Source organism: Phyllostomus hastatus, unplaced genomic scaffold, assembly GCF_019186645.2.
Source record: "Phyllostomus hastatus isolate PE091 unplaced genomic scaffold, TTU_PhHast_1.1 phas_scaffold_114, whole genome shotgun sequence".
In the NCBI taxonomy this organism is placed as follows: Eukaryota; Metazoa; Chordata; class Mammalia; order Chiroptera; family Phyllostomidae; genus Phyllostomus; species Phyllostomus hastatus.
The window spans coordinates 8,932,482-9,042,243 of NW_025334006.1; the positions used below are offsets into that span (position 1 = coordinate 8,932,482).

The following is a 109,762-nucleotide window of genomic DNA, read 5'->3' on the forward strand; positions in this document are numbered from 1 at the left end:
TGTCTCACACATTTTAATTCTGTATGGTGTCAATTCCATAATCCGTTATTACTATTTGTACTGACAGTAAATTTTCTTTTAAAGAGAATAAAACAAAAAGAGTCTTTTATATTTGCCATCATTTTATCATCTCCATTGCTCTTCATTTGTGTTAAGTCAAAACTTCCCCTAGTGTCACACTTTTTCTGCCAAAGAACTTCCTCTAACATTTTGTGTCATATGGGTTTATTGGCAAGGAATTCCTCCCTCACGGACATGGACATGAGTGTGGTGATTGGAAGGGGAGGGGAGTGGGTGGAAGAGGGTATGGGGGGATAAATGGTGGTGGAAAAATGCAATTAAAAAATAATGTAGCTCTGGCTGACATGGCTCAGTAGGTTGGGCATCGTCCCGTAAAGCAAAAGGTTGCCGGTTCGATTCCTGATTCCTGGTCAGGGCACATGCCTGCTTGCAGGTTGAGTCCCTGTCAGAGCACATAAGAGAGGCAACCAATGGATGTTTCTCCCTCGCATCAATGTTTCTCTCCCTCTCGCTCTCCCTCCCTCCCCCTCTTTCTTAAAACAAATAATTTTTAAATAACGTTGAAAAAAATTGAAATAAAATATAAAAAGAGAAAAGAGAAAAAGATAACTACCCTGACTATAGAATTCTAGGGTGACTTTTTCTTTCCTTTCCACACTTAAAAAAAAGTGCCTCTCCATCGTCTTCTGTTTTGCACAGTTAATGACAAAAAGTATGCTGTAATTGTATCCTTCTTCTTGTGTATGTCATATTTCTTTTTCCTTTGGCTGCTTTCATAATTTTTCTTAAAAAGGAGAAATCTTCAGTTTCTGGCAGACTGACTATGATGAGAGTATAGGTGTGTTTTATTTTGATTTTGTTTGGGTTTGCTGATTTAAGCTGTTTGAGGCTCTCTGGACTTCTCAGATCTGTAGTTCACTGTCGTTCATCAATTTTGGAAAATTCTTGATCATTATATTTCAAATGTTTCTTCTGCCCCGTTCTCTATCTTCCCTTTACTTTTTTCCCAGGGTTTACAATTCTGGCTTCTGTTCCCTTCTCCTGCACCCTTTTCCCTTTGGGTTTCATTGTGGATAATGTCTAATGAACTTTCTCCGATTTCACAGATACTTTCGTTAGCAGAAACTAGTTTGCTGGTGATCCTATTACAAGGATTCTTCTTCTTTGATAATGTATTTTTATTTTTATTTTTTTTAAAGTATATATTTTTAAGATTTTATTTATTTATTTTTAGAGAGGGAAGGGAGGCAGAAAGAGAGAGAGAGAGAAACATCAATGTGTGGTTGCTACGGGCAATGGCCTGCAACCCAGGCATGTGCCCTGACTGGGAATCGAACCTGCAATGCTTTGGTTCGCAGTCCACACTCAATCCACTGAGCTACGCCAGCCAGGGCTGATATTGTATTTTTAAAATCACCTTTCCTTTTTATAGTTTCCCATCTATCTTCCAAAATATCCTGTATATGTTTGTGCATACCATTCTACTAGATCTTAATATATTAGTAATAGTTATTTAGAAGTTCCCATTTGACAGATCCTTATTGCTGAGCTATGGTGCTGTTGATTGCTTTGTCTCTTGGTGATAAGCCACCCCCACTCCCTCTCATTTTTCTTTTCTTTCTTTATTGTCATAATTTTTTAGTGAATGCTGGATATTCTGAGTAGAAGCAAATGGGGATCGAGGTAAACAGTGTTATACCTGGAAACAGTCACAACTCTTCTCTTCTTCTGCTAGGCTATTATTGGGGGTGGGGGGCGTTGAGTCAATCTAGTCAGTAGTTGAGCTGACATTAGCTGTTACTATCATTGCCCTGTTTACCAGTGAGTGCCACTACCTTGCACTTAGTGTGAGGACTGGGTTCCGGGGGAGCTTTTCTCAGTATTCCTGCTCTGCCATTGGCTTTCAGAAGTACCTGCACACTTGCACCATCAAGTAGTATTTCTCTCCACTGCCTTGCCTTGCTGCAAGTCTGTGGTTGGAGCCATATGGTAGTCTTGGTTCTCCCGGCCCAGCCTCGGTCTCGAGCAAGACCTGTGTATCTGGATCTGAGGAGTGGGACCTTCTCAATGTTTCTACCATCCTCCTCTTATTCCCTCATGATAGCCAAACTCTGCCTTGTCCCTTTGGTGGGTCTTGGGCAGAAGAGAGGGGCCTGACTCTCCTCCAGTGGTGGTCTGCCTCTGCTTCGTGTTGGTGCAGGTTTGTGGACCCAAGAGGTTTTCATGACCTCTCCACCCTGTGTCCCCTTCACCAGAGCAAATAGCTTTTGCTTCTATCCTTCCCCCTGAAGCAACAGATGTTTTCTGAGTTCCTGCTCTCCCTCAGATGCAAACAGGTTTTCCTTCTACCCCTCCCCTGATGGCCCCCGGAGCAAGAAGGTCTGCTACCCTTCCCTTCCTGGCCTGAGGTTGTTTTGCTTTCATAAGAGAAGGGCCAGATGATATGGGTAGTGATTAGTATCTGTCCCCAGCAGCAGCTGGTCACGTCCTGCAAGCCCACACCACTAGGTGTGGGGGAGGGGCTCCCCTGGTCTCCAGCCCTACCTCTAATCTTTCTTTTGAGCACCTAGTCGATTACCCATGGAGAAGAACTTGCAAGTGAACATAAACTTCCCTTGTGTCTGGGCTTCTGTGTTGGTCAGGGTTCTCCGGAAAAACAGAACCAAGGTAAATGGCTATAGATATAGATGGACATTATCTATCTATCTATCAATCAGTCATCTATCATCTATCTGTAATTTATTTTAAAGAATTGACTCATGCAATTATGCAATTATGGAAGCAGCCAAGTCCAAACTGCAGGGTAAACCAGCAGGCTGAGATCCAGGGGAGAGCTGTCATTGCAGCTCGAGTCCAGCGGCAGCCCGCTGGCAGAACTCGGTCCTCTTCGGGGGACCTCAGTTGTCTTCTCTAAAGTTGTCAACTGATTGGATACATCCCACCCACCCGATAACCCGCTTTGTGTTCAGAGTCTACTGATTTAAGCATTGCTCTCATTTAAAAAATGCCTTCACAGAAACATCTAGAATACTGTTTGACCAAATATCTGGATACCATGCCTAGCCAAGTGGACTCATAAAACTAACCATCCCAGGTTCCCACTTATTCTAAGCTGATCCACTCGCCCAAACTCAGCCTTCAGGAACCAGTGAATTTAAGCTGATTTTTTCTTACCCACTTCTATGGTGGTTTCCTTTCCTTCCACACTCTGCCGGATGCGAAACGGCTCGTGTGCCTGTGTTCCCCTCACAGGGCTTGTCTCTTTTTGTGACGTGGTTATATGATGGTCTCATGATCTCAGCCCTCTGGAAGATTCCAGAAAACATGATTTTGTAGATCACTCACTTTTTCTTATTGGTAGGATGCGAGTAGTATCCCCTGCAGCTCTCTACGTCCCGAGGGGAAGCAGAGCTCCCATCGTTTTTTTACTGTGGGTGTGGTCTCCATTATTGAAAAACCTCGGAGAAACTGTGCGCGGAGGATGGGAACTACAGTGGCAGAGTCTAGCACAAGGGTTGCAAGTTAGAGATCCACAGATTTCACGTGAAAACCTACCTTTCTAGGTTGTTTTGAGAAAAGTGAACATCTGCCGCACTGAGTCACACACACTGGGCTTTTCGTGGGGCGAGGGCTCTTGAGCTGTGTCCAGTGTGCCCAGGGTGACACAGTTACCTTCCAGCTAGACTCCTCCTCCATCCCCTCGGGGCAGACCCAGGTTGGCTACTCAGTGTCCCCTTGAAACTGGATCTGTGACAGCTCTGTTCTACGCCCAAAGCAGAACGTGGCATGTGACAACCGAATGCCCTGGGTTTGGTCACAGATGGTGAAGGGGACCTCTGATCTCCCTGGGAGGGAACATCATATGCTTTTTCTGCCATAGCTGGGAGTCCCATGGGGCTCTCAAGAGTGGCTGCAGAACTGAACATGTGGGTATTACAATCCCATCAGCTAAGCAACCAGGATGCTATTTCTTTGTTTCACCAGAAAGCAGGGCACCCCGTGATAGTCCTAAAGAAATCCTGGGAGGCATTATTTCCCTGGGAGAGGCTGCAGGGATGCCTGGGGCCTTTGGGCCCAGGCCACGTGCTTGAAGTCTGGCCTGAGCCAGAGGCGGACAAGGGTCAGCCCTCTATTCACTGGCTAGTGTCCTCCTCCCTCGGCCACATTCCACCACCAGGTAGAGAGTCACCAAATTGACACCAGAACTTCAGGGACTTTATCACAAGATGGGACCTGTGGATCTGTGGGTTCACTGCCTCAGCTGCTGTTCCATTTCCGGGGTGCAGAGGAAGGACCCCAGGACTGAACTGAATTGGGTAGAATTGTTTCCTCAAGCATCTGAAAGCATATGTCATTTGGGGAATGAAGGTAAAGGAAGCCAAGGAAGAGAACCAAAGCCCACATTCAAGAAGCAACATCTTGAGACAGGTCTGAGCGGAGGGTTCTGGGCACTGATCAGGAAACGAGGCCGAGAGCCGAGGATGAGGGAACTCAGAGCTAATCGGACGATGTGTGCTGGACAAGAAGGTGGATTCAGGGCAAAGAAGGGTCCAAAGGGTTTTAGGCTCCGAAAAGGGCCAGACTGCTTCACACCCTAATGCCCGCTGACAAAGCCCAGTAGCACCTAAAACCCTGTGCTTACACCAGACATGCTTACCTACCTGGGACTCCCACCAATTCTGCCAAAACTAAAAGCTTCTGGAACACGTACAGGGTTAAAAAGGAGACATCAAGCAAATGGAGGTTCACAAGAGCACTTCGAACTTCACGAACAATAAGATTAATCAGTGGAAGTAGGAACTTTTAAAGAAAAGAATCAGAACTTCTTCTCTTACAAACAAAGCTTGAACCTCTTAGCAATTACAACTCTGATTGCAATGATCTTACTCAAGTGCTTGAAGAGTCATTTACTGCCAAGAACGAGCGAACCACACTTCAAATGGCAAAATTACACAAAATTCAGCTCAGGTCTAAATCGGCCCTGACAAATGCCACACGCAATTTTCAGGCTGAAGTCAGAATCAGGTTTTTTGTTTCTTGCAGGGGGTGAATGTTTTTATTAAGGTATAAAATTAATTCCTAGTCACCGAAGGAAATGTGCAAAACACACAAAGTGTAAAGAATAAAACAAATATCCATATTGCATAATCCAGAGATGGTTTACATTTTAAAACCTGGTTTTTTAGTGGATACCTGCTTTTTTCCCTCACAAATCAGGCTTATGTTAAATTAAAATTTGTTTCCAGCTCTTTCCATTCACTACATCAGGAGCAGGTCTCCATTGCCTTAATTATTCCTTAAAACATACTTCTTACTATTATTTCATAATACTACATTTTATGGATATGCCATCATTTATTTTAATAATTGTTTAACTGATGCTCAATTAGGTTGTTTCAACTGTTTATCCTTTTAAATCCAATTCCAGTAAATATCCGTAGCTGTAATCTTTGTGCATCACTCTGATTATTTCCTTGGGAGAAATTCTCAGAATATTAAGATTTGAGAGCTGCTCCATGCTCACGTTCAAATTACTTTTCAAAATGGTCACACTTCTTTTTACTCACAGGAACAATGTGTGAGCACGGCACTGCGCACTACCATTAAAAAAAAGAGAGAAAACAAAAAACCTTTGTCCATTCGTTAATTGAAAAATGGGATCCAGCTGTTTGGTTTTATATTTCTTTCATTTTTCGTTGGACATTTCTTCATATGTGTATCGGATGTTTTCCTTCTATGAATTGTCTTTTTGTGCCATATACTGCTTTTCACATTTGGGGTAAGCAACTTGCTTTAATTTTGGTGCAGTTTTGCCCTAGCAGGATCCATGGGGAATCCTAAAAAGAAACTCAGGATGCTAAAAAGCCTTTTGATTTTGAGCTCCAAGCTTTCCAAAGATCCCACTGAGACAAAATGTAAAGGAAAGAGGAGGGTTCTCTAGAGCACAGCCTCTCAAGGTGTGGCCCTTGGACTCTGCACATCAGAACGAAGGGGAGAGGGGGGGAATGTATTTGCAGATTCTGAAACCCCACCCCAGACAGAGTGGGCAACTCTGACACTCGGACCCAAGGACCCACATTTCTGTGATCTCCGTGTATGTTTTATTATTCTTGAACTTGATTAATGAATGATCACTCATCTACTTAGTCCCCCAAGTTAGAAAATGTATTGCCATCCCATTTCTTGCATCCCTTACCTCTTCTCATGTATACAATAACTTAATTTTGCCAACAAATGTCTTTAAATCTCTTTTCCTCTCCTCACCACCTTAGTTTATTCCTTTATTATCTTCCTCTCTTCTTTCCCTTTTTCCTGTTTATTTTACCTGCAATCTCTATCATCCCACCCTCAGATGTGCGCCAGATAAGGATAAGCATACACTCTAGGCAGTCATGTGTCTGGGAGTTTCTGCTTGCTGTGCAAAAGGTTCTAGTTAAAAGCCTCCCCACCCCTCCCTTCCCAATTGTTTGCAGCCCCTAAACTGTTGCTTGTTCTAGTGGAGGGGTGAGAAACTGGGGGTTTTAGAGGAGACTGGAGAACTCTGGTGAAGTTCAGACAAAACTCAGTAAGTAGGCTTGAAAGTGCAAGAGATAGCTGTGGCCAGTATACGATCCTGGAGGTCAACCAACTGTGAGTGCCACCCTAAGGGTGGGATGCTGAAGCCACGGAGAAGACAGGGCATGTGAGGCCATGAGGTTGGATGGGTCATCTGCAGGACCCTCAAACTACTCACATGTATGCTGTTATTCACAAGCAGAGAGCTAGGACTACCAGCAAAAAGCTCTGAGTAACCTTTCTCAGTCCCTGGAAAAACAACTTAGAGCAAAGAACAAAGGGTTACTGTGTCGTTCCTCCCATGTAAAAGGAAACAATAATTTTGATGGATTTGGTGGGACATTTTGGAGCCAAGTCAAACTGTGTGTGTGAGATTGTTTTGTGAAGGTGCTAGGACTTAATTTTCAGATCTGGAATAAGAACAGGTGGTGGCTGATGGCAGGAGTCACAATGGTTGCCATGACAACAGGATTGGGTTTTAGTCATCCTCCCATCCTCCACAAAACCTTCTGCAGCTTTTCTCATAAGGTGCTTATTAAATATTTGTTAAATGAATGATGAATCACGGAATGGTGTATGCACTTTGCAATTAAGGCTGCCGTTCTCTAGCTAGCTAAAAGCTTTTAAAGCAACCCTAATTACTGTATTTACACATGATATTTTGCATAATTTGCATATTAACTTAACCTGAAAATAATAAATTACAGATTCCCATCCCTGCTGAACAATCCTATTCCATGTCTGTTCCCTATGGTGGAAGTAGTCCAGATGTTTAAAATACTCAAGGCGGTGGTGGGGTGATGGTGGTGTGCGTGTGTGTGCGCCCTGTACCGTATTTGTTTCACTACATTTGCTAAAACACTTGTTTGCCGTATACCACCACTATCCCCTCCCCACGTTCAAGCCCCTCCCCCCCTCGGAGATCTGCGCAGCTGTCCAAGCGCGGGCGCCAGCCTACCCCTCCCCCGCGCCCCTCTTCCCGCGCTAATGCTGGAGCCGTTGGGGCCCCCGCAAAGAGCACAAAAGGCCTCCGCCGCCAGCGTCCCGCGTTGCCCTTGGCAACCATTGAGCCGAGTCTCGCTCTGCAGTGACCTTACGAAGAGGGAGTAAGCAGGGCCTCCATTGGCTGGTCGGGGAAGGCTGACCAATGGGAGAAGAGATTGTAGGGAGACGGCTGAGCGAAGTAGGGGGGTAGGAAGCTAGGGTTAGAGGCAGCCGGTGAGGCTAGAACCCTGAGCGTGGTCGTTCGGAGCAAATATGTCTGTCCGGAGGCACATTGGGAATCCAGAGGTGAGGGTCAGGTCCGGATCCGAGAGGCGGAGGGGGCGGGCGCACCGGAAAAGGCTCCACGTGGGCAGGGAAGAGCAGCCGGCGACTTCCGCCGCCCGGAAGGCGGGAAGCGGCCGGCGTGAGGAGGGGTCTGGAGGGAGGCGGGAGGCGGGGCTGGCCTGGCTTGGGGGACGGGGCCTGGTCTCCCCTGCTGCGCCGAGGGGCCACCGCCCCGCACGTGCTTACTGTACACCGATATTTGTCTCCCAGAGGAGCGAAGTACATAAAGACAGCCCCTCCCCTCAAAGGGCTTACAGTCTAGGAGCAACAAATACAAAATAAGTAATATACGATGGAAGCCCTGGAACACTAAAGGAGCAAAATTAAAAAGAGCCATCATTTCTTACTATGGGGAGTACAGAAAGAGCAGGAATAAGCAGACCAAGCCTTTGGGAAAGGATGCAAGATGTGACATTAGTTTTACTCCCACCCCATAGGACTGTTTATTTTGTTGTCTGTTTCACTCCTAGTGCCCTGCTGCATTTGTGTTCATTTAATTTCCACTAGTGCTTACTGCCCACCCGCCACCTTGCCATAGGTGCTAGAAACACAAAAAAAGTAAGTCAAGGCCTTTGTCCTTAAGTAAATTCAGTCTAGTGGGGAAAGCTTGTGAACAGAATTTGAATGCAGTGTGCTTGGGGAAGAAGGCATTGAGAGGGCACAGAGGAAAGAGAACCCAGCTTAGGGAGAGGGGGGTCCTGGAGATGGCCTGAAATGGCACAGTTAGGAGCCACACGAAGAAGCACTACAGAGGGGACCATGTGAATCAAGTTAAGGAGGCGTGAGCCGTGGGAGGGGCAGTGCCCTGTGCAGCAGGCGGTGGGAGTGAAGTCTGCAAGGGCCTCCTGTGCCTTGAGAAAACTCCTGGCCGTTCTGAACAGGAGTTGCAAACTGTTTCAGCTCACGATGGATGCCTGTGAACTCTTGAAAAAGTGGTGAAGCTGAGTTTGGGATCTGCAGGAGAGTGCCACAATAGATTATAATCTCTATCGTGGAGGTGAGGGAAGCAGGTGCGGAGAGTGACGAACTGCCACATATTTATTTATCTTGTCTGCTGTTGAGAACTCAAGAAGCTTTTGAAGGGGTTTAAGTAAAGAGTGATGTGGTCAGATTCGCATTTTAGGCACGTGGTTGAGACACATTGTGGAGAATGGATTCCAGGAACGCCAGACTGGGGACAGGGAAATTGGTTGGGTGGTTATTATGGCTCAAACCTAAAGGAAGGCCACAGAAGAAGGGACAGGATTGAGAAATATTCAGGGGGTAAAGTCATCAGGACTTCACGATTAGCTTGGAGAAGTGGGAGAGGGATGGATGACTTAGGTTCTCAGCGTGGAGCCCTAGTCATTGGTGCAGATACCATGCTAATGTAATAAGGAGTACAGGTGAAAGGGAACTGTAGGGAGGAGCAGGGATGTGTGATTATACATTTGCATCTGAATGAAGATGTCCAGCTTACTCTCTTCGTTTATTGGAGCACAGTTTCCTGTAGTCTTGAGAAAGAGTGCATAAAAAAATAAATATTTTTATACATGTCTAAAAATATTATTACTCTACCTTTGTATTTATTTGCCTGAGAGCTTGGTGGAGGATAGAATTCTTGGTTGGAAAGCATCAGCGTTTTGAACATTGTAGTTAGCATCCAGGGTAGTTAGCATCCGGGGTTGCTGCGGAGAAGTCCAAAGCCATCCTCTTCCTTTGTATGCAACTTGAGTTTTCCTTTCTGGAAGCTTGTAGAATCTTCTCTTTGTCCTGAGTGTTAGGATCTTTCACAAAGATATTCCTTGCTTTGAGTCTATTTTCACCCATGTCGGTGGGCACCAGAAACTCAAGTTTTTTGAATTACGGGTGTTGAGTTGTCTCCCTCCCATTTTCTCCAGCCTGTCTTTCTTGAACTCATTATCCCGGTGTTGCTTCTACATAACTGGCTGTCCGACTTTTTAAAATTTTGTCTCCTGTTTTCCACATCTTTGTTGTTTTGCCCTCTTTGGGGTAGTTGTTTAACTTTATCTTCCAGTCCTTTTACTGAGTTTTTAATTTCTGCCATCATGTTTTTAATTTGTAAGAGCTCTGTTTTACTCTGATGTCCTCTTTAGAAACTTCTATTTTGAAATAAACATAGATTCTCAGAAACTCACAAAAATAGTACAAAGTCGTCCCATATGCCCTTTATCCAGATTCTCTCAGTCATAATTTTTTACATAAGTATAATGCAGTATCAAACCAGAAAATGGGCATTTATACATTGCGTGTATAGTTCTAGGCCTTTTTATCATGTGTAGATTTAATATAATCAAGATTTGCATATGTGTAGATTTTGCAATCAAGATAGAGAACTATTCTGTCACTACAGTATCGCCTGGCAACCACTAATGTGCTCTCCATTTCTGCAGTTTTGTCATTTTGAGAATATTACATAAATGGAATCAAACAGTATGTGACCTTTTAAGACTGGCTTTTTCTCACCAGGATAATGCATCCAAGTTGTTGCCTATAGCAACGGTTCATTCCTCTTTATTGCTGATTAGTATTCTGTGGTGTGGATGCATAACAGTTTGTTTAACCATTCAATGATTGTGGGACATTTGGTTGCTTTCAGTTTGGGGCTATTACAAATAAAGGTATGAACTTGGGGGTACTGTTATTTGTGTGATGTTAATTTTCATTTCTCTGGGATAGATGCCTAAGAGACAGTGGCTGGGTTGAATGGTAAGTTAACATTTAGTTTTTTACGAAATTGTCTAAATACCTACAACAAGGGTATATACCACATACCACAGTCTAGATACGGAGTGGGCTACGGCATGTAGGTTTGCGTAAGCACATTGTGCGATGTCTGCACAATGCTGAAGCCGCCTGGCTGCATTTCTCAGAACGTACCCTCGTCGTTAAGTGGCACACCCCTGTACAAGGTTTTGTGTGGACATGTCTTTCCTTTTCTCTAATAGTGTTTTTAAATATTTTCTCCCCTGCATAGTCTCAGTTTCCCCCAGACTGTTATTTTTTTTGTTGTTTTGTTAGAGATGTTTGTATTAGTAAGCTTGAGCTGTTTTAGCAAAATACCACAGATTAGGTGGCTTATACAACAGATAGTTTTCTCTCATACTTTGGGCGGCTGGAAAGGTCAAGGTCAAAGTGCTGGCCGGTTTGGTTTCTGGCGCGAGCTCTCCCCTGGCTTACAGATGTGCTCACATGATGTTTCTGTGCACGTGTGGAAAAGGAACAGGCTGTCTGAGGTCTCTTTTTGTAAGAACACTGACCCTGTTGGACCTGTGCCCCACCCGTGTGACCTCATTTAACTTGAACTGCCTCCAAAGGCCCGGTCTCCACACACAGTTCCGTAGGGGCCTGGGGCTTCAATGTCTGACTTTGGTGGGGGGGAGGGGGGGAGGACAATTCAGTCTATAGCGACGTTCTCAGATTTCTTTTATTCCTCAATTGTTAATTTATGCTTTCATGTAGGAGACTTAAAAATGTGATTGGGATCTTCATATTCTTGGGAGGGGCTTGGTGCTGATGAGCTTAATTGCAGGAAGATCTCACCTAGCCGTGATTGGGGGCCTCCCTCTCCCAGGGTTCCTTCCCTTCATCTCTTTTCTCTCAGGCTATTCGTGTACCTCAGAGCACCCCACTCTCCCGAGAGTAAAAGCCTAGTTGAATTCCTGGAGGAATTAAGACTGGGGCTAAATCTCAACACTGGTATGCACCCTTTACTTAATCCCCCTGTTTTCAGTAAGATATCTCTGCCTTCCCCTTATCTGGAGACCTCCCAGTCCAGAAATCTTTTTCTGGGAATAAAGCTACAGATCTATGCCATGGTGGGGGAGAGGCAGCCACCCCACAGCACAGAAGGGAGAAGGTTTTGGAGATCAGCTGCTTCTCCATCAGTCTTCAACCAGTCTTCCTTATTTCAGCTACTCCTTTTATGCCCTCCTTTGGAGGTGCCCGGCGCTGTCAATTCCTAAGCCTTTTAAGAAGTGTTCTTGGCTTCCCCTTTGAGTCCATCGAGTCATTTTCACTTGTTAGTGTGTTTAGTTCTAGATTCAGAAATCTGTTGCTATCACTTCTCCCATTCTCTGTGTTTTGAGCATTATGTCCCTAAAATAATGTCCTTCCAATGGGGTTTTACTGAGGTTTTAGAAGGAAATAAAATTAGATGCACTTGTTCAATGCGCTGTCTTCAGCCAGTAGGTCATGGTCTGTAATTCTCTTATTTGCTACTTTATTATTCCTGGCACACTACAGGAGCAGAAGATAGGGTCCTTGTCTGCACTGTCCCACTGCCTGGCACACGACAGCTGTTCCTCACGTATTTGTTGAATGAGTAAATGAATATACGTCCAAGCTGGGGGATGTCAAGGCGGGTGTTCTCTATTGGGAAATCAGAACTTATAAATGGAATTAAACCTAGATGTTCGGTCCGCAGAGAACCTATAAATTGAGAAGATAGAATCCAGGCAACCCAGGATCATGGGTCACAGTTGTTATTTGAAATTAGTAGAATTGGACCAGATTAAAATTCCCAGTAAAGAAAAATGTTCTCCTTTAAAAGACCTATCTTAAATGTGAGATGGCCTTACATGAGACTTCCAAAATTGACACCCACTCCCTTCATTTTATGGACTTCCTCTCTACAAAGGAAGTGAGTAGAAAAATGCTGAACAAAAAATATATAATGGTATTTTAAAAAATCTCTTAATGTAAGTTTTACTACATATGTTGCAATGGAAATGCGAACAGCCTTGTGAGGTCCGTTTTAAGAAAGGTGGGAAGTCATTTTTTAGTGATTTGTGATTCAGACGGTCTCACTCAATTTTTTGGCGATTTTCTTTCAGAACAATCCCATTGTCGGCTTCCCATTCTCTCCCTTCTTCTCCAACATCCACGTGTTTCACAAGACCCAGTCTTATTTGCGTCTGTCAGTAATCTGCCAAACACTCTTGATTGTGTGGCCCACAGCTCAGGATTTTTAGTCCCATCCCCTGTCTTCAGGGCCTCATCCATTCCGGGTTCCCCACCTGGAGCCTGCCCACCCGGGTCCAGCCCTACACCACAGGACTCCATACACCCTGGTTCTTTTGGGCGGGGGAAGATTATAAGCTCCTTTGAAAATCTGGTGAAAACCAAGGACCCTTTCCCCAGAAACTTGCACGACAGTTTCACAGGACTCATGAACCTCCTAAAACCCATCAGTGGGCCCCGTATTCAGAACTTGTGCCAGAATGGGGCCGCAGTGGGGTGTCGAGGAGTTGAGGCTCTAGAGCCAGGCCGCCCAGCTTAAATCCAGCTCCTGCCACTCCCAGAAGCGCAGTCGGCTCAGTAAGCCACTCCACCTCTCTGTCCCTCTGTTTCCTAACATGTAAGGTGAGGATGACAATATTTACCGCACGGGTGGTTGAGAAGATTCAGTGAGACAATGGAGGTAGATGCTTAGGGAGCACCCGACCCCACAGTGGAGTGCTCGGTAAATGTGAGCAGCGGTTACCTTTGCTGCTCTTGCTGCTGTTCTTGGACCTTCTCCAGCAAATCGAACAGCAAATGGTGCCGTTCTCTACACATGCTTTTAAAGATGGTTCGCTATAAAAATTTTCTCCACATATGGAATACTTTTCCCATCCTTTTATCCATAGAAGCTCAACCCTTAAAACACAGTCCCAGTGCCATTTCTTTCACAGATTCGCCCTTTTTGCCCTCGGTGTGTGAGCTGTTTCTTTGTTTCACACTCCGAGAGCCCTCAGAGGCTGCCCATGTGGCGTGAGCATACACACTGCACGCGGCTCAGGTCTCAGGACCGTCTTCCTGTCTGGCTGTCCTTACTGCTCTCACACTAGGGCCAGGCCTTATAGCAGCCACAGAGATCTGCAAGGTAGAGCCCGGGTCCCAAGTCTGAGGAGTGAGGAGTGCGAATGGTACCACGTGCTGTGGCAAGTCCAGGCCAGCAAGAGACTTCTGGCAGACTGCAGCCTCCAGAGCAGCCTTCCTGGAAGATGAGTTTGTGCTGGCTCTCGAAAGCTGAACAAGTAGCTAGGGTGGCCTGGCTGGCCAGGGCATTGTCTTTTGACCATCCTAAAGTGTGAGCTCTCAAAAGGGTCTTTGGCAGCCTGTGATAATACCACAAACGTGAACTCTCTCAGCGTCTCCTAATGAGAACTTCACGGTGACCGCCTAGCTTATATCTTTATCTTAAATGCCGTGTTTCCACAGCTGCCCTTCCACCTGGGCTCTGGCCTCATGCTCTCCCCCGTTTCCATCTCTACCTTCCTGCCCCATTTGCACACCTTTCTTATCTAGTCCATTAGCTGATAAACATCGTCAAATCTCCCCTTTCTTCCAAAACAAAATAACAGCAAAGACCATTCCCTGGCAACTCTCAAGAGGGGAAAAAGAAGACCATCTGGCTGCTATCGACATCTTCCCTGCCGTGCCCCCTCTCGCACACCCGGCCTGCTGTTTTCGCCTCTGCTCCTGTCAGTTTGCTGTCACCGCAGCCACCAGGGTCGTCAGCAATGTCCTGGTTTACTCAATCCAGATCCACTTTCCTGTTGTTCTCTCACTTGACTTGCACTCTCATTTGCTGACTAGACAACTCCCGTCTCTGACGACCACTCCTTTCTTCCTGCAGCTTGCATTTTCATGACCCACTTTCCTCCGGCCTCCTGTGAGTCTCATCCACGCCACTTTTCTCCACCTGGCCTTAAATGGCGGGGTTTTTCTTCTCAGGCTACCCACTCTCTGAAAGTGGCCTGTCCACTCCAACGGCTTCCCCTGCTTCCCCTATGCCGACAACCCCCAGTTCTTGTGTTCTGCTTGCCCAGACCTCTCCTGACCTCCAGACCCAAACAGCCAGCTCTCCACTTCCATTTGGGGTAACCCACAGACATCTGCTGTTCAACTGCCCCGAGTGGAACACATAGTGTTTTTCAGTATTTGCTTCTTCCTGAAGTCCCTTGTTGGGGGAATGGTGTCACTGTCCTCCCCCTGTGACGCCCGTGAGTTTTAAGTCATTGATTTTACATCTTTAACATTTCTTGACACTGTCTCTTCCCCTTCATCTCTACTGCGCCTTCCTTAGGACACAGATCCTCTTAGCACAACGCCTCTTAACTCATCTTTGTGTATCCATTTTTAAAATTGATTTGAGAGAGAGAGAAACATCAGTTCATTGCTCCACTTATTTATGCATTTATGCATTCATTGGTTGATTCCCATATGTGCCCTGACCCGTGATCAATCCACGGTCTTGGCATATGGGAAGGACACTCTAACCAAAGAAGCTACGCAGCCAGGACGCGCGTATCCGTCTTGACTGTGACCCTAACAGCTCTCCAGAGTGCTGCCAGAGTGGTCTTCCTCACACGGAAATACAGTCTCATCACTCCTCCTTGAACTGTCTTCCATGACTTCCCATCACCCACACAAGGGTTTTTCAGCTTCAGCGCTATTGACATTCGGGGTCAGCTACTTCTTTGTGGTGGGGCTGTCCTGTCATTGTAGGATGTTTAGTAGCACCCCTGGCCTCTGCTCACTAGGTGCCAGTAGCCCGCCCACCACCCAGTTCTGATAACCTAAAATGTCTCCAAACATTGACAACTGCCCCTTGGGGATGGGAGGAGGAAAAATTGCCCTTGTTTGAGAACCATTTACCTACAGGATAAAATCCAGAGTTCTTAGCGTGGATACAGCGCCCCTTCAGATCTGCTCCTGTCTGTCTCTCCAACCTCGTTTGACCCCACATTGCCCCCTTTGGTTGCCCTCAAAGATCCTGCAATAATACCACAGACACGCGCCTTCTCAGTGTCTCCGTCTGCCAGTTTCCAGGAAGCTGGTAGCTCCCACCCACTACGCCTTTAGCTTAGCTAACCAACCTGGCCCTCAGATTTCAGCTGACAAGTCACCCTCAGGGAATGGTTCTTGCCTCTTTTGGTCTGACTCGGGGGCCAATCTTACAGGCTCCTGTTGCGTCCTCTGCTTCCCTCTCCTTGTTTATCAATGTGTCACCTCTTTGTTCACTTGTCTTTCTTTCCAGCATCAGTGAGAGCTGGACGGCTAAGACTTTCGTACCTCTGTGTCCTCAGCACAGTGGCTTGCTCCTAGAAGGCACCAGTAAAGGTCCCCAGAGTGAATGGTTGGCGCCCAGTAAGGCTTTGCTGAGTGAACAGTTGTCCTTGAAATAGCTTCTTTCTCAGTTCTTTCACTTTCCACCATCCCATCCTGTTTATGTAATTGAAAAAAAAAAGAAAGCCAGTTGGTCAGTAGGTCAAGAAACAGTCACCCCAAAGCAAGAATTTTAATGAAAAAAGTATGGCAGTTCCATAAAACCTCGAGTGCTCTGCTTAGAGCAATTTCACGTCTCGGCTGGTACTAGAAAGTCAGGAAGGAGAAGTTGGGCTGAAATGGGAAAGAAACACTACATTTTCCTGCTGCAGCGTATGGATTTCTCATTAGTCCGTGTAAGGGAAAACCACGGGCGGGAAGGGCTCAGCGGCTGCAGCTGTCGGCACCCCCCCCCCCCCCACCCCGTCACTCTGCTGCCACCACACCTGGTCCCCAGAGACACCCTCACTTCTCAGCTATGTCAGCTTAGGTGTGGACAGATCCCCTTGGTCCGGCAGAGACTGGCCTGGAATTCCTCAAAAGAAGCCTTGCTAGGCAACTATGAGAAAAACAAAAGGAAAAACAGGAAATAGCATATAGAAATTGTAAAAATACAGAGAGCAAAACAGAAAAGAGAAAATTTCTAGCCTGAGATAACTGAATTCCAATATTAGCTTTTCTTGACTCAATTTACCAGGAATGTGTTTTCCCTGGTTTTCTGTTTGCTTCTTGTTTTTTGTTTTATTTTTGCTGTGATACTGCCTTCCTCTGGGAAGTCCCCCTTTTTCATCCTTAAATGTTTTCTTTCACTTAAGAATCTTCCTCCCCATCTAGGAAGGAGCTGAAATTGGCAATAGAGGCACTTTCCCTTCTAGACAGCAGCTGCTGGTCAGACGGAGAAGCCCCTCTCTCAGGGTAGAACCGCCCTGGCCCCCCGCCCGCCCCACAACACACACACATCTGAGGACCAGTGCTAAGCGTCTAAGCGTCCATGGCCAAGTTTTACTTACCTAGCATGAAATAAAAAAAAACATAGGTAATGTCAGTGAGTTTTTAAATAATACTAAAGGGTCAACCTTTTTATTTTGAGATTTTTTTCCCTTTCCTTTTAGACACTAAAATAGCAGATGGTGGTTGGGAGTGGTTCACCGAAGGCCGCAGTTACCTGTGTTTCACGGGCAAGCGGTGCGGGTTTCAGGTTTGACGGGCTAGTCTAAGGGACCACCTGGCCGTGGCTGGAATGCAGTCCTCATCGGAGACACCCACTGATTGGTCGAATAGCAGTGCAGTTCCCCACCCAGTGCTAAGTCCGGGGTGCGTACAGGTTTGAGTGAGCTATCGTTCCTGCCTTCAAGGCAATCCTAGACTAGAGAAGAAGGTTGGGGTGTAAACACTGGTACGGGGCACCCACATTCTGGAGCCAGGCAAGGAAAGACAGTACCCAATTCCACCTGGGACAGCTCACAGAGGCAGCGAAGTTTTCCCCAGGACGGGGTGAGAAAAGGCACACGTTTGCTGCGGCTGGGGATCTGAATACACGTGGCACATTGCGGGGATATTCAGGCAACTCCGACTTGGGAACATGCGGGTGAGTGGCAGCAGGTGAAGCTGGAAAGTTGTTACCCAGTTTTAATTTCATATTCCACAGCTACCTGTCACCGAATGTGAGGTCTTCATACTTGTAGGCCAGAAGAAAGCCTAGCAGGAAATCTATATTTTGTAATGTCTTTATTCGTTAGCCTTCCCTCGCTTAATGGCTTTTGAAAATGCCACTAAAACTCAATATGGGTAAATGTCTTGAGCTTGGATTCAGAGTTCACTGGCAGAGTCCAGGACAAGGAAGACCTAGGACAGGCACTTTTGCTGACCATGAACTTACCCTGAGCCCAGGATGTGCCCTGGCGGCACAACGAGCAGATGCCATGCTGCTGACACCTGTGGAGCCTCCCGCTTCGGGCGGGCAGTGGGCGGGGCCTGCCAGTCCAGGTCGGGTCCGGGCCTCACGTCACCTGGGCCCTCTGCTCAGGTCGGGCTGGCTCCACGCGCTACTTTGTTAGGGGAGATGCAGATGAAATCTGGAGGGGCTCTCGAGGAGGTGGCCTGTAAACCATCAGACAAAGTAAACCTGAAAGGGAGAGGGAGAGAGCGGCCCTTAGTTATCTCGACTGATTTCTTGGGGCAGAGTGGGGGGCTTCTTCTGCCTTGCAGCCGTGCACTGGATGGAAATGAGTGACCGATTTTGGCTCGATGTCAGAAATAATTCTTAAGAGCTTTCTTCCTAGGCCTTTTTTAACATACTGCCATGAGAGCACTTTCACAAAAGTGAAAATGTTTCGACAGAAACGAGATAGCGCACTTCACCTGCAGAGACGCCGCGGCACACAGCCCTGGAGTCCTGTTCCCGAGCGATCGCTGAGCCTCTTGAGCTCTTCGCGTCTTTAAATTCACTGAGATTTTAGCATTTGTTCTTTTTTTTTTTTAAGCATCTGACTCTTTCCCCGCTTTGCCACCCTTATTACATTAACCCAATTTATTGTGAATTTTTAAATTTTTTTTAGTATCTGACCAAAAGGATACCACAAAACCCAAAGTATCAACATATCAAGTCAAGACTGGACACAGGTGAGTAAAGATTAGAAAATTAAAACTTTTTAAAGAATCCAGTGATTGATATTGACAAGAAGCAGCATGTCATGAGTGGTACAAATCACAGGTGAAAATTTCTCACTGTCTTGGTTGATGTTCTTCTGGGCTTAGCGACTTATCTTTGAAACCTGTTTTTCAGATTATCGGTTAAAATATCCATTCACAGAATTATTCATTCATAGGATTATTATAAATTGATAAATTGGTTAAAACATTGTTCAATAAGTTGCAGGACTAAAGCTAATAAATAACAGGTGGTCAACCTATATTTGGGGACCCTGAGTAGAGTCCTTTAAACAGGGAGTAATAGATTATACTTGTGTATCTTCGTTCAATTTGGTATTTGCTGAGTTCTGGCTACATGCAAAGTTATGGCCTATGGGACTATAAAGATGAGTGTGAATCGTGATTTTTGCAATCAAAACGCTTAGATTCAAGTGGAGGCAGACAGACTTGAATGAGTAACTGGAATACCAGACAAAATTAAATTAGTGCTGCAATTCAGGTAAAATGAAATTTGAGTGCTCACTGCTGATTTCCATGCTGTCAACATTTTTCATCAGGCCCCTGGTGTATTTGCAGCCTTATGAGGTTTCGTTTATTTATTTGTTTAGTTTTTTTTCACATTTTCAAAGCCTGCTGCGGAAAATCCATCCTGTTAAGATGGTTTTGCTCGTAGCTTGGGGTATGGCCTGCCTTTAGCAATACTGAAGAATCCACCAGTAACCTGAACACAACTGAGAAAATAAATTGGGACGTTGACTTTGTTTAAATCTCACTCACGTTGTCTCTGTCTTGCTCCAGGCTTCTTCAGAATCATAAACTTCCACTACACGTGTTGTAAGACCGTCCTATAAAATAGTCTTATAATCGTTTTAAATGCACCACATTTGCAGATACTAGTTCTGGGGACCTTTCTCTCAAACATTTCCACGCTGCACAGATATCTCCTTACAAATATCCTGTTTGATGGCAGGTAAAAATATTATCCGTGTTTGAGGAGGAGGAAACTGTGGCACAGAGAGGGTGTGATTTACTTGGAGCGCAGTACAGGAGACAGAACGAGGATTTGTGTGCGGGCTGAGGAAGTCGATGTCGGAGACTTGGCGCGAAGTCCTGTGTCCGCACATCTCTTAGTGCTGTGTCCTGTCTCTCGGTCCTGCGTCCTGTCCTAATATTTCCCCGGCCTCATCGACCACAGAAGCCTCCAGCTTGTCCGACTCTACCTGTGCGCTCGCAACTGTGAGCCTCCCCTCTGAAATACGCCGCTCTGTGAGGGAAGCACTGGGACGAAAAATGCCGTGTTTCCTCTGAGGAGTCCAGATAGCATTTTAAAAACTATTATAAAGGAATACATTTCTCTTGGAACCTTCTTAATTTTTTTTCAAATATATAGATTTGTATATAGCTTCATAGTTTTGTCTCCTGGAAGTTGAATTGGGATTTGTGAATGAAAATCCATTTCTCATCAATTTCTCAATTCATGACCAATGTTTGACTCAATATAATAGAACGTGAAATTCATTTCAGTTTTTTAAATTGAGATACTTATTTCTTTTTTAAAAATAACCAGAGAAATAACCTATATCCTTTTATATACTGAGGTTTTTAAGGTAGTATTTTGCTAATTACACTTTTTTATTATTTTAATTTTATTTACTTTTTTAAAAGATTTCATTTATTTATTTTTAGAGAGAGGGGAAGGGAGGGAGAAAGAGAGGATGAGAAACATCAGTGTGCAAGAGAAACATTGATCAGCTGTCTCTTGCCTGGACAAGGGACCGAACCCACAACCCAGTCATGTGCCCTGACTAGGAATCAGACTGGCGACCTTTCACTTTGTAGGACGATGCCCAAGTAGCTGAGCCACACTGGCCAGGGCTAAACTTTTTATTTTGAGGTAATTATAGATTCCATGGAATTGTAAGAAATGATACAGAGAGATTCCATGTACACTTCACCCAGTTTCCCACAGTAACATCTTACGAAACGAGGCTGCAAAATCGCAGCCAGGACATTGACATTGATGCATATGGTCTAAATACAGAACATTCCATCTCCACAAGGATCTCCACTGCTGTGCTTTTAAAGCCACATCCTCTTTCCACCCTCGCCCCCTCCTTTACCCGGGCAACCACTAATCTGTTCTCCATTTCTATAATTTTGTCATTTCACAAACACTGTATAAATGGAATCAGTCATACAGTATGCAACTTTCTGGGTTGACTTTTTCGCTCAGCATAATTCTCTGGAGATCCACCCAAGTTGTCGCGTGTGCTAGTAGTTTGCCCTTCTCGTTACTGAGCGGTTTTACCACGGCTGTACCACAGTAGTTGTACTGCTGGTCCTCTACAGTGTAGCCAGTTGCCTGTTGAAGGACATCTGGATTGTCTCCACTTTCTGACTCTTACGAGTAAAATTGCTATATACATTTGTGTGCAGACTTGTGTGTGAATGTAAGTTGTCATTTCTCTGGGATAAATGCCCAGAAGTACAATTGCTGGGTGGCATGGTAGTGGCATTTGTGTTGTTTTAAGAAATTGCCGGACTCTTGCCCAGAGAGGCTGGACCATGATGTGGTCCCACCAGCAGTGGGCAGCGGTCCAGTGTCTCCACATCCTCTCCAGCGTTTACTTGGTGGTGCGGCCATGTTTCATTCTAGCCACTCCGATAAATACGTAGCAGCACATCACTGCAGCTGTGATCTGCGTCTTCTGGAGGGCCAGTGCTCTTGACTGTCTCTTCATGTGTTTATTTGCTTGTATGTCTTCAGTGAAATAACCTGTTACTGTGTTTGGCCTGTGTTCTAATAGAATTGTTTGCTTTTTTAAGTGTTGAGTTTTGAGTGTTCCTTATATATCCTAGCCACTAGTCCTTTGTTGGATGCGTGGCTTGCAAATATTTTCTCTCACTCTCTTCGTCCTCCTAGCAGGATCTTTCTTAAAGCAAAACTTTTTGATTTTGGTCAAGTCCAGTGTTAGTGTTTCCTTTTATGGATCATGCTTTGTCATCAGGTCTAGGAACTTCTCGCCTCGCCCGTATCCCAAAGACCTTCCATCATGATTTTTCCTAAAAGTTTTAAGTTTTACATTTAAGTCCATGATACATTTTGAAGTAATTTCTGTGTAAGATGTGCAACTTACGTTGAGGTGAAGTTTTTGCTTATGGGTGTTCAGTTGCTCGGGCACCATTGGTTAAGAAGATGATCTTTCCTCCGTTGAATTGCTTGTTCGTCTTTGTCAGAAACCAGGTGGGCATGTTTATGTGGATCTGCTTCTGGGTTCTGCATTCTGTCCCATTTGTCTGTGTGTCTGTCCCTCGGCCAGCAGCACGCAGTGTTGATCACTGCAGCGATGCAGTAGGTTAGCTACTTAAACTTGGTCAGACTGATAACTCCCACTTCGCTTTCCTGTCCATCTGGGGAGCACGGACATCTCACCATGTCGAGTCTTCCAGTTCATTAACACACTGTCTCTCCGTTTATGCGGATCTTCTTTGGTCCATTTCATCAGCATGGTAGAGTTTTCAGGATGTAAGAACTGTACATGTTCTGTTAGATTTACACCTAAGTATTTCATTTTTTGAGCAATTATAAATGGCACTATATTTTAAATTTTGGTGTCCATGTGTTTTTGCTGATGTATAGAAATACAGCTTATTTTTCTATATTTTGTATCACAGACCTTGCTAAACTCACTCTGTAGGTGTAGGAGGCGTTTTGGTTTGGGGGGAGGTGTGTTTTTGGAGGTTCCTTGGGCTGCCCTACAGAGACAGTCATACTGTCTACAAAAAGGAACCGTTTTATTTCTTTTCCAGCCTGTATGCTTCTTCTTTTCTTTTATTGCCTTATTGCCCTGGCTAGAACTTCCAGAAAACTATGTCAAATGAAAGTAAAGAGAACGAACATCCTTGTCTTTTTCCCAGCCTCAGGGGGAAAGTTTTTAGTCTTTCATCGTTAAGTATAATGTTAGCTATTATATCAGGTGGAGGAAGTTCCCTCCTATGGCTATTTTCCTGAGAATTTCTAACACGAATGACTTTTGAGTTTTATTAAATGCTTTTGATGCCTCAATGAAAACAATCATGTGGATTTCTTTCCCTTGTTAATATAGTGGATTTTCAAATATTGTACTAGTTTTGTATCCATGGAATAAACCTCACTTAGTTATGGTATATAGTTCTTGTTATGTATGGCTAAATTCTATTTATTTATTTATTTATTTATTTTTTGTTAAAGATTTTTGTATCTGTATTCATGAGGGTCATTGGTTTCAGGGGTGTCCAGCCTGGGGCCCACGGGCAGCATGCAGCCCAGGAGGACTGTGAATGCGGCCCAACACAAAATCGTAAATTTACTTGAAACATTACGAGGTTTTTTGTGATTATGTGTCACAATGTATTTAATGTGTGGCCCAAGACAACTCTTCTTCCAGTGTGGCGCAGAGACACCAAAAGGTTGGACACCCTGGATAGAATTTTTGTTTTGTTTTGTTTGTTTGATTGTCTTTCTCTGATTTTTGTATTAGGGTAATACTGGCCTCATAAAATTAGTTGGAAACTGTTTTTTCCTGCTGGGTTTTTTTCTGGAAGGGTTGTATATTATTAGTGTTAATTTTTTCTTAAACATTTGGAAGAATTCTCCATTAAACCTACCTGAGCCTGGAGAGTTCTTTTTTGAGAGTTTTGAAATTTCGAATTCAATGTTTTAATAGTTACGGGGATATTCTAATTATTTGTTTCTTCATTGGGCGAGCTGTCATAGTTTGTGTCTTTTGAGGAATTAGCGCATTTATGCCAGCTTTCGAGTTTACATGTGTAGAGTCGTTTTTGGTGTCCTCTCATTACCCTTCTGACGGCTGCAGTGTCTGAGGGGGCAGGCCGTTTCCTTCCTGGTTTGGGTCATTTGTGTCCTCTCTCTCTCTCTTTTTTTTTTCTTCACTTCAGGTTTGTCCAGTTTATTGACCCTTTCAAAGAACCTGCTGTTGGTTTCATCCGTTTTCTCTGTTGCTTTTTTGTGTTAAACTTCATTGATTTTTGCTTTTATCTTTATTATTTCTTTCCCTCTGCTTACTTTGGTTTTATTTTGCTCTTCTGTTTCTAGATTCTTGGGGTGAGAGCTTAGATTATGGGTTCAAAACTTTTCCTCTTATTTTAATCCATGTAGTTAGTGCTATAAATTTCTCTCTGCGCTGCATAAGTGAATCCCACAGATTTTGACATGTCATATTTTCATTTTTGTGCTGTTCAACGTTATCTTTATTTTCCTAAGACTTCTTCTTTGGCCTATGACTATTTAAAAGTATGTTATTTAGTTTGCCAGTATTTGGAGATTTTTCCTGTTAAGTTTCTGTTGTTGCAAAATTTCTATTATTGATTTTAAGTTTGATTTCATTGCAGTTGGAGAATGTGCTCTGTGTATTTCAATTTAAAAAATGTATTGATATTCATTTAATTATGCAAGACCTTATCTTGCATAAGACCGTATCTTGGTATATGTTTAATGGGCATTTGAAAGAATGTGTATACTTTCCATTACTAAGAATGTGTATACTTTCCATTACTATATTCTTTCTTTTTTCCAAATGCTCTGAGGTACCTTTTCTTTCTTTCTATTTCTAATTAGAGAACTTCTTTTAGGCTTTCTTTCTTGAGCTGATGACAGATTCTCTTATTTTTCCTTCATGTGAGAATGTCTTGATTGCCCTTCATCCCTGAAGGGCAATTTCTCTGGGCGCAGGGTTCGGCGTTGGCAGTTCTTTCCTCTCAGCACTCGAAAAGCATTGTGCCCACTTCCTTCTGGCCACCGTGGTTTCTGATAAGAAATTTGCTGTTGCTTAGACTGTTTTTCACATATAGGGAAGGTGCCAGTTTTTCTTCTCGCTGCTGTCAAGGTTTTGTTGTTGTTGTTGTTGTTGTTGTTGTTGTTGTTTAGTTTTCAGAAGTTTAATTATTATGTGTCTTGGTTTGGGTTTCTTTGGGTTTGTGCTGTTTGACATTTACTCAGTTTCTATATAAATCTGTTAGGTTTATGTTGCCAGATTTGGGAAGTTCTCAGCCATTATATCTTTGAGTGCTCTTCAGCCCCACCCTCTTTCTTTTCTTTCTAGTCTTTCAATGGCATCTCATCATGGCCCGGCAAGGGGGCAGACCGAAGCTTCCCCCTTGGGCTTTGCTGGCAAGCGAGCGAGGCTGCAGCGTTTGGGTGGGGTTTGGCTGAACAAGGCTGTTCCAGTCCGACGGTTCTGTCTTGCCAGGTTGCTCCTTTCTTGGTTCTTTGGCTCCAGACAGTAGGCTTTCGTTGGGGATTTTTTTCTGTTTGTTTATTGTTATTTTGAGTTGGTCGCTTCTTCAGCTCCAAGTCCAGGGTTGTATGAGGCCAGATAAATAAATAAACACACAAAAACCTAGTAGCTCCACTGTCGCATCGTCCCTCGGTTCCTGCCGTTTCCAGCCGGTCTGTCTTCCTCCACTTGTCAGGGTCTCCTTATGTTTTTGTGTGTTTTTTAAAATATATACCGTTCAGGGTTTTTTAATTCAACCTTTTTTTCTGATTGGTGTGTTATTTTCTTAAATTAAGATATTCTTTGCCTACCATGAAATTTACCCTTTACATTATACAGAGTTTTTCAGTCCATTCACTAGGCTGTGAAAACATCACCACTATCTAATTGCAGAACCTGTTTATCACTCTAGAAGGAAACTCCTTATCCAGTAACAAGTCACTTCCCCTTCCTTCCTTCTATCAGTCCCTGACAGCCACTAATCCACTTCCAGGACCTAGGAATGTACTGGATATTTCCCGTAAATGGAATCATACAACCCGTGCCTGGCTTCTTCCACTCAGCGTAGGTTTCGCAGGTCCAGTGTTGTGATAGCCCGAGTCAGTGCTTCCTTCCTCTCCACTGCCTCATAGCACTCCTTTGTGCGGGTGCTCCGCATTTTGTCCATCTACTCGTGAGTTGGTGGACATTCGGTTTGTTTACACTGTCAGCTGTACTGCTGCAATAAACATGAGTGTGCAAGCTTCGTGTGAACGTGTGCTTTCCGTCCTCTTGGTTACAGACCACGGAGTCGAATAGTTGGTCGCACGTGAACTCTGTCTAATTTTCTGAGGAACTGCCAAACTGGTTTCCGCAGCAGCCACTCCGCATTCCCACCAGCCATGGGGAAGGGCTCCCTTTCCTCCGCGTCCTCAACAATACTTTTTATTGTCCGTCATCCTGATTGCAGCCGTCGTCGTGGGTGTGAAGTGGCATCTCGCTGCGGTTGGGGTTGGCGCGCTCCCAGTGACTGACGGTGCCGAGCGCTGTTACGTGCGCACTGGCATCTGTGTGTCTCCTCCGGAGGAGTGGCGGTCCAAGCCATTGGGCTGTTTTTTTAATTGGGTTATTTTTCTCTTTATTGTTGAGTTGTGAGGGTTCTTTCATATACTCTGGATACTAGACACTTACCAGAAGTATGATTTGTGATATCTCCTCCCATTTTGTGGGTTGTCCAGGGTTTTTGTTGTACTCAGCTGGAGGAGCAGAGAAAGCTGCATCCACCTCATCTTCCTGGAAGTGGGTGTCTTCCAAACCGATTTTTATTTGCTTTGGAAGGGCCAAAGTGTGGCTCATTGTGTAAAACTCACAGTTTATTTTAAACTCTTTGCGGGAGAGAAATCTTACTCTAGTGTTCAGTATCTTTTGTTATTTCAAATAAATTCTTTTAAAGCCAATTTAGAGGAAGGGTTTTACTTTCATTGTTCTGTTCATTTCTATGACTCACCTCCCTGTGTGTTCAGTGTGGCCTGTGTACCGTGTGCCGAGATACAGGTCCCCTTGGCCCTCGGGGCAGCCCCCGGGGCCTGAGACAGTGCAGACCCCTGTTCCGTCCGGGTATTATCACATGTGCGTGTGCTGCAAGGTGAAAAGGGCGAGGAGCCCTGGTAAAAAACGCAAGAGCCATCTTGCAGCCCAGTGAGACTGAAGAGTGCCCGTATGTGGTGTGTTTTTAAGTTCCACTGTCAGAGCAGTAGAGGTAGGAGAGGAATGAGTGAGCATTTCTCATCTCTAGGCCACAGAGATGGGTCTTAATCTCTTCCTACTGAACAGTGAGTAATTCAGAATTAATCACAAAAAAATCAAGAATTTCCTGGTATCTCCTGTCCTCACCCAAGTCACCCTCTACTGAGTTCTTCAAAGACCAATATCTTCTTCCTGGAGAAAGATTATTTTTTATTTCCTTACTTCTGATTCTACTTCTCTTACAAACTCAAATACCAATGTATAGCCGTGGCTAGAAATATCAGAATTATGTTGATCTTCAAGTATTTGTTTTGTTCCACAGGTGCCTGGGTGTGTCTCCCCAGCTCCCCAGCATCGCCAGACCGTGCCCCAAACGGATCACGCTGCCCGTGAAACCCTGGCAGCGTTTTGCTCGGTTCCCAGCGCAGGGCCCTCCTGGGCTCCCCGCACCGCTCTGGGCTTCCGTTCTGCGGCGCCAGCGCCGCAGGCTGATTAAGGAGCACTCTCCACACCACGCTCTCTCTTTGTTAGTCCCCCGCACTCTCCCATTGCCTGTATTATCCTCTCATTTCACTCTATTTTCAGTCTAATTTCAGATTTCTTTAGCCTTCTGAAATCCTGTAGACTCGCGCCCCTCAGTCTTTTCTGGCCTTATTTTTTTTAATTCACCTTACTTTTATTGTCTCGACACAAACTAGTCATTTTCTTTTTTCTTTAGTCTTTACTTTTCCTGAATTTTTGTTAATAGCCTTGATCTTTAGCAGTCAAACTCATTACAGACTAGGTACTCTTCATTTTTTTTTCAGTATTTAATTCTGTTTCTTATGTCAAAGGAAGAAATGTATGTGAAAGCCTTTTACAAACCAGAAAGCACTATACACTCGTATAACTTATTGAGATTAACAAAGGACCACTGTGCCTCTTTTCACGCTTTCTGCTCCTTCTGAGCCAAAAGAACTTCTCCATAGAGGAGGGGAATATTGAAGAAAAATAAAGCAAAGGAGCTGTCTCTTAGCAACCGAGTCCGTGCCTTATAAATCTCACTTTAGATTACTGCTGCTCAAAATCACTTGCTTTTCTTACTGGCTTAGTACAAATAATGTTATTAAATTATAGGAAAACAAAGGAAAAATCTACTGAATGAGTCACTCGATTCATCGACTGTGCTCTCTCTTTGCATAACACCATTTTTATAGTTGGGTTGTCGCTTTCTCTTGATTCAAATTGTAAAACTTTTCTTTGTGTTTTTTTGTTGCAACTTGAGTTATAAACTAAGCCAAAGCTAATTACCACCTTACACATTTCAAGGTTACTCAACTCCTAAAGAAAGTGTCCTCTAGCTAGTATATAACATACACTGCATTCAATCAGGCCGTGCATGGCTTAAAGAAAATCGGGTGTACAAAAACTCATATCAGATTGGGGCCTGGGTGTTTGTATTGTAAAAATAACTCATTATGAGGATTTTTCAAGTAGCAGATCGTCATTGAGCAAATATTTCTGAGTGCCTACTGTGCTCGATAATGGAAGTGATAAAGACGTGTGTGTGTGTGTGTGTGTGTGTGTGTGTGTGTGTAAATAATCGTGGGCTTGCCAAATAATAAAGTAGGTAACAAGACTTGCACGCAAATAAGGCAGACGGATGATAAATGCCTTGTGTGTGGTAAGCCAAGCACTGGAGAAGTTCAGAGGACAGAAAGGTCACTTCAGCTGCGTGAACTATTATGATTACGTGGACAAGATGACATGTTAGAGAACCCAAGACTAACAGATTTTGTCAAGTTTGGTAATTAAGGCAAGATTGAAGAGGTAGGTTAGATGTCCGTGCCTTCAGCACTAGAGCAAGGAGTTTAAGTTTTAGCCCATAAGTGATGGGGAGCCACTGACTTTAAAAAAAAAAATTATTATTATTCAAAGTCTTGCCTAGGAAAATTTATCTGATTAGAATGTGTAGTTTTAATTTTTTTTTTAAAAATTGGTTCATTGCTAGTCCTTTAAGGTCCTCACTTCTGTATAAAACAAAGATGTGTTTATAAATTAGTCAATTGTAGAATTCATTTCTGGTCTCTTTAAGAGGTAGTCAAAAAAAAACGATTTTCAGATGAAATTAGATCTGGTAAGATAAGTTGCTTAGTTAAGATATAAGCATTACATAAAGTGGGGTAAAAATACTACTTTTCATACTTTCTACAATCACGTTTAGGGGACTCTGTGTCGATGGGTCAGGCAGCTGCCACCTCGTCTCTTCCCCTGAATCGATGCAGAAACCCTCCACGTTCTTTTTTCCTTCCTACTTGGATAGAACAAATGTCTCTAGTGAAAAGAGCTTCTTATCTACAAGCCCTCTTAAATTTGTTCTTAATTTTGCCAAATATTTGCATGCCTATGCAAAAGACTCTAGTTCCCTGCCTTCTCCTTCAGTGGAAAAAGCAAACAGTAGGCATCACAGCCTGCAGGCTGGTTGTACGGCACTGCTGGTGCAAAGATGCATCGCCGAGTGAATACTCTGAAAATGTTGATCGTTGATTGGGACATGAACAGTATACCCTTTGTTCGTGGAAATGCAATGTTTTAATACTAAAGACTATATAGTAAGGTTAGCTATTGTTTTCCATGCAGCATGTGCCTCGGGGAATTAGGGCATAAAATGCTTCCCACCTGCTACTGTTAAGAAAGTTACACTTCCTACATATTTACCTCACAGTGAAATTGTGTTTTTAAAACAGCACAACTAGAGAAGCAATGTGTTTTTGTGAGCCATATTAGATCTAGATGGTTGAGAATACGAATCCCAGCTTAGCTATTATTTACTTGCCGTGTTGCTGGGCAGTCAGTAATCTTTTTTCTGTGCCTCGGTTTCCTGATGAGACTGTCTGAAGCAGCCCTAGCCACAAGAAACTGCCACGTCAGCCACATGCAACTGCTGGGGACCTGGAAACCTGTCACTGAAAGCTGTTCTGTAGAAGAAGAAGGAGACTGTGGGCTGCTAAACCGCTCACTCTTCGCCTTGTCCCCACAGCACTGACCACTCCAAGTTCCCACTGGAGTTCAGGGTTGCAGGGGAGAGGGATCTGTGTCTCGGAAGAAGTCACGCTTTCCACTCTGGAGATCTGGTCAGGTCCTGAGTCAACTCCAGCCTGGAGAACCTAGAAAAGATCATGTTTGCTTCTCGGTCTTTGGGGCTTTGTCAATCTCTTCTAAGACATTCTCAGGGTCTCCTTTGAGAAGGCTCAGGCAGCCATGCCTCTGCCTGCAGAAGGATAGTTTCTGGCTCTGGGACTACACACTGATCCTGATCCCAGAGAACGTTTGTCTTCAGATGGAAAAAAAAATTTAAACTCAGTGGAATTTCATTCCATGATGAATTCATGGTAAAGATGCAATAATAACAAATGACATAAGTGGTTTTTGAAAATGTATTTTGGGTTTCAGAGCTAAACTATTCCGTTCTCTGCTTCTGACTTAAACATGAAGAAAAATTTAGAGTAATTCTTAAAAACAGCAATTCCTGCCATTAATTGAAAGCATTTCTTTTATTTGAAGCTGGGACTGAATCTGATTAGCTCCTCTCAAGGCTTAAAAGTTAGGAGCACAATTTTAGAAATGAGAGATTAGTTTGAATGTTTAGGTGCCAACGAGGGCTTGCTGTGTTGACTTGACTCAAACTGAAGCACGTCCAGTGAAAAATAATCACCGCTGGCGTGAGAACTAGACTGTAGTTCATTCAGAAACCAGAATGATCCTGGCCCAGTTTTCAGCACGAAAACCCTCCAACCCACCTTGGCTGGAACCTGGTATTGTAGAACCAGGCTGTAAAACACGAGGGCTGGGGACTCTCCACAGTGTGGGAATTGGCTGTTTCTTCAGCAAATCAAATCCACAGTGAATCCTAGTGGACAGACTGTGTGGTCTAGTTCAGGCTGCAACATCAGCATGAATAGTAGAAGGCCAAGTTTAGGAATGAGGGAAACCACAGGACTAAGCGGAAAGGAAAGGTTTGCTTGGGTAGCCACAATAGCACATTTTAGACATTTGAGGACCATTGCTTCTTTCTTTCTCTTCCTCGGCATATCTTTTCTGCAAAAGGATTATGGGGATAAAAGGAGGAGGAAAGCCTTGATTCAAAAAGGGAAAAAAATTACATGAAATTATCATCTGTACTGCCTGGGGCTTCTTAATGTTTATTGTGTGCACAACCCAACTTAAACACCTTTGACCAAAACTTTTCCCATGATTCCTCGTCTTTTAATGACGCTGTATAATCCAAAAGATTTCTACTATGCGTGGCCCGTCTGCCTCCTGTAATTCTCTCAACACAGGACGGGAAGGCTTAGGGAAATACTTGTACTCCATTCTGTTTTCACAGTGTTACAAATTTCCTTCCATTAAAAGCATATCTAAAATGCTTATTCTTTTTTTAGGTAACAGTATGACTAAATACATTGAGAAGCTAGAAGAGATCAAAAAAAGTGAGTAATACTATTGATGGGTTGGCATAATGGAACCCTGTAGTAGCTCTCTAAAGTGGTTATTAACGGCCCTAGCCATACTCCACCGCGACGCACACGGAGAGCTACGGGAGCGTGCTGAGCCTGGCAGGTGCCTAGAAAGATGTGGGAAGCACTGTAGCAGCCTGGTTAGCTGCTGGGGCTGCGGCTTGTGGGTCAAGTTGTGCCTGACTCAGCCCCGTAGGAGATGTTGATGTTGGAACGGAGAACGAGCAGCGAGAACCTGAGCTTCTAGTCTCATTCTGCCACGGTCTTTGTGGCCTTTCTCAAGATACTTAATCTTTGCAATTTTCTTATTTTCGCTATACCTGAGGTAGGAGTAATAATATCTCTCTTACTTCATAACATTCTTTTGAGTATAAATTAGACAGTATTCATGAAAGACTTAGAGATATGAGAAAGCTTATTCTTAAAGTGACATTATGCATTATAAATTCATTGCAGCCTGCCTCCTTTTAATTAAAAATCATATTTCATGCACATTCTTTTTAAAACCTAATCTTCTGCAAAGATACGCTACTACTAGTCATTGAGTGTATTGCTCTTGCACAAAATCATCATTTTTCAATCTGTGTCCAAAACAGATGTAACATGTACACACCAAGGCCAGAATGAAAGAAGCAGCAGAAATATCTGTTTTCCAAGGTGGATTTGCTCTGATCGTCAGCAGGAGAACACAGCACTAGGGGAGTGGGAGCTAATGGCAGTGAGAGGTGCTTAGATAACAGCTTGGAATTTGGCTCTGCTAATACAGATCTTCTGGGAAGAGATTGCTCCAAACCCAGGATTCTTGTGAACTTTTGTTTATACACAGAAGGCCTTATACTGTAAATGATAATGTTTCCGCTCCTTTTGAGTTGCTGAGAAACCCCAGATAATGGATGTGGACTCTGGGGCAGCTTTCTGCTGACTCTGTCGTCCGCCTCGTTGAACCGTGAGGGCAAACACTATAGATGTTTGTTTTTTAACGTGTGATTTCACAGTAGCCTTTTCTTCTCATATATATATATATATATATATATATATATATATATATATATATATGAAGAATATATATATTCTATTTTAGACATTTTATTGCATTTTGTAGCTTATGCTTTAAGAATATATTAAAATTTTAAGCCATGAGAAAAAGTCTTGTTTACTCACCTAGACCGCATTGTCCTAATTCATCCATGGCAGGAGAACCCAGCTGGCCTGCTCCAGATTCGGTTTGTGGTCTCTGTCACCTCCTGTCCTTCTGTAGCTGAGCCTAAAAGCCCGTGTGCCCACGCCAAAATGGGTCCCCTAGAAATGTCTCATTCTGCCCAGATTGCTGAAACCTGTTTAAAACATCTCTTAAACACACAATGTGGTTTCTTTACTGTGTCAACTTTAAATGGAGCCACGTCCCCAAAGAAATACCTCTGGAGCAGAGTCCCGAAGAGGCTTTCCTCTTTGGAAGCCCCGGGCTTCCTTTCAGTCGGACAGGAGGGTCCGCTCACCTGGTTTCACACACTTTGTGCTGGGTCCCTGGCTACAATCGCTTCAGATTCTGGCTCAAGATCTACTTTCTGCAGGTTATTTCCTTCTCTTTTCCCATTTTTCTGTTGCAGGTTTTCTTTTGGGTGAAAGGGAGGAGGAGAATATTGCCTCGTTTCGCAACACCCTAGACTCACCACTTTTCTCGGATTACCTTAGATGCCACGTCCTTTCTGTGAAATCACAAACCTCGTTCTGTCCCTTCCTTTGACTTGTCTTCCACTGTGAGCCCAACTTCCCTTTGCTAATGACTTGTTTTAACAGAACCCTGAAAACGCAGAATTCCTTTGTAATCTGAATATTCTTTCAACTCTGCCTAGGGAAAATAGACGCTCTGTGTCTATTGACCGTTTACAAAGCCTATTCTTGGCTTCTGGTGGTTAGATGACACTAGTTGGACCCAGTGTGAAACATCCTAGATAGTCAGGTCTCTGTCCTTCCAGTAACTCGAGAGAGACGGACTGCGACTCCAGACTTACTGGAGAAGCAGAACTTGATAGCGTATCTGAAACTGGGGGCGATTGTCTCCACCGCGGAGTTTGGGGGAAGCACAGCAGCAGAAGCTCCATTCTTAAAGCTCTGCCCGCCCTTGCAAGGACGGACTGCTCGAGCTTTCCAAGTCATCCTTTTCTATAAACTTTCAAACTTACTGTCAGACGTCTAGTTTGATCTTTTTGATCTCTGAGTAAGAATGTCAGAAAGTCCTAGCGATGGCTGTCCTTCTAAACCAGAACCAGGTACGTAGAGTTCAGGCTCGAGTGTGCAGCGGGTTTCTGGTCCTCGAGCGAGGGCACTGAAAACATCAATCATTCGGATTTGGCAGAGCCGGGTTTCGTTTGAGGTAATTGCTACTTAGTCAAAGGGAATTTAATGTGTGCATTTTGTACTCAGAATGTGAAGCATTGGAAAAGTATTTCAAACTCTGTAACTACAGCAAAGGAATATCAATGGATAAATGGCACAGTGCAAACTACTTGAAAGCTATTGACTGTTTTCATTGGCTGATGTATTGCCACTTTGATTTAAATAAGTGAGTTTTGGTGGCAATTGAGGGGAATTCTTTAGTTATTCAGTTGCACTTTTTATAGCTGGTACTCAGCCTATTTGGGTCTGCATCCTGGTGGGTTTTAGAAGCTCCTTTGCATCTAGGTTTGTCTCCTTGTTCTAAGAATATTCTTAGAATAAGCTGTTCTAAGAATTTTCTTAGAATAAGCTGTTCTAAGAATTTTCTAGAAGTAATGGTCTCTTGCTGGCCAAATTGCTCTCTTTAAGACATTTTAGAACAAAGAAGCTTTAATTCCCTGTAAGAAAGAGTCTTGATGTATTTACAAAGGCTAGTTTTTAAGGTAATATCATTTCCTGACTCTGAGTCATAAGGTGTTTGGTAAATCAAGCAAACATTGTCCTCCAAACGTAACTATCCGGTCTGTACTGGTTTTTTAGGAAAATTCGTGGAAATGATTAGAACACCAGGTAAACAGCCTTAAATACCTTAATCCTTTCCTTTGTTGCTAGGAGTCTTGGCTTATGAGACACCTATGCCGTGAAGTTCACAGCAATTATCCAGCCCACCTTTAGTAATTCTGAAATAATGAAATAGTCTTAAGGACTCACGGGCTCCACTATAGGAACCGAGAAGGGGGAGGGAAGGTAAGAGTGGGAGGGAGCTGCACACTGAAAACTTCGGAATTGGCAGTCATCTTCAGAAAAGTGTAGGGAAGCTAACCCTCAATGTGCCTCTGCGGACAGGGATTAGATAAAGTGAGATTGGCTAAATTTTTAGAAAACAGTTCAATGTGATATGAAGAAGTATTAAACGATTGCAGAAATCCCCTCATTGGAGGAGTGAGGTATGTTTCAGAACTGTAAAGACAGCACAGAACAAATATTGATGTTTTAGGCTGATTTCTATTTCATTTAACTATAAAAAACACATACCAGAAAATGTGTTACCTTAACCACTTTAAGTGTACAGTTCGGTAGAGTTAAGTGTACCCACGTTGTTGTGCAGTAGATCTCCAGGACTTTTTCACGAATAGGTCGCTTTTTGCTGAAGTGAATTTGAAGAGAAACTGACACAAAAGATTGTCGTGACCAGTCATAACTTTGTGCCCAGCACTGTACCCATGGGGCAAAGTGCTGTCCCTTGTCTCGAGCACAGCTCACACCCTCAGGAATGTCACTGCTCTCTTTTCAGGGCAGGGTGGGAGTAGCAGGGTGTCTATGGGTTACGGGCCGGGGCCACGCGGCTTCTGGGCCTCTGTCCTTGTTTATAAAATGCAGACATTTTTCTCTGCTTTGTTTTGAAAAGGATTTGAAGCAGTTTATAAAAATGTGGTACAATATGGTCCAAGTACAGATAGCATGGTAAAAGGAAAATGGTGGACTAATAAAGTACAGGCACGGGATAAAAAGTCTCTAGACACGAAGAGGTGGCTTATATATTCCATCCACTGCAGGCTTTCCGCTGGCCAAAGCAAAGAGGGGAAATGAGGAGCTGATATAGTACTGGCCACTGTTCATCTTGAGGATCAAATGACATAATGCATGTAAAAGCATATAAATAACTTGAAGGATATACCGTATAACTTGATGATTAGAAAGAAGGAATACTTCTAAGAAAGCAAAATAAACCCAGAAAAATATTTGTCCTATCCTGCTTTTCAGATTATAGATACAAAAAAGATGAACTTTTCAAGAGACTAAAGGTTACGACGTTTGCCCAGCTGGTAAGTTGAATGGTCTTCCGTTGGAGTGAAGACCGTGTCATTTGTGCTGCTCTGTGTGCGTCTCTCTGAACTGGACTCTGGGTAATATTTGCAGAGGGGGTTCTTCTGATTCTTTCTGTTTCACCTGGGGGAGAACTAATGGGTGTGTGGCGTGTTCATCTGAGGCTGGTGTGAAAATTTTCTTTTTTCTGTAATAAGAATTTTATAAAGTAAAATGTCCCTTCTGCTTTTAAATCATCACATTTGTGGTTTAGGCTTTTATTTCCTCGTTCATTTAATTTAATATTTAGAATCTAGAGTTCTGGACTCTGGGTTGCTTGGACTCTTCCTCTGTGTAAATCAGACGATCTCCCTTCTATGACTGGGTTCTTCTTCCAAGTCTTTCTTGGGCTATTTTGTTATTTTGGGAAAGTCATTTTCTTCTTTCATTTGAAAATTATGGACCAAGTGTCTCTCTGGCCCCCAAACAAGAGTTCCATTGATACAACTCAAGATGATTCTTGGGTCTTAGGAGCCAAGTTGTAAAAAGTACTTTAAAAACTATATGCAGGTATACAGTATTATAATCAATATACTCAATTTCATTTGTATCTTCCATACATAAAGAATTGCTGATGCAATTGCTGTATGCAATTCTGTTATTGTAAGTATTACATTTTCAAGAAATAGCATGTTATGTTGGGACTAGACTATATGTGGGTGCAGTTTTAGACTCATGTTTCTTGTCCTAAATTATCCCTTTGGCCTTTAAGTTTATTGTGCAATGTTTTAAAGGCTCTGTTCTTCTTGAATGATTGTCTGCAGTGTCATTACCACTCCCAAAGTGAGGAGACCTGAGATTGAGTCCCTAGGTGGGGGCACTGCCAGTTTCTTAAAACAAGAGATCTTTGATGTTCCCTGCCTTTTGGAAAAAGACAGGCTTGCCTCTGTTGAAACACAAACAAACATACCCACAGCTACACATTTCATTCTCTTTTCTCTCAGGTCATCCAAGTTGCTTCTTTATCCGATCAGACACTGGAAGTGACAGCGGAGGAGATTCAAAGGCTAGAAGGTAATGAGAGCTGAGGACGCGGGAGTCACAGAGCGACCGTCTGACTGAAGGCGGCCCTCCGCTGCTGTGGCGCACAGGCTGGGCTGCGTCTGTCTGTAGTGAGAGCGTTACTCTCTGAGAAATGCTGTCCGGCGCCTTAATTGTTAACTCCCATTTCTGTAAAAAAACCATCTGGGTTTGTGGCTCTAGCATTTCTGGTTTTAAAGGTTTTAGATGTGTTTAATATACTAACTACTTTTTTTCAACAAATATTTTTAGTGCTTTCTATGTGTGTCCTGGCCACAGAATTCGGTGCCAGGAGCGACAGTGATGACTAGAACACAGCTCTGGCGTTCATGGAGTTTGTCGTCACGTGTGTGCACGTGCACACGTGTTTGTGTGTTGGGTGAGGAGAACGGTAACAGGAACACAAAATTACTAATGTGGCAGCAAGTCATAACGGAGCACCAAAAGGGAGCCATCGTTTGTTGAATATATTTGCATATGCTAGGTACTCCACACGAGTTCTCTTATTTAATTTTCTCATAGACTCTAGAAGGAAAGGGCACCTTACAGAAGAGAAGCCCATGCCCAGGGGTTCGTTGGCTTGCTGAACGTGATGCAGCCAGTAAGGCATGGACCTAGAATACACTGCTCTGTGTCTCCCATAGCAACCGGCATCTTTGCAGTGGGGGTTCAGAGGAAGGGAAGGTGTTTTCCAGTTAGAAGACGGGTAGGCTGTCCTAAAGCTTTCAGACTAAACTCTCCTCTCCAGGTGAGGCGTTTGCTGGCCGAGGAGCAGGCAGAGGCACGGAGAAGAAAAAGCTCCCAGCGTGCCTGGCGCCCCACGTAATCCAGGCCAGCTGTGGACAAGGGAGAAAGAGGTGTCTGGTAGGAGATAAGGCCAGAAAGATAGTTAGGCTCCGGAGTTCTTTTCTTAAATTCCTAGTCATTAAAATAAACCCTCTTAGTTGTACACAAAGTTAAGGTCTTTATTTTATCCCGAAGCACTCACCAATCAATGCGTGGCTGTTTATTGAAAGGGAATGTGTTTTGTTAAGTTTGATGTAGGCCAGTAATTCGACTTCTGATTTCAAGACAAGTTTCTCAGGAAGTCTGAACACTGGGTTTGTGCAACTCAACTGTCATCTCCCTGGGCTTGTTTTTGTTAGCAAGGATAAAGGGAATCTGAAAAAGCCAGGAATTTATCTTTGACAGATGCCTCTCACACAGCAGAGAAAGAAGGGCTCTTTGTAACAGAGATAATTGAGTCTCCTTGTACAAATACCCCCAATTTTAACCTGGTTATGTAAGTACCTGGCCTGGGTCTTTTCATTCATTATAGAGCTTGCAGCACCAGGACATATGGGCACATGCAATTTTCTCTTCGGAGATAAATTTGCACAGCAAAATAGACTCTTGTAAAATAGGACACCATAATGTGTGAGTAATATTAGTGTTTTTCTAGTGCTCTACACAGAATAATAACTCACTCAGGAATGCCTGTAGAACAGATTGTATCTGTTTGCATATTGGCTATCTTTGAAGATTACAAAATCTCATTTTATACTGTTTATTGTTTTTCCCTGACTTAAAAGTATATTTTTAGAAAATTAGAAAACTGCAAAAAATAAAGAAAGAAGAAGGCTCAAATAACTAATAATCCTGCTAACATTTTGGTCTGTTTTCCCCCTATCTACCTCCCACCGAAATCCATACTCTGTATATAGCTTTGTATGACAGTGTTCTCAAGGAGCATTCCGTCGTGCATACTTTCCCGTGTCGTTCAATAGACTTCCAGAGCTTCCGTGTAAAGGTCATGTGGTCATATAATGTCTATTGTTCTCTTACTGCTGGAGCATCCCAGTATTTCTAATTTTCCACTCTTATAAAACCACGCTGCATGTAAACACGTGAGGGTGTGCACGGTTCCGATTGTTTCCTGAAGACGAACCGCCGCAGACGGACCAAGGGGAGAGCCGTTTTGAGACGCGCAGTGCTGATTCCTCATCCTCTCCCGCATGGTTCTGCCCCTCGGCATTCCCACCGGGTGGAGGAAGACAGGGTTCTCCCCATCCTAGCCAATGCCGAGAAATTATCACTTTTGTAAATATTGGCCGGTTTGGTAGATGACAAATTGGTAGATGTAATGGTTTTCTTTCGAACGCCTCTGATGGTGAGAGTGAGCCCAATGTGCGTGTGTGTGCATTGGTGACGTGCACTTCTGTTGAGGACGTGCCAGGCCCTTTCCCACTTGTTTTCTAATGGAATCTTCACCTTTTACTTCCTGACTTATGAAAGCTCCATGTAATTATGATATCCTACTTCGGAAATCAATACAGCCATGGAAATAAATGAGAAAAAATTTTATTTGATGATTTGGAACAATTTCCAAGCTGTATTATTATTAAGTAAAAAATAAAACAAGAAAACAAAGCGTAGAGCAGTGTGAATGGCATTCTTCTGGACACGTAAGAAGGGGAAGAAATAAAATACATGCAAAAGGATGTCGTCATTTTATTTCTGGAAGGAGACACAAGTGTGTGGAGCTGGTTCCCCTAGGGGAGGGGGCCTGAGGGCCGTGGGTCAGAAAAAGGCTCTTTTCCCATATCTTGTTTGCATTTTTAACTTATGTACATTATTCTTTTTCAACTAAAGAGCTAGTTAATTAAACAAAAACTCTGTGAATTAAGTATACTAACCTTTCTCATCCATATATGTTACAGATATTTTTTCCTAATTTGTTACTCACTTTTTCATTTTCTTTGTGCTGGTTTTTGACATAGATGAGGTTTGCATTTTTATATCATTACATCTCTTAGCCTTTCTTGTTGTGTTTTGTTTTGCTGCTTTAGACTCATACATTCCAAAATAAGAGAAATTATTTACCTCTGTTTTCTTCTATTAGCTTGCTTATTTGTTTCGTTTATTTGTTTGTTTTGTTTGTTTGCTTATTTTTAATACCAACCCATCTGTTATATATTCTGGGATGTGATATGAGGGGGTCATCTAAATTTGGTTTTCCTAGATGGTTGACAGATGCTTCCAACACTATTTATTCAGTAGTTCTTTCTTTACCAGCTGATTTGTGATGCCACCTTTAACATATATTAGCTCTTCACATACATTCTAGGATTTGTGTCTCTGTTCTCTGCCGTAGTCTGTTGTTCTGATGTACTTCTGCATTGCTCTGATTATTTGCCTCTTCAGTGTATGCTGCCATTTAATGAGTCAAGTTTTCCAAATTTTTATGTACGTGTGTATAATTTTCTTTTGCTCTTTTTATAGTTAAAATCCTTGTAAACTTTTTTTTTAAACAATCCCATTGGGATTTATATGAAGGCTAAAAATTAAATTAAGTTTGGAAAGGATTAACATCATTTAACTTTTAGTCACCCAGTTAGGGCTATGCACGGTGTGTCACTCTCTTTGTTTAGGTCTTTAGTGTCCCGAAGCAAAATGTTTATAAGACCTCTAAAGAACATAGAAGTTTTTATAGGACCTTTGCATTTCTTAGTGGGTTTATTTTCTAGGAGAGTATATTGTATATCTGTCATTGTTACTGTAAATGAGATCTTCATATTATTTTCTAGTTGGTGTATAGGAAAAACATTTTGTTTGTTTGTTAGTATTTTTTTTAATGTAACCACATACTTATTTTCCCTATGGGATTTTCCTGAAGCTTCTCAGTATATTATATTACATGCAAATGAAGACCTCACTTCCATTTCTTCTCTAGTTATACTGGTTAGAACAGCAAATTCTCATACTTTTTTGTATCAGTCTCCCTCCACACTATAAAATTTATTAAAAATATAACATGTATAATACATACAAATTATTGAGGACCTCAAGGAGTTTTAGCATATGTAAATTATACCTATTAATATTTAGGGTATTAAAAATTTACACTGAGAACTTAAAAAATATTTACTTACTATTTCACTTAAAAATAACCAGACTAAACCTATTGCAAATAGAAATAGCATATTTTCATGCAAAATAGCTATATTTCTAAAACAAAAATGTTAGAATGGAATTGTATTACTTTTTAGAAATCTCAATATCTGATTTAATGGAAGACAGATGATTCTCCTATTTTCTGCATTCAGTGTGTTACAGTATGCTCTTTGGGTTGAAATATATGAAAATCTGGCCTCACACAGACCTGTAGTCATAAAAGGGTGGAGTGTTTTCATAGTCCTTTCAGTTATTGTGGATATTTTTCTTTGATACCACACCAAAACTTGACACTGATAGTTTCCTAAAGGTGAGTTGTAATGTGGAATCTGAAATTACATCAATGAGCTTTTCATACTCGGCTGCATTAAAACCCACTGTTCTGTCTTACGCTTTGAATGCACCTCTTATCCATGTATGATTTTATACCATCACATATTGGCTGTGTGAATATTATTGGTTCACTGAGTTATGAAGATCTTCCAAATGCTGACAAATTTCATTACACAGTATCAAAAAATCGCATTTATCAATTTCACCGCCTATCTTATCAGCAAAGGCATTAAGTCTGGGGAAGCAGTCAAGCTCCTGATGGCACGAAGTGTCCAAACTTATGATTTTTGTTCAAAATTTAATCATTGCAACAAATGCCATCAGTTGTTTTCCTTCAAATGACAAGTTCCCTTTTACACTTAGATCATTTTGGGGAAAATGTCTGCCAACTGTACAAGTCTAAGTAACCACAGTTTTTCTCAGCTTTTCTTCCAAGTGAAAATGGTGTTCATGGCAAAAGCAGCAGTAATCACACTCCTGCTTTTTCTCGAGGCAGCCGCGGTGCCTGGGTGCGGAGCAGACTGGCCGTGTGCCGCTCCCCATTTCATCACGCAGAGCATTAAAAAGATGTGTACTTAAGGGTGAGATTTAATAAAATGATTAATTATCACTGCATCATCGGGGACGTTTCTTAGTGAGACTGCCATATTAACTGTGATTGCGGTTGGTGGAAATAGAGTGATTGCTAAGGGACTTGATGCCTCTATTCAGGCTCTTGCACAGGCACTAGCAGTCTTATCCACCATTTCATTTGCACCATCAGGGCAAATAGCGACACAGTGAAAAAGACAGCTACAAAAACAGTTTTCATCTTGCACATCCCTGAAGGGGCCCTGGGGACCCCTGGGGTCCATTTTGAGAACCCACCTACTAGAATTTACAGAACAATTTAAGTAAGGTGATGTGAGTTCCTTTTCTTGACCTAATTTCAGTGGCACTGCCTGACAAATACAGAGTCGGCAGTTAAATGTATTTATTTCTCCATTTGCAAATTTTAGACAATGATTCTGCGACTTCAGACCCCGACGCTGAAATCACTGCCAGGACCAATGGGAAGGGGAGCCCCGGCGAGCAGTCGCCGAGCCCTGTCCAGTTCATCAACAGCGTGGGAGCCGGGGACTCCAGCCGCTCGACACTCCAGAGGTACTCGGAGCGGCTCCGTCCCTTCACCGCATCCCACCTTCCTATTAGTCGAGAGAGCGATTTCAGAGAGACTTAATTACCTGAGAACCAGATTGGCAGTGGGAAAGACCCACATTTCCACCTACCGAAATGCCACCTCCTGATTCTTTTCACAGCATTCTTGGTCAGTGAATGTAAGAATCTATTGACAGGGCAGCATTCATTTTCACTCCTCACTCCCATTCTTCTCAGCCTTCCTGTGTGCACGTTTGCTGTGGGGACCCGGCTTTACCGCAACTGTCTTTCCACCCAGAGAGCATGATTTTCCCCACCTCTTCTGTCTGCTGCAGCTTGTAATTATCCCGACTGGAATCGGAAGAAAAATCGAGTGTCACACACAGTGCTCTGCTATTAAATGGGTGCAAAGGGGAGTGACAGCAGCCCTTGGGGTCGATTGTCCAGCTGCGCCGGGCTGGTCCTTGTTCCATGCGCTGCGACACAACCCTTTCTTACGAACACTCACTGCCGATTACAAGACACTGCTGATTATCGGCGCATGCCCATCCCCTCTACTTGGTAAAATAGGTCCATTAGGAAAGAATTGCTATCATCTATACTACCCTTATTATTTTTATAGCTACTTTTGTGCAAGGACTCTGAAGTTGCATTCAAAGCAAGATAGACCAACATGACTTCCACCGAAGACAGAATTTCTTCTCCTTTGGTTCAACAAATATGTACTATGTAGTTACAGTGTTTATCACACTTAAACTCGGAATTTGACTTGCTATGTTGGGAGAGGAACTATACTGCGTGCCAGTCTGAGGTTTGGTGTGTGGGTCTTCATATTTTCTTGGGAGAGTATCATCTTCTTCTAAGAGAAACACTCCACTATTCACCGTGTTATTTATAACACCTACTTTTCTTATTTCTTTCATTCATGTTTTAGCCACATTTTGCCTATAATATTACTATGGCAACCAATTTTAGTGATTTTATGACCTTAGAAATAGAACTGTCTCATTTTCATCCTAGCTTTTCCTGTGTCTGATTATATGAGTGTCTCCAAACCTAAAAGCCTCTTCAACCTCGACATTGTAACCTATAGCATGGAAGTAAGTACAGATAACGACTGAGAACATTAGGGTTCAAATCCATATCGGACAGGTCACTATATGAACATATGAAAACGTTGTTACTTTACGTAACGTGTAACACACAAAGGAACACCTTCACTTTTCCTGTCCTGTCAACCCTGTTCTTTCCCCTTTGCTTTCTTACACCCCCTCAAAATCCACAGGGTTAACTGTTTACCTCTTCCTTTCTCCGAATGCTGCCCCATAGTTCCTGCCCCTCAGCCGTGCCATTGACCTAACACACATTGTCTGAAGGTGAGTGTGGACCTGCGGACCCCTCCTCGGGGCCCAGTGAGATAGAATAGGAGCCCATAGGGTCCCGTATTCAGAGGCAGGACTGAGACCCTCTCTCCACTTTCCTTTGTCTTTGAAGAACCTTTTGAAAAGACACTGAACACTCTCACTATCCTGAAGAGACGCACACGACCTTTAGCTGCCGGCCCCTGACTAGTGTCTGCTGACCTACTTTTCTGCCCGCAGCGTCATCAGCGGTGTTGGGGAACTGGATCTAGACAAAGGGCTAGTGAAGAAAGCAGAGCCCAGCACCAAAGACAAACCTTATCCCGACTGCCCCTTCCTGCTGCTAGATGTGCGCGATAGAGATTCTTACCAGCAGTGCCACATTGTCGGAGGTAAGAGAGAGGCGGCTTTATAGTGTCTCACTCCCCAGAGCAGAGCCCGTTCCTGCGGCCCGGCAGCCTGAACCACGTCCCACGGTTGGCAGCTGCGGGACCGTGTGTGTTATTAGCCTGATCCGCCGTGGGAGCCTGCGAGGTGGCTTGTCCGTGAGGCTCTGAGACAGGCTGGTGACGTTCTCAGGTGGCTCAGGGGCCCGGTGCAGGATGTCGGAAACCGTCCCGTGAAGCTTCGTATTTTGCTTATAGTGTCCTGTTTCTCTTCTTCCGCAAAATTATTATTGATTTTGAAAATATATTTCTTTTAGTTAGACTTGAAACCAACCGGGGATCGGGGCCAAGTTGTGCTAGGAGGGCTACAAACTTCCTAATTTTCCTTTCTTTGCAGCTTACAGTTACCCAATTGCAACTCTGTCTAGAACAATGAACCCTTATTCAAATGATATTCTCGAATATGTATCCTTTGTTGCATTTGAAGGAGTTGGGTGATAGTGAGGACTGTAAGAAGCAAACTTATCGTGAGTCACAGCTCCCAGTAGGAAAACTCTGGGAAAGACTTTTGATAATAATTAGCTTACTTGGCATATTTTAGAATTTGGATTCTTAGCTGTTGCTGAGTGTGCCAACTGGGACGGCAGACGCTTCCAGGTCAGACCGCGCTGGGCCAGAGAACATCGGGTTGGAGGCTGGGACCCATTAAGAGTTCGTCCTGAGGTTTTTTCCCCCGGGGAGCTTTCCCGAGTAAAATTCACGAAGTGAATTTTCTTCCTTCTATTTTAACTGTGTTCTTCTTAAAGTATTAAGTGTTTTGCTCATAAAAATCATACAAGTAGAAAACAATTTAAATACTGAACTATCTAAGAAAGATAATTGAAATCTTCAATAATCACCCATTTGAATAATTCTTATTGCATTTTTGTGTATTTTATTCCATTCTGTCTTCTACGTATTTTTTAATGAAGTAGCAATCATACTGTACATATAGATTAGTATCTTGCTCTTCTCCACATGATATTACAATGTACTTTCTCATAGTAACACAAGCTGTTTATAAACTCCATTTTTGATACATTGTAAAATATCTTCGGATTTACTATAATGTACTGAACTTTTTATCTCTGTTGTTCTTTTAGGTGATTCCCCTTTTTTTTTTTTTTTACTATTATAAACAAGGCTGCATTAGAACACATTGGACATAAAAGTTCTCTATTTCCTTCCCTGTGACACAGAGCTTATGATACTTCCCAGGGTTGTGACAATAGCAGAGCCAAAGGGTATACAGTGTGTGACTAGTGCTGTCTTGGGCCATGGTGATATTTGTCTATAAAAGAAAAGAATACCAGCTTGTGTGGTTTCCATGACAGAAGGAAGGCTGGTAACTGCTGGTGTGATGGGTAAAGAGCGAATTCCCCTGAATTCAGAAAGGTGAACTGGGACAGTTCTTTGTTCCCTGGGGGTTTCCTACAGTCTAGGAGCATTAACTCAGCGTGGTCGAACCTTAACTCCTCTAACTCTTAGAAAAATGCCCATGGCAAGATCATCATTCTCTACGACGACGACGAGAGGCTAGCCAGCCAGGCGGCCACCACCATGTGCGAGCGAGGATTTGAAAACCTCTTCATGCTTTCTGGAGGTAAGTGGGGCCGTGTTCTGCTTAGGACTTTAAAGAGTGGTGTTTGGATTCACAGCCTTACAGCCCCAGTTCACCCCTTTCTCCTCGGAGTAGTCAGGGGAAACACCTCCGAGATACCGCAGACCACCACAACAAAGCAAGCGTGGCAGTGAAGCAGGTCATAATCTTTTTGCTGGTGGAGGGTCTTGCCTTCAATTTGGGAAAAAAAAAAAAAAAACAAACCCAAAAAGCATCTGTGAAATGCAACGAAGTGCAGTGCCATAAAACCAGGCCTGCTGGTGCTTTGCAAAGACAGACAACTTTGCTGGCTGAAAGGAGGCAGGAGTTGCGTGAAACTTGTGTTATCTTTATCAGCACATGTTGTTTCACATTCCTGAGATACCGACATGGCACCAGGGCTCTGTAAGAAAGCCTGGATGTTGAAGACTTAAGCAAAAGGATTTCTGGTGGAATTCTTACAATCCCACATAACAAGCGGCATTTTCTGGTGTAATTTACTCGACGGCAGAGCAGTTAGGAAACACTGTATGTCCCTGTGTCAGCCTAGACTTGAGACCCAAGATTAGGAGCCGGGCGGGCTCCCTGTCGGGTTTTGCCTTGGCCTCCCAATGTTAATGCTGCCTTTTCCGATGATCTTCCACACCCAGGTCTGAAAGTCTTAGCTCAGAAATTTCCAGAAGGACTGATTACGGGTTCCCTGCCAGCATCTTGCCAGCAAGCCCTTCCTCCTGGTTCTGCCCGGAAGCGATCTAGCCCCAAAATGCCACCCGCACCAGCTGAGAATAAGTGGAGATTTACCCCAGAAGACCTAAAAAAGATAGGATATTACCTGGAAGAGGATCAGGGTCCTGCGGACAATCCCAGTAAGATGTTTTGACCTTTAGAGATCATGTTTTCTGTAGAGCTTGAGATTTGTAGCTTTGAACATCACTTCATCATATGAAAAGTTTGATCCCTTATAATATATTCAAAGTCTTAAAACATTTGTGGGGGGTGGTGCCGGTGTGGTGTGGGGAGAGGGGACAAGTGGAAGTGATCCCAGATTGTGGCAAGAATTAGGCATTGTGCGCACACACAGAAGAGAAGAGAAGAGAATTTATCAAAGTGTATGTATCTCAGGCAGAGTTGAGAGGCTAAGCTAAGGCAGTCAGATTCCCTCTTGGAAGGTTTTCATTTCCTTCTCTGGCTTCTAGGCACATTAAACCACTCTGGCCTTTGCTTTGCACATCACTTCCTCTTCTCGGGCCCCGAATCGCTCCTGCCCCCTTCTCTATTGGTGTGGCTCAGTGGATTGAGTGCCAGCATGTGAACCAAAGGGTCACTGGTTCTATTCCTGGTCACGGCACATGCCTGGGTTTTGGGCCAGGTCCCCATTAGAGGGTGCACGAGAGGGAACCACGCATTGATGTTTCTCTCCCTCTCTTTCTCCCTCCCTTCCCCTCTCTCTAAAAATAAATAAATAAAATCTTTTACAAAAAGAAGAAGAAGGCAGGTGGGACAGGCTAGGTTGACTGGGAACCATGGAGAGGAAGAAAGAAAAGCTATCTGGCTCTTCTTTCATCCCTGCCCCTTTCCTCACCTTTAAGCTGGTCTCAAGGGTAAACAGGTTTTAGCCTTAAGTATTCAATAAACGCTAAATAGGACTTTATTAGTTTAAAAGTAGTTGTAGCATAAGGCTTCATTAGCTTAAAAACATACTTGGCAGCTTGTCCCTGGGATCATTCTTGCAGCTCTGCTCCCTGCTCCCTTGCCCCCTCAGGCCGGCCGAGTCCAGCGAACACCTGCGGAAGAGACTCCAAGGTTCCCAGCGCCCGCAGCAGCCAGAACCCGCCCACCGGGGGCCCCGCCAGCCACCCGAGCCCCCGTGGCCACCTGCAAGGCAAACCCTGGAAGTAAAGACTCTGTCTGTCTTAGTCAAATAAATGTTTTTTCTCCTTTCAGAACCCCTGAGCAGTTCCCCAGCTGGTCATTTCCAGGAACTGCTGCAGAGGAGAGACCGTGACCCGTGTGACAGGCCCTCTCCCCTCTCCCTGTCCCCAGTTCCTTCCTACATCCCGCTCCGGAAGGGTCTGTACACAAACCGGAGGCAGAACAGGCTCTAGTGCCCTCCCTGTTATCTACAAAACAGTTACGTCTCTGAAACTGAGTAGGAAAAACAGAGTCTCGTTTTGAGGGGCTTTAATGTTTTTTAACAAGGTCCAGCTTGTTTTGGTCTGTATCCCGTGTTGTTCTGTAAATACTTCAGTCGCATCGGGTGTGTTCCTCCCAGCCGGTTCTTTTTCACTCACATTCTGGGTTTCATGAAGGTTCTCCCGGTAGGCTCTGCCGCCTGAGAAGCTGGGCCTGGGGCGCTGGTGGTTCTTAGCTTCCAGCCTCGCCGGAGCACCCCCCCCCAGCACGGGCCCACCAGCTGAGGTGCTCTTCCCAGCACTCGATGCAGGCCTGTCGGAGGGTGGAGGCCGCTGAGACCCAGCAGCGCAGCTCTCACGCTTCCCGAGGGTTCCCCCTCGCCAGAGGTCTCGTGGAGCTTCACCGGCGACGGCATGCACCCCGTCCACGTGCAGGGCTGCAGAGGGAGAGGGCCGTGGGGCCGGCCCTCCTGCATGTAGCAGTTGTGAGTTTCCACTACCCAGCTCAGGTCCTTCCACCTTAGGTGGGTAGAAGTCACGGCCACTTGAAAACCTCGGCTTCGGTGGGCCAAGGGAGACACACAGGTGAGGACGGCTCCCCTTGCTCTGGCAGAGCGGACAGCCCCTTCAGCCCTCGCTTAAAATGCAGTATTAGTCTAACTGAGTAATTAGTGCAATTTCCTGCTTACTTTTCATTCTCATGACTGAGCTGTGATTACGAGGTTGTGATTAGAGATTCTGGTTTGGGCCAGAATTTTGAATCAGCATTAATTGAATTGCTAGATGACTGACATTCATTCCATTTAATTGGGGGAACAAAAGACCTCAGGTAAGGATGAGGAACTCTGAAATCCTCAGGAAAAGGAGAAGAGCCTTGTTAATTTTTATGGTCTGTGATCTGTAGCTGTGATAAGGAACCGAGGAATAAATTGTACTCTTCGTCATGGCAACCAGCATCTGAAAAGCCAACTGAAAATTGCCTGTCCTTAGGTGGTTACCACTGCTGGGTGAGATTCGCCCTAACGGCGCTCTTCTCTCACCATCAAAAAAAGGAAAAGTACCACCGTGTTTCCAGCACGGGGGCTGTGTTTTTTAGGAGAAGTAAAGGTAATAAATATCTCGTAGAGACATATGGAAAAATAACTTTCAGGTTCAGCCCAGTTCTGATTTAGTATGTTTATTCCTCTCTACTTGATTTCCAAAGTACCACATTTTCCGATGCTTTAGAAATCAAACAGACCAGCGACATTGTTCCGATGTCAAGCCGTGCCCAGTTTTCCACAAGATTCCAGAATCATGTATAAAATGCAGCCAATGTACACACAGCTTTAATGAGGAGCCTGTCATGTTCCCCCATAAATTTATTGCCTGAGAACTTAGTTCAGCCTTTTGCAAATGCCAAAATGCTCTGGCTTTTTATTTTCTTTACAACATAAATTTTTTAAAATGCAAATTTTTCCACACTCAACTTTCCCCTAGCATGGACAAGACTCTCAGCCATTTTGACACATATGCATTTTTAAGAAAACAAAAAATGTTTTCTCTGTAACACAGTTGTGGTTGTGCCATTTTCGAGTTGACTAGCTGGGAGTTTGGATTTCCCCACGGGAGTCTGTTCGGAGAGTGAACGGTGGGCCCCCTTTCTCCCTACTCTGCACCCATCGCCACCGCCGAACTACGCCCGAGTGGTGGAAACCACCGCGCACGTGTGGACAGCCAGGCTAGCCACACCTGCGGGACCGCTGCGCAGTCAGCAGAGCATTCTGGCAGGTTGAGGTATTTACGTGTCTTTGTCACAGTGCTCTGCCCCGTCGGTGAGGACTTTCAGTGACGGCTCCTCAAAGACCTGTTGGGACTCCGCACTGGGGGCATTGAACGTCACTCACAGAATTCTTCCATTGCTTCGAATGTTCAACTTGACTCGTTTCTTCGTTAGATTAACTGACGCGTGTTATTGAAGCGACCAGTGGTACTTTGTGCTGTTATGAACGTTGAAGATTAAAGCACATAGTTATTAACTTGTCGTTTGCCATTAATATGCTGAGATCTGCCAACCCCCGCCTTCCTCCCTGCTGATCTGGGCGAACTCGGGGAGACTGTGGTGAGTGGAAAGAGCCTCTTTCTGCTGCGTCTCCCAGGAAGGCAGCATATATCCTTTGCATAGATAAGTCAGGAAATCATTCCAATTAGGGCAAGCGACCTCAGCTCTCCAGGCAGAAGGCCTGGGTTTCGTGCTCGCGTGGGGCCTCGTTGCCACCTCAAACACAGAGCAGCCGGACCTTGTTGACAGTGTTTCAGGGCTGACGAGGTGCCCCTGCCTCGTGACCCCTTAAATGGAAGGTGCCTTATCAATGTACAGCTACAGCTCCATCTGCTCGGCAGCGACGGCCAAGTCTAAATAATACGCTCAGTGCTCTAAAGGGGCACTTATTGAAGTGGGGAAGGGGGGTAAGGGAGGGAAGAAGCAGGGAGGCGAGAAGTGGGGAGGGAGGCGAAAGTTACTCATAGGGAGGCGATAGGGAAGCAGGGAGGCGATACGTTACTCATTCGAAAACAAAAAACATCTTGGGCTGTAATAATGTCCAGTTTAATCTATTGAAAGGTAAGGAATGATTCAAATGACCTTCAAGTCATTTTATTTTTTGCCTGGAGTGGGAAACCGGAACCGACACAGTCACGTTGGACTTGGTGTAAGTCAGGATGAAAAGCAAACGAACGCTGCTCATTGGTTGCCGAGGGATTTGTCCTGCGCTGCTGTTGAGACCAAAACATTCTTAAGACTTTAGACCACTCACCAGAACACAGAACAAAACAAAAACTGTCTTTCCTCTAATTCCCTTGTGGAATATAAGTGAAATCAGAGTCCCAGACTAGGAAGAAATATGTTGGTAATTTTTCTCGTTTGATTTTGGTTTCTGTCATGTTACATAGGGGTTATAGATTCTGCCTTTTATGTTATCTGACTTTTTAAGAGGGATAATTAATTTCTGTCCACCTAGATTTAAATCCACAACTCCCTTCTCGCTCTGCTCTGAGGATAATCATTAAGAATTTCTCTTTCCCCAGTTCCAAAATGTTCTCAGTGTCATTAATGTGCCTTTATTTTCTTCACAATTCTTTCCAAGAATTAACTCCCATAATACTCTTCTTTTTTTTTCCGAGAAACATCAGAAACATGAATTCTGTGGTAATTCATCAGTTTAATTATGTGAGCATGATGACATGCTTACTTGCAGTTCAATTACTTTTTTGATTAACAAATATATTTTCCCTGTAAAAACAGTAAATAAGACATGCTGTGCTTCCAAAGTGTTCAGAATGCATTTCGCTAGTAACACTTTCCCACAATCGTAGTAATTATTGAAATCGTCTATTGTGGTGTTTGTTCTTAAATTGGTACACAAGTCAGTTACAGTGTGAAGTATGTAATGGAAATTTCTCGGCACTGAATTGTGACAGAGCAGGGTTAGGTGCACAGCGTCCGTGCGTTTACCAAATGACGTTGGTCACACCACGGTCCCCTGCCCCTGGTGGTCTGACTCTCCCATGCTGATTCTGTCTGTTCCCGGACAGAAGCAGCGTCCCTTCGCATGCCGAACACCCTGAGGCCCTTGGTAAAAGGTGGGGCGTACAGGGGTCCCTTACCAAATGCTCTCACCTCATGGGCTATATTTTTCTTAATTTGAAATTTTATTTTGCCTATATGCTCCTAGGGGGTGAACATCAGCAACGATATGACAGTGGCCCTTAATAAGGGTGTGTGACTAGATGGATTGAAACTGTCAAGACCGAAGTCAGGGATGGAATGCCCATCATGGTGGCCACTCAGTGCTGGTCAGCCATTCTGGGCATCCGGAAAGCATTTTATCTTTTATCCCCGTGGGCCTGTCCTGCTTTTGTGGGAGAGGCACTCACACCCCTGAGGGGTTTAGATCACCCTCTGCAGGGGGCGCCCAAGAGCCTCGAGGCGTGGTTGTGACCCTGCCGTCTGCATTCCCAAGGCCTGTTTCCATGTCCCCGTAGGGCTGAAAGTGGCCTTCAGAATTCACCACTCACGGCTCGCACACCATCCCCATCCGAGAGTGGGTTATTGCCTCTCCCTCTTGTTTGCAGTCGTGGCAATTTCCAGATAACAATACCACCACGCATTTGGAGAGCTTCCTGTGTGTTGGGCGGTGCTTCCAGATTCTTTTTCATGTTCTTACTCATTTAATTCTCGCGGCAGTCCTCTGAGGTAGGCGCCCTCATTTTCAGGAAAGGAGACAGAGGGTCGAGTGGCGATTCAGCACCTCGCCCCCAGTCACTGCGCCGGGAGGTGGAGAGGCCGGGATCCAGCTCCAGGGTTATGGCCGCGCAGGAAGTTCGATCCTCCACTCTGCTCCGTGGTTCCCGCTCATAGTGGGCGCGGCCATGGCCTCCCTCGGGGACGCCTTCAGTTCACCAACGGAAATGTGCCTCTCCCTGGCTGTTGGCTTTCTCCTCGTCCCCGAGATGCCAGGGAAGGTGCCCTCCCCTGTCTACACAGAAGGCGACAGAAGTGCAGGGGCTGAAACATCCTCTCCCAGGACCGCGTACTTGCACACCTCCGCCATCCGGACCTGGGGACCTGGCTGGAAGACAGGTGTCCCAAAGTGTCTGCGGTTTGTTTTGTTTCTCAGTGAACAACTCCTGGGGCATCACTTAAGGAATGAGTTACAAACTTTTCATTAGATCCTAGGGGAAAAAGTAGGCTGTTTTCCCAAGAGGTTGAACTATTCATTCAATAAACCATATTGATATGATTTGTGTCTGGTCTTTTCTCTCCTTGGTGGTGTTTCTGATTTAGGCCGAGACACAAATTTTGTGAATTGGCTCGCGGCCTCAGGCCCGGGTGGGAGGAAGGGCAGCAACCCTCTGTGCCTCGCGCGGGCGCTAGCAGCGGTCTCGTTCCGCCACGCTCGGCTGAAACGTAGCTGAGTGCCACTGCCGCGGGTAGGCGGAGGACTTTTCATTCTCCCTCTCGGTTTGGCAAGAAACACTTGGCAGTCTCAGCCTCTGGGGCTGTTAGATGATGCTCACAATTTGAGTTCCCAATTTAATGCGGATCCTGAAAGCTTTAGGGAGCATTCCTTACCCTTTGACAGGTTTTCCGGAGTTGACACATGCTCTGTGCTTTTCTCTCAGGGGTCTTCCTTCACCTGGCCAGTTTGGATGTTGTAGTTGGTCTTGTCAGTTCCCTGAAAATGGTATCTGGATCTTAGTGTGTTCGCAGGGCGATGACCGTCCTTAAGGGCCCCCGAGCATGCGTCCGCCTGCACCTTCAAGCCCACTGAGCCCCATCACCCTCACACACCCACTGCTGAGATGACGAACAGCCCTGCACGGGATGAGGGACCAGTGAGGTCATAGCTGGACTGTGTTCAACCACATCTCAATTTTAACTTCAGGCCAAAGCCAGAAAGCTGGATGTGGAAGGGACCACCCGAAGGATTCTCATGGACCACCAGTGGCCCACAGGCCATATATAATGGTCTAAGAAAAAGAGTAAAATGAGTTCATTGAAAAACAAGGATTTTTTTAAAGCCCTGGAGGCTAGACATAGTCTCTTAGCATAGTCAGTTCCCCAGACTGCTATGGGAACAGAGTGTGGACAGAAAGGGCACTGGGGAATTTTCATCCGCGCTCCAGCAGAGTGCTTGGGGGTGGACCCCCCGTGGGGACATGAGTAACCCCTTCCCCTGGTACAAATACTGCTGCTTCTAGCCCTATCTGGAGTGTAATTTTTTCCAAAGGTAAGACAATTACATTGTTCCAAGCAATGGATGGTGAAATATAATGCCAGAGCAGGAGAAATGACAAGCGATAAAAAAGAAATTAAGATGGCTGATGTCTGGTGTTGATAATGAGTTGATACTAAATAACTTTACCCACGGGTTATATGGCATGTTTGAAACAGCTTCTCCCCTCCTCCCAATTATTGAGGTTCACTTGAAAGGAAGTCAGAAAGATATCAAGAGGAATAAAGAGGAAAATCACCGCCACTACCCCGGGCAACCATAATTATTGCTGGGGAATACATCCTTACAGGCGGCGTGCGTGAGTGTGCGTGTTTCAGACAAAACCGAGATGCATGCTCGACATACTGTTTTGTAACCAGCTTCTTTTTTTTACAATAACAGCATGGAAACATGAACCGTCACAAAGTCCACCCATTTTAAATACACAATGTCATGGTAAAGTTGCAGGGCTGTGCAGCCAGCTTCTTCCACTGGGGATGTCGTGGCCGTGGCTCCACGTCGGCGGGCACCAACGCGGCTGCACGACGCTCCCGGGTGTGGGCGGGTCCCGTCGGCACCAGCGCTGGTCTCTACTTCAGTGCTCTTCCTTTCTATTTACATTATGATTATAACCATGTATATGCATAGATTTGAACTCATCTGAATATTTTAAATTCTTCCGAGTGGACTCTCGGGGTCAAAGGGATAACACATTGACATTTTCATGTGCGTTTCCAAACTGCCCTCCAGGAAGGCGGTATAAATTCCTCCTCCTCCCCCGAAGTAGGACACGACAGGTCTCATTTCATCGTGCCCTCGCCTATCTTTTTATTCTTTGTCCATCCGATGGGAGAAAAATGATACATTTGGTTTTTTTAAATCCTCATCCAAGGATATGTTTATTGATTTTTTTGGAGAGAACCATCGATCGGTTGCCTCCTGTCCACCCACAGCCTCTTGGTGGACAGGATGACGCTTCCCCCGAACCGAGCCACTGGGTCCGGGGCCTGTTTTTCTTCAGCGAACAAAAAGATTACTCAGAGGATCAGTATGTTTCGTACATTTATTGGCTTTTTGTGTTGCTTCTTTTGGGAATTACCTGTTTTTCTTTTGAAATGTTAGTCTATTTTTCGAGCCCCTTTTACCCATAAGAGCTCTTTTTCCCCTCAAAGTTTTTCATATGCTTTTTCATATATGCTCCAGTACTTTCTAAAATTGTGTTCTTTTAGCTTCTGTTTTTATACACTGAAGTTTTTACCAATAGATTTTTAAAAATATGTATCTACAAACAAAATGTCATGCTCTTCCTACACTGAACATACAAAATAAAAGCATCAACGACTTCCATGGCAACACTGAAAAGGCATTCGCTAAGCGCCTACTGGGTGCCGAGTACCTGGCCACTCAGTGGGGATTAAGTGTTGAAGAGAACAGAGCAAAGCCTGCCCTCTGGACTCTTACTTGTTCAGAGCCTTACTTCCTAAACCACAACTTGGAGACTTCAGAATAACGTGCAAGCCTGTAATATGCAGATCACAAAATGCATGAGTTCGTTAGTAAAAACGGAGAGCATTTCTTCATTCCACAAACACGTACTGGGTGTCTGCACTGTCGATGGTTTTAGAGATGGGTTGTCAAACTTCCTACCATCAGAGAATGAAGTTTATTTTAAGCTAGGTGATTTAATTACTTGAAATCATTAAGAGTATTATTTTTTACTTATCAGTCTTTAGTAAACAAAAAAGATCAATTTTTTCCTTGCCCAAATTGAGCCATTAAAATGGGTTTCAGCTTACCTTCGTGGGTTGAAGAGAAATGCTTTTCAAAAAATGACTCGAAGGAAATATTTTAGAATTCTTAGGTCACATTTCTGTAGAGACTGAAACATTGTTTTACCTTGCCTTGTGTTTATGTATACTGCGTGCATAGTCAGCCTCATTCTTTTTGTTTTTTAGAATGTTTTGTAGCAAATATATATATATATATAAACATATATCTTTTCTATATAATATATTATATATGTATATAAAAATAAAAAATGTCAAGATGAAAATTCCCCAAGGGTCCCTTAAAAAAACGTTTGAACCTCAGCCCATTTTGTGTGGCAAAGACCAGACTTTTGAGTCAGCGGAGCTGCAGGCATTCTAACACCCCAACCTGGCTGATGCAAGAAGAGGCTGCCGTCCCCACCCCATTCCCCTCTGTTTGGGGAGCTACCAATCCACCCCCAACTCCCCAACGAGCTCTGTGGGAATCCATCTTCGGCAGGTAGGAATTATGGCCAAATTATGGCCTCGTGGAAGCATTGGCTTCATTTGGAATGTGGGAGTAGTTCCCTGTTCTACAGGCACATCTTGAGAGATTTGGAAAACAGGTAGATTCTTGCTTTGAAAAATGTTGAGATACCCTAGGTATGGTTGTGCCAGCCACCAATGCGGTGTCACAGCCGTGAGAATCACCAAGCCAAAAAGGAGGGAAGACAAGTTCCAGGCTCTGTGGAGGAGAGGAGAGGCTTAGGTGTGAGAAATTTTGTGGATGGTGAGTGGTGGTGGTCGAGACAGGAGAGGGAGCAGAGACGGTGGATCAAAAGATGCTAGAAAAGGCCCTGACTGGTGTGGCTCAGTGGACTGAGTGCCAACCTGCAAACCAAAGGTCACTGGGTTGATTCCCAATCAGGACACATGCCTGGGTTGTGGGCCAGATCCCCAGTAGAGGGCGTGTGAGAAGCAACCACATCCTGATGTTTCCCTCTCTTTTTCCCACCCTTCCCCTCTCTCTAAAAAATAAATAAAATCTTAAAAAAAAAAGAAAGAAATATTCTAGAAAGGATGTGCAAATATAAAGGAAACTACTTTTGTCCTCAAGGCAAAGTCTGTGTGATGCACTACAATTAATAAATGGTCCTGAAATCGGTCTTCATCTTCCGAAGATGATCCCATTTAACCTACTTGCTCTCTTCCAGTTCTGTTCAAGACTGGGAGACCACGTTTGCTTTACAGAAGTTTCCTTGCCAGGCTGCAACATGTACTTGGGACCTCGGTGGCCACCACGATTACTCTGCCCCATATCAAAGCCGTTGCTGCTGTAGACGGATGGGTCTGACCAGCGAGGCTATTGTACGAGCAGAATTCCTCGCCACAGCGGGGTGCCAGGCATTTGGCTAGCAGCTGTGACTGCTGCTTGCTACCACGGTATGAACAAATCACCCCACTGACGAGCTGAGCTCAGGGTGGTCTAATTAAAACAGATGCCACTTGGATACAACTTCACAGGACCTTGGAATGCAGGGGGATTTAGGGGTCAACTGGTCGAACCGCCCACACATTTGCAGCCAGGCCTGCAGGAACTAAATCACTCCTGCCCCCGCTTGAAAAGGCAGGCGCTCCGCACGCGTTCCTACACGCATGTCCCAAGATTTGGTTCCTTGTGTGCTCAGACTTTATTTGGTTGTCAGGGAGGCTAAGGAGGAGAAGGCCGAAGGGCGGGTTCAGTAGGGGTGATTCAGGGTGTGCTCCATGATGGTCTGGAGTGCCAGCCACGTCTCCTGGGCCGTGGGGATGATCTGGGAGGCCGGCAGCAGGAAGCCGTAGCGCCCGGTGTCCCGGAGCTCGAAGGTGTAGGAGTATTTGATGCCCTGGTTGTAGGTCCAGTCAATGGTGCCTCCACTGGCTCGGTCTGGGGCGGGAACAGACACAGGAGAGCAAAGGTCAAGCACTTTGAATCGTTTGCATGGGCCGGGCCGACAGCCCAAAGCGCAGGGTCCCTGCAGTGTTGACTGGAGTAGCATCTACTCAGCCCTGCTGTTGACGGAGCGGCCTGGCTTCCTCCCGAGAAACCCCCCTGAAGGTTCTCAGCCCAAGAGGCTCAGAGAGGTGGACCGGCAATGGTTCTCCTCTCCCTGGGGGTGCAAGAAGGTTCCTGCCATTGCCAAAGTCCCACTGAAAACTGCCTCCGCCCTGCAGGAGCCGCTTTGGTCAGGCCTCCAAATACACCAAAGTTGCCCACTTGGGTCACCAGGATTTGTGTCCTGGGGCTGTGGTCTGCAAGGGACAGTGCAAAGGGCCAGAGTCAAAGCAAAAGCTCCTTGTCTGTCTTTTCAGAAGAAACTTTGTCCAGATGTGCAGTTACCAAGCAGCTAGGGAGGCGGCTGCGTATCAGAATTTAACTTGACAACACTGAATGAAGCAAAAACGTTGACTCGGGGTGGAAGGAGTTTCCAAGGAAGACCTGGAGCCCCAAAGCAAGGCCAGCCCCGGGGGAGACTGTGGCCCGCCCAAACCTGGGCGCCCCAGGAGGGAGGTGTGTGAGAAGCGTGTACCGCCCTCCCGCCTCGGTCTCGGTCCCCTGCTTTTCCTGCCTCCCCAGCCGGTGGTGAACTTGGCGCATTCCCTCAGGGCCGCAAGGATCTGCCTGCACCCCAACTGTTTCTCCAATCCTGTGTTCTCTCTCAGCTGCAGCCATGAGGGGTCTGTGCTATTTCTGCTATTCCCACAACCCTGGACCAAACCACACAGTAGGGCCTTTGCTCTAGAAGCTTCCTCTGTGTGGCAGCGCCTCTTGGCTCCCTCATTGCCTTCAACACTTGTCCAGATTTCACTCTCTCGGTGAGGCCTCTGCCTCAACGTGCCTGTCCACTCCCAGCCCCAGGGTTCCCGAGTACCCCCCAACACCCTGCTCTAGTTCTCCTCTCTCTCCCCAGCACTGGTCACCTGACACACGGTACCATTTACCCATGTTTATCATCAGTCTCCCTGGATGGAATGTAAGTTTTTCGACCTGAGCTTATTTTATTCCCAAGCATGTTAAAGCAAGGCCCTGTGCATAGTAGGTGCACAACAAATAAACATTTGTCGACTTGATTCCATTCTGTGTGGCAACGTCCCCCCCCCCCACAGGTGTGACATGGCTGAGTAGGCTGGGGAAAGACAGGGTGGCGTCTCCAACTGAAGGCCACGGCAGGAGAAGCAGTCTTTACGTTGAATTTCCTGGCTATCTACAAATGCCAGCAGAACACTCCACCTTCTACATGTGGGAAGCTAGACTTAACCCCGAGACACAGGGACAAGAGTTCTCAGAGGAACTGACATGTTTGCTGGGAGGTGTCGAGGCAGAGAAAGGGTGGCACTGCCCCGGGGACCAGCAGTTCTCAGGCGGGACGGGGGCCGTTCTCCCTGCGCATGACCCCAGATCTGAGCCCTCTTGGCTACTTCCTCCAGGAGGGACACTCCCTGGGGTAGGAAAAGCCAGCTGAGCTTCCTCCCAGGGCCCCCCCACCACAGAGACTGTGCACCCACTTACAAATGGCTTTGATGATGCTGCCATACTTGAACTTGGTCCCATACAGAGAGGACAAGGCCTTTAGAGCAGACGCAGCCAGCTGATCCTGGAGAAAACACCAAGCAAGACCACGTGTCATGGCCAGCCACACCGGGCCCCCAGAACAGCAGGGCCAGGGAAGCCCAGGGCTGGCAGGGTGACCCTGGAACCTGCACTCTGCAGACGCAGGTCCCTAGCAGAGAACACGGAGCCTGCTGGGTCCTGCAGGGTCGGCCCTGGAGCTCTGACCCTGCAGGATGAGCAGATGGCACTTGACTGGATGGCACTTGGCCGCCCTTCGGCCGCGCTGCAGCTCCAAGTGTGAGCTTGAGGTACCAGCTCAAAGTCCAGCCCCTCCCCTCACCCTGCCATGTGACAGAAGTGACCCAACCACTGTACGCCTCAGGTTCCCAGACCAAAAGCAAGGCCAGGCTGTCTTGCCAATCTTCCCAAGCCATCGGGGGTCCAGGGAGGAACAGGGTGCTGGGCATTGGGTAGGCCCTTAGTGCCTTAAGTAGTTCTGACGGGTGAAACCCTATGCCGGCCCAACGCGGCCTCCGGGACGGAGGGCACTGGGGGTCAGCGCGTACCAGCTCAGCCTGGTCGGCGGCTGACTCTGTCGTGTAGCCATAGGGATAGAGGAGGAGCTGGGAGTAGCTGTGGATGGAGATGAAGGCCTTGATGTTCCCATGGTTCTTCACAAAATCCACAATGGACTTGACCTCCACTTCGGAATTGGCAAACTTGCCGTGGTAAGTCTCCGAGCAGGGGTTGCTGCTGGCTCCGGCCACTGTGGGAGGAGGGGAGGGGTAGTTGGCTTCCTTACAGCGAAGCAGAGTGTCCTTGCACAGAGCCGGGGGTGAGGTGGGGTGCAGGAGGGCTCACCCCCACCCCTGGATTAAGGAGAGACCAGGGGCCTTTTACAACCTGGGCGTCCCACCTCCCTCCCAGCCAGGCTTGGGCAGACAGGACAGACCTGCCCTGGGGAGGTGCAAAGGGATCCTCAAGTCAGACTTCACTTGCAGTGAAGCGGCCACAGAGGGAAGGAGCTGAAAACCCCTGGGCAGGCGTCAGACCTTAGGTCCATTGGAAGGCATTTTCTTGTGACAGACAAGGGACAGCAAGCCTCAGAGTGCCACCTTCCTCACTGGAAGCCCCCGAGGCGGGGCTGACATTCCCGCCACTCCCCCACCCCCAAGCCCTCACTGCTAGGGCAGGACTAGGACGTGGGTCAGGAGGGTGGGGTGGGGGTGGGGCAACAGAACAAAGCAGGGTCAGAAGGCATTCCCGGGGGCCCCATCCCTGTTCCCAGGACCACACTGGGCCTTACGCCCAAAGCCGGCATCCCAGTTCCGGTTGGGGTCCACGCCGACACAGGAGGAGCCTGCTGTGATGGAGCGAGTCTTGCGCCACAGGCGGTTCTGAGGAAGGAAGGAGACACATCACCATCCCAGCCCTGGCCCGGGGTTCGGAGCCCGCAGGGAAGCGTGTGGGCTGCAGAGCCTCAGTCAACACACGGCACCCCATCCGGAGCTTGGGTGGGGACGCAGCGTGGGGTCAGAGAGCACTTTGGGCTAGTTGTTAGGGAAGGAGAGGGATCTGTGAAGGGGGCTCTTGGTGGCAGGAGGGTGGAGGAGACCATGGATGGCATTAGGCCAGAGGTTTCTACTGGCAGAAAGTGAAAAGGGCACTCGGTGCGCCCGCCCCGCACACGCTGGATTGACGGCGTGCTGTGCCTGCCTTCAAGATAAAAGCAGGAAGCAAGGGTTGGGGCAGTGGGTCTCCCCTGGGGACAGTTCTGTCCCCCCCCCACACACAGACATTGGTCATGTCTGAGGACATTTTTGGGGGTCTCAACTGGTGGGCTGCTGCTGGCCTCCGGTGAGTGCCCATCAGGATGCACTAAACACCCCGCATGCACAGGACAGGCCCCACCGAGAAGTACCTGCCCGAGATGCCGAGACCGCCAGAGCTGTGAGCCCTGGTCTAGGGGGGACGGGTCTGTTTGCCCTCCCTTGACTTCCGGGGGTTGAGAATGGGGGTGAGGAACTTGTCGGGCTCCGAGGCCAGAGGCCCACCCCGCTTTCCCCGAGAACAGGAGAAGGCGCACGGCGCACCTTGCTGTGGGTGAAGGCAAACCCGTCGGGGTTGGTGACGATCTCCAGGAAGATATCCATGTTGTCCAGAATGGAGGTGAAAGCTGGGTCTTGGCCATAGTCTTGTGTGATCTGCAGGGGGGGTGGGGGGCAGAGAGGCAGAGCGGGCCAGGTCGGACATCGGCCGTGCTGGGGAGCAACGTGCAGACAGCTGCCCTCGGCCTCCCTGTGCGGGCACTGTCCCCCGGTGCGAAGGGCCTCTGTGGGCCCCGGACACCTGTGCCCCCTCGGCTCCCCAGGCTTACCTTCTTTGCAAACCAGACCCCACTGGCCTGCGTGACCCACTCGCGGGAATGGATGCCCGTGTCGATCCAGATGGCGGGCCGGTTGTTTCCCCCGGTACTAAACTGGGTGAGAGGAGCAGACAAATGGGCTGGCTGGGCCTGGTCCCGCCTCCTAGAAGGGAAATGCGCCCCGGGCCAGAGGCCACCTGCTCTCTGGGCATCATAGGCTGAGGCTCTGTGTGTGGGGCCGTCACTCAGGTGGGGGGCTGGGGGCTGGACAGGGGCCCTGCAGAACTGGGCCTTCTGCCCTCAGCCCAAGGTCGGGGCAAATATAACTCGGCCAGGCTTCCAGGCCCCGCCCTGTTCTTCTGTTGCAGTTCACAAATAAAACCTTTTATCTGGGTTACCCCAACCCAGGATACTTTCCACAGTGTGACACCGGATTGGAAACACTTGGGTAACTTGAAAGTTTAAACACCAGATCACACGAGACAATGGCCAGAGCTGTGCAGGGGGGCACACGCCTACACCAGCATGGAGACTCAGACCTCCCCAAACGTCAGCATGGGGAGCCGGTAAACAGCGTGTTCCCAGTGGCCATGGGCTCACCCGGCGCACAGACATGGGTGTCCATTCTTGCACGTGTGCCCATGTACACCCATACGTAAGGCACCCATTACCTTCAGCACGTAGATGGGACGGCCTTCATAGGTGTTGCCGATCTGGAGCTTGCTGACAAGCTGCGGGTGCTCGGCCACCAGCATGTCCATGAAGCCGTAAATCTGGGGAGGGAGAGGACGGCAGGACGGCTCTAATGGTTTCCAGGCGCCCAGATGCCTATCTTAACTGCTCCCTTAGCGGGCCAGCTGTGAGCCCTGCTGTGTGGACCAGCCACATCCCAGAGCCCCCAGGCCATGTGGAGACAGAGCCCGTGTCACGTACACCCTGTCTCTGACCAAATTCTGCCGGCCTGTTGCAGGGGCCTGTGGACGTGGTCACAGAGGCCCCTCACCTCCTCCAGGGTGTGGTAGGTGGCGTAATTGAAGGTGTCGGTGGAGGCGGCCCGGGCCTGGAAGGCGAACATCTGCTCCTGCTCCTCGTCCAGCAGCGACTGCACGTCCTCAATCATGATCGTGTACTCAATGTCATGGGCCTCCAGGAAGACTTTGACAGCCTGGATGCTGGGGAAGGGCACTCGGACATCGATGGGGGAGCCAGGCTGGGCAGGGCCACGCCAGAAGTCCAGCTGGGGAGGACAAGAGCCGGCACCGTCAGAGCGGGCTGGGGAGGGGCCAGCCTGGGAGCAGGTGCTGGTGCCAGAACTTCCCACATAACTGGGAACATTAGGGGCAGAGGACAAAGGGAACCCCCGGGCCCAGGACAAAGACCAGTATGGTCAGAGAAATGGCCCAGGGAGCAGAGTGGGGTGGGGAGACTTTGAGACAGCAAGGGAGGGAAAAGTACCGGAACAGGGGTCCCCCAGCCTTTGCTCAGATGTTCAAGTGCACTGAGATTCAGGAACTGGGGTGGGGGCAAGGTTAATCCCTTCCTAAAAGGGATCGGTCCCATGTCTCCTTTCTGGGTGGCTCGGGAGAGAGAGCCCAGGCTCCAGGGGTGGGTGAGGGCCCAGGGTGAGCCCAGCTGGCCTGAGAGGTGCCCTGGGGGCTCAGGGAGGGCTCCTTTGTCCTCTGACCTGCAGGTGCTCCAGATCCTCCAGCTCCGTCACCTTCTGGACCTGGGCTTCATCGGCCACAGAGATTCGGAGCACCTGGTGCCTGGACGGGGGCAGGGGAAGCTGAGGGTCTGAGAAGGCCCTACTGGCCACTCACACTCCCAGGTGGGAGGAGGGCGGGAGGCAGCCTGGAAACCCCAGGCTGGGCCTCGGTCCTCTGGGCTGAGCAGCGGGCAGCATGAGGCGTCTAAGCAATAGAGGGTCTGGGCTCTTCAGAGCCTTCTGGACACCGCTGCTGCTGCCCCCAGTCCCAGTCCAGACTCCGTCTCTCTCCAAAGCCCGCCAGGCCTCTTCCCACCTCCTTTCCTGGAAATTCCTCCCCAGAGCTCCGGTTCTCCAGGGCTCAGGAGGCTGCCCTGAGAGACAGACCCCTTCACAGCCCCGGTCCCTGGTCAGCCCGCCTCCCGGGGCACGTGGTAGCCTGCTCCTCGCTGGCCACCTTCCTGCGCATCTGTCTGCTCGTCTCCTCCGGGCAGTGGCCTGAGGCCGAGTCCTCCCAGGCTCCCCTATGGGCACTGCCTGCTCCTCTCCACACCCTTACCCCGAAAAGTCCTCGCTGGCGAGGACAGCCCCCAGCAGGACACTCAAAACCAGCAGCCCCTTCATGCTGCACCCAGCTGGGAAGGTCAACTGAGACTGGGAAAATGTCCTGGGGCCTTTTAAGCTCTCCCAGGACAGAAGTCGCCTAGCTGTGCCCAAGAGTTGTCCTCCCCCCTTGCACCTGGGCGCTGTCCCACGGGGAGGGCGGGGTGGGGGGTTCTGAACTCTGACACCTTCTCGCCCTTTCTGATAAGGTGGCGGGAAACAGGGCAGCTGGAAAAATAAGCTGGGTCTCCATCCCTTGGCCATGAAGGACAGGCCTGGGCCTGGAGGTCAGCTGGGGCTTAAGGCCTCCCAGCTGGAACCCCGCTCCCCCACAGGGCTGCAGCCAGCAACCCCGGGCACCCACAGTTGGCCTGGGCGGTGGAGAAGAAACCAGGGCTCTGGGGTAACCGCACCGGCTGGGACCTCTTGTGAAGCGTCTCCTTCTCCCATGTCCCTGGGCGCCAGCTATTTTGTCCTTGTGACGGAGCAAGCCGAGACCGCTGCTCCATCCAGCCTCTGTACCTGCTGGCTCGTCACACTGGCTTCATCCAAGGCTCCCCGTACCCTGTGCCTGACCCTGGGGTACGGCCTTTTGACGGGCACTTCCAGCCCCTTTCCTAGCAGCCTCAGTGGCTCTGTGGGAGTAGGGCAGGGACAGGAGCCTAATTTTTGCCAGCATTTCCCTCCACCCCTGCCGGCTGGAACCAGGCTCCGGGGTCAGGATTGGCCTTGGTGGGAACTGTAGACTGATGTCACTGGAGTAGACAGTGTGGTGGCGGGAGCAGGACCAGGCCCCTCTGGGACTGCGCAGAGCACCGGAGAAACTGGAACTTGCCCAGGGGAGTTCACTGTGGCTCTGGATGCCGACCTCCTGGTGGAGACATCGGACGAAAATCCGCCCTGACTCATGGGGGCACCCCAGGGCTTCCCGGCACCATCTGGGGCCCTGCTCTGGGTCAGAGCCGCAGGCTTGGGTGCAGAGGACAGCCGAGGAGGCCCTTTCTGGTTCCCATCTGCTTGCTCAGCCTCCCTGCCCCACCCCTACCTGGCCAACCCTCCCATGCCGAGGCAGGGTGACCCCAACATAGGCACCCACAGCTCTCCCCTGACCCCAGCTCTGGGAAGATGGTAAAACACTAAGTCCATCCTCCACAGATGCCAAGTCTCTGCGAAGACTGTTGCTTTCCACGCCGGCAGCCTCCGGGCCGGGCAAGGCTCACTTGCCCCCTGAAGCTTCCTCTGGTCTCTTTCTCTCACTTATCTGCCCCTTCTCTCAAGTCTCACCCCTTTGTTCACTCATTCTGCTGGGCCAGGAGCTGTGCTCCACTCAGGGGCGACGCCCAACACACACTGGTCCCCGATCTCAGAAAGCTCACCGTCTAGCAGGAAGACAGAAGCACCCAACCCACTCTGTTCTCTCGGGTCCTCCAAGAAGCTGTCACCAAGACAAGATCAGACATGCAGGAGACTCACAGGGAGAAATGCCCGGGAAGGGTACAGAGCAGGGATCGGGCGGAGGCAGGAGAGCCTTCACCAGGTGCCAGATCTCACACCTGGGAACGGAGCGGGGAAGGAAGGAGGGTGGGCAGGAAGAGCTCAGACAGCAGCGCCGCTCTGAGAACATTCCGGCGGGGCTGATGCGCTGTCTCTGAGCCAACACCGTAATCAGGGGGCCCTGCGTCCGCACGAACACGGGCCCCAGTGTGTGCTATGCTCGGTCGCCAGCTGGGAACAGCCCGTGGGAAGTGTGGCCTCATCACAATGTGGCGATGGGACGGACCGTCAGTCAACAGCGCCCCCGCCTACTGGTCCCTGATCTCAGAGAGCTGGTGGTCTGGTGGGAAAGACAGAAGGAACCAACTAACCTGCTGGTTCTCTCTGACAGGTGTCACCAGACACTGTCACCAGAATAGAATTAGACACGCGAAGGACTTTCCAGGGCTGCTCTCCTTGCCGCAGAGGACCTGAGCAGCGCACCTTCTGTGCTGTGGCATGACAAGTACCAGTAGGACACCCTGGCTCACTTGGTTGGAGCATGGTCCCGTACACCAAAAGGCTGCGGGTTCAATCCCCGGTCAGGGCACATACCTAGGATGCAGGTTCTATCCCCAGGGGCTTATATGGGAAGCAACCGATGTGTGTGTGTGTGTGTGTGTGACATCAATAAACATATTATTGGGTAAGGATTAATAAAAAACAAAAGCAGTACCAGTAGGGCTATGGACTCAGCACTATGGGTCCATACAAGAGGTTCCAGGGAAGACTTTACCGAGAAGGTGACATTTCATCTGTGGCTTCATGACAGGATTTTGCCAGGTAGGGAAATGAAGGGGTCTTTACCACACTATTCAATGCTTGACCACAAAGTCACACCTATCCCTCCTTAATCGTTGCTGGAGTCCTTTTCCTGTCTCCCCAGGAGACCATACTCTTCCTCTGATCAACAACCATCTCCCCCATTCCTCACAGTCCTGCGGGCTTCCCAAGCTTTCTAACCTGCACCCCCCACACCCCCCACCCCCCGCCAGCAAAGTTGATTTTGCAGAGCCCTTCTTGGGTCTGCATTACAAAAACAAGATTTATTTTTCTATGTCTAAATCTGAAGCTGTCCTATAATCTGGACTCTGTCCCACGTACAGTACACATGTTCGGGGTTGTGGCTCATTCTTGGGCCTTCTACGAATTCCAGAAAAGACGAGCCCATGGGAAAGGGGGGATGGGTGGGAAAGGCGCAGCCCCCGAAACAGGGCCCCTTGCAGCCTCAGCCAGCAGTCTACGCTATCCAAGAGTCTCGAGAAGTTAGAAGAGATGAATTCCATGCTGTAAACTGAAATGAGAGCCTGCACTGGCAGGAAGCAGAGGAACTGGATCCCAGGTGGACACTAAGCCTAGTTTCCCAGGTTTTTTCCCAAAGCACCCCCGGAAGCTGGGCGTTGCCTCCTGGTAAAGACGAGTTTGCTAGAACGGAGCCCCGGGCAGAGGGCCACAGCTCTGCCCTTCCACCCCTGGGCTTGCCTCGAGTGGGTCCAAAGCAAGGGAGAAGGTGGAGGCCGTGAGGCTGAACAGGCAGGCCTGGGGAACAGGCAGAGAACCAAGATCTACGAGCATGAGAAAGAAACCACCAGGCTGCGGTCTGGATTCAAGGACAGGTGACCGGGCAAGTGCTCGAAGGCAAACAGACAGAGAGGCCTGCTGGAGCCACACTGACTCGGGTCACAGTGTCCCTCCCTCCCCCCACCTCCCTCCATCCCTTCCTCCCTCCCTCCCCTGACCAAGCCCAGGTTGCCTGCAAGAACGTTACCCCATTCCCAGCTCAGGGACTACGTCTAAGATCAGCCTCAGACAACTGAGGAATCCCATTCTCTTTTGCAAGTGATTGGTTTAGGGCAGGCATGTGACCCAGTTTCGCCAATGAGATGTGAGGGGAAGCCAGGGAGGAAGTTTCTGGAAAATGTTTCCTCACTCTTGAGAAGGAGACATCTTTCTCTGGATATTGTTGAGTCTGTTGCCCCTCCTTTGGGCTATATAATACAAAAGAATATACCTTTCCTTTGTACTAATTGGGATTTCTGTTGTTGCTGTAAAAAGCATTCCAATTGATGCACTTATTAAGCTATTAAGGGCTTGTATTGTCAGAAGATGACGCAATTTTAAGCCTAGAGAAACTTCATGTGCAATGGGAAAAGGGACCCCTCCCCCTCTAGGGAGAGGTAGTCCTGCCTCCTCTCAGCAGGAGGCCTCTGTCCCGGGAACAACCTGGACCATTACCCATGACAGCCCTGCCGCCAGAGAACCAGAGAATGCCGAGCGTGGGGACAGAGGGCCTACGACACTCAGAGACCCTCCAAGCAAAACCTAGAGAATAAATAGGTTGTTACAGAGGCAGAAGAAAAACCAGTGCATCCAGATTAAGGATCAAAGGGGACGGTGGACAAGAGAGACCCCCGTGGAGAGCACAAACGGACGCACGCAGAATGGCTGGCCCCGCAGCTGGTGGCCCTTAGTGGCCTCCCTTGGCCAGTGTGTCTAAGCCTGTGTGTGCACAGCTGTGTGTGTGTATGTAGGAGGGGAGTCTATGAGGATGTGCAGCCGCCGAAAGGTGGGCTGTCGCAGACCCCACACCTCCCGCTCCAGCATTCGCCTCTGCCCTCAGCAGTGCCTCCTCCCTCCGAGGACGAGGCCGGGCGATTCCAGTGGACCTATCCATCCCACCCATCCCAGCTCCAGGAATGAGCCAACAAATTCCTTTTTTTTTTCTTTAGGCCTTTTCAAGTTGGTTTTCTGCCACATGTGACTGGAAAGAAATTGCACAACTAACTCAAAGACATTGTCTAACTTCAGAAGAGAGCAAAATGGAAGAAGGGGTGCCTTCTAAAAGTAGATGGCCACAAACGCATTCTATGATTTCGGGCAGGGCCCTGCAGACCCTGGGCCTCAGCTTCTCCGTCTGTGAAATGACGAAGTTGGTCAGAATGATCTCCATGGTCCCTTTCAGCTGTGACACTTTAGATTCCAGGACGCTCGTACTTTTTACCCCCCCAAACTCACAGCAGTGGTGAGCAGTCGGGGCAGGGCGGAGAGAGGCATTCCACATTTGGGGGAGATAGGGGAGAGCCACGGGGCCCCACTTGCTTGCAGGATAAGTGTCCCCAGGGCCATGTAGGTCAAAAGGGGCCACATCCCACTGAGGCTCAGTGGGGAGGTCACCGGGCTTGCGGGGGCAGCTTGGAAGGCTGGAAGGAGGAAGTTCTGGCCGTTTTGCTTTCACGGCAGAGAGCCCAGAGCCTGTTTGCGTGTTTGCTGTGAAGCCACTTGGACGCGGCCATGGGTGCTGTTTTGGGGGGGGGGAGGGAGCCAGCATTTTTCCGTGGGGGGACAGCCACCGAAAGAGAGAAGCACTCCTCTGGTGGGTCTTTAGGAATTGTCAGGTCAGAGCCCAGATCCCAGGACAGAGATATGGAAGAGAGAGGAATGGAGCAGGAAGGTCCCACACTGTAAAGGGAAGAATGGGGGAGGGGAGGTTTGCAGCTTACTGCACCTGAGAGAGAAACTGGGGAGGGACTGTTCTGTAGGGGGGTGGGGAGGGGGGCAGGGGAGCCGGGTGAGAGTCCAGCAGAGTGAAAGCGGTCGGAGGGCGTGCCACACAGAAAGATCAGGAACCGGTTCCAACGCCAATGTCTAATTCAGGCATTTTATTTTCTACGTTGTCTTTCCCTTCTGTATTCCCAAGTAAAAGTTTCTGGAATGTTACCCTGTGGTTGTAGCTAGGATTTGGGGGATCCAGGGAGGGGAGCCACAGGGCTTGGCGGAGCTGGTCAGGGAGGAGCCAGAGGCCAACTCCAGACCCCTGGGCTGGAGGCCAAGGAAGGACGAGCGGAAAGAATGGTCTGCAAATGAGTCCTCGCTCCCGAGGATTGTCCCAAGTACTCAGGGAAGGAGCCCCAAAGGCTGGAGCGGTCCTTCAGGACCCCCCTACACACAGAAGACAATTATTTGCCCCCCAAGCTCGAGATGTGGTGTGGCTCCACCAGTCTGTGAGGCACTGATGACAGTGTCCACTGCCTTCTCTCTCAGCTTGCATGTGCTAAATGGCTGCCTGGGCCTTCTTCTGTTTCTAAAGACGCTTTTTTTAGAAGCTTTTTTAAATTTAAAAAAAATTTTTTTGGTTAAGTCATTTTCTCCCTGGCCGCCCCCCCCCCCGGGGGCTGTCAGCGTGGAGACAGGAGAGTGGGGGGCGCCCACCCCTCACGGGACTCGCGGCCCCGCCCCGCGCCCACTGCCCTGGGCCCCCGCGCCCCCCGGCCGCCCGCACACAGGACTCTCACATTCCAAGCCCCGGCCGGGTTTGTTTTTCTAAGAAAGCAATAACCGCAGCACATTCACTGTGGTTCTTTATGACTTTCCATATGTATAATCGCTCTTTCTCTCTTCAGTTTTTCCAGTGTTTTTTTTTTTCTTTTAAATAAATGCTCATAAATTTTACTGGTGAAAAGGATGAAAAAAAAAACTAAAAAGAGCAGCCTGTTGGGAGAAAAAAATAAAAATAAAAACTAAACTAAACATAGAAAAACTGAACTGTTTAGCATTGTTTACCTGAGAAATAAATTGTGTTCAAGTTAAGGTTCTATGAAAAAGAGATTATTCTGTATTATTTCTCAAACGTGAGTGTCTCAGACCTGAGCTTTGATTTGATGAATTTAACCGCCCAGCCACCCCCTCCCTTGGCTCGCTGAGGAGACCCCTCAGTCCTAGGAGGAGGACCCCTGGCTTGAGCGCTCTCAGCCATTCACTTCATGTGGGCCCTGGAGTAAGTTGGCCCCCGGTCTTTACAACCACAAAACGAGGGGGCTGGACTAGAAGCTTTTAAAGGACCCTTTCATCTGGAGAGTTCAACAGCTTTATAATCAAGTCGGTCACCTGATAAACTAGAGCAAAGACACTGATTTGGAGACCCGTCCAGAGAGGCGGCAGCAGACTCTGCGGGCTGCCTTCCCCACAGCCATTGTCCCCTTCCTGCTGACCAATGGGAGCCCCGATTTTTATGTGGGGCCGCCGGGCACCCAGCTAGGAACCATCCGCCAGCCTCCCTCGCACCTGGGCGTGGCCACCCCAGGCAGCCCCAGCCAATGAGATGCGAGTTTAAAGCCTCGCTGGGGCCAACGCAGCTGGCTCCCATTTTTTGCCCCTTGCCTTGCTGCCTGGAATTCAGTCCTACGGTGGAGGTAGACTAGGGGTCAAAAGGTCGGCAGAGGGGCAGAACAAAACAGGCCAGACGGGTCTGGGTGCCAGTGCTGAAGGAGTCACTGAACGGGCCTGGGACTGCCCCACCTCGGACGACTTCTTGTCCTCTGACAAAAGTAAACCCTCGATCTGGTTAACCCACTGTTAAAGTGGGTTTCTGTCACATAATGCTAAACCTGGTCCTAGTCTGTACTAGGCTAAGGAGAAACAATCCTTCAACAGATATTGAGTGCCTACTGTGTGCCTGACAGGCCTGAGACTGAATAACCCCGACATGCTCCCTGACCTGCTAGAGGTCTCGACAAGTGGTGGGGACAAACGGTACACATAATCAAAGACATCGATTAATTATTATCATTGCTATCAAGGAAACAAGGCAGGCCTTGGAAAAGAGAATAACAGAAGATCTGCTTCCAGTGGGTGGGCCTGGAAGGATGAGTGAGGAAATGATATTGGAGGCAAATCTAAGGAATGGGCTGTTTGAAGAAAGAATGAGAAGAAAGAATATTCCAGACCAGAAGAACAGCTGGGAAGGAGTGGAAGGAACCAAGAGGAAGCCGGTGAGTTTGGAGCTGGTGAACCAGGGATTGAAACAAGACAGAGAGAGGTGGGCAGGGAGGGCCATGCCGTCCCTGGGGCGGGGTTTATTTTAAGTCATTGAAAGATCTTTAAAGAGAACGTTGCCTTTTAAGCTGCACTCATCTGAAAAGCAATTTCAGCCCCAACTTTTGTGGGCTACCGGCTGCACGAGATCTTGCCAACATGGCCCACCGTCCTCAGGGACTTTGGGTATATGACTGGGGTTGACCTGGAGGCCGGTCCCAGGCTTGCCGCGCAGTAGCTGCGAGCCCTTCCAGGACTATCCCCTCTCGGCTTCCTCGTCTCAACACAAGGACCGTGACAGTCCTACCCCTAAGAGGAGGCAACGTGTTGAGTCCTGTGATGCGTTCGGAACCATGCCTGGCACATAGTAAGTTGCTAGAACAGGGTTTATTATTTTCACAGTTACTCAGAAACCCACTGGGGTCCAGATTCTCCTGCCTCTAGGGCAGTGTTTCTTCAACGTAGCATTAGCGTCACCTGGTCCCATCCCCAAAGACTCTGATTCAGCAGGTCTGGGGTGGCCCAAGAATTTGCATTTCCAACGAGCTTCCAGGGGATGCTGATGCCTGTGGCCTGAGGACCACACTGCAAAGTCCAGCCCTTTGGGGATATTTTGGAGGAGGATAACTACGCCCACACGCTGTAGCCATCTTTGGCCCTGGTGGACCAGGCCAGAGGGTGGGAGACCCAGAGCCCCAACTCCCCCTGGAAGACTCAAACGCGTTCCCGCTGGGAGTCAGGAGAGCAGAGTTCAGTGGTCCTCGGCCTTTCAGGGACCTCAGAACCCCTGGGGCAGATGGTGAAAATGCAGATCTGAGGAGTCCACCCCAGAGACTCTGTTTCAGCCGGGGTGGTGGAGCCCCAAAATATTCATGTTAAATGACTCTCCATGAATTCTGCTGCAGGGGTGGCCCATGGGCGGTTTGGAGACAGTGGTTTTGTTTTTAGACAAACCCAAGTTCAAATGTCCTTCAACAGCTTTCCATCCATCCGTGTGGCCTTGTGTGGCTTTTAAAACCTCTCCAAGTTGGGCTTTCCTTATCTGAAAAATGAGCTTATTAATACCAATCATATCCCCCCATGAGGATGAAATAACAATATTTATGCAGAGGGCAAAAAAGTTATAATCACAGACTCCAGTGTGCACAGGTATAACTTGCTTTATTTATCTATAGTTTCTATTAACTTAGCTCCTGACCTCATATTTCCTGCTAATAGCAGAAAACTAGCTTTGGAATACTAGATCGCTCACACAACTTCTAGCTTAAAAAAAAAAAATCTCAAGTCTCTTTCAGGAAGCCACAGCCCACATTGGGTTTCTCTCCTCCTCTGTTGCTGGCTCACACTCTGGAGATGATCTGGGTTCTTCAGGGGCTCACCGCCCTAACTTCCTCGGGCCTCCCCGCATGGCCCCGCTGGTCCTGGGCGCAGGCATCATCTCCCCTGGTCTCTGTACCTGGGTCCTTCTCATTTCTTTGCTCAGAGCTCTCACAGCTGCTCCGCTGAGCTGGACCCAACCACGCAGCTGCCTCTGGTCACCAGCGCAGACGCCTTGCTCAACCATTGTTAGACTGCTGCTCAGACGCCATGTTGGAACAGGCCTTACCTAGAGTTTCCATCGTTACTGATCACCTCCATCCATTAACTGGTCCAACATCCGTGTTCTTTTTACAGGTTGGGTGGAAAGCAGGACTTGTTCTGATTTCACCCTGCTTTCCTCCTCGTGATTTATAGTAAAACTCTGGGCTTTGCGTCCTGCACGGATCGACTCACAGGTACCCATAATCCTTTTCATTTACAGCAGCAACAACAAAAGTCTGGCACCTGTGAGTACAAGTCCTGCTTTCTGCTACAGGCTTACCCAGATCCATTCAGACCTCCAGTTGACCTCTTGCTTCTTGGGGGTAACTGCCCTCCCCCAGGTCGGGGTAGATAGACTCATGACACTGTTCCCCAATGGTAGGGGAAGTCAAAAGGTACAAAGAGGCCTGAGGATGGGGGAAGACACCTCATTTGTATCTCAAAACATTAGCCCTTTCTCTCCCCTAGACAAAGTGCTTACTGAGCACACTGTGCGGCCTGAACTAACTGCTCAGTGCGTGACCACCACGATGACTTGGGTGAGGAAGAAAAGCAAGAGGATTTCTCCCTGTTGACTGTATGCTGCTTTGCTGAGCTGGCTCTGCCTGGCTGTGACTCTGTGTCCCCAGACTAGGGAGCCTGTGAGGGTACCCAGGAGGAGCAGGTCCCAACCGGTGACTTATTCACTTTCACTTCCGGGGGGAGGAGGGGACCTGCTGAGTGGGGCCTCGGAAATGTGCCGTGGGAAGTGAAGCAAGAAGGGAAGGAGGCTGCCTCTCTCTGCCCACCTGTCCCTCGAGGCGCTGGAGATGCCACCATGGGAGATCCACTCCTAGATCAAACAGTGGCCCCGCCAGAGTCATCTTCAAGATGGAAGCACCACCAAGGATCAGTGTGTGTGTATCTTAATGGTTCCCGGGGGCACGCTCTGGGAACCAGAGAACCTGGTTGTCTGCTCTGGGCCCTGAGAACACTGCAAGGGTGAGGCCCGGCGGCCCCTCATCCTCCTGAATACCCGGGGAGAGAAGGGGCATTGGGAGCTGCCTCTGTCCCCTCCTCAAGGCTGAGCTCAAGGGGGTGGCCGCCAGTGCCAGGGGCCACCAAGCCTGTTCAAACTTGCTTTTATTTTCTAAGGAGTCGGGACAGGGGTTTGAGGAAGGAGGGGGTGTCTGACTCTGGGTTCAGGAGGAGGCCCGGGCCTTGCGGAAGAGGATGAGCGCTCCTGCTCTGCACGCAGCCGTGCTGCTAGTAGGGGTGATTCAGGGTGTGCTCCATGATGGTCCGGATGGCCATCCACGTCTCCTGGGCCGTGGGAATGATCTGGGAGGCCGGCAGCAGGAAGCCGTAGCGCCCGGTGTCCCGTAGCTCGAAGCTGAAGGCGTACTTGATGCCGCTGTCATAGGCCCAGTCCAGGGTGATCCCACTGGCCACGTCTGCATACAAAGGGCAAAGAAACGCCCCTGAATGGAAAGTGGGCCCCGGAGGCCAAACCCCCACTCACCCCAGACCATACCAAGCCTCCAATCCAGGCCTTAACCTGGGCCACCGCCCGCCCACCCAGCCCATTCTCTGCCCCAGCAAAAGGAAGGCTCCTTGAGGCCACTAGGCAGAGGATCTTTGCCCTCCATGAATGCCACCGAAAGCTGGACCCTGGGACCTGGGAGCTATGAACTCTGTGAAGCAACAGCTGCCTAGTGAGGACATTGGCCCTGGCCCAGCCCAGCCGGACCTACAGCACTGCCCTGTGGCCAGCCGGGCCTGCCAGGCAGCAAAGAGCCTGCACCCGCCCACTCCAGGTGGCTGTGGTGCCCAAAGAAGCAGCCAGGGGAAGGCTCACTCACAGAGGGTGGTGCTGATGCTGCCATAAATGTACTTGATCCCGTGGACCTTGTACAGGGCCTGCGCTGCCCTCTTGGCCAGATTGTGCTGCAAGATGACATCCAGAGGGTGAGAGGCCGGGGCTCTCCAACCCCCCACACCCTCACCAGCTGCCGAGAAGGAGGGAGCTAGGAGTCTTGGACGTTGACTGTGTAGATGGCTCTCGTGAGAAGGGAACACAGCGCCTCCAGCTTTGGACTTAATCACACATGAAACCAAGCTCCCCCTCCTCCCCACCCCGGCATGGCTGGGTCCAGACTCTTGTTTCAGACTGAGGGCCTGGACCCCCTAGGAGTCTGCCAGAGGCTTCCCCCAAGCCCTATGTGGCCAATCTCACCAACTCCTCCTGGTCTGAAACAGGCTCCAGCGAGTGGCCGTACGGGTACATGAGCATCTGAGAGTAGCTGTGGATGGAGATCAGAGCCTTGACGTTCCCGTGGGCTGTGATGAAGTCCGCAGTGGCAGCCACCTCTGGCTCGGAGTGAGGGTAGGGCCCACGATAAGTCTCTGAGCATGGGTTGTCATTCGAACCGTTTCCTGGAAATAAAATAAAACCATCTAAAGGGTTCAAATTCCCAGGCTTGGGAAAGACACTTAATGCTCACAAAACAGCCATGTACTCCTCTCTACATTTCCCAGATTCCTGTGCAGTTTGGTTGAGGCCATGTGACTACTCCTGACCAATGAGAATGTGTGCAGTAATGATGTGTCACCTCTAGTTTGAGGCTGTAAGAGCAAGCACGATGTCTCCACACTCTCTTCTGTCTGTGGTTGGAAGAAAAAAACTTTAGATGGAGGAAATATCCTGGATCCTTCCGTCACCATTGGAAGAGCCCTTGCCCAGGGCAGCCACCTGCCCACATTGGACTTTGTGTGCATGAAAAACAAATATTTATTGTGTTGAGCCACTGAGATAAGGAGGGGTATTTGTTACTGCCGCATACCCTAGTCTAATACATCAGAGGGGTGTAGCCACCCTGGGACTCAGCAACTCTGTGGGCCTGTAAGGAGCTCCCCGGGCTTGTCCTTTGGTTAAGTCCTGACTGTGGCTCCATTACAGAGGCGGGTCTGCCTCGGCAGTTGCCTCCAGAAGAAACTCTAGGTCTCCAGCCCCAGCTTCCCCTATAAGCAGTGACCCCTTTGAGCTGACCCTTCATTGCCGATCCCCCGCTGCCATGGGGAAGGCTTGGGTCAGCTGAATGCTCCAACTCAGTGTCTGCTCAAACCGTGCCGCAGCCACCACCCCAGGAGCAGCACGGACGGGGGCGTGGAGCACCAGGAAAAGAGGGAGTAGAGCTCGTGGTTGCCCAAGGCTGGTCTGCAAACCACAGATATATCAAGTCTCTGGAAATTCTTTTTGGGAACCTGAACTGGGGGAGGGAGCGAAGAGGAGCTGTGTCTCTGTTTTGGTCACAGATTGAATTCGTTCCCATCTCCTCCTAGATCCTTTGCTCCCCATCTCTTTCCCTCCTCTTTCCCTCCTGCTCTGTTTTCCTCCCTCCCCAGGGGCCACGTTGCACAGGCCTGGGCTGGGCTGGTCAAGGTTTGTGGGTTAGGGACACACTTGGAAAGAGTCGTGCTGTCCCTCCTCTAGTGAGGACTAGACTCCTCCTCTTGCACGACTCCTCCTCCCTCCAATGACCACACACCAGGCTGCCCCAGAGGCCAGGGATCCCCGATTCCTGAAGCCTCCTGAGGGTGCCACAGCACCCCTCTCTTCCCCCAGGGCAGTGGGCTGGCTGGAGAGCTGGGCATGGGCCCATGGCCCAGTTCAGACCGCTCCGCCCCAAGAATGCAGGTGAGGGCTGCGTGGGTGGGAGGGACAACAGACAGATGACTCATTATGCAGCAATTAAATTAAGGCAATAATAAAACCATAAACAAAACCTTCCTGCCTGAGTCACCAACCTCCACACTCCTTGTTATTCCTGGCCAGAGGCACTTCTGTCACCCGGAAGTGCCTCCCCTCTGGATCTGCAGGTCCTCACCTGGGATGGGGACCCAGGTTGGAAGGGGATGTGCCTGCAGGGAACCAAGGGGTGCAGGGGTGCAGTGGGGAGCAGTCCCGAGGGAGGGAGTCAGCCCAGCTAACAGTGGCCCGGGTTGTTGTGTCTGCCAGGAGCTTCTGCACCTGCTACACTTGATGAATGACAAATAGCAACAGCCGAGCAGAGCAGGGGAGGCTGAAAGCTTTGTCCGCGTTTACAGCCCGCGCTTAGAAAGTGGTTCCCCTGCCAACGGCCAGGTGGCTTTGCCCAAATATGGAGGAACACTTCAGGCCATTAGTTCTGGTTTGAGCTAAGCAGAATAAACTAATCTCCCCCGACCAAATGGGAATTAGCTGCCTGCCTCTCTCCGCCCGTTCACAAAGTCCTCTGAGCCTGCCTGCTTCACGAGTACCTGCTAATGGATTCATTAGCTATTTATTTTTCCTCCTCTAAAAATGTAATTTGTAGCAAGGGGAAATCTCTGGAAGGGCATGGTAAATTATTAAAAGCAGTAATCTTTGGGTAGTGGGATTATGGGAGCTTTTTGTCCCCACTGGGCTTTTTCCCCCCGTATATATTTTTACATTGTTTGTATACTGACTCTTTTTTTCTTGCAGTGAAACCACAAACGTTATTTTCTTTGAGAAGTAATTTGTCTTTCTGCTAGCCAGCCCATCTCTGGGTCTGTGGGCACTCACTGCAGCCAGGTCTGAGGGGCCCGCTTGGATGGCCACTTGGGGCCGGTGTCTGGCCATTTGGAGGTGGAAATGTCTCCTTTTACACAGTTGTGTTTCTTCACACAAGCAATTACACACACAGCCTCCAACTCTCAGGAAGCCCCCACCCTGTGGCCCGGTGGGCTTCTCTCTGGATGCTTCCGAGCTGTCCTTGTTTTTCAATGAGAAAAAACAAGGGGACTGAAAAAAGCCTGAATTTCAAAGCAACAGGCAACCAGATCTAGAATGTTCCGCCTCTTTGGTTTAGCCACCCATCTGTGGATCTGCTTTTCAGCAGCAACAACACCGTGTCCTGTGGAGCCAAAGCTCGGTGGCCCGGCACCCAGTGGGTGCTGCATCCGGGGACCAAGGACGGTGCGCATGCAGCCCTCTCCTCTGGACACTGCGCTGTCTGGACCCAGCGTCCCACCCATTAGAGTGCTGCGTTCCCAGGTGCACACACGCGTCTCTGGGCTTTCGGGGGGGGGGGGGCCTCAGTTTCCTCACCTAATAATCCCCATGACCCTGGGGTGGTAAAGGAGACAATCTGGAACGACACCAAGGAACTTGGGAGGAAGCTGCCCGCCCCTCCCCGGAATCATACAGCGCGGCAGATAACCAGCCCCCACCCAGCAGCCCAGGGTTACAAAGTAATTAGTCAAAACTAAAAACCAGGCTCAAGGGGTACTGATGACAAGGAATCAACTTATTGATAATATTTGAAGTATTGTTCTGGCCTCCCCAGAGGGCAAACAACAGGTCCCAGCTCTCAGGGAATGAGTCTGGAGGCCTTTCCTTGTGGCCTGCCCCCTTCCAGGGAGGGCTGGAGCTGGGGGGGGGGGGGGCGGGTGGGCATTGCAGACCCCGGACTGTCAACAACCAGCAGGATCACCTCGCACCTCCGCCAGCCCTCCTCTGCCCTGTTTCGGATTTGACCCTTGCAGTCAGTCCCCACGCAAGATGCTGTTTCCATGTTTCCTTTGAAGGCTTAGCATACGTCTACATCCCACACACATGTGCAACCTGTCCCCACCTCCCAGTCCTAGGCACACGCGTGCCTGCCCCTGGCCACAACTTGCAGAACTAACTACGTCGCCTCCCAAGTTATGAGTCAACACAATGGGACTGTGGGAGACATGTCCAAGACCAAGTCCTTCTCCCACCCCGCCCTCGAGTCCAGCAGACCGCCAGACCGCCATACCTCCAAAGCCTGACCTCCAGTTCCTGTTAAGATCCACACCGATGCAGGAGATCCCAGGTCTGCTGGACTTGTTCTTCCGCCACAAGCGGTTCTGAGGAAGCCGAGGACAGAGGACCTTGATACTGGGCCCATTTCCAGGGCTGGGAACCCCTGACTTCCTAGCCTAGGAAGGGGGCGCTGGTGGGACAAGCAGGGGCAAAGGGAAGGAATCTCTAGGGCAGGAAGTGGCTGGCATGGAACTGGACCAAGGCTACAGATTAGACTCCGTGGTGAAAGCCGGGGTGCGGGCAAGGGCCCAAGCACAGGCTACCAGCAGTGGCCTTCCTTGGGCAGCAAGAGGGAGGTCAGAGGATAAGAGCCACAGCTTCAGGACCGAACAGCCCCCCGCCTCAGTGAGACTCAGCAAGGAACCCGAGGGACCAGCTTCCCAAAGCCGAAGTGACCTTTCCTCCACCCCCCCTGGAGCTGACCCCTGGCCCCTGACCCCTGATCCCTTCCTTCCCGGGGCCCTCACCATGCTGTGGGTAAAAGCAAACCCATCGGGGTTGGAGACGATCTCCAGGAAGATGTCCATGGCATTCAGTATGTTCGTCAGGGTGTCGTCTTTGCCATATTCATTGACAATCTGCAAGAAAGGACAGAGCAGGGACAGGGTGAGGGACGGGAGGCCCTAGTGGGCCCTCCTCCAGGGCTGAACAGGACATCTGCACAGCCAGTGGCCGCAGGCAGAGGCCATTAGGCACATCCTTTGTGCAAAACCAAAAGCTTGGATTTTAAGCAATTAGAAGGCAGAGGCCAGATGTGCGCTCTGTGCTGCGAAAGGCCAGCTGGCAGCTGTTCCAGAGGGCAGGAGGGTAGAAGCACCCTGAGTTCAAAAAACCAAGTATAATATTTCAACTGGAGGCTCCCTGAAACAGCTAAGCAACCCCCTCCCCTGCCCCAGCCCCCATTGCCCATGCTGACCTGCTTGGCAGTCCAGATGCCTGTGGCGTGGGTGATCCACTCCCGGGAGTGAATTCCAGCGTCAATCCAGATGGCCCGGCGCTGAGAGCCTCCAGTGCTGAACTGGGGAAAAGCACCCAGACCCAGACAAGTTTGAACCAAGATAGCTACAGCGCTGTCCCTAGGCTGCCTGGAAGGAGGCCCCAGATGTATCCTCACTGCCCGGGGCGGCCCTAGGTGCCCACGAGGGGGCTGTATGCGCAGGTACCTATGCATGAGCCCACAACGTGCACACGTGTTGGAGCCCTGGAGGGCAAAGTGATCCAGCTAGACACAGAACTTCCCAGGTCTGAAAGTATCTCAGATGCTTCTCGTGCCTCTCAAACTTTAAAGGGCACGAGACCCTCCAGAGAGCCTACTGAAATGCAGATTCCGATTCAGTAGGTCTGAGGAGGGCGCCGAGGTTGGGCATTGCTGGCAGGCTCCTGGGGATGCTGCTCCTACAGGCGGGCACATGAGGACCACGCTCTGAGCGGCAAGATGTCAGACAACATTCAAGCACGCAGACGGCCCTGGGGAAAACCGCCGCAGGGGCAAGCGAAGTCAGGTCCCGAGTCCGCTGAGACCCCTCGGCCCTTCAGAAGAGCCCCCCAGGGCACTGCGGAGAGCAGCCATGCCTGTCTTCTCTGACAGCGGGACACCCTGCGTGGCCCACGCTCCTGAGTGCCCTTTGTTTGTTTGCCAGTGAGCTCCACACTCTGTTCTGTCCTGCCTCCTTCATGACCAAGGGCGCTGCCACTGCCACATTTGCGCAAACTCTGTTTGCAGTGGGCCTGTGAAGGGCTAGGGCGTCCCCCATAGACTCGGGTGCCTCTGTGGGGCTGCCTGAGCCAGATGACCTCAGTCACCTGTGAATGAGGCCTCCATGCACCTCTCTCCCACTTCACAGGTGAAGCAACCCCGGAAACAGGAAGCAGGCGGAGTCACCCACGCTCACACCCCAAGTCCAGGGTGACGGCTGCCACTCTATTATTCCATCTCTGTAGCAACCCTCCCACCTACTTCCTGACCCAGGACATGCCAAGCCAACACACTGTCACCTGTCCATGCCTACAAGGGTGCGTCCCTGATGACCACAATCCCAAAGTTTACGGGTCACCTCAGGACAGGTGTGTGCACCCCTTCCCTTCCTCTAAAATTCCCACCAGCCGCGACCGTGCAAGAGCTCAACCTTATGCCAGAGGCCTCGCCGTCGAGCCAGTGATCCCCACCACTCGCTTTTACCTTCAGGATAAGCATGGACCGATTTTCAAAGCTGTCGCCAATCCAGATTTTTGAGACAATATCTGCATTCTCAGTTACAAAGCTGTCAATCCAGTTATAGATCTGAAAGGAGCAGAGTTTATCAGACGGGCAGTGAACCCCAGGACCTCTCCGAATAGTCCCCTCCTCCCGTCCTCCCCTCCTTAAGGACTTCCCACCTTCCGTGAGATCTGAAGGAACCCAGATCAAAAACTACAAGACGACGACCTCCAGGCTGTAGGAAGCAAGCTGTGGTCGGCCTGGGTCCCCAGGCTCCTCGCCACCACGCAGAGCTAAGCCTTGGCCTGGAGGAACAGCAGGTGCTGAGCCTGCCCAGCGCCCGGGGTCAGCCTGCAAGGCTGTCTGTCTCAGGATGGAAGCTTCTCTTACTTCCATTCAGTACATTTGACAGATTTCATAGCCCTCGCAGTATCAGTTTTGGTCTTTCTCCTTTTAGATTTTTTCTTTAAGAAATATACTTTATTTATTTTTTGAGGGGAAAAGAGGAAGGAGAGGGGGAAAATAGTGTGCGAGAGAAACATCAATCAGCTGCCTCTCACATGCCTCCACCCAGGGACCTGGCCCACAGCCCAGGCATGTGCCCTGACTGGGAATCGCACCAGCGACCTTTTGGTTTGCAGGCCAGCACTCAGTCCACTGAGCCACACCAGCCAGGGGTCCTTTTGAGTTCTAAGGCGCTTGAAAGCAGGGTCATTGATCTCTGACATCAGTGAGTGCTAACAGGCTATATTCATTCATTCTCATTCTTTCAATACATATCATTGAATTAACAATTATATGGAAGAAAACGGACCCTTGGAAGGGGAAGAGTGGAGATAACAACAGAGTGGGCAACACCAGGAACGTCACGCCCTCCCCACGGGTGGGAGCTGTGCCTTGAGCTTCTTTCTGGACGGGTGTCTCTCTGCTGCCCTTGCACCTTTATAAACGAGCCACAGTCGGTCACGGCTGCCCTAACCGGCTGTGCCTGTGATCACGAACTTTCTCCGACTGAAGGCGGCTCTGTTTGTTCTGCAAAGTGGCTCTCCAGTGTGCCTGGCTTCCTGCGCTTTCTATGCTCTAGTGCCCACGGCTGGGGCCACTTAACCCCAGGGGTGGTCGTGGAGAGGTCAAGACCCCTGGATCCACAGCCAGAGAGTTAGAAACGAAGGTGCGTCCACCTGCTCCGTTCTGGCAGGTCCCGCCTTAGTGTCCCACCTACTAGACTCATTTCTGCACCACAGACCTTCACCCAACATCTGCTCCACACTCCCCCAGCATCAGATCACGGTCTCCCGCAGACCCCAGAGTCCTTCACTAGCCTCTGCCTGAGTCTGGAGACCCTGCGGTCACAGACGGAAAACAGAGGCCGGAGCTCCACCGAGCAGACCTACCTCCTCCAGGGTGTGGTAAGAGGAGTAACTGAAGCTGCCGGCGCTGCGCTCCAGCCGGCGGGACTTCGCCATGGTCTCTCTCTCCTCGTCCAGCAGCACCTGGGCGACAGGGGCACCGGTCGGAAGGGAAGCGGGAAGCAGCGGGCTGGGACGGGCGTGTCTCCTCTGAACTCAGCCTCAGCTGGCGGTGTGCAGACACGGCATCGACACAGGAGGATGCGCCCCCGTGAATGTGAGCTGCAGAGTGCAAGGACACGCCAGGTCCCCGGCGGCTCTCCCGCGTGGCGAGCTGGCGTTCGTGGTGCCATTCCCAGATGAGCACAGGCAAGGGGTCGGAGAGCCCTGCTCTGCATCTGCCTGACTTGCTGTACGACCTTCGCCTTCTTCCCCTCGGCTGGGAGACTGGGACGGCCATACCGGCCCTGGCCCTCTTACTGGACAGCATTCACCATAGATAGGACGGTGTTTCAGAAACGGTGCTCGCGGCCTGCTGCCAACACTGCTTCTGTCCTCTGTGAGCACTCTGTTAAGGCCCAGGCTGAGCCACGGACACTGAACCTCTGGGGCAGCACAGGGCTCCCCGACCGACCCACGACCTCCAACCTGCCCGCAGGGAGTGGCCCGGACAACTGGCGTGCAAGCCACTTGGAAAGCCAGTCCAATTCCTTGTGATTAAAGTGTCGACAGACTTTCGCTCACCATCCTAACTGCCCTGTAAGCACAAGCGCAGGTGAGCCAAAGCCAGCCCTTGGGTGTCAGTTTGGAGTTGGCACTCAGTCCTCATGGGGCCCTTCCCGCCAGCCCCTGAGGGCACGGTAGAGTTGACCTCCCACATGGGCCTGGGACATTTTTTCCCACCTTGGGACTCAGGGAGGTGGGCAGGTGCCCTTCCCTCCAAGCTCACACACCCTCACACTGGCATCCAGGGCCCCAGGCAGCCCAGCACTCAGCACTGACCGTGCAGCATGGGAAGGACCGGAACCCCTCTGCCACAAAGGATGCTGGGAAAACAGGGCCTCAACTCGAAGCCGCCCTGGTTGGCAGCTCACAAGTAAGTCTTGATGAGGCTTTGCTTCAGCAGGAGCCTTTTGGCTTACTAGGTATCTTTAATCTCACTCTATCATTTGATCTGCTCATATGACCAGATAACAGAGCAAGAATCAACTCTACGTGTTTTAGAGATAAAGAAGCAGATTAAAGAGCTAAAGGGATTTAATGAAAAAATTAACAACGGGCAGAGTTGAGATAAGAAACCACACCTCCTAGTTCACAGCCTTGGATTCCTTAAGGCTAGCTAGCTATGAAAACTAACAAGAATTATTTTGAATATTTAGCCCTTAACGGTGTGGCTCAGTTGGTTGAGTGTCATCTTGGGAAGTGAAAGGTCGCCAGTTCGATTCCCAGTCAGGGCACTTGCCTGGGTTGCGGTCCCGTCCCCAGTCTGGGCAACCCATCGCTGTTTCTCTCTCACATCGATGTTCATCTCCCTCTCTTTCTCCCTCCATTCCCTACCTCTAAAAATAGATAAATAGATAAGTTTTTTAAAGAATTATAGCTAGAGAGATGTATCTAGAGATGTAGCTATGCATAGGTATGTATGTATGTATGTATATAGATACATCTGTGTGGCTCTGTGCGTGCATGCGCAGAGAGAGGGCAAGCGAGTAGTAACAGTTAACAGGTGAAAAGTCCATCCTACTATTCTTGCAACTAAAAAAGTGTTTTAAAATAATGAAAGAGCCATACCCTGAGCCAAGGACAACAAGACACTAAAATGCTGAAAAATATACAAAGATGTTAACAATGCCTGTGAGGACAGAAGGATTATGATTTGATGCAATTTTTTTCTTTTTTTCTGCTTTTACACTTCAGCAACATCCTTATACCACTCCAATCAGTAAAAATCTTCTAAACAAACAACACCAAGGCAAAAGCAAAACACCCTAACGGTGAAAATACAGCTGAGGAGTCTTCTGGATAGAAGAGCGCCCCCCCCCCACACCCGCCCACCTTACTGCACCAGGCACCGCTGCCCCAGTCCGCTCGCTCTCGATCCAGCTCAAGTTCACAGGCTTTGAAATAGGACTGGAAATCCATGTTTGGGGTTGGGGTTCATCGTATCTTTGTTTCAAGCATCGACTCCAGGCTGGACCATCCTCCTTGCAGTGTTTTCTGGCGGAACTGGCTGCGCTGAGGACAGTCGCACCAGGGCAAAGCTGGCTTGCTGGCTGAGTTAGAGCCGGCAGGAGGAGGCCGGACCCTCCCTGGCACAGCACCACCCTGGGAAGCTCTGACAAAAGGAATTTGTCTTCTTCCTAGGAAATCAGCGGAAATCTCAGCGGCGCCCCCGTGACCGACGTGTCTCAGAGTTGGGCAGCGCCAGCTGTGGCGAGCAGCTGCCAGGGGGAGAGCAGGCCAGCCCAGTGCACCTGGAGGTAGGGCCCATCCACGCGGCTCTGGCTCTGCCGCAGCGACGTTAAAGGGCCCGTCTAACTCCTGGGGGCAGTGGAGGAGGGCCTGAGGTGGCGGGTGAAGGTGTCCAACCAGGAGGAGAAACTGGGGAGAAAGGAGGCCCCGTGTGCACGCCCCAGGCAGCCCGGGGACACCCACAGGAAGACAGCCCCCCGAAGGCCACCCTTTGCTCCGCATGACGGCGTGGAGGCAAATGGGAAGTCGGCACCAAACTGCAAATATCTTTCCAAACACCCTCCCGGCCTCGTGAATGGACGTGACACCCGCTCGCGGAGCGGGAATGCTGGGCCTCGCAGCTGGGCCCCAGCTCCAGGAACATTAATCCACCCTGGCCTGGAAAAGACACAGATGTGCGCTCCCTCACGGCCCCGGGCCTCAGGGCCGGGGGAAGGGGAAGGGAGGACCAGGAATGCAGTCTTGCCACAGGCTCAGGAATGCCTAATTACAGCCCTGTCAGGCTATTGGAGAAGAGAAGGAAAAAAAAAAAACCCTCAGGAGTCAGCCATTTGCCTCCCTGGAAGCCATAACCTGACAGGGAAAGTAATACCTTGGTGTGAATTAATTTATGACAGGAGTGAGGAAGCATGGGGACATTAAGCAAAGAACAGCACCTCCAGGAAGGGGGAGGGAAGGAGACGAGGGCCCCTGAAAGAGAAGGTGACACCTGGCACCCGCGCTGGGAGCAGCAAGCACAGAATATAAAACGGACGCAGCTCACGGAAACTGCGGGTGGGGAGCCGGAGCCGGAGCCGGCTCTGACCCCCCTCCCTGCAGCCACCTCTCCGCGCATGTCCCCCGCCTCCTCCTCCAGGCCCGTTCGCGAGGCAGCTCCGTGGCTGGGGGCAGCCACAGTCCATGTTTACTTGGAAGGGGGGCTGCAGACCTGGGGTGTAGAACGCTACCCCGCCTCCGCAAGAGATGGAGGCCGAACTGGGGAGTCGCTGCCCGAAAGGCGGACTGGAACCAGCGTGCAAACAGCAGCGCCCGCCTCTGCGGGGGTGCATGGCACCAGAGCAAGGGTGCCGGGCCTGGAGCCAGGCGTCTCCGATGAAACCCCGACGCTGCCACGAACCCGGGCAAATCACTAATTTCTCTGGTCTGCAGAAAATGGGGGTCATGTAATCCCATCCTCTAGCACGTGTTCTCGTGAAAATTAGAGGGGTTAATGCATGTAAAATGCTTAGGACATCGTCTACCACGTAGTAAATACTAGCTCTGATGATGCTGACGATGGTGCCAATGACGGGACAACAATAGTAACTCTTGGGGTGACTCCGAGACTCCGTGACGGAACAGGCACGGGCAGACACGACCGGCAAATCCGGACGCCTCCGGCGGGAAGTGGCGCGTGCAGGACCTGGGGTGGCCGAGCACCCGCCTCCTGAATGGTCACGTGGGCGAGGTCGTGAGCACCCGCCCCTGCCGATGGCCCGCAGAGGGGCTGGACCCCTTCTGTCCCTGTCCCCGTAGCGCAGCCAGACTCGGCCTCTCCCTCGGGCTCTGCCCGTGATGGCCGCCTCCTTCCCTCGCCTTCTCCTGCTCTCACCCCTGCCTGCCCCGGCCCATCCTCCTCCGCTCGTCAGACCCGGCCTCCTCCCCAACCAGCAGCATTTCCACTCCTGAATCTCTCCCCCACCACTGTTCGTTGAGCCCACACTGGGCACGAAAGAAAAGGCAGCCAACAAACAAAACCACCTGCCTTCATGGAGCTTACCATCTAGTAGGGGAGACAGACAATAAGCCAGATAAATAAGAAAAAGATATAGGATTTTAGGCGGCAGGTGCCAAGGAGAGAAGTGATGGCGGGAGAAGGAGGGAACTGGGGGAGCATGGAGCAGAAGGATGCAATGTAAAATAAGGTGAAAAGGTGACAGGTGAATAAGGTTGCAAAGGCAATGAGGGAATTTGCCCTGCAGATATCTGCAGAAATGGCATTCCAGCCACAGGCACCCACCTGTGCAAAGGCCCTGAGGTGCAAATCTAGTCAATGGCCCTGAGACAGCAATGGCTCAGGCAAGTTTCAGGAACAACAAGAAGGTCCAGATGCCTGAAGCAGAGGGAGTGAGAGGAGAACAGTCTTACGGCCATTGTGAGTTTGGTTTTTGCTCAGAGTGCTTGGGAAGGCATGCAGGGTTTTAGGCAGAGGAGTGGTAGAATCACTTAGAAACTCTCTGGCTGCTCTTTTAAGACTAGGTAATAAGGAGGCAAGGGTGGGAGCAAAGAGGGCAGTTAGAAAACTCCTGGAACAGTCCAGGGGCAGGCTGATGGAGTGCTGGCCCAGGTGATAGCATAGGGTGTGGAAAAAGAGATAGATAGATAGGTAGGTAGTTTTGTTTTTTTTGTAAGATACATTTTGACAGGAGAGCTGGTGGGATTTGCTCATTGGATATGGGATGTGGGAAAGGAGTCAAGGAAGACTCCAGGTTTCTTGTCTGGTGTTGCCATTTCCTGAGCCAAGGAAGGCTGTGGAGGAGACTTTTGGGAGCCTGGGAAGCTCCATGTGGCCATGAGAAGCCTGAGATGCCCACTGTCAGTAAGGTAGACGAGTCTGGAATTCAGGTCAGGTACATGACTCGGTTGCAGCTGTTAATATGGGAGCAGCAGGAGGTTGAAGGTATTCAGTGCCGTGATCCTGGCTGAGGGGAGGTCAGAGGACAGAGCTGGGAAACATGCAAATAGCAGCCCGTCAGATGGCATAACCCAGGAGAGTGTGGATTTCCAGGTTGGCTCTCCAGGGAAGCGGAGAAGTGGGGTGCCGGCTGGAGGGGGGCGGGGTGAGGGATCAAGAGAGGATATTTTTTAAGGTGGGAGAAATAACTCTATATTTGAACGCTAATGGAAGTGATTCCACAGAGAGGGGGAAATTGGTTGAGCGATATTTACACTAAATTGTATTTTGCTCGAGATGCTCAGAGTCTGGGTGATTTTGTTTTCTCCTTTGTGCTTTTCCCCTATTTTCCAAATTACCTAACATGAATATTTATTAATTTTGTAATCAGAAAAAAAAGCCATTAAAATCCACAGAGCTGATTGCTCAAGTGAAGCTTTTCCACGGTGACTCATCCTAGGGGAGAAAAAAAAAAAAACCCGAAGGGCTGAAAAGAACGAGGAGGTGAAGAAAAATTAAATGCAAATAGAGCTCACTCGAAATCAGATAATTTCTTGCCTGGCCCACCGCAATTTCCTCGCCGCCCTCCCGCCTGTCAGCCGCTCCCTGATCCTGGCCCCGACACAACACTGTCGCCCTCAGAGAGAGATTTCTTAAATGCAAATCGGATCCTGTCAGGGACCTCCGCTGGCTCCCCCACAGTTTTCAGGATCAAATCTTGACCCCTTCCCCCAGCAGAGGATGCCCTCAGCGATCTGGACCAGCCGCATCGCCAATCACCAATCGCCAATCGGGGGGGCTTCCCCTCCCAGGCCCCCCTCTCTGCTCTTCAGCCACACCGTAATTACTGCCTTTTCAGAGCGACTTGTGGGCCTCTTGTACTCGCTCCCATAGCAACCTGCTCCACTCCCTCCAAGCGCTCATCCACTCCATTGTAATCACTGATTCACTCCCTCTGCTCCCCGCCCCCACGCCACTCTGCTCCCCTGGATGCAAGACGGATTCCCAGCACCTTGTCCAGCACACAGCAGACCTCTCTGTCTCTGGGGGCGGGATGAATGAATGCACCTCTTCCATCTTAAGCATCCCTGTGATCATGAGAAATTCAGGGGGCGGTGTGGACGGGGGGCGGGGGGGGGCACTTCCCTCCTCAAAACTCTCCAGTGCCTCTGGCCCAAGTGAAAAGCAGCACCAAAGCGTTTCACGCCTGTCTCGGCCTCGTACTACTGAGCGAGCACACCCTCTTCCCTTTCCTTCTCACACCCAGCTGAGTGGCGGGTCCCACAGCAGGTGCTGGGATGTAAAGATGGAAACAGGGCATGATCCTGGGCCTTGAGGGGCTCAGGGAAAGAGGTGTCTCTCTGGGCATGCTCTTCCCAAACCTATCAATTGAATATTTCCGCCCAATGGAGTAATTTTAGCAGACAGTTGCTGAGGGCCCACCATGCGGAAAACGCTATGCCAAAAACTGGGGCTGAGGAGATCCAGAAGACAGGGAGAAATCAGGCCTGTGTGTTAATAGCTAACACGTCAGACTGGAGGCCAAACACCTGAGTGGTGCAAAGTCTCGCCCCTCCTGTTAGCGCTTCTGAGCCTTCCTCCTCCTGGACACCTTCCCCATCATCGCCACAAATCAACGCAATGCAGCAGCCTCCCCCCACCAGCCCCCAAGACAAAATCTGATCTCAAATCTGACAGTCAGAGCTCGATTTGTTGCAGACAGAGGGACTCGGTGAAAATCCTGCCTGCCTGGGTTAGGGCTGGGAGTCCAGGGCATTTTACTGAGAGAGAGAGTAATCGGCCTCCCCCCACCAACCCTCCACCTTCAGGGCCCCCAGACCTGAGGACCTCACAGGAAGACAGGCTGAAGGAACGGGGACCACCAGCCCCAAAGGAGCCGGGGAGGCTCAGGGGTGCCTCTGGAGCCATCCCTGATGTGCGGAAATCAACAGAAACTTTTTAGAGATCTCTTCCTATCTGCTCGCCAAATGCTGGGGGTCGGGGGCAGTGGGGGGGGGGTGTTTCAGGACAGAGCAGGAGCAGGGAAATGCAGACTTCAACCAGTGAGCACGGGCTTCAGTGAGAATTGAGCGCCATTTCTTTTGATGTGGTGGCCTCTCTTGTCTGTGGGAGTTTCCCCATTTTTGTTTGTGGGGATTTAATTAGAGAAGTAGCCCACCCCCCACGTGGAGCGGGAAACAGATGTGCCCGATGAGGATAAAAGTCTTTGAATGGACCCAAGTGCCCCAGCCCTCTGCTCGCCTGGGAAAGGAATGCCGCCCGATGCGTTTATCCCCTGGCGTGTGGTGTCAAGTGTGTGCGCTCCGGGAGACCGTGTTCCCACACTCTGAGCCCCCGAGGAGGTTAGCTGCAGCACAGCGTGGCGGGGAATGGACCTCGGCGGGTACAATGCTGCAGGTACGCTACAGCATCTGCAGAGGGGCGCCCCAAAAGTCACTAGGGGAAGGAGGCTCCTGGGGATATCCTTGAAGACAAAACAATTGAAATCAAATTCCACAGAGTTTGGAAAAGAGGCTGCAAGGGGCGGCAGCCGGGGGAACAGGGAGGAGGGGTGCCCAAGGTGAAGGCGAGTCTGCAGCCATGACTCCCGAAGCCATTGCTCTGGGAGCCTTCTGCCTGGGAGAGGAGCTTGGTACTGAGAGCCCTGCGCTGGAGGTCAAGCAGGGAGCCACAGCGGGGCTCACTCTTGACTTCTCTGGAATGAAGGAATTCCCGCGTGTGCATGGCTGAGACACAGCAAGGGCAGGACGGAGCAATCAGAGAGGCAAAGGCAGCCCCCCACAGCTGCCTCCGCACGGTGCCCTAGAAAGCACTCCCGTATCTCCTCCCGTCTCCCTTCTGTACTGTCTGCCTGGGACCTTGTTCCTCCACGTTGAGCCCACACCAGAAAGGCAGCGCTGGGGCAGGACCTCACCTGGATGTCCTTTATCATGATGCTGTAAACAAGGCCGTGAGACTCCAGGTAAGTTTTGATGTCTTTCAGTTCAGCGAAAGGAACTCTCATGTCCACAGGAAGGCTGGGCCGGGCTGGGCCGCGCCAGAAGTCCACCTCGTTTACGAAGGAAAGAAAAGCGAGTGCATTTATCACGTGCCCTTACACACAGTCCCGCAGGCGCCCTGGAAAAACAGGTCACCTCCTCTTACAGAGACACATGGGTCCCAGTTCCATAGTGAAAACCCTCAGGCCAGGCAGAAAGATGGGCAAAAGCAAGAGAATCTCCAAGTTGCTGAGTTCCTGTCCCTTATTTCAAGCACCTGCATCCCCCACACTCATACTGCAACTTCGCCCAGGTCCAAAGAGCCCCAGACTTGCTGGAAGCGAGACAGCTCATCGTCTGGGACATGGACACGGACACGGACATGGACACGGACATGGACACGGACAAGAGCCCTGGTCAGAGAGGCGAGATGTCGCCGTCCCCAGACCTAAAGTAGGAGAGACTTGACTAGGATTCCTGGGTCACTTAAATGTTCCGTCCATTTTTCCATTTTAAATTGGAGAGAATTATTACAGGGTGTTACGATCCTGGTTGGTGGGGGCACTCATACGAACAGGAGCAAGGCCTCCGGGCCATATCCAGCAGTGTCAGGTCGTTCCAACCGCCCTCAAACGACGCCTTTCTATTGTGGGCGTTGAAGAAAACGCCTCCCACTGTGGGGCCCTGGCAGAGGACAGATGTCTTCGGAAACAATCGCTCGGGCCGACAGGGATGAGCCCAAATGCAACACAGGTTTTGCCAAGCTAAGTTCTTTCAATTGGCAGACAGATGTGGTCTGCCCGCGTGCTGCAAGGCTTCCCACCCGGACACACATGCCCCCCCACCACCACCACCACTGCCCGTGGCTTCAGGACATTTCAGCCGTTCTCAGGGCAGCCTCTTCGCCCCACCCCTCCACCCAGAACAGAAAGCGGGAGCCGCCCAGCCTTCTGGGCAAATGTCCCCGACCTTTCCTGAAGAGGAGCCCCCATTGACTTTCCCACAGTTCTGTGATCTTCGGCAGAGCCACCAGGGAGCAGGTTGGTGGTGGGCGGCGGCAGGATGGGGAGCCGAAAGTGCAAGCCACTGTGAGGGACGGGAGAACGTGTCCCCAAGCCCTGGGGAGTGCTCACCTTCTGGGGCTTCAGGCTCTCCAGATCCCTGAGGAGAGAAAGCTGCTCCTCATTCTTAGCCAGGATTCGAAGAACCTGGTCTCTGGGAAGACACAGGGCGGGAGAGGGAGCCGTGAGAGGGCTTCTTGGAAGGCTGTGCCACTGGGGGAGGCAGCGTGGAGAAGAGACCAAGCTGGGGGGACCTGATGGGAAGGCTGGGAGGCGCCTGGTCGTGGGGAGGCTGAAGGACCCCTGGGCAGGACTTGTAGCTCTGGGCATCACACACGTCCTTCCTCCTGGGCCAGCGATCTCTCCAGCCCCAAGAACAGACGACCCCCATGGACTAAATAAAACCTGCCAGTGCCACTAATGAACCCAAGAGCAAGACAGGGAGAGGAGGATGGGGAAGGAAGGTGGGGGGTGGAGGAGGGCACGGGAACAAGAGGAATGAAGGGGAGAAAGGAATAGGTACTGGGGTTACAGGGACGAACGATGGTCCCAAACGTTCCTCATACAAATTTCCCAAGACCAGGCTCTGTCCAAACCTCATGCCCCCACCTGCTTCCTCCCAAGACCCTGAGGACGTGGAAGGGGAGATCAGCCTCACTCTGATCTCACTTCTGGGGAAGCCGGGCTCCTTCCTGTCCCCCTGGAGGGAGTGGGAGGCGGCGTGTCTGAGCAGCCTGCAGGGCACCGCCGGGGTCTGACGCCTGGGATGGCGTGGGCTCCCTCCCCGACTGCCTGTGAGGCCGTGGGTGATGAAGAGCCTGCTCTCTACGCTGGTGTCTCTCTTCTCCTGCGGGATCTTTGGAAGGCCAAGGAAACCATCGCAGCCATCCTGGCTTATCCTACCAGTGCTTGTTGTCACTTAAATGAGTGTAATACCACATCCATCTGTGGTGGGGTACTTGGTCCTGGGGGGTTACTAACTTCTATAAGGATCTGAGGAAAGCTATGAACCTTACCTCCAGAAAAAAAAGTACATACACACAAAATTTATGTATGATTTCAGGGCATTCTTAGAGCCCACATTAAGAAATTTGGGTCTGGGGAGGGACAATAACACAGCTGTATGTTCTACCCATGAGCGGGAGATCATGAGTTGGGAGTGGGTTCAGGGTGACCAGGTCCCAGTAGGAGGGCCACCTCCCCACTGGGACACTCAGTCCCCAAGCTCCTGTTAGTCCCTCCTTCTGCCATGGAGCAGCCACTCACCCTGTGAAATTCATTTGGCCCAAAGCCGATGCCAGGATAAAGCAGCAGACCATGAGCACCCGCCTGTCCACAGCGGACGGCCCAGGGCCCAAGCCTCCTCCGAGGGTGCCCTGCATGCTTCTTCCTCCGGGCGAGCTTCAGGGGCTGTCCCCACGCACAGGCATGGCCCAGGCCTCAGGACAGCGCAGCACCTAAACGCCAGCAGACCCGGCCTGAGAATGGGTGTTAGGCTCTCTCTGGGGAGGCCCCAATTATGACTCCCACATGCCGGCCTTGGGAGAGCCAGGGCCGCCCCTCCGCCTTCCCGGGCCAATCCTCTCCTGGGAAAGGCAGAGGAAAGAGGGAAAGAAGAAGACAAGGCCCGTAACTTTCTCCCCCCGCCCAATCCCCCACTTTTTAACTGCATTTATTGGGGTGACACTGGTTAACAACATTGTGCAGGTTCCAGGGGAACACAGCCTCTGCACACTGTGCTGCGGGCCCTTAGCTTTCCTCCTTCCCCAGAAGTTTCCTGGGCCAGGGTCTCGTGAGCATCAGACCTGCCGCCTTGGGGGACAGGTGAGAGTAACTGGAGACCCAAGGAAATCCTTCAGTTCTTTCCTTCCTTCTCTCCTTCTGCCTCCCCACCCTCTCACACTTTCCTTGGGCCACAGCCTCCTTACACGTGAGGGTGTGGGCAGCATTGAAAGAACGCAGGGCTGAGAAAAGTGGGCGCTCACATCCGGTGTAAAAGGTTTGGGGCAATTGACCTAACCTCTCAAAATCTCAGTTTACTCGTCAGTCTAATGGGGTTAATAACACCTCTCCTCCCTGCCTTCCACGTGGCGGGGGAGGGGGGGCGTTTAGATGAGACAACTTGGGTGCATTGGCTTGGCAAAGCCTCAAAAATGGAATGGATTCTTCTTTCAAAGGCACCGACTCTTAGTGGCAACTGCATCCAAGGTCAGTATTCCAGTTGCAACAGAGAAGGGGAAGAGGAGAGAATGGAGAGGGGAACAAAGGAAACGTATTGTGTGAGGAGGGATTCAGTGAAGAGTCCCTTTTCTCTGCCTTCAGGTGGTCGCCATTATGCTGGGGGAGGCGGTGAGTGTACTGCTGGACAGGAAGGTCCCTGCGGTCATTATTATAGTTCTCAACAGACGGCAGAGTGCATTTCTCGGTCCCGCTAAAGCCGCGCACAGCCCCCTTTATGGTCTGGAAATAGTGGGGATAAAGCAGAGGCCAGCACACAAAGCAGTCATATTGGAAGCAGGGACTGAATGGGAAACGATGCATCTGACAGAAAAGCCGCGGGAGGCAGAGGAGAGGCAGAGACTAAATCCAACAAAGTTGTTCAGCAGAGGATGTCAACAAAAGGCCACTTAACTGTCAACGGGCGATTCTCAGAAGGCCCCCTCCCCCCGTCCGTACCTTCCCAGAATGGCCAATTAACTGGCCATGTGTGCAGAGGAGGGAGCTCTTTTATCGACACAGTGCCGCGCTCCCGCACCCCGCCGGACCTACTCCATTATTCCGTGGGTCAGCTGCTCAGACAGGCCGCACTCCCCTAGCACCCTGGCTTCGGGGACTCCCAGACAGAAACATTAGCCAAGGGGCTAAGGACCTCAAAAAGAAAGCAATTACGCTTTCCACCCAAGTAACATTCAGCGTTAGTAGGAATGGGAATGAAAGAATGTATTAGTAAACAATCACTCCGGGGTTTCAAAGGAAAAAGTGGGGATGGTGATAATCGGCAAAAGTACCCAGCATCTTCTTGTTCAAAAGCATCATTTTTAACAACACTAACAATAAGACCACGATCCCTGGGCCGGGGTTGGGGGTGGGAGAGGGAGAGCGAGATCAAGCGCAGAAGAGGAAGAGAGAGGAGCAGTTAAGAATTCTCGAGAATTCCGTAGCTGGACTTCCGAAAGAATGTTCTGTGATAATGGAAATGTTCTATGTCTTCGCTGGCCAATAGGATAGCCACCAGCCACCTGAAACGTGGCTAGTGTCACTGAGGAGTTGAATTTTTAATTGCATGTAGTTTCGATTCGTTTTAACAGCCAGAGGCGGTGACTGGGCGTCGTGTGCACAGCACAGTTCTGTGGGGCTTCACGGGCCCTGACACCCCGCCTGCAATGGCGGGGGTTGAAGTGGAGACACAGTGTGTGATCCAGTACCTAATATTGGCGTCCCTCTTGAAATTAACTACTCATCTAATTATGTATTCGATGAATGTCTACTGGATACCTACTATGTGCCAGGCACTTGCTAAAACCTGGGAGTAAAACAGTGATACAGACCTGGCCCTTAGATTTCTAATGGGGTAAGTAGAAAATTAAATTACAGAGCCCACAAATCAATATAAAAAATGTAGCTGGCGTTCAGGCTACAAGGGGAAGGGCCAATGCGCTGTGAGGACAGGGGACGTACATTCCATGTAGACCCAAGCAGCAACCGAGTTTCTTTTCCTAAAGAAGTTTTGTCAGGGGATTTTATCTCCTGCAGGTGGGTGGGTTAGATACCTAAACACTCCCGCGCAAGTGGAACGACTGAAATGCTGGGCAAAGTAGTTTAAATAACGTTTTCAATGTATCAGTTGCATCAAAGTAAGACTCTGCACATTCCAAAAAGAAGTAAAAACTAGACACCAGAGAAGTAAGCACATTTTCTCCCTAAAGTTCACTGAACCCTAGAAGGGTTTTTTTGGTTTTTGTTTTTGTTTTTAATTCTTTTTTTTAACCCTCTACCCTCACTGAGCATATGTTTATTGATTTTAGAGAGAGAGCGTAACATCAACATGAGAGAGAAACGCCAATGTTGCCTCCTGTACGTGCCCCGACCAGTGATCCAAGGAGCAACCTAGGCACGGCCCTGCCCGGGAACCGAACCCGCCGTGTTTTGGTGTAGAGAGCCACGCCCCACCCAACCCAGCCACCTGGCCCCGGCAACCCTGGAGTTCTTGATCTTCGCCCTAGAAAAATATGGTATCTAGGATCATTTGCCTTCCGCTTGAAGTATGCCTTTGAAAATATTACTCCAGCGAAGTTCTCTGTTTTTATTTGTCTGAAAATTCTTTGTTTTTCTCGGTTTCAATTCTAGGTTGATTATTATTTTTCTCTCAGCATGTTGAAAACATCTCACTGTCTTCTGGCTTTCTTTCTTCTTTCTTCTTTCTTCTTCTTTTTTTTTTTTCTGTTAAAAGGTAATCATCGGTCCATTTACTGTTCTTTCGTAATTTACCTTCTCTTATCCCTGGTCACTGAGCACATCTCCTTCTCTTTGATGTTGTGCAGTTTCAGCTCCGAGTTGCCTTCAGACACAGAGGGTGCAGGCAGAGACTTCTGGGAGTTTATTCTGCTTGAGATTTATTTGGGTTCCTGTATCTGGGGCCAGTCCTTCCACTGTTTCCACAAGTTTCTCAGTCATTACGTTGTAAAACTTTGCCTCTTTTTCAGTCTCTCTAATACCTTCTGGAACTTTTGAAGAGGTAGATATGTTCGGTCTTCTCATTCAACCCTCCAAATCTCTGAATCATCCTACTTCCATTCCCTTGTTTCTCACAGCTACATTCTGGAGAATTTATTTGTATTAAATATTTGTTTCTTTATTCCAGTTAATTGATCCTCCCATCAGCTGAGTTTAATCTGTGATTTCATCAATCTGCTAAATTTTCTATTTTAATTTCTACTGTTCATTAATTCTGAAACAATTTTTTCCTCATGCTTTAATACCCTGAAATCAGGATGCAGCTCACAGTCCATGGCATCTTGCAGTGAGGACTGGCAGCGTTCTGGAGGCGCCCAGAACTGGGGTGCAGGACTGGCAGAGCTCTGGAGGCGCCCAGAACTGGGGCGCATCTCACAGTCGGCTATGTTTCACTGTCAACACAGTATGGTGTTCGTTTTTACCAGTTTCACCCGGTTCTTTTCCAAGCCAAGTGACTCCAATTTCTTATCTACATCAGAGCTCCTTGTTCGTTTCCTTAAGTTTATAAAATATAATTATTTTATATTCTATGTCAGATCATTGCAATATCTGAAGAGTTTGTATGTCTCTGTTGCGTATTGTTTCTGCTGGTTCTCCCTCGTGGTGCACTGTTTTCTTGTGCCTTTCTCTGTGATCCAATCATTTTCTTTGGACCTCTGTCGTAGAAATCCTTGAGGCCTGGGTCGAAGTTGAGTTCTTCCAGACAGGACTTGCATTTACTTTTGTGAGTTGTTAGGGGCAGGGGGGTGGGCTACCAAGCTGAGACCAGTCTAAATTAAATGATTTGCCTGTGGAGGTTTTTTGGTGGGGGGAGGGCACGGTATCGCTAGCACAAATTCAGATCACATACACACACACACACACACACACACACACACACACACACATGCCGGGTCCCAGGGGAGAGCTTCTTCCCGGTCACCTGACACCAAGATTGTAAATCCTGGACAATAACAGCATTATTATTTGCAAGCAGGTATCAGCGTGTTTTCAGGTCCTGAAATTGTTGGGAGAAAAGACAGATAGTGATCATTTTCTAGACTTTGGAGAGTTTGCAATGTTCAAACTGCTAAACTAGGAACTGGAAGACTCCAAACAGGTAGGAAGGGTGAAGATGACATGAGAAAGATGGAGGAAAATAAAGCAAAAGAAAATGAGAAAGGGAGGTTTCAAAAAGGAAATTTTAAACGTAGAACAAGTAGAAAGGACATAAAGAGAAGAAACCCACTTAAATCTATTTTCAATCATATCAAATGTAAAAGGGTTTAGCTCTCCAGTGAGAGACAAAAATGATCAGAATGGGTTTTTTTTTAAACCTAGCTATATGTATTTACAAGAGCTATGCTTAAAGAATAAGAACAAAGAGGAACTTAAAGTCAAAGATAGAAAAAAATATATTCCAGGTACATGCTTACCAAAAGAAAGCATCTATAGGTTATTAATATAAAATAAACTTTAAGTCAAAAAGCATGATCAGAACTAAGAGTGTCATACATAACTCTACTGCTTTCAATTTCCCAAAAATATTTAACATGGAAAAATATTCTAGAATAATTCTAACAAATAATGTACAATCCTTCCAGGAGACGATTATAAAACTTTATTGAAAAATGCTAAGGTCCTAAGCAAATCTAAAGATATCCCATTTTTTTTGGATGAGAAAACTCAGTGTCAGCAAATTATCCATTTTCCCCAAATACAGACAGAGATTCAGTCTAATGCCAGCCAACAGGGCCACAAAACTTCACAAGCTGATAAAAACGTAGACGCGGACATAAAGACCCTGAGAAGCATCAAGACGACCCTGAGGAACAACTAAGTGAGAGCGCTTTCTGTCCCGGACGCTAGGACGTATTACAAAGCGATGGTCACAGAGACAGACAGCAGTGTGGGGGCACAGACAGACAGGCAGAGCCCGGCACACACACGGACCCAGGCCTGCTGGAAACTTTATTTTGTGCGGACTCGACACAGCAGGCCATTGTGGAGCAGAGAGACGATTCAATAAGTGTTGCCAGGACGACTGTAGATCTGTCTGGAAAAAATGGAGTTAAATCTCTATCACACCCCATACCAAAATCAATCCTAGGCAGGTTAAAATGTTTCAGTGTAAAAGGCGAAAAACGGCAACACACTTAGAAGACAATATAGAGAATGCTTGTATGACACTGGGATAAGGAATATTTTTTTTTCTAAAGAAGACACAAAAGAAGAAAGAAGAAAACAAAGTTTCCCATAAAGGGAAAAATGGATTAAATCAACTACATTAAAATTAAGAACTTCTGTTCTGAAGACCCCTGACAGAGAGAAGAAAGCAGACCTCAAACTGAGAGGACAGACTCACAACACATTAAACTGGTCAACAATTAATATGCATGAAGTATAAAGAACATCTGTGAATTAATTTTTTAATGGGCAGAAAAACATGAAAGGCCATTTCACAGAAGAGGACTCACAAGTGATCTATAAACGCATGAAAATTAATAGCTAATAATAAGGGAGAAACAAATTCAAACTACAATGAAATTACCACATCACACCACCAAATTGGCAAAAGTTAAAAAGTTCGTCTATATATCCCCAGTGTCTGCAAGGACGGAGGGCAATAGAATTTCTCATCCACCCCCATGGGGGGCTTTATAAATTGATGAGACCACTTAGGAAAACGGTTGTTACCTAGTAAAGTTAAAAAAGGACCACACACCCTCTGCCCTGACCATTCCACTCGCAGCTGTGCGTTCTGGAGGACGCTCTGCGCGTGCGCACCAAGATATCGATGCATGAGCGAGACTGGATAAATGGGAATGGAGTTCTGTTCATATCCCGTGTAACAGAGGAGAGAAGGCGAATCATCCGCAGCTGCGTGCATCCGGTGAGACGGACCCCAAACCCATAATGTTGAGTGAAGGAAACACAATCAGAATAGGCATTGTATGTTTCCACTTATGTATGTTCAAAGACAGGTAAGGAGAAACAATGTATTGTTAAGGAACACATACACACGTGGTAAAGTATGAGGAAAAGGGAGTTATTAGCACAGGTTAGTATCATCTGGGAAAGGGAAGGACGTGCAATTAGGGGCAGGCCTCTAAGGTTGTGTTACGTTCTTGTTAAGCTGAATGGTAGGTAAGGAGGGTTCATTTTATTTTTAACAGGATACGGAAGTTTTATACAGGCCCTTGTGTGTTTGATACACTCCACAATAAGACATATTTTAAAGGAAATATGGGAAAGCTAAGTTCTTCTTTTTCAGAGTGAAAAACCAGTAGAATATGCCTAGACCTGTAGCAACAGAAGCACCTTATCTAGGTTTATGGATGTGAATGTCAAGGCCAAAAGAATTCAGTGTGTTTGCTGCCGGAGAGCAAGACCTAGGAGGAAAGAAGGGGAGCTGGATTCTACGGCTTTTTGCAACATCTTGCCGAAACGTATGACTCTTTAAGTAATTTATTTACCTGTACGACTGATTAAATTAAACGTGGAGTTCAACGGCGGCATCCAATGCCCACAGCAGCAGTAGTCAAGTGCGCAGACACAGAAAACAGAGCCGTGGGGCCGGGGGCGGGGCGGGGGGGAGAGGGAGAAGCATGAAAGGCCATCTCACAGAGGAGGATTAGTGGTTGATGGGGCCGGCGTCTCAGTCTGGGGGGATGGAAAAGGTCGGCAGCTGAATGGCGCTGACGGCTGTACAACGAGGTGAATGCAATTAACATCACTAAACTGTACGCTGAAGATGATTAAAGTGGTAAAGTTGATGCTACATATACTTCACCACACAAAAAAATTAAAGCTCAGAAAAAAAGAGTGACATCTGAGTGGAGTTAGGTGAAGCATGAAGTAGTTAATTAGCTGAAGCAGGGTGAGGAGGGTACGGGAAATCTGATTCTTGCCCTGAATCCCTTCTTTATTAAAGATATTAATTCCCACTGCGGGTTGGGAACCACCCCGAGGGTCTCCAGAGATTGCATGAGGTGCTCCAATATTTGCAAATAAAACTCCCAAACTAAATTACGTTTAATTTCCACTAGTCCCCTTTGGGTGCTCCACTGAAATAAATATATCAAGTGTAATCCTAAAAAACAAAACAAAACAAAACAAAAAAGAGGAGTGTCGTCATTCAAAGTGCAAAGGGATTCTTTGGTTAACAAGGAGATTTACCCTTTTCTTAACATGGTCAGCTCCCACGGTACACTCCAAATGTGATTTAATTACAAAGGCACAGGCTCCTCCCACCTTCCAGAACTATGCCAAACAGGTACTTTCAAAGGAAAATAAATACTGAATGCTCTATTAATGATGCTCTGGAGTTTCTAGACCCATGTCATCATTCAAAATCGTCCTTCAAAAGCCCCTCCCCCCAGCAGCCCCACCAACTGGATCTCAGCTGGCCAACCCCCTCCCCCAGCCCCCATCACACCGAATTCCTCAAAGCCAAGGGAACCAACCCTTGCTTCCCAGGCCTTTGCCTTTGCCTTTTCTACCAGGTCTGTATCACTCATCTCAGAGCCCCTAAATCTTTGTTCTGCCCCGCTCCCCATTTTCAGTCACTGGACCTCATTCCCACCGCCCACACCCCTCACCTTGTATCTTCTTTACCTGCAGCCTCCCAGCATGAAGCCTTGCCTTCCCCTCCCAAGGACTGGTGTCTAATCAGGAGCCTTGGCCCAGCAGCGGATAACAGATGCCTCCGCCACCCTCTGCCACATGGCTACCTCCCCCTAGGCACCCAGCTGGCCCCCTTCCACCTGCAGTATACGCCCCCCCCCCCCGCCCCACTAGTCCAGCTAAGGGGCCCCCAGCCCCAGCCCACCTCTACCCAGGCTCACAGGAGAAGAGAGTCTGCCCAGTGGCATGCCCTGGCCCTCAGCCCTCAGCTCTCACTGCCCTGTGGTAGAAGGTCTGGCTACTCAGGACCACCAGCTAATGACCTTGGTGAGGTGCCCACAACCACAACCGGAGATCCTGCTGTCCGTGGGGCAGAGGGTCAGCAGCCACCCCCATAGAAGCCACTTCCTGCTCTTTGAAAGAAGGGTGCCTACAGGCCAAGGGGGTGTCACTGCAGCCAAGGCCAGCCCCGTGGGTGGGAGAGCCACCTGTACAGCTCTGTGAGGTGCCTACTGTGTGGACTCCAGGTGACCCAGGCACAAAGGTGACCCAGGGGCCAGCAAATTTTTTCTGGAAAGGGCCAAAGAGCAAATATTTGAGGTTTTGGGTGTCCAGGAGGTAAAACAGAGTAAGCATTCTCACCAAATAGTCTATCTCACATAGAAAAATAGAAAAGTTATTCTTAGCTTTCAGGCAGTAGAGAACCAGGTTCAGGCTGCAGCCCGCCCGCCTGCGGTCCAGAGAGCGCACCGTGAGTCCGAGGCCAGGCCGAAGCGCTCTTCACTCCAGCCTTGCCATCTCCAGAGCAAGGGGTAGAGGAAGAAATTATCAACAGTGCTACTGTATATTTTATCTCACCCTTTTTTTAATTTCAATTTTTAGTTTTTTATAAAATACAAAATATGAGTGCAATGATTTTTTTAAAAGATTTTACTTATTTATTTTCAGAGAGAGGGGAAGGGAGGGAGAAAGAGTCCATGTGAGAGAGAAACATTGATCCATTGCCTCTCACACACACCCCAGCCAGGGACTGAACCTGCAACCCAGGCATGTGCCCTGACTGGGAATCGAACTGGCGACCCTTCACTTTGCAAGATGATGCCCAACCAGCTGAGCCACACCAGTCAGGGCAGTGTACAATGATACTTATACAGAATTTACAAATACGTAATTACATATGTTGGATGTGGTACACTAATTTTTTTAAATTACAGGGTTGCAGTATGAAAAAAATTTTGGAGAATGCTGGCCTCCTGATCTGGCACCAGTTGACTTGTTTTTAATCCTCACCCAAGGATATGTTTGTTCATTTGAGAGAACGGGGTGCGAGGAGAGAGAGAAAGAGAGACAGACATTGGTTGCTTCTTGTACATACGCTGGCTGGGGATCAAACCTGCAACCTAAGTACTTGCCCTCACAGGGGATCGAACCTGAAACCTTTTGGTGTACGTGGAGATGACACTCCAACACACTGAGACACCAGGCCAGGGCCGCACCAATTGATTTTGAAAAGCTGACACTGTCCCACCTTTGTCTAGATAAGTACCTCTTCTCTTAGGTAGTGTTGGGTAACAAAATCTGACTTTTTAAATCAAAATTGATTTAAATCAGTGTTGAGTGGTGGGGGGCGGGCGGGGGAGATACAGGAGCTCAGCCATAAGCACTGCCTTTGGAAGCTGATGTGGGGTTGGGATTTTGAAACTTTGCTCCTCCTTTTTGTCACGTGGAGCCAGAACCTTCTCCCCGCTGGCAGATCTCTGGGGTCAAGAACTTTAAGACTGTATTGCTGGGTGCATGTTTACTTCAGGCTGTCCTTGACATACCTCAGTTACACAGTAACACTACCTGCACGGCCACACCCGGTCTCTTGTGCATCCGAGGGAGTTCCGTGAGTGCGTGGGGGCGGGGGACCGCCTGCCAGTTCGGTTCCTGACCACGCTTGGTTTCACCCAGGCAGCAGCTCTCGTGCATGTCCCCCACCTTTTGTCAAAATGAAAAGCTGGAATTACTAGTGCCAGTGATTAAACAATTGAGATAAATTTGATGCCACTGAGATAACAATGGACATATAACATTCTGGAAGCAAATGGGTGGCCTCACTTGGACATTCATGGGCTTACTCTAGGTAACTCCATATTGATCTGGTCTGGAAAAGAATAAATCTATAAATGATGTTGTCACCTTGGCCCGGTGGCTCCATTGGTTGGAACATTGTCTCATACACCAAAAGGCAACCAATCAAAGTCTCTCTCTCTCTCTCTCTCTCTCTCTCTGGGGCCGTTAAAAACATATCCTCAGAATTAAAACACAGAGATGTCAAGAACTCCAAAAGGTTGAAGACTTTACCCCGACTTCAAGCTGACAGACTAGCTTGCCACAGTCTCACGGGTGCCAGCAGAAGGCACAAAACTCCTGTGTCGCAGACGAAGGACTTCACTGCTCCTGACAATGTCAGCAGCGTTCACTGCTCTTGACAATGCCGGTTCCCGGACCCCGTTGCCCACAGAGGAGGCCAGGGAACCTGAAACCTTTTTTGATTTCCATCCCTTTAAATTGGTTAAGATTTTTTTTTTATGGCCCAGAATACGGTTTATCGTGGCAAAGTTCCACGGGAGCTTGAGAAGAACGTGTGTTCTGCTGCTGCTGGACGGAGGTGCCACGAATGTCCATTGGTCAAGCCGACTGATGGCGCTGTCCATGTCGTCTATATTCTCGCTGATTTTCCGACTGCTCAACCTATAAATTACTAAAAGAAGGGTGTGAAAAGTCCACAGCCAGAGAGTGGATTTGTCTGTCTCTCCCTGCATTTCTGTTAGTTTTTCCCTCACGTGTTGTGACATTCTGTTGTTAAATGTGTACATGTTGAGAATTATTGTATCTTCTTAGAGAATTAAATCCTTTATTGCCTCTCTTTATCCCTAATAATTTTCCTTTTTCTGAGGTCTGCTTTATCTGAAATTAAGACAGCTACTACAATTTTCCTTCCCCACCCCTCCTCACCCAAGGACATTTTTTCATTGCTTTTTGGAGAGAGAGGAAGGTAGAGAGAAACAGCCATTGGCCACCTCCCTTATGCACCTGGACCAGGGATTGAACCTGCAACCTAGGCATGTGCCCTGATCGGGAGTCAAACCCGCAACCTTTCAGCTACTGGATGGCACTCCAACCAACTGAGCTAACCAGGGGGGCTACAATTTTCTTTTTAATTAGTGTTCGCATGAAATAGCTTCTTCCCCCATCCCTTCACATTTAACATATCTGAATCTTTATATTTAAAGTGGGTTTCTAAACAACTTAATAGTTGAGTCTTGTTTCTTTCTCAAGTCTGACAATCTCTGTCTTCTACTTGTATATTTAGACCATTTGCACTTAAGTTTATTACTGATACAGTTGGAGTACTATCCACTGTAATTTGTAACTGTTTTCTGTTCGTTACACTTGTTCTTTGTTTCTTTGTTTCCTCCTCTTTTCCTGCCTTCTCTAATTTTAATTGAGCTTTTCCTACAATTATATTTTATCTTCTCTCTTGCCATGTCAAGCATACTTCCTTTTTATTTTAAGATTTTATGTATTTATTTTGAGAGAGAGGGGAAGGGAGGGAGAAAGAGAGGGAGAGAAACATCATTCGGTTGCCTCGCAGCCACCCAGCCGGGGGCCTGGCCCGCGACCCAGCCCAGTGCCCTGACTGGGACTGAGCTAGCGATGCTGCAGGTTCACAGGCCGGTGCTCAACCCCCTGAGCTGCACCAGCCTACTTCTTTTAAAAGTTATTTTATTGTCCTAGAGTTTGCAACATACACTTTTAACTATATTCACCTTCAGATAACATCTACCTCTTCACAGGTAGTTTTATAAGAATATTCCCAATTACTTCTGCCTGAAATCTATTTCACTTACTCATAAGCTATAATCATACAATATGTTGTTACTGTTATAATTTTACAGTTATCTCTCAGATTAGCAAAGAATAAGAAAAAATATTTTATCTTCATTTATTTCTTCTCCTCCCCTTTTTTTATGCAGATACAAATTTCTGACCTGTAGCATTTTCTTACTCTCTAAAGAACTTTTTTTTTAAATGCTGGTGATGAATTTCCTCAGTTCTTATTTGTCTGAGAAAGTTTTTCTCCTTTACTTTTGAAGAATCACCTCACTGGATAAGTATTCTAAGTTGGTGGCTTTGTCTTCCAATTCTTCAAATATTTCACTCCACTCTCTTCCTGCTTACATGGTTTCTGACGAGAAGTCCTCTAGAATTCTTAGTCCTGTTTCTCTATAGGTAAGGTGGTCTTTCCCGACCTCTGGCTTCTTTCAAGTTTTTCTCTTCGTCTTTATTTCTCTGCAGCTTGAATATAATGATTATTTTTTTTATTATGCTGACCAGTAAACAAACCTGCCCTCCACTACAGAGGAAAACATCACCTCTGTCTTCCAAGGCTGTTTGCTCTCCTAACGTACTTGAAAAGATAACCTGGAATAATCGAGATTATTCCAGAAATGTAGAAATGTAAGAGATCCATGGAGAGTTGTGTCCAGCTGGTGTGCAGAGTGTTGGGAAGAGCACTGAAAATTGCGTTTAAAACACTGGTCCTCAGCCTTGGCTGTCCATTGGCATCACCCGAGCAGGTGTTTACAAACCAGGGTCCAGAGATCCTGTTTTCATTGGTCTGGGATGGAGCCTCCAGGTGGCTCTAACGGACAGCCTGGGAGGAGAATCCGTCTTAAAGATAACAAGGCAAGTGCTTCCCAAACTTTGCTGGGCACGTGAACCACCTGGGAATCGTGTTCAGTGCAGGTTCTGGTTCTGCAGGTCTGGAGCGAGGCCAGGGCTTCTGTCTCTGGCAAGCTCCCGGGTGAGCCTGACATCGTCATCATTTGACTTTGAGTAGAAAGGTTGTAGCGCACTGGGAATGCACATCTCTTTCTAGCGCGGCCATTGCCAGACTTCATACCCCAGGCTTTATAAGCACACACACACGTATTCCGTGTGAGAGGAGAAGGCAGCCTGACTCCGGAAGACCGTTCTTGCAGGAGGAATGAAGCCATCCTTTCCTGGGAGCCTGGGTTTTGCGATCAGGAGCCATGCGAGCAACGCGTCCTTGTGAGGAAAACGGAGACGCAGAACGCGGGGGGGCCATTAGGTCCTAAGCAACAGCTTTCCTCTGAATCTCAAGTGGCTCAAGGGCGGAGGATGGTAGCAGTTGAGGGAGTGTGCACACATTTGGATCCAGGTGTCGGAGAAATAAAAAGTAAAATCCTGATCTTGTTGGAGCGAAAGCTCCCTCAGGTTCGAGCAACTCAGGAAAAGATCTCTCAACTTGTTACTGTTTCTCCTTCTATTGGAATTAGGGAAATCATCTCTGGACCCCCTCTCCCCAATCTCCTGGCTTAATTTCCAAAGGTCATGGTGCTGTTGGCCTCTGAGCCCACCGCACTGGCACCTGCAGCCCCCTGACCCCTGCAGCCCTGGCAGGAGTGGAGAGGAGCACCTCTTCCAGGCCGGCGCTGGTCATCACCAGGTCCCCTCAGCACAGCGTTTGTCCGCTTTCCAGCTTGAACAAATACCTTTCTGACCCCACGAGTCCCGTAGTTGTTTCCCAGAGTAATCAGAAGGCTTCTAGACCTCCCACCAGGCAGCAGGGAGCCTTGAGGACATTGAGAAACTCGTCTGTTAGATATTAATCCTATCGATAGCCCCGGAGCGGGAGGGAGTAGGGGAAGGAGGAAGATCGGATGCCTCCTTTGACATGCTTCCTAAAGGAGTTAACACCTGTCCACCAGCAGCTGCATCTGGGAGCGGTTTAGAAACACCACTTCACAAGGAGGAGACAGGTCATCACAGGGCCTGGCATCTTGAGCTTTTTAATACAAATTCGCTGAAACTGGAGCGGGAGGTCTTTGCTTCCCCTGGCCCCTGTGTTTCTCGCGCCCATTAGAAAAGAACGGCGCCAGGGCGAGGCACTCGGAGCCAAGGAGGAGACTGTCTCGCCGGTCAGTTCAGCGGGAAGAAGGCACAGGCGCTGGGCTCCTGCTGGGTGTGGGGGGGGGCGGGGGGGACACTGACGCCCGTCCAGGCCTGCGCGGTGCCCGGTGGTGCTGCTGCGTCGCCATGTGCTCAGGTGGGGAGCATCCAGAACAAATAGACCTGGGCTCTGCCCTTGAAGGAATTAGGAACTCAAAGCCTGGGTTAATGGTTTTCCAAGGCGAGGCCAAGCTGTTTAAATTCGCAAGCAGAATCTATCTGTTTGTCGAGAGAAGCGGACATTTTGTCACCTAAGGTTTCGAGAGGCTAACAGGTAACGGCGGGGAGCTGCGGTTTGACGGGCTGTCTCATCCATGCGAAGGCGTAAAGCCCCTAAAGGAAAGAAATAGAGTCTTTGGTCCAGTCTGAATCTTTCAAAATCATTAAGATATTCTCCCAGATTATCCCTGGATGCCAACCTCAAGAGCAGGCACAAGAGGGGGCAAACCCCCGAGAACCACACAGTGACCCCCTCAATTGGCAGTTGGCCTTAACCCCAGAGAGGGTGCCCTGTGTCTTGTTTTTCCCCTCAGCTCCCTCTCGTCGCTGCAAAGCCGGAAGATAAAAGGCCTCACAAGCCAGGCAAATAAAATGGGGCTGTGAAGCCAGAGGAACTGGAGGAATTCTGTGCATTTTAAAGGCGCTCAAATTCAAAAACCAAAGTCCACAAAATGGCAGTCCCCTGGCTTTCCGGGGCAGCCGGCAGTGGAGCAGGTCCCCCGGCGGGGGACCCCCACGCCGGGTCCTCTGGGCGTGCGCTGCTCTTCAGGACTGCCGTTCCTCATCGGCTCAATAAGAATCCCCAGCCTGCATAGCTCATCAGGTGGTTGTGATCATTTAATTATCCGATATCTACCACAGCATTTTGGAACTATAAATCATTACAAAAATGCAAGCAATTTAATAAATATCAAGTCTTCCTTATCTCTGAAGGTTTAATTTATGCTCCGTGTCTCTCAAGATTTAGGGACATACATTCCAAACTATTTTCCAGAAATCCCCTGATAATACTGGTTGGAAAAAAGTACTCTTTTTCTGCTGCCCTAACTTGTTGAGAACACGGCTTATGCAACCATTCATTTGCTGCCCTGCAGCAAATCGAATCAACAAATATTTACTGCCGTGGGGCTTGGCCTGGTAGGAGTCACAGAAAGTGATGAGACTCACTTTCTGCACCAAGGGAGCAAGTCGCCCGTCTGCATAACCCACAACACCCATACATCCCAGAGGGGGAACAAACCCCGGTGCTCCCTGGATGCCCCCGACACACCTGGAGTTTTACTTCAAATAAAGAAACAGCTGGTGTTCGTGATTTAAGACTCAGTACAAATAGGAGGGAGAATCTCTTTTTACAAGCTGTCTGGTTTGGCAAAATTCCAGAATTCATCAAACAGAAAGATAAGGATGATGATGATAAAAAATGATTCTGCCTAGTCGGTCTTAATATAGTGCCATAAAAGAAGTGTGATTTACATAGGACATTCCACAGCTGGACCATACGTACCCTCAACTTCACCCAAAAGAGACTCAGAGCAGGGCCTTTCCAGCACCTGTAAAACTCAAAGACGACCCCACACGATCGTGCTTGGAAGCTGGATCTGTGATGGTTTGGGGCAGTGATGCTTCGTGTTACACCAGGGAAAGGGAACCCACTTCTAGCTAACGCGGGAAAGCTCCCAGAGAAAGGGCCTCAATGCTTCCAAACCCAAAAACTAAAAATGACTTAACATCCAACTAGGGGCTTTCGTGAACCGTTGAGATCTTTGTCACTAAGTCTCATGAAAAGTTTTAAAAGAGTAAGTCTTCTAATGAGGGGAAATGCCAATGACCTAATCCATGAATGAATTTCTACCACTCGGTGACAATAATAATTCCAGCTGATTTACACTGAGTGCCTTTACTGCCAGGTGGGGTGCTGAGCACAGTAGCTTACTAAATTCTCTTGATAAGCCATTGTACATAAAATCATTCTTCTCACTTTAAAGATGAGGAGCCTGGGGCTCCCAGAGGTTATGTCAGAGCCCAAGGTCGCATGGCTAAGTAAAGGAGTTGGGCTATTCCGTTGTCCCCACCACCTGTCACCCAGAAGACAGAAGTGGAGGTACCCTGCCTTTCAGTCGGTCGGCAGGTCAATGCATGGCTCCAGTTTTAAGTGGGCAGCACACGCATGACACCTAATCCCACCCATCGCCATGGACCGCATCCTTCACCCTGGCAGCTGCTTCGTGAAGGTCCCTTCTGGTCCTCAGCAGGCCTGGTGTAAGTGAGGCCTGGTGATAGCTCAGCAAACCCCCACCCTCGTACTGCAGGAAAAAAAAAAACAACTCAAAATACTTTTCATCATTATCAATGCTCACTGGCTCTGTAACAGTGGAAAATTCCATAGAGGCTGATTTCATGCAAAAGCCTCTTGAATTTGAATGTATTTCAGAGACCTAAGTCCTGTTCATGAATGTTTATGGCTCCTGTTTTCTCTTTTCCAGTGGGACCTTCACTTAGAAAATAGAACATACTAATTACTTGTCTTGGGCAAGAAACATATTGTTCTTGAAATTTTCCACCCGTCAAGCGTGGGTGATAACATCTAGCCCACCTTTTCCGAGTGGCCTGGGCGAGTAGAAACAGAATACAAAGAGGAAAGCTCACAAGGATTTTAGAACACAAGCCCAAATGCCATCTTTTCTAACTTTCCCGACCTGGAGGCCTCGCCACTGCCCGTCCCAGATACCCGTTTTCTTGGATTCAAAGCAGCTCTCACTACCCAAATTCAATTTTTACATTGCATTGTTTCCTTGAGTATTTCCTGTCTCTCCGGATACAATGAAATTCTGTGGAAGAAGAGACTTTATCTTCTCTTTTGCCACTGTATGGCTAGCATCTAAAACTTTCCCTGGCACATGCTAGACATGCAATGAAGGCATGTTGAAGAGTAACACCATTTTGTGTGAAAAACTATCTTTATAAACATTCTTTTATTTTGAATCCTCACCCAAGGTTATGTGCACTGATTTTAGAGAGAGAGAAAGAGAAACATCGATGTGAGAGAGAAACATTGATTGGTTGCCTCCCGTACTTACGCCGACCAAGGATCAAACCCAAAACCTAGACATGTGCCCTGACGGGGAATCGAACCTGTGACCTCCCAATGCACGAGATGACGCTTCAACCAGCTGAGCCACACCAACCAGAGCTATGGTGGCTTTTAATAAACAGAAGTTACTCATTTTATTACAGTCGCAGGTATTCTTTTTATGGCTTTTGACGTTCTTGTTTAAGAAATCTTTCCCATAAGGAATCCAAAGGACAATCTCAGCCTTGGGGTGGGGGACACAAGTGGAGCCAGGTCACAGGTGAGGGACAGAGGCAAACGCCACCCTGCCCGCGGAAGCACTGTCCGGTCCCAGGCAGCCCTGACCGGCACACACAACCAGCTGGCTGGCTGGCTGGCAGGTGTGTTCTGGTTATAGAATTGGGTATTTCATGTATTAGAGCTGGATACCATTAAAAATTCTAATCATAGACTGTAATTAACTTTCCTTGCTCTGGTGCCCCACTCACTAAACAACCTTCTGATTATAATTTGGCTTTCCATGTATCTTGCCTACAGGGAGAGAATGTACTGTTCAGGCCGACGTGAGGATCCAATTCACTAAATAGTTACATGCCATAATGTAAATTAATAAATTCGTATTCTGGTTTTATCAGCTGCCTCCTCTGAGCTCTGCAGGCGTGAGTCAGCATCCCTGAGTCTAATCAA

At 48.4% G+C, this 109,762-nt stretch overlaps 3 protein-coding genes across 5 annotated transcripts; 1 reads left to right on the forward strand and 2 right to left on the reverse strand.

The window, feature by feature from the left end:
- The first annotated feature begins 7,754 nt into the window (after positions 1–7,754).
- CEP41 (centrosomal protein 41) lies at positions 7,755–49,408 on the forward strand. Of its 2 annotated transcripts, XM_045855776.1 has the most exons (12): positions 7,757–7,866; positions 8,376–8,463; positions 18,558–18,621; positions 31,073–31,120; positions 35,348–35,409; positions 36,394–36,463; positions 41,734–41,878; positions 43,474–43,625; positions 44,017–44,084; positions 45,147–45,261; positions 45,909–46,124; positions 47,021–49,408. In XM_045855776.1, the coding sequence occupies exons 4-12, from the start codon at positions 31,081–31,083 to the stop codon at positions 47,155–47,157; spliced, it is 1,005 nt and encodes a 334-aa protein (XP_045711732.1). In that variant the 5' UTR covers positions 7,757–7,866; positions 8,376–8,463; positions 18,558–18,621; positions 31,073–31,080; the 3' UTR covers positions 47,158–49,408. The 2 variants fall into 2 exon arrangements, with proteins under 2 accessions (XP_045711731.1, XP_045711732.1); XM_045855775.1 differs by lacking the exon at positions 8,376–8,463 and having other exon boundaries at positions 7,755–7,866.
- Positions 49,409–56,566: 7,158 nt separating this feature from the next.
- Positions 56,567–63,261, reverse strand: CPA1 (carboxypeptidase A1). The gene is made up of 10 exons (XM_045855757.1): positions 63,116–63,261; positions 62,536–62,617; positions 61,855–62,088; positions 61,523–61,624; positions 60,864–60,965; positions 60,580–60,690; positions 59,793–59,883; positions 59,053–59,252; positions 58,445–58,529; positions 56,567–56,821 (listed from the first exon to the last, which is right to left on the reverse strand). The coding sequence occupies exons 1-10, from the start codon at positions 63,178–63,180 to the stop codon at positions 56,634–56,636; spliced, it is 1,260 nt and encodes a 419-aa protein (XP_045711713.1). The 5' UTR covers positions 63,181–63,261; the 3' UTR covers positions 56,567–56,633.
- Positions 63,262–72,434: 9,173 nt separating this feature from the next.
- Positions 72,435–92,027, reverse strand: CPA5 (carboxypeptidase A5). Of its 2 annotated transcripts, XM_045855678.1 has the most exons (11): positions 91,912–92,027; positions 90,718–90,799; positions 89,521–89,655; positions 81,506–81,604; positions 80,094–80,195; positions 78,831–78,932; positions 78,382–78,492; positions 77,868–77,958; positions 74,300–74,499; positions 73,926–74,010; positions 72,435–73,517 (listed from the first exon to the last, which is right to left on the reverse strand). In XM_045855678.1, exons 1-11 carry the CDS (start codon positions 92,025–92,027, stop codon positions 73,330–73,332), a joined length of 1,311 nt encoding a protein of 436 aa, XP_045711634.1. In that variant the 3' UTR covers positions 72,435–73,329. The 2 variants fall into 2 exon arrangements, with proteins under 2 accessions (XP_045711634.1, XP_045711635.1); XM_045855679.1 differs by lacking the exon at positions 73,926–74,010.
- Between the last annotated feature and the right edge of the window lie 17,735 nt (positions 92,028–109,762).

Bases quoted from the DNA above. Each gene is read 5' to 3' on its own strand.
- CEP41 (XM_045855775.1), top strand. From the start codon at position 7,834: ATGTCTGTCCGGAGGCACATTGGGAATCCAGAG. The intron at 41,879-43,473 runs GTACTCGGAGCG...TTCTGCCCGCAG, and splicing joins AGCCGCTCGACACTCCAGAG to CGTCATCAGCGGTGTTGGGG. The intron at 45,262-45,908 runs GTAAGTGGGGCC...TTCCACACCCAG, and splicing joins CCTCTTCATGCTTTCTGGAG to GTCTGAAAGTCTTAGCTCAG.
- CPA1 (XM_045855757.1), bottom strand. From the start codon at position 63,180: ATGAAGGGGCTGCTGGTTTTGAGTGTCCTGCTGGGGGCTGTCCTCGCC. The intron at 60,691-60,863 runs GTAAGCCTGGGG...CCCCCCCTGCAG, and splicing joins GGGTCTGGTTTGCAAAGAAG to ATCACACAAGACTATGGCCA. The intron at 59,253-59,792 runs GTAAGGCCCAGT...CTCCTCCCACAG, and splicing joins CTGGGATGCCGGCTTTGGGC to TGGCCGGAGCCAGCAGCAAC.
- CPA5 (XM_045855678.1), bottom strand. From the start codon at position 92,027: ATGCAGGGCACCCTCGGAGGAGGCTTGGGCCCTGGGCCGTCCGCTGTG. The intron at 90,800-91,911 runs GTGAGTGGCTGC...GTGTCTTCCCAG, and splicing joins GGCCAAATGAATTTCACAGG to AGACCAGGTTCTTCGAATCC. The intron at 80,196-81,505 runs GTAGGTCTGCTC...TGCTCCTTTCAG, and splicing joins CTTACCACACCCTGGAGGAG to ATCTATAACTGGATTGACAG.